Below are 110,837 nucleotides of genomic sequence, written 5' to 3'. Positions count from 1 at the left end.
TGCATGACGTAGGAGCGCTCTCTTCTCAGCTGCTCCAGTCGCTCTTTGACAACCGTCTTTTGCTGATTCTTGTCCTCCTAAAACGCAATACAAATACTGATAATAAATAAATGGGATACAACTATTCAGATTATCTCAATATACAGCATTTTACCTGTGGGAGGTCTTGTGTGAGGTGCCTTAGCCTGTCAGTGTGTTTCAAGCCAAGCAGGTCTTCCTCTGCCTTTCTGTTCTGGATGATGGACAGATGCTCCTGAACCTAAAAGACAAACTGTGTCACCTTTGTCTCACAAAACATCTGGATACTCTTTCAGTGCCCCCTTTCCCCCTCTCCGTATTGGGTAAAGTTGTGCTAAAATCCCTCCTCAGCTTTCTCTCACCCTCAGTAGTTGTCTCTCTTTATCTCTCTGCTGCCTCTGTTCCACCTTTCGTTGCATGTCCACCAGGTTGCGCATTGTCCTTTCTCTCTCCATCGCAGACACAGGCTCTCTTGCTCGCTCTCTCTCCATCAGTGTGGATTCCCTCATTGCCTCTCTTCCTGCAGGGCTACAGTCAACCTTTACAACAGGAAACAGCAGATGTAAGTCCATTATGTAAACACTGGTTTAGCAAGTCTGCCCAAAGATGAAACAGAAGACTTACTGTGACTTGTGAGTTGTATTCGTGGTCATCAACATGAGCTGGTTCAGGCCCTCTCAGGTCCCACAGCTCATTGGCACACACTTCCACCTCGAGCATTTCTCTGTCCACATCTGGGGTCTCTTTATGTCCCAGTTCAGAGCAGTAGTCACTAGCATACCGCTCAACCTCAGGAGGTTCAAAGAGCAGGGTCTCTGCTCCCAAAGCTTTTGTTTGCAGGTCACATTCAAAATCTCCTTTCTCTGGTCGATAAGTTGTTGCTCTTTCCTCGAAGGTCAACTAATGAGAATTTTAGAAGGGAATACAATCAGATGCATGTCATACAATGTTTTATGATCTGCTCTACATTTAGAGAGTACCTGTTCTACTGTGTTGCCCTGCTGGTCTGCAGACTGTGCGTGAGGATGATCTGTGGATTCAGAGTGGAGCTGAGTGGGTTTCTTCTCTTCTCTGTCACTCTCTGCAGAAGTCTCCTCACCCTGTGTGTGTTCAGCTGTGCTGCTTGTGTCACTTGACTGTACTTCCTGTCTCTGTGCTGCTCCTGCTGCCCCTTCTTCCTCATAGTCGGTCTCATCCTCTGCTGGTTGGCTCCAAGCAAAGGCGATCAGTGAGCCCTGTTTCTCAAAACTCTGGGGGCCCTTTGTTGCAGCGGCACCTTCTTCCCCCTGGGCTCGCCCGTCTGTGTTGTGAGTATTGCTTGTTGCATCTGATACACACAAGATCTCCAAGTAGGGCAGATCTTCCATGACTGCTCCACAACCTGGGGGAAAGTATCATTTTATAGTTGCAGTTTTTAGTTTTTGGTGATCTGTGCATGCCTGTGTCTGCAGTACCTGTACAGACGTCCTGTTGGTCGGTACATTCTGTGGCCTGCACCACCTGGAGGTCACTGATTGAATCCACGCTTGAGGTTTCATCTTGCCCTTTGATGCTGTTTTGAGCATTGCTGCTACTTTCTTTTGAGTTTGGATCCGTAGTGAGTATTGAGCCTGAAGTAAGAGGGGCGTCTGATATCAGTTGGAGGAGGTTGGTGTAGCGCGGTGCTTGAAGTTCAGATTTATATTCATCTCGCAGAGCTTGGACACTCTCTGCACTCTAACGGAAACACATAATTAACAGCAGTTGGTGCTTTATTTAAAGATTGTGTGATCTTTTGATTGGACGCTGTGGTGGTCTGACTCACCTCGTCCTTCAGTGCTGGCAGTAATGTGGTCGCTTGGACCTCCTGGAGCTCCATCAGATGGGTCAACAGGAGCAGGGAACACTGCTCCAGCTGGTGTTTGTACCGCACTGCTGTTTGACTGCTTATATGAGGCTGGGGCTGATGGTCTGTTTGCTTTAAGGGGGTCTGAGTGTCATTGCTTGTCTGCAGGCCGGTATAGATTTGTCTCAGCCTTTTTATACAGGCATTTCTCAAAGCAGCTTCCGGGTTACTTTCTGCAGAAGAAACAAGAAACAAAAAATGAGAGAAAGCAAGCTGACAAGCATGCAGCAGAAATAGAAGCACATATTGATTTACCCTCCTTTGAAGGCACTGGTTCTTGCAAATCCTGCATGGAGACCCTGTTTGCCAACTGGACCAGGTGCTCTCTCTCCTGATCCTGAATCAGCACCAGCAACTGTAGCACTGCCTGCTGAAACAGGGCCAATGCTTTTGTTCTGATGCTCATACAACTACTGGAGTGTTTTTCTTTCTGTCAATACTCAAGAAACATATACTCAGAAAAGAATATGACTTTAGGAGCAATGATATGACCTGATATGCTGCTTATGTCTCAGAACAAGAAATCTGACCTTACCTGCTGTGGTGACACTGAGATAAAGTCTTTCTTCTGCTCTTCCTCTTCACCGTGTAGCCATAGGGTCGCCTGTTCTGCTCTGCAGGGACTCTCTACATGTGGCCTGAGAAGATATATGTGGGACAGATAGCATACACATGAAGCTGAGTGTGCAAAGTGCATAAAGACATGAAGATAGTAGTGCATCATTTCCTCTTTCACCATGTCTCCCAGGACTGCCGAGCTGCAAGCAGAGCGCTGTAGGACATCCTTTCTCTCTGGGCTCTGAGAGTTGCTAAACTGATGAATAAACACAACAGTCTCAGGCTCTCCCTGTCCAGCCTGGAAGAGAAGAGATTAATGAATAAACTCAGTTTGGACCTGCATGTATTCAGAGCCATATAATTATAAACCTCACAAGTAATTCCTTGAATTAGTGTTAACTTGTTATACTGTAGGTACAAGATGAAAACGTCAATAATTTGAAATGATTTGATATTCTTGACCTACTCCAATGTGTGAGTACTTACCTCTGGCCCAGGACAGTTAGAGTGTCCTTTTCTTGTTGACGAAATGTGTGTAGCTCACACAGGAGCGACACGGCAGACCATGACTGTTCCCTGGACTCAGGAGGGCTTTTCAGACATGTCCTGCAGGAGAGTCATTTGTATTCTTGTGTTTATGTTTGATGCTCATTAAGGAAACCTGGAAGGAGATTTCTAAGCTTAACGTTAAGTACAATATCTTTTTTTATAAATAACTAAAGGTGCGTTCTTTTTATTGCTCCCTGAATTGTCACTTTATTACAAGAAATGTTGCTATATTGGTTTGGATGTTTGTTGACATTTTTGATACTTTGTTATTATTTTCTCTTAATTAATAACCTGTGTATTGCAGATTGAATATTATGTATGTCATAATGATTAAATGATCATTATTGTGTTTTACCTGTATATTCTGAATGCTCCTGGCAGCTCCGACAAACGAAGCATGTCTCCTGACTTCAAAGCCTCATCTGCACGATCTCCTAGCCCCTCCCTTTCCTCATGTTGTTGCCATGGCAGCAGGGTCTCCCAGATACTCAGAGCTGTGGTATCACCCAAAATAAGACGAGGCAAAAGAAAACACAGGAATGTCAAGCACCTGGAGCAGGATCCATGATAAGAGGAAGTTATACTTAGAATTGAAGAGATTGTCTGTGTTATACTGCGGCAAAGGTTCAGAGAAACGTTTCCTTACTGTAGTGCTCCTGCAGCATTTCTGTGTAAAGCAGCTGGGTCACCACATCATACTTCACTTCCACCAAGAGAAGGACGTCTGACGTGGAGACACAGCCCCAGGCCTGATGCCGTACCCCGAGGCTTCTGCCCTGCTGGGGGGGCAATACACTGTGCACACCCTCTGATGTCAATCTAAGAACACAAACACATATCATCAAAACGTATAGAAATGACGAACTTAAGTGTATAATGGCTAGCTTTTAACATGGAATGAAACTGGTAATGGTTTTTAGTGGGTAAAGGTAAAGTAAAACAGTAAAAGTGTGTGCTTTAGTAAAGATACAACTATATGGCTTTTGACAGAAAAAGAAAAGCAAAAAAAATGAATACACTAAGTATGACTATTGGATGTCAAAGACTTTAGGTGGGTTTAGTTGCATAACTTATTACTTTTTCTACTTGTGCTACTTTTTCAATATGTTATAGCATTTGACATTATTCCATATTGTCACTTTGGCCACTACTTCCAATTTCAGCAGAAGTCATATAAGAAGTAAGCTTGTTGTAAATGAAATCATATCTTACAGTATGTTTAGAAAGTATAGCATACATCTGCACGCTTTCCTGAAACCATCACATAAACATAAAGTAGGCTTCGGAACAATAGTATTTGAGTAACATTTAAAGTTATTTTGGTTTAGATGCTTACCTGGCCCAGCACTGCCTGGCTGCCTTCCTCAGCCTCTGCACACCTCTCACACTCCCATGCAGCTCTTTTTTTAAAGTATTTGGATCTGTGTTTTGGTGGAGGCATCTCTGCACACAAGGATCCATAATAACTGGTTTGTCCAACATATAGAGAGTGTTGAGATTTCCAACATTCACCAGCCGGAGGTCCCAGTAGAGCTACAGATAACAAAGTTGACACTTAGTAGAGATGACAAAATAATATCATAGTTAGTAGGACATTTAGTAAAAGTAAAACTAAATTAATGATTACCTTTTCCTTATTTTCTCTGTCCCTATCCATTTCAAGGAGAACATCCAACACATTTTCACCAACACAAGACCAACTACTATCACCTCCTGCAATCTGAAACAGACACAGGCACAGAGAGATATCCCATGATGACGAATGACATTTGATGAAACCATTTGTTGTTTAAAATAGGACTATGTTTCTACCTTCTTCTTGGCCACATGTGCTTCATCAGTGTTGGAGGAAAAATGAAACACTTTGAGGTAGAGGAGACTCACATCTTCAGAGGTAAACTCTGCTCCGACAGACATACCCAGTGATCGGTACAGACCGGCGATACAATCCTCAAGACAAATGCAACAAGGTGAGTTGTAGTTTACACACACAAAGAAAACAGATGCAGTTCTCACCCAACATCAAAACATCTTACCTGCTCCATGTTTTCACCACTGTGGACTGATAAATTATACAGGCTGTTGCTATAGATACAGTTGTCTTCTGGACAACAGCTGTCAGAGTGAGTAATATGATACATGAACATGTGACACATTACACCTGACTGAAAAGTGTCCTGTGGCATAGCACCAGTAGTGAAAGTTGTCCGATCCCAGCCTGTAAATTGTATATTATGTTGCTGCCTGAGGCATACATTAAATTGTCACAGATCCTACTGGTAAATTCATGGTAAAACTGCATTTTATGGGCCTGTCATTTCTTGCAGATTGTTTAACAATGTCTCATTAGAAATGAGAAATGTCATTAGTAAGCGACATGTCATTGGTATTGGTATTATAACAACAGGAATTACATTAGTTGATTTTATAAGCAGTTGTTCACTGAGAGGAATATAGATTAAAGAAGTGCCACATTAAATCATCCCTTATTCATTTATTATTTCAAACATTATTCTCCATATGAGTTGAACTTTGACGTCACATCTTTGCAAATTAAGCAAACCTGTTGTGCAGTCACTTAAAGCAGTTGACATTATTTCATTAGAAATGTTACAATTTAACACTTTTACCTCTTTTGTAATTGGAAAAATCACATATTTAATTCGAGGAAACCTCATAGGAAATCAGCTTAAGAAGAAATTCGTTAGCACAAATATTGTGAATTTTTTGTTTATTCGTACAAAGAAAAGTGACAAAAAGAGTACCTGAGAGTATGAGGATTACGGCATGAACAGTCAGACAACGCACCGTGCTGAAATAAACACGTACAGTAAACAACTTTTGGTAGTAAATAATACTGTTGAAATAATCGAAAGGCTTTGGACAAAATCATGTATAAAACAGAACAGATTAATATTATTAATAATGTGAAATTAAAACATAAAAACCCTTGTGTAGTATAAATATTCAGTGCTACATGTAACAAGATAACAAAGTGGATTCAAAAACACAAAAATGCAGTGGTTTACCTATTTTAAATCCACAGGTCATGGAGGTTCATCTGTTTTTCCATTTTAAAATTCAGTATACAGTAACAGAGGCTTCTGATGTCCTTTCTTTGGATTGGAGATTGTTAGAGGCGGCAGTGCATGTGTGTGTATGTGTGTCCATTTGATAGTGAGCAGTTCAAAGAATTATAGGGCTTTATCATGAATGATCTTGGGGCACTTTTCTGGCTGTATGCAGTAGTTGTTGTGTAGAACCAGACCAGCAGGACACTGGCAGCCCGGCACACAGGGCTTGAAGCAGTGGCTCTCTATCACCCCGAGAGGCACGTCAGCGTTAAAGCAGGTTACAGGACAGGGGGGTCCGCACTCGTCAAACACAAAGCCCCTCTTCACTGGACAGCCCACAGCTGTGGAAGAGAGAGACAGGGAAAAACAATGTGAGACACTGTGAAGGCTTCAAGGGTGATGTGTGCAACTGCCAGGTAGTTTTATTAGAGGCTTAATTCATGTGAAGGACTTGTTACTTGCACTGTAAATTGTGATTGAGCATTGTATAACAAGAGCAGGTGGATTTTAGAGATTATGAACAAAAGCAGAGCATTAGTCACAGTGTGTTTTGAGATTATAAAAAGAAATGATCAGTTATAATCAATAATATTTAACGGCAAGTGCCTACAGTTATAATTTGTTACATTTGCATAGTGGTTCAGTAACATTTGTACTTATCACCCTTATCGTTATTATCGTTTACACGATAAGTGTTTAAAGACCCTGCAACTTGGTTTGAAATATAATGTGTTTCATGATGACATTATTTGTTCAAAAAGTCAGGACAGAATTATCTTCCTACTTGCATAACCCTCTTTCACACATGCAATGATACAAATATGACTCATATATGAAAACTCCATTAACTGCTCACTGTCACACTAATTATTACCCACATACAGTTTCTGATTAAGAAATGGTGTCATCAGGATCTTAAGTCTTTCTTTTTCTCACCACACAGAGATGGGCCCCTCCATTGCAGGATGACTCCGGCCTCTCTGCACTGACTGGCGTAGGCCTCCAGTGTGTCACACAGACACTCCTCAGTGTTGGCCCCGCAGGCACAGAGGTCGTACACACAGGCTCCGTACCACGGCTCAGGAGGTACCACACGATGGCACGGCTTAAAGACTGCAGACTTCAGCACCTTGCAGCGAGCGTTAGCCCCCTTCTTGGCCTGGTAGCCTGCTTCTTTACAGGGGTCCACATCCTCACCGGGGCGACAGGAAGAGAGGGAGTGGCTACTATTTTTGACCTAAAAATGACAAACTGTTGTTTCAGTAGCAGATAAAAGGCTTGACAATTTATTTTTATTCCGGGTGTCTCTTTGTTTTTATTTTACCCTCCAGCTGTTGCCAAAGTCGGACTCTGATAGGCTGATTCGTCCACTAGGCATGCGGAGGTCATCCTGGTAGTAGTTGTTGAAGTTTCCACACAGGCCACACGTGTGGCCCTTATAGGATCCAGGCACACTCACTTCCAGATGTGAGCGGCCACTCCACAGAACCTAAAGGAGGACCAGCAGGCGTAACTGTGTGACAAACTTAGGAAACAAACGGTTTCCAATCATGTTATACAAAAGATGAAATAAAAATACTGTACCTTCAGGCCGATGTTAGTGTTGAGCAAGATGATGTTGCTTTGTCGTTCTACATAGATGTATGGTTCTCTAAGGAAGGGCAAAGGCACGACCTCACCATTCACCTGAAGAGTAAAAAATGGATGAGTGGATACATAACACCAGTGGTTCTCAAAGTGGGGGCATGACAGTAGGGGGCGCGAGAGACCAGGAGGAAAAATTGTTATAAAAAAAAAAAGAATTATTGATTCGAAAATAATATGATACAGGACAGTACTATTACGTCTGGGTCTCTGTGTTTCATTAAAGCTTGACTCTGTGTGTGTGTGGAACGAGCCATTTTGGGTGTGTGCGAGAGCGAGAGCGAGAGAGCGCACCGGTACCGGAGATCGTTGATGTTAGCTTCTGGTGCTAGCGAGCTACACTAACGGATATAAGGAGTCTTTTCAATAACAAAGTGGAGGAGAGTCCTCTCCAGTCAGACTGAGAGGCTCAGTGAGCTAAAGGACTCTCTCAGTTATCTCAGTGGGTCTCAAACATTTTGGTCACCATTAATGTAAACAATTATTTCCGAGGCACACGTTTATATGATCATTATAGTTATAAAAAAATAAGAGAATAAATTAAAAGCAGGTATGAAATACTATATGACAGTAAAAAATGAATAAAGTTTAAAAGGGGAGTGATTTGTAAGATATCCATAAAGAAAAAGTAAATCTGTTTACAGTTCTGTTTCATATGGGTGTTGAGAGATGTATCCATAGATCTCTTCATTTTGCTCTCAAAGTGCACTAGATTGATGCATTTAACTTTAATATTTAAAAATCTTCCCGGGGGAGCTAGCCCCCGGACCCCCCTATGTGAGGTCCACACACCACCTATAAAAATAGCACTTTACCCCTGCTTACGCCTATATGCGGCCGTGAGCTGATATCGAGCCTTCATTGTAACAGTTGCGGGTACATTGTGTGTATGCGTGGGGAATGTTGCAGTAGAAAATTCCACTGTAGCGACCGGTACATTAATGGGAAACCTAAATGTTTGAGCACCCTCTATGAAATGTCAAGCTACCGCACAGCACCCCCAAAAATAAATATCTGGCGCCGCCACTGAGCCTGACTATTTGTGTTGGGGGGGGCCCGACTTTTTTGGCCTGACAGAAAAAGTTTGAGAACCACTGCATAACACCAACATAACTGTTGTTCATTTGCAGTAACTGTACACACAAACCTTCACAACCCAGTCCTGGAGTAGCTGCACTGTGACGTCTCCGATAAACACAGTCACCTCTTTGGTCCAGGACACTCCTTTACGCCCACGATCATCGTTAGTGGCATGAATACTGATCAAACAAGAATCAGATCAAACAGATCATTTCATTAACATATTATTTTTACGGGCCGACAAATAGAGAAGTATATGGCTGAACCTGTTCACTCCCATACGGTAAATAATAACTGGTGACCCATCACCTGAAGTCTCCTCCTTCACAGTCCTGGGCCAGGATGTATGTGCAAGCTCCCTGGAAGTGCAGCATGCGGCCATCAAAGGTGCGATAATGAGGGTCTCCGAAGGCAATGCAGGTGGCAGGACGAGGAAGGCAGTGAGGACAGCACAAACCTGGAACAATGGCTGGCATCTCATCCTGAGGGCAAACACACACACACACAGACTCAGAATAGTGAGGCATTACGGCAACATTTCAGATTATGAGGAATTGTGTGTTTGTTTGTTGTACTGACTGTTGCACAGGTGAGGGGAGGGCAGCGTTCACTGTGACAGTGTACTTCTCCAGACACACACGTACAGCCGGTGCACTCATCCACCTCCCACTGTTCGCTAGCCTGATACACTGTTCCTTGGTACAAACACGACGCCCCTGAGTCTACACCACACAAACACATATATATATATACATACGTTAAACTTAACAGAACAGTACAGTTTTTTGAGTTCACTGTAATGGCTGGCTGGGATACCTTGGCATTCATAGCAGCATTTCCCAGGAATCTTCACTTTCTTCTGGTTATTCAGGCAAAATTCAGGTAAACACTCTTCAATGCTGCACTCAATATAGCCCAACTGAGGATGAAACACAGGAAGAACGGATTCGTTTTTAGAAGTACATGGTCTGAATAGATACAATACTCCTGAAGTAACTGCCATGTCATGTGACCTCCAAATCAATGCAGCATTCTTTTATAACACTAGACAAGAAGGACACACCTCTGTTTATTGGATTTTAGTTATAATTTACCAAGCTAAATATTTTGAAAGGTTTAAATGTAACAATCATTAGTGAAAACATTGCAAGTATTTCTGTGCGACTCACGGTACAGGTACATGAGACGCAGTCGTCATCACTGTCTGTCCAGCTGCTGCCGTTGGTCACGCGTCTGTTCTGACCCTCAATCACACAATCTGTATGAAACACAGGAGAAGCGTCACAATATTGAATGTTTTAATGCTAATAACAATTACATTGATTTTAAAAGGCAAGGCAAGCAGACAATAGGGAATGTAAAGATGGCAATATCTCACCTTTACACACAGGGCAGCATGAGTCCGGTGAATTAAACTGTTCATTTAAAGGGCAGGTGACGGGGGGGCAGTTTTGGTGTAAGCAGGTCCATGTCAAATCCTAAATCACAGACACGGTATCACTGCACAGAATCACATGGTATGTTGACTGTAGTTAAATAATTCCCAACAACTTAGATCTCAAGGTGCAAAGACGTCAAACTAACTTCCTATCATTTTGAAGCAAAGGAAATGACAAAAATATAAAATTGTACTTGATTTCCTACAGATGATTCTAGCTTGATAAGATATTTCCACAGCTAAATTGTAGCTGCTATACATGTTTTCATTAAAGGCAATGACAAGCTGTGTCAGTGTTATTCTCTTCATAAATCACTTTATGCATCTTATTACTGACAAACTGTATTCATAACAGCATGTTAAGTGTTTTTGCAGCAGTACCTGGCACTGGCACGTAAAACAAGGATCATCCGTCGCAGAGACCTCGTTGCCAATCAGTGCAGAAGTGCAGTTACTGAGAGGCTCTAAACAAACACACACACATGTTCAAAAGCTCAGTGATAATGCAGATTATACACAGTTAATAAAAAGGCGGTTTAGTACTGACGTGCACAGACAGGACAGCAGGAGTCTGGTCCAGAGAACAAGATGTTGCTCTTGGGACAGTCGACCAGACTGGGACACTGCTTTCGGTAACACTTCAGGTGCTGTTCTCCATCCGGCATCACCTGGGACACACACATAGGTTGGATTAAAACTACTACTAATAATTATACTACTGTCAACAACTACAACCACTATAACCTGTGGATCTCCCATAGCTATCTCTATTACTACTGCTTTTACCATTATTATCAAAAGAGCTAAAACAATTAGTTAAAAAATCAAGAATCTGAGAAAAGTTGGACACTTAATTAATCATTTAAGTCATCTATACAAATACAAAAAAGAGGAACTATTATGTGGTTTAAGTTTCAAATGTAAATATCCACAGATTTTATGATTTGTTTGAATAGAAAATCTTTGGGTTTCAAATCATTGAGGTCTGGGAACTTTTGCTGGCATTTTTTCACTATTTTCTAATGATTTATCAACATTAATAAATATAATCACTAAAAAAATTCCCAATCAGTTTCCAGTCCATCGTACCTCACATGTGCAGATCTGGCAGGGATCATCGGCTGGATGGAAACTGTCACCTGGGCCGTACACTCTGCCCTCAAATACACAGTCTATTAAATAAACCAACAATCATTTGATATCACCAAGCACCAAAACAAAATAATATTCTAATTTGAAACATGTAGCCTTTGTGCGTTAGATCTTTAGTTTTTATTACCAGCACACACAGGGCAGCACTCCCCGGGTACGCTGATGAAGTTGATGCAGGGAGAAAGACAGCGGACTTCAGAGCAGGTGGTCACCCCGTCCACACACATGCACGTCATGCAGGGAGTGGAGTCTGCAAACCAGCTGCTGCCCTCCGTATGCTCCTCTCCTCCATACATACAACCTGGAAAGAAAAATGTACTCACTTGACAGTACTATTTCTCTCTGTGATTATTATTTTAAGAAATATATTTACCTCTACAGCGAGGACAGCAGGCTCCTGGATCAGTAATCAGATGCATACAAGGCAGCTTTGGACACTCAGGAGACGCACACTTCACCTCACCTGCCTGCAGGACTCACATTGATTAGAAAATAAACATCAGGAAAGTGCAAACGGGACGAAAAAATACAGAACTGGAGGAGTCAGACCTGGCAGGAGCAGGTGGAGCAGTGGTTTGACCTCAGGGTCCATGTTTGCCCGTCAGTGAACTCCTGCCCATCAAGAATACAAACTGAGAGAGTCACGAGACAGAGACAGAGATGTAGAAAAAATGAGAAAAATATGTTGTTTAGAGAGGGATATGGTTTGTTGTCTTATGTTTTTATGTGTGCATAAGTGTGCCCGGTTGAAAAAAAGTGGGTGAATTTTGGATAAATACACATTAAGCACATCTGCACATTAAGTTAAACATATTACAGGACTTGTAGTACCTGTGCACTCAGGACAGCACTGTCCTGGCTTGGTAACCGGTCGGACGCAGGGTGTAGGCGGGCAGACCAGGGCCACACAGGTGACGGTGCCTCGGACACAAGTGCAGCGCTGGCAGGGGTTGGAGGGAGCCGTGAAGGTGTGGCTGTGAGAGTGGACCCCCCCCTCATACAGACAGGAGTCACAGACTGGGCAGCAAGTCTCTGAAGGGACCGGGTGGGAGCACCGGAGCGGACAAGGTCTCTTCTGACAGTTCACCAGCTCATTCTAATCGCAGGATGGGAAAAAGAGAAATAACAAAAAGTTGTAAAAACTGAAAAACAGGAGGGATGGAATTAATCATAGTTTAATTCCGGAAAAAAATGCATGTTAGACAGACCAGACAGGAGCATGATGAGCAGGGATCAGAGGGCGAGGTGAAAGAGGAGCCGGACTGATACTCTTTCCCCCGATGAAGACAAAGCCCTGTGCAGACAGGGCAGCACTCCCCAGACCGGGTCACTGGGTGCACACAGGAAACACTCGGACAAGACACATGTGTGCACACCACACCGCCGTTCTATACAAAGAAACACTATAAGTCATATTCCTGACGTACAACTGAAGATAAATACATGATGGAGTGGTAGCTAGGTTTATTAATACTCCATATGCAAAACACAAAAGTGCTTTCCACAGTGTCAGTGCGATGGGAATAAAGGAATACTCCACAACCAAACCACCCTGCTTGTTTGGATTATCTTATAATTGTATTTTTGTCAGGTTTTAACAATGAGAAAAGCCTACATGAAGTGAGATCATTTGTATGTTAGTAGTACCAGACAGGAGCAGAGCTGGCAGTGATCTGAAGGATGTGGGAATCTTTCTCCATTGAAACAGCCTCGACCATTAAAGTTACATCCATCACACCCTCCACATGCACAGCCATCCAGAGCTGGGTGTGAGCATGAGATGGCAGGGCATCTTTTCTGAGTACACACAACTTCACCTCTCTGTGGAAAAGAAAAGATGAGAGGTACAGCAGCTGTAATGGTGCAGCGAGTCCCCAAATTTAACGAAGCCCTTCTCCCATCTCACTGAGCATGTGCAGTCCTGGCATCCTCCCTCTCCTCCTGGAAGGATCTGCCCGTCAACATAAGTCAAACCCTGGAACTGACAACCTACACACAGAGTCAAACATTGATTATTGACTTACTCCTCATGTCACAAACTGTTATATGTTGTAAGCTGGTTACCATCACAGACAGGGCAGCCACATGGGTTAGTGACGGGGTGACGACAGGGGGCTGCTGGACACGACTTCTTCATGCATCGCACTGAACCGCTCTGTAGGAGGATAAGCATGACACATTGCCCAAAGAGATGTGTGTGTGTGTGTGTGTGCGTGTGTGTGTGTGTGTGTGTGTGTGTGTGTGTGTGTGTGTGTGTGTGTGTGTGTGTGTGTTGAAGCTACCTGGCAGGTACATTCAGAGCAGAGGTTTCCTGGGTCAGGGATTGACTGACCGGTTGCAAGGACTGCACCATTATAGGAACAGCCTATCAAACAAAGACAGGTTGAATTTGATTTATTTTGTATTACTGTTAGTGTTGATCAAAATCAAGACACTTGAGCAGTACCTGAACCACACAATTATCATTTGCATATATTTATACACCCCATGTTACTTTGAATTCTTAAATGTTGTCTATCTTGCGTGCCTCAACTGTGAACAAAGAGTCCTTACATATGGGCTGAGTTTAACAACAGCAAAGCTATATCAAAATGATTCAGTGTAATCCAAGTCCTATTTATTCTGTTGTTTTCTTACTACTTGACAAACAAATGCATTTTCGCCACTCGGCCGGACTACCACAGACAAGAAAAATGCATGATTGTTAATGCAGAAGTGTTTAAAGTAAGATTTAGCAAGAAGTGAATTAGTGAGCATACAACTGGATATTGACAGACAAGTTATTTGATAAATTGCAAACAGATGTTTTGATATAGTTTTGCTGTTAAACACTGTCCCCTCCCCGTATACTTAAATTCACCAAGACATTGCTCAATTTTGGATTCCTCATTGACTGTGGCAGCATACAAGAAAATAAAGTTGTATTTAAGGATTCAAGAAAACATTGGTGGAGTGGTTGATTTACAACATGGGAAAAGTTTTCCTTTAAACAAGGAGTTTGATGCTGACTCAACATACGTTCACATTCTCCACAGCATTGTCCGGGTGGTTTGTAAGGGTGGCTGCACTCTCCATAACAGGGGGTCTTGCTGCAGATGACGTCGCCTCCGTAACAGTAACACACACCACAGGGGTCTTTGTCATCAGCAAACTCAGTGCCATCATGGTACTCTTTTCCACGAAACATGCAGCCTGCAAGTAGAAAACTGGAGTTTAGATATCTTTGAGAAAACCATGGGAAATGTCTGCGGATGATTTTCAGTAACTGGGATATTCACTCACCCTCACAGGACATGCAGCACTGTCTCTGGACGGAGTGGTTACAGTTGGACGGGGGACATCGCTTCCTCTCACAGCGGACAGAGCCCTCACGGCAGACACATACTTTACATGGGTCTGATGCATCATCCCACGACTCCCCATTAGCTCGCTCTCGACTCTCAAATAGGCAGCCTGCAAGCAAAGTGGAACATATTGAAACATGATCAAATGATCATCAGTACAGTTTATTTTGTGACTGAACAGTTATGTCTGTTTTTTTTTGTTGCAATGGATATTGTGTTCTTGATCCAAACTTAAAAACGTTATGTTACAGTATCTTAGTATCTTGGAAGGACTTAAGCATCTGTACCTTCACAGGTCCGGCAGCACTGCTGTGTGATGGGGTGAGAACATGGAGCAAAGACGCAGGTCTTGCGCTGACAGTGAACTGCCCCATTGGTGCAGGCACATGATTGACAGCTGTCAGTCGGATGGTAGAAACGCTCAGTGTGTCTGTATGATTGTTGTTCATACAAACAGTCCAATGGAGGAGCTGAAGGAATATCAGTGGAAAGAATCAACTGTATGACTTGGCTTTACATCAGTCATGTTTATTTATGTTGTGTTCACCAAGACATAAAACCAACAGGAGACAATCTAAGAAATGTACATTTTGCAGAAGGATTTACTGGCCAATTAAATAAAGAGAAATAGAGTTTGTGTGAAAGGTCAACCTTTAAAGTCTAAATCCTTAATGGGAAATACGTTTAAAATGATGCATTAAGGATTTTTGTGATGATCTCCGTTAAGCTATTCTCTTTTTTCCAAATAAGGATCAGATGAAGCAAGCCCTTTATATAAAGAAACAAAAAATTCTGATGAATAAAATGAAGCAAAAAGGTGGATCAGACCTGTTTCCAGGACCACTTATAAAAGTGGCAAAATCAGAATCAAAAAGATAATTTGTGCTGTTGTGAAAAAACAGATCTTAGTCAAAATGCACACAGAAGAATTGGGACACTATTTCCTCCAGTGTGATCGTAGCTAAAGAAAGTACTCTTTTTGATGCAAATAGAGGCGATCGGGCACTTCTTGAACTTCCTTACCAGGACACTTGGGGCAGCAGTCTCCTGGGAGCACATTTGGGTTTGAGCACGACAGCAGAGGACACCTCTTCATCAGACACTGGACATTCCCATTCTTCAACAAACACAACACATATTAAATTAAAAAATGTTTTCAAGAAGACCATAGGAATGGTAAGTCATCATGGTTTTCTTACTATGCAGCTGCACGTCCTGCATGAGTCAGTAGGATGGGGAAACTCCTGTCCATTGGGATACTCTTTTCCAGCGTAGCTGCAGCCTAATGTAGATGAATGTAGTTTACGGTTTCATTCGTTAAATGTATTTGTATTCCTGATAGATAATTCATGTTTCCTCACCATTGCAGTTGTTCTGACAGCATGTTCCAGACAGAGGCGCGTTACAGTGAGGATGAGGGCATTGTGCCTGGTGGCAGTCAATCTGGCCGCTCGCACATTTACACTCCTCACACACACTCACAGGGTTAGGAAAAGCTTCTCCATCTACAAATATGCGGTTTTCAAAGGAGCAATCTGGGAAAGATTGAAACACATAGGCATTATATCTAGAGGACTGACGGTATAATATAATTCACACACTGTGTGCTACTTGATTCATGATATCTGTGTCTGAGTTTGAGCACCTGGACATTTAGGGCAGCACTCTCCATGTGGTGTGTATGAGTTGGAACAGTTGAGTGGGGGACAAGGTCTTCTCTCACACTCTACACTGCCATGCTGAGGAAGAGAAAAATACACTTAAGCTTTAAACTCATTAAAACATGTTGAATCTTAAGATTGGTTTGTTATTTATTCCACGTGGTAGCTGCATAAGATCTAAAAGATTGATTTCACAACTCAGTTCTTACTTTGGGAACCATACATTCTCAAAGACATGCAAATGGAGATTTGAACACATCACTGTAAACAATGACAGGTACAATAGAGGGTAACATGTGAATGGAGACTTGCTCACCTGACATGTGCAGATGTGGCAGGGGTGGTCAGGGGTGGTAAACCTCTGTCCGTTGCTATAGATACGATGATTGTAGGTACAGCTTTCACATACTGCACAGCAGGAGCCTAGGGAGATAAAAGAGACAGTGTCCCTCCCGATGTCACACGGTCACCTGCGTAAAAGCAAAGCTCAGACACACTCGCTCTTACCTGGGATCTTGCTGGGATGCAGGCACTCGGTGGAGGGGCATTGTGTGTGCGTACACCTCCTCTCTCCATTCACACAGCTGCAGCTGGAACATGGACCCTCAGGCTGCCATTTAGAGCCTTCCTCATATTCCACTCCCTCCAACACACACACTTACAGGGAGAAAAGAGAAATTGTCATGTATTATAGAGCTGCACAATTAGGCAGTTGACATAAAAACAATTGGCAACTATTTAAATGATTTTATATGTATTCATACGCATGCATTATTACCTTTGCATATTGGACAGCAGAGATGTGGGTCTATAATGGGGTTGGAGCACTGGACAGGAGGGCACTTTTCTTCTCGGCAAATGACATTCCCACCCTATAACAGAAACATAAAAACATTATGACTGCAGTATCAATTCAGTTTATATGAGCATTGAGAACCATAACATCTATCACGTTAATAATATAGAATTATATTGAGCTCCAACATCCAAATGATATTGAAAAAGACATGAAGTAGAAATATCTATTTTTGTGAATAACAATAATACACAAATTAAACTGAAACGTTTTGGACAAAAATCCTCAAGGTTTTACAACTGTCTTCCTGCACACACCACTCAGACTTGCCTTACACCTGCACTGCAGGCAGGGTCCACTTCCAGCAGGGATGAACACTTTTCCATCAGCGTACTCCCTCCTGTCATACTCACATTCTATGGAACAGTAATATTCAAATTGGAAGACAGCAGTCAATAGGCAAAACAAATTTGACAAACAAGAAGAATTTCTGACCATCACATGTGGGACAACACTCTCCTTTGTGCTTAGCTGGATGGCTGCAGTGTAGCGTGGGACATGATGGATCCATGCGCTCACAAGAGACTTCACCTGCCTAGCAGGTAAATAAGAGAAGGGATAAAATGTGTCATTCAGATAGAACATATTAACAGTCAGTGGCCTGATTACACAGCTCAATGATACATCTGCCTCATATATGAGTCCACATTAGTTAATTGCAGATATATCAGCATCTGTGTCATTTACCGGCTTAACAAAATAGCCTAATTCTCACACTTTATACCATCTGTTAAGGTTATCACATTCATTTCTGAAGGTGCAATAGGCTTTGACAGGTTGTCTTTAAACCTCTGGGTCACGAAACCTTGCAAACACATCATCAGTCCAGTCACATGAACATACATGAAATGAAAAACAAATGGAAATCTCCGACTGAACTCACAGAGCAGCGGCATTGGAGGCAGGGGTCTCTCCTGGAGGGGAACTTCTGTCCATCCACATAGACCAAGGACTCATACTCACACTGCTCACACCTACAGGTCACATACACCCAACATACATATTTAAAACCTGGGTTAATGTTTTAGCTATTTTGAAAAGAGGCAGCGAATAAGGTGGTTTGATGCAGGCTTTAAAAAGATGTTTAAAGATGTTACCGTGGGCAACAGTCTACAGAGCGTTGTATAGGGTTTCGACAAGACAAAGCAGGACAGGGACGTGGGGAACAAGCCACATTTCCTTTCTGTTGGAGAAAGGTAATATGAGGATAAACTTGATTAATCAACCAAAATATTGAAGTTAATTATGGATAATGGGATAAACGACATACCACACATGTGCACTCTTGGCAACGGTCTGCAGTAGGGATCACAGCTCCGTTAGGAAAGTCATGACTGTTCACACCGCAGCCTACAACACACACACACACACACACACACACACACACACACACACACACACACACACACACACACACACACACACACACACACACACACACACACACACACACACACACACACACACACACACACACACACACACACACACACACACACACACACACACACGCACACACACACACACACACACGCACACACACACGCACACACACACCATGTATACATCACTTTAGGGGACATTACATTGACTTACATGCATTTCCTGGAGACTTATCCTAACCTTAACCATAACCAACACATGCCTAACCCTTACCCTTACCCTAATCCTAAACCTAACCAAGTCTTCACCCTAAAATGAATGATTCCCCTCATGGGGACCTCCAATTTTTCCCCATAAGGGAGGCGAGACCCCACACGTGACTGTGTAAACAAATTTAGGTCCCCACAAGTATAGTAATGCTAGGCCACACACACGCACGGACGCCCGCGCACAAACACACAAACACACACACACACACACACACACACACACACACACACACACACACACACACACACACACACACACACACACACACACACACACACACACACACACACACACACACACACACACACACACATTGTGTCTCTGCAGTTTACTGAAGACGCACAACACTGCTAGTGAAGCGAAGGAACACACCTTGACAATCTGGACAGCAGGTATTGGGCGGGGGAGCAGCTGGGTTTTTACATGGGGTGTTACACCGCTCAGTCTCACAGCGAACGTGACCCTCCTGGTGAAAAGAGAGGACGATGTCAACACAGATGAAGATGTCAGAAAAGATGGGAGGTTACAGTCAGTCAGAATGGGACCCACCAGACAGAGGCAGACATCACAGGGATCGGCTACCGGCCTCCACTTGGCTCCATGATCATACTGGACACCAGAATGGATGCAGCCTGCAAAGGTAATAAATACAAATGTGTTTTTCTGAAAGACCAATCTTTTCGTGCATCTAAAACAAATTGCAAATAAATCTGTCAGCTTTGACAAATCGAGTAATATAACCCTCCCCCTATGGAAGCACATTTGCACCCGCTGCTGTCTGGACGAGATCTTTATTGCCACTATTAAACTGTCAACACATTGCATTATAAAAGAGGAGTCCGAGTAGTAATGGTTTTGTGTTGCAACAAATGCGAAATTAACAAAAAGTGCTGTCATAATATATGTTTTATGATCAGCCCATATCAACCTTTGTGAGACAGTTGGACAAATGTCATTTTCAAACAACCCAGTTAAGTGTTTGGAAAATTGAATTTCATGAACGAGGGCACATTTAATATTTTGTGATAGATTCCTTTTTATTTATAAACATTGTTGTGTACAGATGTTTATTATTGCTGTGTCCTTACCTCTGCAGCGCTGGCAGCAGTGTCCTGGTACCGTCTCTTTGTGTGTGCAATCCAGTGAAGGGCAGTGTTCAGGAAAGCATTCCTTAGCACCTCCCTGTTGGCAATGAGGTGACACAGAGGTGAGACAACATGATGAACAGGTGAAGAACAGAGTAGTTGTTTAGGTTCCCAACATCTGTGAAAATGGATACACTCACCTTACACGTACAAGTCTGACAGCCATCTTTACTGTAGGACACATTATGAACTGTACCATCCGGCTCACAGTCTGAAGAGGACACAGAAGTTATATAGAGTGCAACCTGATAGTTTAACAATAAAACAAGAATGTGGAATTCACAGGTGGTCCCTCTTTGTTTGTCAATGCAAATTGTCTTTGACTTTACTCTGTTCTCGGTCACTTGGAAACATCTGGCTCTGCTCTCTTTCCAGTGATGACAGTACAGCGTGGTTCTGATGTAATGTACATGTGCTTGCTCTCGCACACACTATATTTTATGGGCCGTAACTATAACCACAATTGCCTGCAGCCTTTCAGCCGTTAAAAAGACTACAACCAGCAAGTCTATTAACTCTGGAAGAGATTTACGGTCGGAGAAATGGATCATAACTTTCCCATTCTGTGGATGTTTAAGTTATTTTTATGAAAAATTAAGTTGTATACAATATAGCAAATACCAAACACTGAGGAGCAACATAGCTAATTTTCTTTCATCAAAGGCTTTTAGGGAGCTCATTAAATATTTTCACTTAGCATGGACATTTTAGAAGATAATTATTGTAATGACAACCCTCCAGAGGACAGAGACAATGTGTTTGTGTGTGAGAGAGGGCAATAATCACAGAGTTTGAGAGAGGCTTGTGAGGCTGCCTACTGTGCCAGCAGCCATCAGGCAATTCCTCTAGTGAGCCAAGCATGCATAAGATCAAAGTGTGTGTGTGTGTGTGTGTGTGTGTGTGTGTGTGTGTGTGTGTGTGTGTGTGTGTGTGTGTGTGTGTGTGTGTGTGTGTGTGTGTGTGCATGTGTGTGTGGGAGTGGGAGTCTGAAAGTGTGCATCAACTGGGTGCCATTGGAGTCTTCTGGCCTACATGCAGAAACAATTGAGGGGAAGATTAATGAGAAGGCAAAGACAGTGACAGAGAGTGTACTTGAGGAGGGTGAGAGAGGGGTCAGTGGGCTTTTTGGACACACGTGTTGTACATTGATGGTGAATATGTGCACCATAAGACAGGCGAAGAGAGACAGACCGACATTATCTAAACTCCCACATGTTATTATTACTCCATTAAAGCAGGCAGTTGCACACATTTACTTTAATAGCACCCATCAGGGAGCTGATCACACGGTATAACCATACAACAACAAGGAACTCTAAAACTACTACCTGACTCTGCAGTCTCAGCCACATTGGTTCTGGGACAGTAGCAGTGAAACCCAGTGGGGTCAGAGGTCAAGAAAAAAACAGGGGTTTTGACAGGGGTGAGACAGACAAGGTTCTGGGAGGGGGATGGCCTTCTTCAAACTAGCTAGTTTGCACCAGAGGAATGTGTGCTGGTATAAGGTTGTTGAAAGAGTATGTGTGATAGAAAGATAAACAAATTGAGCAGAAGAGAGAGATAAAGAGAACTGGAAAACGCTGAGTCATTTTTACCTTTGATGTTGGCTCGGCATGTGACCTTTCCAGATGTGCACGTACACACAGTGTTAATGTCAATCTGCCAATGCTGGTCATCATCTACCTCTCGCCCCTCCCACACACATCGCTGCCTCACACACTCACATCCCTCCAGGTACTGTACGCGTGACTGTAGGTTTGCATTCTGTAGAAAAACAAAAATACCATGTCAAGTAACTTGACATACAATACAGCTTTATTTATAAAGCACTTTAAAACCTCCAGACCAAAGTGCTGTACAGTCAAATAAATAAACAAAACATACAAAAATCACACAGCACAGCTCCCACACCATAAAACAAGTACAAGTAAAAAACAATAGACAATTTAAATGCAATAAAAGCGACAATCTAAAATATGTCAATACGCTAAGGAGATGTACATCACTTGACATTCACGTTTTATCAGGGAAAGTCTAAGTGCAATACATACTTCAGTTTTGACCATGTCGAGCATACGAGCCAGTTCCTCCATGCTTTTCTCCAGCCTCTTCAGCCTGTCATCTTTCAGTGCCTGAGAAACAGACTTCACCCCTTGAGGAGATCCCGGGGGCCCGAACACCACACCTCTCTGCAGCTGGTCACTCTGGACGTCCTGCTGATAATGGCTGGTTTGGTCTATTGGCCTGCGGCTTTTTTTAGGTTTATTGGGGGATGCGGCCTGCTGGAATATTGGACCGCTGTCGGTCGGAGAATCTGAGCTACTGGCGTCTGCGGACTGAGAGGGAGGAAGCTCATCTGGAAGGAAAAAGCATCAGTTTAGTAGGAGAATAGAATCCTGAATGAATAAAAGAACAAGTTCGGAGCCTAAAAAAACATCCTGGGAAGACGCTGTCAAGATGAGGACCCACACTGAGAAACAATAAACAAACTTTTATGGGACTATTTGCCTGAGGGCCACAATATATCATCTAATGCCTATAAAGAATGGTAGTCCCAGTAATGAGTTTTAGGTTTTGCAACATAACTTTTATCAGTTATTTATGGCAGGAGAACTCTGAAACTGACAAAATATGTAACATGTCTCCCAGTACAAGACTTCTCATAACATAATGAATTATTTGTGCCAGTAATAAAGAGAAAGAATGTAGCAATAGGAAATGAGAGAGGGATGACACTGTGGCATAAATTCTGCAGTGTCTGCTTTTCAGCACGCTGTTACTTACTAGAATATATAGATGCCCATGTACAGACAAACAGTGTGCATAAACATAAATACTTTTTAAAGAAGGAAATTAATCCAAGATCTCTAGTAAAATGTTGACAATGAAAGGGTTGTTTCCTAATATTTGACCATCCAAACAAAGAAAAGGATTTACAGTTTTGGTTGATCTTTTCTTACCTGTAACATTGTCACAGAGCCATGGTCGCCTTGGATACGATTTCATTGAAATCTCTGCCGCCTTCATATATCCCTGCATTCATAAAGAAACATAGAAATCCTCACATACTTAGAGTTCATTGAATTGAGACAGAACATATAATATTAACATGTACGTTTGCAGAATTATTGCTTACATTTTGGACATAAAGTTGCAGAGCTCAAAATACTGTAATGTTGCTGTTTCTTTCATATTTCAACCTTTTTGTGATTATGCTGACCTGCAAGTGGCTTCAAACATGTCAGTGCGTGAGTATGTACATGTTTGCAGAACTCACACTAAACTTGCTGTCTCTCTTTCCTGGTGTGCTGGCCAGAGTAACAACAACATCTTGAGGCAGTTCCAGGTTGATTCTCTCTTCACTTTTTATTGGTAGAAGCACAGCTTCTTGGCAGTCAACAAAAAATACCAGTCTATCGGTGTCCAGGCTCACAGCCAACTGCACCCACTCCTCCCTGGAGAAGGGGTTTCTCCCGGGGAACTGAACGCTGACAAGGCCCCGAGCTCCTCCTCCAGCCCGGTAGTCCAAACGTAGTGTGTGATTGAGGGTGGAGGAGATGACTTGAAAAACAGGCGAGGATCCAGAGGAGAGAGAAAGAAGAGTGGCAGTTGAGCCTGGCGCCTGATGCCCCACCAGATGCACCCCCATGCTACCCCAAAGGTTGGAGTACAACAAGTTGGAATGTTCAGCTGGAAGAGTCAGGTACGGAGCTCTGGGACGTAATTTGTAAATCACACTGCCGGGACTCTGCAGCCTGGTCACACCGCTCATGTGGTGGGACATGTTTAGGGCTGCCAGTAGGTCAATCACTAGGAAAGAGAAAACACAAACTTGTGACAAACATATACTCATATTCATCATACACATCAATGTATGCTCTGCATAATAAGGAATGTCATGGTTTTTGGGCTGTGTTGAATGGGAGTGTGTTGGAGACTAAATCAGAATGAAACCTTTCATCTGCTGGTTACACATGGCTGCCAAACTGACCTCAAACAAAACAGCAACAAACCAGCATGGTACGGTCAGTCCCATCTGTCTGCCTCTCAATTATTGCAATAGGACATCTGATACAACTCTCTAAGCTTAAACTGAGCGCTACATTTGCTTTGGTTGATATGATACATTTTGAGTACCCCAGTTGTGGGAAGAAGCTTTGTTCAGGTAAGTTACATTTGACTAATGCTGATTACTTGCATCTAAATATTACTATAGCTATAGTAATTTTGCGAATAAGGATTATGCATGCAAAAAGCTAATAGAAAACTAGGGTAAACTATACCCAAAATCACGAGTTGATGTGATCTTGGCTACAACACAACAAATAAAGTTACCAATGCTTACACATAATTTGATAGATAATTATAATAGTTCAATACCATAATATGTAATAATGTCTGCGCAATCATTGCTTACTATAAAATACTTACTTGAGAATATGTTGCTGAAAAAAACCTTCAACTTTATCTAACTCTAATTACTTTCAACAAAGTAAAATATTTCTTGTTCACATGTCTAATCTCCATCTCAAATCAAAAGTCTAGAGCAAAATACACAATATAAAACCTATACAAATGTTGACCAAACAACGAACACTGCAGTAAACTCACCATTCTCGTGTTTTGGACTGGAGTTCCCCTGCACAGACAACGCAAAGACACACAGTAAATGTATCTCCAGCAGCACGAGCCTCCTCAGTTTGCTGCTCTCCATTCTCCAGACGGAAACAATGGAAAGCCTGGTCTAAGATCCAAACAATTTATGCAAAAGGCATGGTATTCATCGTCTTTTTAACCTTATTCTGATGACATGGCTGTGCGTTTAGGATTTCCCTGTTTCCTCCGCGAGCAGATCTTTTCCAAAGAGCGCGCGGGGAAACATGAAACATCTGGATGCAGGCAGGGCGTCACTTCTCTGCACTCACATTCCCCCTGGGGCAATATCTACAGCACATTTTCACTCCATGATAACAAAGGAGAAGAGTTTGATGATTATTACTATCCTTATTATTATCCAATGTGCTTGTTATTTCCGTTGAGAGAGAAAGAGAGAGATAGAAAATATGCACGCCAGCTAAAAAGTTCAGGTGTGCAGTGCGAGTGAGGTCACTGGCTCTTCTTTGTCTTGTTTAGTTTGCAGTCCCAGATGGATAGCTGTGGGTGAAGTCTTTTCTTCCCCTGTTTTCTCTCATTTTGTCAGGCAAAGAAAAAAACATCTCTCCACCATCACTGCTTGGTGGTGTTGATTCCCAAAGACCCCGCTTCGGCAATCAGCTAAAACCTGGTCTGAGGCATGGAGAGGAGCCACAGAAGCAGCAGCCAAAACTGTGTGTGTGTGTGTGTGTGTGTGTGTGTGCGTGCGTGCATAGATAGAGAAAGAAAGAGAGAGGGCGGGGGAAACACAAGTAGTCATGTTTCACTGCTTTGGAAATGGTCCCAGTGTTAGTCCCACTGTGCCCCCCCCTCCCTTTCCCTTATGTTGTTGTCCTTCTTTTCTGCTGTGTTTATTATTTCAGGGCTTCTTTTGGACTGCACGATCAGAGGCAATATAGCTAGAATAGATGCTGCACACAAAGACAGACATGTACCTCTGTCTTGTTGTAGTATTTTAGATGTGATGATAGGACACCCAGGTGTTTCCTAATGAATGCCGCAGACTCGAGTCCCTCATCACTCCAGATTGTTTTCCATACATATTGAGATTATATCTGTTGAAGGAGATCCAGGTTTAAAGACACCCATATTTAAAAAACACAATTTTAACTAAGTTCTTCCCACCCTCTGCCAACATACCAATCCAAACCACATACGTGACTCATGCCAGTTAGACTGTAATAATCACAATTAGGAAGTTTTCCCACAGGACATGGTCTCTTTGCTTGCTTTAGTTTTCAACATAAACTCAAACCTTCTGGATGGCATTGAAGTCTGGCGGAGAGCGCTGATTGAAGACAATGATAAAGCAGGAGGAACTTGCAGCAGATTTTGGTAAAAGGATTGAATCTTTAGTGTATAATCAAGCTTCCTAAAGAAGGTACTTCAGGGTAAAATGTTTATCATTCAGTAATGACTCTAAGAAGAACTCAACAAACTAAAACAAAGTGTTACTCTCTAACCTACTTTGTAGCCAGTAAGCTTTCCACTTGTGTGGAAAAGGTAGGTTTGTGTTACATTCGGACTACAAAGGGTCAATGTGCAGGTCAGTTAAACCACTTAAAACAAGATAAAAGGTATAGTCATAGTTTTGGATTCATCCTCCTTCACTAATGTCCAAAGAGTCATTTTTAATCGATAAAGGAAAATGGTGAACTGTCTGATGGTCAAATATTGCCTATAAAGAATCATAAGTCTGAGTCTTAATTTACTGCATACTGGGCAACACTCATTGCTAATATTTATTTTATTGTAGTGTCTGAGTAGTTAATGCATTCATTTGTCCAGGACATGGTTAAACCGTACACCCCAGCAAGTGCACTCCGCTCTGCATCAGCCAAACGACTCGCTGCACCCTCGCTGCGAGGGGGACCCAAGTTCCCATCAGCAAAAACATGTGGGTTTGCTATCCTGGCTCCAAAATGGTGGAATGAGCTCCCCATTGACATCAGGACAGCAGAAAGCTTACACACCTTCCGGCGCAGACTGAAAACTCATCTCTTTCGACTCCACTTCGAGCGATAGAACTATTAACAAAGCACTTATATACTAATAAAGGACTGGCTTATCTATAGCCAGTTGAGTAGCACTTGAAATGTTTGGCTCTATGAAACCTGATGTACTTATATGATTCTGTTTTCTTCAAGGTTGTATCTTCCTGGTCGAATGTACTTATTGTAAGTCGCTTTGGATAAAAGCGTCAGCTAAATGCAATGTAATGTTATTTATATATTTGAATGGTCATGCAAACCTTGCCATAATTAAGTATTTTCATATTTATTCACATGACTACATATAATAAACACAAAATGCATGAGAAAACGGTTTGCTTCATACAATATGCATGACATGTGAGAGATATGTGTGATACAACTATTTCCAATGAAGTGTAGTGTTTGAGTTACACTTCATGTGATAGTCTCCATTCAGTAGAATTAACTATCCTCATCAAAGAATGATGCCATTTCAGATAATGCAGGTGCAAAAAGCCAACTATCATCTATCAATCATCTCCCATCACCCTTTTAATCATATCTCTGCTGACATCCAGTGGCCATGTCTAATCACAACAGCACAAATCAACAAGTCTGTTCATCTTTTTGAATCCACCCTGCTACTGTTGATCTTAATATGTGAACACTATGAAATACTACAAGCCTAAAAATATGATCTGAGAAGTGCTTATCCGCTGCACTCACTGTCAGAAACGCAGACTGCAGTGTTCAACGTTTCCCTAAGGCAAACTTTACATCTCTGCCCCCCTCCCAGTTTTGCTCTGACAATGGACACCACTTACAAGCCTGCACTAACCAAAACATTTCTGGAGCCAGACGAAAGCCATCTTTCATCGCAGCAGCCCTGAAGATATGTGCAGGCACACACAATTAAGTGTGAGTATCAGTGTGTCTCTGCCTACTCCGCATGCTTGGACATGTTGGAAAAAGGATGTGGGTTAATCTTCAGAGAGTGAACAGGCGATGTTTTATAGGTAATCCCTTGTCACTTCCCATTAGTTGGTACGTTCCGCTAATTGAACAAATCCAACAGGCGCAAGCTGTGTAGCCAAAGTACGTACACTTTAAACAAGTTCTAACCTATAACATTCACTGAGCTGTACATATCAAATTAAAGTGTGATACAAGCAACCAAGTCCTACTTTACTCAACAAAATAACATTTCCTGGTTTGCTCACAACAACTATAGCTTGACCTACAGTTCACTGGACAATAGGACTGCTTTAACATTTACATTGTACAACAAACTGCCTATGAAGGTCAAGTGTTTTTGTCCCAGACAAAGCTCTTACATTTTCTTCTGACACCGGTCTCTGACCTCACCATCAGGTTCTAGCCATCTCCTAAAATGATTGGCTCAGTCTTATTCCCTGACTAGATAAGCCCCGCCCTCAGGCTTTAGTCTCTGAGCTGACTTTGATCCAAGATAACACACCATAAGGTGCTGTTTGCTTTCTAATGTGTGTGGGGGGGATCAGTGTGTGGGGGTGGCTGGTGTTGTCTTTTGTTGAATCTGTTGTCTAGAAGCCTCAGCTTGTGTTTTTGAGTGGTTCCGTGGCTTTTCTGGGCTTTGGGAAACAGTGCTTTCATCATATGTCAGGAGGACATGGAGAATCAAAGACAAGCTGCAGAGGATTTGACAACAACAGGTCAGTCAGCAGAGGTATTCTTTGTTCATACCCTTGACAGCTGAGTTTATTTACCTCACATCTGTGTTGTTTTTTCAATAGGATGTGGCCCCAAAACCCTGGTAAGCCCCCCTCACCCACTCAACCCTATTGAAACACCTAAATACACAAACAAGCCAATGCACCCCGGGACTCACAAAAGCATGATAGACATTAATTACATGTTGAATTTGCTTGAAATTAAACTTTAGGTTGAATTCTGTGGTGAAGAAACATGGCAAGTTTTTAAACAGATATCTGTAAAAAAACCGTGTACTGCCAAGTACAATTTTTACTCATCTAATTTATTGTTAGGTCAGGAAAAACATGAAGAGAAACAGGGCTGTAAAAGTGGCCTAGCACTCTGCTAGTCGGCTTTCGTAGCCTGGGGAAAGTCACGCACGAACCCACTTTAAAGGGATTTGAGGGAATTATGGGACAAAGCGAGAGTGTGTACGCTTGTATTTGTATATTAAGTGAAAGTTTTAACCTAATTATATTCCTTAATATACAAGAGGAAACCGTGTTCTCTCTCCACTCAGAAAGAACTGGTCTCTGAGGCCTGAATCAGCCGAGTAATGGCCCTCAATGAACTGAAATGGAGTTGTGTTCAGGCCACGGCTCTAGTCCACTCACTGCTGGTCCTCCTGTGTCTGCACACAGCCACAGGTACAGCCACGTCACATTGGTTCCTGTCATAGCCAGAATGAATTGGTGTCTTACACTCTGCGTGTGTTTTCATTGGCACAGGAATGTCAGGGTGGGGTGGATGTTTGGATGGTCAAGATGTCTTCACAAAAATCCCAGAAAACAGCCATTGGGGAGATGTTGTTGCTGAGCTCATGGATGAGAGCACAGTGGAGGGGGTTCACTGGAGCCTAGAGGGAAATGATGCTGATTGGTTCTTCTTGGATGAGACAAGCATCCGGCTAAACACATCGGAAGAGAAGGTCCTTGACCGAGAGGTAACTGAGTTTGGAAATGCCCCCTTATACAATGATCTGAATTTACTTATAATAGAGAAACCATGAATAAAATGCAAACATTACAAATTGTATGTGTATAATTCTATTTGACTAAGTCAAGGTAGACTGGGGTAAGTTATATCTAAGTTTAGAGCAGACTATCATTGACCCTTACAGCCGTGTCCTTGGAAGGAACACAATCTCTCTTACCAGCACCCTCCTTAGAGCCAGTAGACTTACATCACGTCAGCTGTTAAAGGGTCAACCAGATTAGTAATCTCACTCTCTTAGAGTCTTTCAATTGATCTACTTCTGCATCCTTGTAAATACATTATTTATTCTAAAAAACATCCAGGTCAGCTCAGAGTTTCAACACTGCATCTTCATCAAGCAGACCGAACTTGGCTTTTAGTCACAAAGAGGGTCTATTTGTTTTCTTCTTCTGTATAGCCTTATAGTTCTAACACTGTATTTTTCTACATTTTCTATTAAGTTGTTCAAATTGAGGTCAAAAACAAAACAAGTAAAGACTAGGCAATCATGAGAATGGACAAAAAATAAAAAAGATGTTCTGTTTGTGTTGGAATGTTTGCTAACATATAATAAGGGTCCTTTTTGTCTCTCATCTCTCAGGCTCAGGGTCCTGTCTTAATGGCTGAGTTGTCCTGTTATGAGGACGACACACTTCAGGTACGCTTGTCCCCTTCATGTTACCCATAACTCTTCAGTGAACCAACATTCAAACCTCTAAGTTTTGTTGTTGTTGTTATAGAGTGTGTACAGGATCGTGGTGGAGATCCTCAATGAAAATGATAATACCCCTGAGTTCACAGAAGACACTATCACGTCTCTTACTATCAGTGAGGTATGGCATGTTTACAAACCCATGCATGCACACACTAAACATACTAAATGAAAGTGCTAAGATGTTTCTCTGTGTGTTTTCCAGTTGACTCCAGTGAATACTGTGGTGTTTACCATTAAGGCCTCTGATGCAGATAATGACAAGATCATTTACTCTATTGACCAGGCATCAGTGAGTTATACTCTTTTACCTTTCACACTCTAAATCACAAAGAAAAGAACCATTGTTATGTGATTTTGTGTATATATTTTGCAGCCTGATGCAGAGTACTTCAAGATTGACCTCCCCAACAGCGGAGAGGTTATTCTGTCTAAATCTCTTGACTATGAGACCAAAACCCAGCTGACTGTTACAATCCATGCCTCGGTAAGCTATCTACACTTCAGAGTAAAAGTAAAAGTATCTACAAATGGAATCTATTCCTATGCTTCTATAATCCTTCCAATGTAAGAACTGTTGACTTTTCTCAGGAAATGGATACTGCTGAGCACTTCAACACCAGCACCACATTAACCATCATCGTCCAGGATGGAGATGACCAATACCCAGAGTTCCTGCCCTGCAGGCTGCTCTTTCAGGATGAGACCAGTCACATCTGCACCAGCCCTGTGTACACAGTCAATGTCACAGAGGGGGAAGAGGTCAGTTGCTTAACCGTTCCTCAATCACACCACACACATATCACAATGTTAAACAAGATTGTGCATTTATGATGTTCATAAAATAACCACTGCCTTCATCCTGCTAAACTTAACACAGATTCTACCATTAGATATGTAGTGGCTGTGTTTTCATTAAGAATCTTCAACCAAGTATTAAGACCCATAAATGTGTGTCACGTTGCAGGACGTGGTGTTGGACTTCTCTCCTGGTCCCATTCATGCAGTGGATGGAGACAGAGGACTCAGCTCTCCACTCAGCTATGTCATTCTCTCAGGTACCACACACACACCAATGCAAGTTCATATTTAAAATCTGCGTACATGTGTATATCTGTAACTCTGGTTGTGTTCATGCTAGGAGACGATGATGGCCGTTTCCTGATGGACAGAGATACGGGGGAGGTTAAACTGATGCGGGGGGTTAAAGACAGACTCACAACTCCAGAGCTGCATCTACAGGTCATGGTAAGACTCACATACTCAGTGTTCATGGTAAGACATCCACTCTGCAATAACACTTTCTTACTCCCAGTAACAGTCTCACTGCTCTGTTTTTCTTCTGTCTCTTTGTCTTGTCCCAGGTATACCAGGACGATGACCCCAGGAAGTATTCTGTCGCTACAGCTTTGGTCCGAGTTTTGGCAGTGAACCAGTTTCATCCAGAGTTTGACATGGCTGAATATAAAGGCTTTGTAACTGCGACAAAGAGCCCTGCCTCTGTGGTCAACACCTACGGCAGCAAAGCACTGATGTTACACGTGCAAGATAAAGACTTTAACAATGTACATATTCCACTTGACTCCACACACGGGACATATGCATGCATGATGTGTTTGATTTATGATGTCACCCATCAGTTCCTTTCTCCTCACAAATTGACAGGGTTTCAATCCCAAGATCCACTTCACCATCAGTCCTACATCCAATCACACAGACATCTTCCAAATCACACACGAGGGTCTTTTGATCGCCAGGACCAATCAGCTCAAACCAAAACAGAAACAGTTTGTAAAGGTGAGCCTCAGAGACCATAACGGGGGTCTTTATATTTAGGCCTCCAACAATTTGACTTTGTTGAACTTTACATTTTGTTGGCTAACATTTCACATCCTTTGTTCCTCTAAATAGATAAGTGTTTGGATAAGCCGTCTAATGTGCATGAAAGCTTATTGAGATAGTGAGTCCATAATTAGGCTACCCACAAGCGCTGGTATGAAAATGTAACAACCCAGAAGTGATAATTCATTTTTAGCATGCATGACAACATACCTGTTAATTAGTGTGTTTTGTTTAATATAATTATTCAAATGCAATAAGAAAGCCAATTAACAAAGATTGCACTTAAATTATTTTTCACTGTTTCAGCTTAATTGGAACTGCAAGGTTGGAAATAAATTAAAAAACTGTTTTGTAAATTAATCAGCGGTAATGTAAGAAAAAGTTTTATAAATTAATTGACCAAAACATTCCAATCAACAAGCATGTCTCTAAACTTACCAAATATAAGCCTGAATTGATATTCATGAACATGCCTGGTTGCAAAAACTGAATATTACATTAGTGAAGCCTTCAGTGAAGTCAGTTCATCAAATTGCCCAACCCCTTATTTGTCATTAAAATGTAATTATAAATAAAGACATACAAAAAGATGGTGATGATGTGATAAAATTCAACATACTTTGCAGGTAGCTGCTGTAGACCAGGAGTCGGGTGACGCCACCTTTGCTACTGTAGTGGTGGAGGTGTTATCTGAGGGACAATCAAGTAAGGACACACTCTGCACACTGCCATTCAGTGCTGACTGCTGATCAGTCTGAACATCTGTCTGTCTGTACTCTGCAGTCCCTCATAGTCCACTGATGGATGACCGTGTGATCGGCTGCACCCTGGGCAAGGCGTTTTTTCTCAGCATGGTGTTCATGACTGTAATTGGAATTATAACGACACTGGGGATGTGGCAGAAGAAGAAGAAAAAGGGAATGAGGAACCCGCTGCAGAGAGGCTGCGTGGCCCAGGGAAAGCACCGCAATGTGGTGAGAACATTCAGCTATATAATCATACATACTAATTTTTGTTGATCAGTAAATGTAAGTTTCTTAAAGATTCTCTCCTGCATATTCTCCCACAGAGCTTACGGTGGTTCCAACTGGTGAGTTATTTATTGACTGTTAATGCTAATTCATCAGCGGATGGAGTTTTCTCAGTTGTCATAGAGATGATAGTTGTTTAGACGTGATCTAAGTTTGGAATACAAAATATTAACCTAATTTACAGATGAAGGCCACAAGATGTGGTCAAAAGCTTCAGGCAGAACAAAGACCTTGCTTTGAGAGTTTTCTTGCCAAACTGATGTTTTCTAAGGAATATATTTATGTCATCATCTGAGGCACCTCATAAGTCTGGAAATAAAAATACTCACATAGTCATTGATTCTCCCACTCATTAAAAGTTAGGGTGCCTGGTTGTCAGAGGGCCTGGCAGTATCTACAAATGCCCCACTAAAACCAGGATCATTCGCTCACTTACTTTCTGCATTACAAAAGTGGTTTTCATTTCCACTGTGGTTTCTTTCTAGGCAAGTCACCGTAGTGGCATGTCAAACACAGAGGAAATACCATACAACAATGACGAATACGGAACCTGCAATCCCTCCTTCAGCTTCACAGACAACCCTGGCGTCTACACCCACCAAGACCTCCCGTCTTGCCGAGGACCCGTTCCACCCAGAACGACCGCTGCACCCGACACCAGCTTCATCCCAGCTGAATCTGCGCTCAGCCCTGTGATATTCAACAATGTTTTAACACCACCCCAAAGGTCCTATAGTTTACCTACACTTCACCCGGCCTCTGAGGAGGTGAGCCCTACACATACGGCTCAAATGTCTGCTCCATCTGAAGAATACCCTGACTCACCCACTGATACATCCATTGACCTCACTGAGGATGTACCTATCATCAGTCCTAGCCCTGCAACACCTGATAGCACAGGCTCTCCACCCTTCACCTGTCCTGATTCACAAACTACAAAAACAACAACCAGCATTGACCCCACTGACTCCTTCACCAGCCAGTCTCAGTCCAGTGTGCCATTCAGTCTTACCCAAATTGCTTCAGCAGAAATAGACAAACCCTTTCGCAAGCCTCGTGTGAAGACGCCTCCATATTCACCTTTACTGTCCTCGCCACTGGCCAAGCAGATGAGGACATCCCCACCTACCCCAGAGCATGCACCTTTAAAAGCCAGGCTGGTACTTATAGATACTTCTCCCCTTGATACACCTCCAGAAACACCACAGCGACCATCTTTAACTCCAATCACAGAGGGAGACCAACCCTCCACATCACAGGACCTCACAGAGCGCTCAGGAGGGGCTGCAGGTGCCGGGACTCAATCTCAGGTCATGAGGCGCTTTACACACTTTGGGAAGAAGCAGGGCGGCAGCGGGGCGAGGGATGTGGCTGATGATGGAAATCCTGGAAATAAGGATGGAGGCAAGCACAAGAATGAGGATGATGATGATGATGATGATTTGGAGTCAGATGAAGAAGAACTGTTGAGAGTGATGGCTCGTTGTAATCCTGTTTTTATCACATTTAATACGTGATGTCACTATAATATTGTAAATTGAGAGTGAAGGGGGATACAACAGAGAATGAAGGAGGTAAGGAGAAGTAGATGACACAGGCAGCGGACGTGTCATCAGAAAAATTAAATGCACAAGTGCACACAATGTATACTGTAACAAAAACATAAGCATTCAACAACACACATTTATAACACATAATGTTGTTCCATTTAAACCACATTAGCCTAGATGACAGGAATGAGTGACTATGACTGCACAGTACAGAGTTAAATCAAATGTAACAGTATAAATTGCAAATTGAAGTATCAAGGATACAATATGAACTTTGCAAGGTTAGTACAAAAAGCCAGAAGTAATCAGTATATATATATATATATATATTTTTTTTTTCTTTTAATGTTTACAAATTATAATGATATTGTGTGTGTGTCTTTTTTATTAAAAGTAAATCTACATGAAATGAAAATGCTGCACTTCTCTCTATGGGATTAAAGTTTATTGCAGTTTCCAAGCAATTTTGACTGAGTACTACTATCTTTTCAAAACTGTCAAATAGTGAACAGCTTTCATACTTATAGGCCTAGTTTGTTATGCCTACTCTTTAAGATGCCTCCATTATTGTCTTTAAACATGAACTAAATGTGACCTGCCTACCAAAGCAGAGGAGTTAGTTTATGTACCCAACATGAACAAACCCACCCTTCCAGATAAAAACAGATGCTAAGCTCTGTGACTTGAATATGATGCTTAGGTTGGTTTTAAGAGGCAAGAAACACATTCTGGTGATCCATTTTTTGTATATTTAAGTCACGTGAAAAAAGACGTAAGGCATTTTACGCGTGTGCCTTTGGCCGAAAGAAGCTACAGTGCACTTCTACGCCTTGTTCAAAATAGGACTAAAAGCATCCATGTTCCTGGCCAAAAGAAGACAGGGCAGTAATGTATAACTAGCTAACACACAACATATGTTCCAGTGCTAAAGAATTAGAACTGAACTGGAAGGAAATAAACATATTTGTCACCTTGCACAATTCCCCCTACAAATTAAGTCATGAAAACTATTAAGATTAAGTTGAGAAAATAAATTACCATATTTTACTCTCTCTTACCTCTCAGGGCTTCCTTAGTTGCTGATAGAGAGGAATACTCTGGGGAAAGTCACAGCAAAGCGTTGGGCTAAATGTGTAAAATGCTAACATGTCACCAATGGCAATGCTAAAATGCTATGTTTGGGAGGTCTAATATCGTGTTTCCCGCATAGACCGTCATAGCTTTGAATACTAACATAGCATTTTCTAAATAGCAGTTACACATCTGAGACTGATAGGAAGTGACATTTAGCAAGTATTAAGCCATAAAACAACATTTTTAAAGTAGCTGGGATAAAATAAAGGGCAGGAAGAGGCTGCATTCATTATGCAGTAGCCTACTGTATTATCATAGGCAAGGCGTGACAGTAGAGTTGTGTTCTTATCCAATTATCGAATCCACACACATTCAATACAAACTTAAACCCTTAAACCTTTGAGGCTAAGATTCGTGATAAATAGTACAAGGGAACTGAAATAGAGATAGGAAAGCTTGTGTTAAGATTATCATTAGTTTACAAAAGCATTAAATACGTTGTGATGCTTTATGAGAGTCATCAATTAAAAGAGTTAAGACTTGATTTATTAAAAGGGAGAATAGAGGGGAAATAATTCTCTTCAAACACATGGCAAGAGGAAAAGGGTCTAAAACAACAGCTCAGAGAACAGTAGGTCAACAGCCTGAAGGAGAGCAGGAAACGGAGCATTTCCTTAAAAGGAATAAAGCTAGAAAGAACAGGGTTCCGATGCAACAGACGGTTTTCAACGTGACTATTATTGGTATGTTTTTCTTTTACCATAAAAGTGTGACTAACACCCCATCACTCGTAATAGCCAATGCCATGTTAATCACACATGACAAATCACTTCAATTCAAATGAATACAGCAGACTAAAGGCTCCGATTGTAGTTGTTTTTATTGAGACATTCTTCTCAATCACAAAAACTGGACCTGATTGTTAGAGTGCTCAGTTTGCAGACCAACAGCATATTTACAGTAAAGTCTCTAGTGAAGGGTGGCCGCTGCAGTGAGCCTGTAAAAAAAACATTGTCATATACATTATAGTATACCATACAAATTCTCAACAGTGGTTATAAATGGTGATAATACAAGCTTAACAAATACATTTAGGAGGGGGAGGTGTTTGTAGGGGGGGGGGCTTTTTTTTCATACCACTTACAAAACAGGACAGAGTTTTTTGCTTGGCACACAAAATAGTTAGTTCAGCTGAATTCAACAAAACATAAAAAAAATTGGGAAAAAGGTCAAGAATACAAGTAATATATGTACACACAGATTCACACGCACACACAAACACACGCTATTGAAGTTATGAAAAAGAAAGAAGGCAGTGTTGCGGACAAAGCATCCATCAGCCCTTAAATCATAAATTATTGATTCCTTCAACTAACACACAACGCGTCCTTTTGTAGGACACACAGCTTGTGTTAACATGGATGCTTTGGGGACCAGTATAGCAAACACAGCGTGGTCCCACTGATAATACTGTATTGCACTAGTCCAAATAGTCTTCATCGTCACTAGAATCTAATATTTACTCCTCGTTCCAAACACCCTTTACTGCGGCCTTACCACTTTATGATCAACAAAGACTAGAAAAAACAAAGTACAAGTGAATCTGCAACTACAGTATTCAGTTTGGGCCGATTGTATGATTAGACAGCAGTAGAACAAATTCTACCGTCTAGAAATATGCTCTTCATATTCCTGTGCATTGCAAGGAAGAAAAAAACGTGTGTATACTGCAAAATACAATTTGATCTATAAGGGTTTTATAAAAAAAGATGGAAATTTCATTTAATAGAGAAACCTATTGTCACCTAACACTGTTTGTCCATTGCCTGACCTAGAAACGGAAGAGTAGTGTGTGGAAGCAGAGCAAAGGCTGGCTAAATATCCCAAACCAACACAAACCTCAGCATGAGGTCACACTGTTATGTGTAGTGTAATTGTGTGTACAATGGGACACATTCAACAAATCAAATAAATTATTGTCCGTGGTTTTGGATTAGACAAGCTCATCTTGTTTGACAAACTCAAACTGCTGTAAGAGGAGTAAGATGAACACAGTCTGTGGAAGCCGAGGATTTTAGAACTCGTCGTGTCGAGTCAGAGCCTCTCCGAAGTCGGTCGCCTGGCTGCCCACAAACAGATCGTACTTATCCACGATTTCTGCTTTGGTCAGACGTCCGTCCTGAAGGAGTGAGATTTAAAAATCACGATAAGCCTTGTATTTGTGTCAGTAGTACACAAAGAATGTTCCCAATATATGGATGTTCTTATTGTCATTATTTGGTATGTTCAGCATGATCCGCACTTGCGTTACTTGATGCAGACTTATGAAAAAGACATCTTATCTCATTTTACATCACACAATAATAAGGGCTACAATACAATCCGTGGTGAGATTAAAGCTAGTATCGCTTTCATTTATCATACTTTGTAATAGCTGTAAATAGGTCATCATTATCATTTGAAATGTCTTAAAGTGACATGGTCAGTGTTGGCTGCATTACACACCCCAGACAGAAGGACAAGTGTCACTGGATGGCTTGATAATAATAATAATAATAAAATAAACAAATACAAATAATAATAATAATTTCAAACATACTTATATCAATATAAACTTGAATACTTACTGTTCTTCTTTGTTTCAATAATACTGAAATAGTCATTGCGATATCAGACAAATCTAACACACATGTTCTCAGTATTGTGTAGTCCTGCAGTACAATCATTCAAACTCATTTCGAAGTAATGTAAGGCACACCTTTACGCATTCATACTACTTTCCCTCAATATTGAGTAGAGGAAAAATGTGAGGACAATTCCTCAGTACGTACCTTGTCTGAATCCGACTCATAGACCAGATGCTTGGCCTCTGCGTCAGCATGGTCGTAGTCGCTGGGCAGGATCCAGTCTCTGGTCTCCTCCTTGTCCATCTTTCCGTCTTTGTTTTTGTCTCTGAATTCATTGAACTGTTCCCTCTCTGTCTTCACCCATTCAGGTTCTGTCGAGTCTCCCTCCTGGTTGTACATGTCCCCTACACCACAGAAAAATGGTGATGATGATGATGATGATGATACAATGCTTCTTTGGAACAAGTTCTTATAGTATTTGGTGTATACTCATTTCATAAGGGTTCCTCCGAAACTCACACTTTTTAACACTGTATTCTTTATCTGTCTAGGTTTGCCACTAACAACAACAACATGTGGTACATAGTGATGATGCTTATATGAAATTGGGCTTTACGAACTCACCTATGTACTCGTCTAAATCAATTAAACCATCTCCATTCTTGTCAATGTCTTCCATTGTTTCCTATAAGAAAAGAGGAAACCACATCGCATTGAAAGGGGTGTGAAGCATAGTTATTGACATCATTAAATCAGAGTTTAGTTTCAAGTAGGTTTCTGTAAGAGTCAAACACGATATGTAAAAGGGAATAATTACATTGTTTGAATTGCATCCACAAACCGTGCTTGTTTTTATGTGAAACAGTGCATGTATGTGGCGCAAGACTACTGTCAGAAAACATTCTCATAATAAGGTGAAATCAATCTATTTCACGCCTGTGTGTTTGTCACTTACCAACACTACAATGTCCTTCATGTGGTCGTACTCCTCGGGGTGAAGGAAGGCTGTGAACTCCTCCTTGTTTGCTTTCAGGTCATGGTCTTGGTCAGCCATTTTGAATCTCCTCTCATCGCGATCCATCATCTGCCTGTAGCTGAAGCCTTCATCGGGGTCGGGATCATCTGCAAGTCAGAGTTAACAACTTTTTATAGCATATTGAGGTGTGGCAAAGCAAATGTGTGTCTGTGTCCAAGCAGTACACGGGTCAGGGATATATCAAGTTTATATAAAGAAGATTTCCTGCAGCCGTACCAAGAATGTAGCCATATGTGGCGTTCCTGTACTCTTCCCAGGACACCATATCATCACTATTGAGGTCATGACTCTTCCACTGTCGATCCACATCATCGTAGATCCATTTCTTCTGGGCATGCTTGATCCACCTCTTCATCTCCTCAGCTGTCACATAGCCATCCTTATCCTCGTCTATACGCTCAACCAACATGCTGTTAGGAAATAAAAGAAAGAAACAATCAGCTTCCCTCATACGACATTTAGTGGTGTGTCACCTCATATGAATTTAACTGCTCCTAGAGGCCAAACTAGGTATTAACCAAAGAGTCTTCATGTATTCACACAAATTCAGAAACAGATTTGCAAGATCTTGCTGTCATGTATTCTTACCCGAGCCTCTCCTTGCTCTCCTCTGGTGTGAGCTGATCAAAGGACTTGGCCTCCTCTTGTCCCAGAAAGGCTTCATGGTCATAGTCAAAGTTTTCGTTATCATCGTGGTCTCGGTTGCTGAGGGGTTCGTCTGGGTGAACACGTTCCTTCTTCTCTGTGGGTTTGCTGGTGGCATACACCACACAGAGAGCAAAGCACATCACAAGTGGTCGCAGCTCCATCCTGTGTATGTGCAAACGTCTAGAAGAGGGGTAATACGAAAGAAAACAACCAAAAGCTATGATTACTGTGGTCAAACAGTGCATCCTGATACAAATGGTGTATTACATACAAGGAGCCCTATAATCTTGGTTTGTCATACAGTTTTTTTTTTCACTTTAGGCTCCTGAACTATGCCAGTTTAGAAGTGGATGCAAGCACATTCCTAGACTATGAGGTTAATTGCTAGGCTAATCTGTTCAAGATGATGCAATCTCTTACTTGCTCAAAGTTTGGTACTTTCGTACTTTGTGGAGGTTGATTTCAAATATATTGCATTAACACATCAGATAAACACATTACAAAAAAAAACATATACGCGTTATTTAACTGAACTTGAATTTGGAATATATAATAATGCTATAAATACAATAGGCCTGAAATAAAACATCCTATGTCCGTAAAAGTGATGCTTTTAATGTTGCGTTTAGCCTTTTTTTTTGTTGACATATACAAAAAATATTCAGAAACCTGCTAGCCAAACAAGTTGTATTAAGAGACTGCAACGTTACTGTAAATATAACAGCAGATATATTTACTGTTTGGAGGGGGGGTGTATGTTGGTCTAATTCACTAACTTAATGACCGCTAACTTGTCTGCTTTCGTGTACAGTATCTGTAGTCTCACTTTTGCACGTCCTGACACGTTACATCCTGCCATTGCCTTTATAAAACGCGTCACTAGCACAGTCTGTATATACATATCTTTATAAACAGTCTATGGTGGTCAGTCACAACAGTTTGTGACTGTTACCGTCCAACATTGAAGGTGTTTGACAAAAAATAGACTGGCTAGCCTAGCGTACCGTTAGTTTTTTTTACCTGATGACCTGCATTTCCAATCGTCCACTGAAAAAATAAACAATGAGACACTATGTACTTGTCCGTGTTGAGTGTTTCTAAACACTAGCGATAGGACAGACACATTTCAGCAACTTTTTGCATTTTAAACGAAATTCCATCAAGAGTACTCACCGGTGTCTTCAGGGAACTTCGTCGATGCAGTTTAAGACCCTCCTACCGGAAACACACCCATGCACTTCCTGTGCTAAAACACCAGCTGACCAATCAGGAGCCGAGAAGGAGAGTGCCATGTCGCTCGCTCACTGGTCGACTTCAAGGGAACACCGGTGATTGGATTGGCCGAGAACCGCCACGTCCTCAAAGTCAACAAAACTTGGTTCATTCATAAAACAAACTCACAGTGTAAGTGACAGGTATGCTCCACATCAGCAGCCCAGCTCCATAGATTGTATATAAACGAACCCTTTATATACTTCATTAACTGTTTGTTTAACCGTCACATATTTCTAAATGTTTTAAGATGTGACGGAGCAGGGTGTACTTTTATAAGAGATTAGTCTGCTGTCTGTGTTGTTTTTAGAATATGTGTCATGGTGGAACACTTGATTTTTGATCTGCATACCAAATCTACTTAAGTTACAGGTACACCTAAATTACCTGACAAACTGTTTGAACCTGGTTAAATGTAATTATTACCTCTGATTATGCATATACATTTAATATATGTTTATAGCTTTATTATATGTGATTTTTTTTCTTTACTGTGCATAGGATCATGAATTGTTGGAGAAGGCCTTAGATCCAAAAATGTAATTGCCAACGACTGCTTCTCTGAAATTGTTGTGCATAAAGACCATGAAAACTTTTCCCTCATATTATCCTATAGAAACAAAAAGGCAAACAACATTATCTGCCGTAGAAATGTAATGTAATCCAGAACAAAAACAACGCAATGAGACCCACTTAAAAAAATAAAAAGCCTTTATTTCTGCTGTCTTTAACTTCGTAAATGAAAAGTCCTAGCAGTGCTGATAAAACATAATTTATCACAAGTCAGACAATATATTCTTACTCTTCCCAGGTATTTGAATGGATACATGGCATATGTTCTACTTAAACATTGCAGCTGATGCAAGTTTATCTCCCTCTGCTGGTTAAACATTCATCATGATCAGTACAAAAAATACTCAATGATATCAGAGAAGCACAATGACAGGACTTCCTGCTGCTGAGCTCAGCTCTTGGGCGACATTTCTCTGACTGCCCTTTCCAAGACCCTTCCTATGTGGAAAGAAAGGAATGTATTCACATCCCTTAAGGTTTTATTTAGCAATATTATGTTTACCCTCATATGTTAAACTTATTTATTTTTAAATTGAGTGAAGAAAAGGTATAACATGTTTCTTGAAAAGCATTGTCAGGCAACAATTGCAGTAACACTGACACTTCACAGTATAGCCGAACTGTTTGAGTCACCTGGTTCGTCCCTCATATACTCACTAACTTTTTTAACTTGTGTAGGAAGGTCATAATACAGCAAAGAGTCCATATCTCAACCCACTGTTGAGTCTTCCAAATCTGTGTTTTCCATAATGTCTCCTGCCTTTCCATGTTTCTTGGCATGTTCTTCTTGATTTGACTGACATGATGTGTCCATATGTACACCACTATCACCACTTCCTATGGGAATAACACACAGAGACATATTCAAGTTCTTCAACAATGTTATGAATTATTTTTAAAGACGCATTCTATCGTTGTTGGATCAAGCAAATCCTGAAAACCAGCATAGTATACAAATGTGTGTAACAAAAGACACTTAATATTAACTGTATTGTAAGAAATCAATTAATCACAACAGATTTTGCACCATGGTGAGTTTAGCAGTTTGACTGACCTGTGCTGGTTTCACCCTCTTTCTTCTCAACAAGGAATATTCGTTGCATCATCAGTTTCTTGGCGGTGTGGCACATGTACTTGAGCTCTGGACAACTCTCTGCTTTTCCTTGAGACGTGTAGGCATATTGACAAAAAGGAAAATAAATAATAAGAAAAAACACCAGAAACACAACAATAGACATTGAGAATATGTTGCTTTACCTTTTGGCGGTCCCTCCTCGAACAGCACACAGGTTCCTAAAGCATCTTTGAAAAGCGAAGCATAGCAAGTAAAACATCTGTTTAACATATTTTTGGGAAAAATACATAGCACCACTATAGCTTAAAGGTCACCTATTATGCAATATCCACTTTTTCATGTCTTTTATATATAAATATGTTTCCCCTCTGCATTAAGAGATTCTGAAAGTTTCAGGAATAAAGATTCACTCTCTTTTTGTCGTGATCCATTTATATAAACCTGTCTGAAAATGAGCTGATCAGATTTTGGCCACTTTATGATGTCATAACGATTTTTTTGGCTTGTGTAACCATTAGCCAATCAGCAACCAAGGTAACACCCCCCCACCTTATCACCTGAATCTCCTCCTAGAGCAACATTGTGTTTTTTCTAACCAAATATCTCTCAGAGGGGCGTTAGGAGTGGCTCCTTATTTTTCATCTAAAGTAACAGACATAGAATCAGCACTTTTGAAACAGGGCTGAAACAGAGGGGATTATGGGAGGCTACAATGCACGATCTGTTTGGTGTTTGGAGCCAATCACTTCAGAGACATATTTTGTAGTATCTGAGACCTATAATATATTGATGAAAAACAGTATAATAGGGGACCTTTAACATTTGTATTTCCATGCCTTATATCAACAAGTAATACAAGGTTTAGCAATAACTTTGAAGAAACAGTTTGGGCCATTAGGGATGACTGAAACTACAAAACTCAATCACTAACAATCATAGCAGGTTAGAACATATTTGTGGGGAGTTGCTGTGAAAGGGACAAGTTTTAAGCTGTCTGTATATTTCTTACCTTCATATTCCCCAGCAAACACATATTGTCCAACTTGCATCATGGGCTTGTCACTGTCAATATCCTGGGACACATGGACAAAACGTATTGAATGACTGCTGCAGTGACAGTGAGAGACATACTGATATTGATTTCATGAATGGTGGCCAGGCTTCTTGTCTTTCTTTATAACAAAGCAATCACATCCGATACACTAACCAGTATCTTGCATGTTCCCCGACACTTGGACAGGAAGTCATTGTTGATGATACCAGAGAGCTCCACCACAACGATCTGCTCCTATATGATAAGACAAATGATAATATGGAAATAAACACAGCGATAGCACTGTCTGCAAATAAAGAGGCTTTGGGTTTTTAAACATCCAAAAGAGTATAGAAGAAAAACATAGTTAACATTGCCACGAGCCTTGTCTGAAAATGAATGAATTATTTCAGAGTCCCATTGTTATTAGGCTACACGCTAAAAGCCAAACCAATATTGGGAAGTGTTTCCCTAAAACTCCCACTTTTAATGTACACGTTAACCCAATAACTATGGGTGAAATACTATCATGACTACCAATTTAACATTCAAGCAACATGCTTTATATTTACAGTATATAGCCACATGCAGCTAATGTTTATCACTAGCTGTAAACGCTAGGTTCGTTACTCCAGGGGTATTTTTCTTACCTCCTCTTCCCATTCATCTTCCATGTCGAAAGTCCTGAAACCTACGGGAAGGACAGCAATGAATGTAAATAAGTAATTTTGTGTATTTCTATGTAAAGAAGTCTTCCATGCTTATTTAAACATTGAATATTGACTCGACAACTTCCGCGTTTGTACGGTGGCCGGGAAGCTCCCTGCGTCGTCTTCTTCAGACTCTGCTTCGCATGTTTTCAGTTACGGACAGCGAACAATGAGGGGCGCTGTTGTTCAGTTTTTGTGGCATGTTTTGTTGCAAATCCATTTATTGTGAACTGGAGAAATGGAAATAGAATGAATAACAATTCAATCTCCACCCCTCCCTGCCTACAACCTACCAATCTACCTGATAGGATTTACACTCAATGTAAATAACATCCTACTTTTACATTTGGTTAGATGTAATTGGCCCTTCATAGTGTATATTTGACAGTCTTCTTTCTTTCACTTTCAATATGTATATATATATGTATATTTTTTTTGTTCTGTTCTGTTTGTTCTGTTATTTTTTGAGATGTTTATATTTGATGTTTGTTCGGTTTATTTGTTACGCTTTCATTTTTACATTATGTTAAATGCCTTGTTTACATGCTGCTTTGACGGCAAATGTTCCAGAATTGGGATCAATAAAGTACGTAGTATGTTATCTTTCTCTTACTTACCTACCTACCTACCTACCTACCTACCTATCTACCTACCTACCTACCTATTCATTTTACTCATGGTTTAGTATGACTGGATCTAAATATTGGCTACTTGTAGACACACCCATCTACATCTACATCTAACATTAATATTACTAATGTTCTCCTGCAGGAGGCCATAGCGGAGGTGATGAGATGAGATGAAACGGGACGATGCTCTTTATGATCCCAAAGGAGAAATGTATCTGTCAAAGGAAGATGCTACAAAACAATAAAACAAGCACACACATCAAACATCTCCAAAATAAAACAAGAAACAGGAGGCCAGATGAGAAACATGAGTGAATCATACCCACAATAATCAAAACAAAAATTAAGGAAATATTTTAACTTGTGGGGGCATGAGATTTCTTATGCCAGAAATGTATTTATTGTACACAAGCGAATTTTGATTTCTTTGTTACATGGTATGTATCCAGTGCTTGAGCAAATATATTCCTGATCAATAAACATTAAAGACAAACACCTCCAAGTCTGTAACTACACATGCATTTATATAATTATATTAGCAAGACAAATGTAAAAAAATAAAACCTGAATTTAATGGGCATATAAAAGAAATTCACGTGCTTAAAAGGTTTTGTGATTCATCAACATTGTCTTATCAGATTTTCAAACATGAGGGGTGGGAATTGTACAGTATTTGATTTGTTAACAGCATTACATTTTGACAAACAACATCATTTTGAATGTTACAATTAAATAAAATGTGATATTGCAGTTTCTGATTAACATGGTTGGAAGGGAGAAAATGGCTGACCAATAGAATAATGAAGCCGATGGGTGGTGCCATGTTCAACTCATTTATCATTTAGTTGTCTTTATTTGTTTTTTACATTTTTGTTTCAAAATGTTTGTCTGGTATAATGGTATATTATTCGGTTCAGGTATTATACTCTGTAGATTTTCAATATAACACTTTCGATATATTTAAAACATAATACGCATTTAATAGTCCTGATTAATTATGGTACATATTGATCCTGAAACAATATATCTCTTTTAGTTTGCTATCATCTACAAAGGGGTCAGAGATCAGGGTCAGCTGAGGGGCAACACCCGTGGTGCTGGTTGGGATTCATTACCTCGCTCAGGACCCCTGAAGTGGGGACAGTTTTTCTCACCGAGCGCTTCACTTGAAAGACCATACTGAGCAAAAATGAAAAACAGACCAGTTTTGATTAACTGAAAACATAAAACATTTGAAAAAATGTTTAAGACCAACTATCAACTATACTAGTGGCTTTACATTGTGTCTGAAAGGCAGTCAATCCTTTTTCACGTAACAGGCCGAAGGAGAGAATTACACTAAACCTGTTTAACTCATGGCACTGGGAGTAGTGGCCTCAGATTTAGGAAATTGAGTCTTGGGAGGATGAGGGGTTCAATACATAAATATTTGTATGCTCCTGGTTTTCTGATATTTGCATTTCCTCCTTATGAATTTGGTGGTTACTGCAAAAACATCCTCTTGGTTGAATGCAAAAAAGTGTTAGTGGAATACATGGTTCCTGCACCACCATTTATATGCATCAAAAATACTACTAGCACAGTCGTAACTACAAAACACCACAATATTTATTTCCATTGATATTTTTGGCCATTACAATTTTTTGCAACGTCCATCCAGGTGCCGTAGAGCAAGGCCGTTAACAATCGTGGAGTTGCTCGGAGGCCGGCCGTATTTGTAAGTACCTGTATAAATGTAAAGCAGGTTGATGCTGAGTGAACCTCACCCTCAGAGGGAGAAAAATATATTTTGAATCAGGCAAACCAAATTAAAGGGGGTGCAAACCCCCCATCTGCCGTCTCCCTCCCCATTTCTGGCCTATCATTTATCTCTGGACCATGGTGGGGTTGTCATGTCGACCAGTCCACAAGTTACTATGACAACGGCTCAAGGGGAAGCACTTGCTGGGGAGGTTATTGCCTCCTTGGGGATGTAAGAAGAACAGGGGGAATGTGAGCAGAGACAAAGATAGGGGGAATTATAGACACCAAAAAGGATAAATGAAGGAGGAGGTCAAGTTGGAGTGTGTTAGCTGGGAGTGTGTTTGTGTGTATGGCCTACGATAAAGGTCAGTTTGTATTAAGAATCACACAGGATGGGACCAAGTACATCAGAGTTCCCCATTGAAGCTTTGGAGTAGAAAGTTTTCTCCCTGCTGGACGAGGTCGCTCCTGTACATGATGTATCACGCTGCCTGCTCAGTGCCATACCCTGGGGCAGAAAGGGGCGGGGGCACGGGAGGGAGTGACATTAAGGACCCTCCAAGGTGTCAGATGGGTCCCCAGCTTCCCCCACATTTTGTCAAATAAATGTCATAAAGACAAGTTTGGAGTTGGGGAGCTTTTGGCTCTCCCTCTGCCTGGGGGGTATTATGGTGGTTAATTGCCCCATTAGCACTGACAGGGTAAATTGGTGGAAGGGCTAACTATATATTACAGTGAAAACAACAACCCCTGGCATACACCTGAGGGCATGGTGTGTCTTACAGTACGGCCTGTGCAATTTTGAGTGTGCAAAGACGTGTGTTTGTGCATGTGTGTGTGTGTGTGTGTGTGTGTGTGTGTGTGTGTGTGTGTGTGTGTGTGTGTGTGTGTGTGTGTGTGTGTGTGTGTGTGTGTGTGTGTGTAACTTGTTAACGTACACTCACATAAGAGGTTTCATATCAGTAAAATATTAGAACTCTATTTTTATCACAACGGAAATGAATTCGCAGAGCCAGTCAGGGGAGCGTCTCCTTTAATATCTGTGCTGGACCTTCTCGAGGCGTATAACCGGGGAGAATGATTCTTTTGTGTAAAAATGTGAATTTATGTGATGACTGCCTCAGAGAGTACTGTGTTTTCCATGTATATGAATGATAAACTGTACCATGTGAAGGTAGAATTGAAATCAAATGTGTGATTGGTATTTAAGGGGCCAAAAATGATTAAGCAAAAACAAATGGAAATGTTCAACAAAACTAAGTGATGCAAATGAAAAATGGATGATTTGAATACTTGAATTGGCTCCATAGCCTTTTAGTGTAAATGTGTTGATGATGAAGAGGAAATTGCAGTTTTCCTTTTACGTAAGGGAAGTACACTACATATGTAATTATAGTATTTAAATGTAACCACATGATCCCCATTTTGCTTTAGGTTAAATTATCTTTTTCTTTATATCCTAAACCATAAAAGCACACCTAGCACACACACACCTAGCACACCCACACCCACACACACACCCACACACACACACACACACACACACACACACACACACACACACACACACACACACACACACACACACACACACACACACACACACACACACACACACACACACACACACACACACACACACACACACACACACACACACACACACACACACACACACACACACACACACACACACACACACACACACACACACACACATTATATATTGACTAACGTTAAAATGATATCACCATTCACTGTCATTGTCTGCTGCCCATAAAGACATATAACTGTCCCTGTTCTAACTGCAGCCATAAGAACAACTGAACAAATATATGTAGGCGTAAACATACAAAAGAGTCCCTGATTTATGTAAAACCTGCAATCTTCACTTGGTGGCATGAGCCGGACAGACAATCGCTATACACGTTTTCAAATCGTAAAATAATTATTGAATATTCTACAAACGTAGTCCAAATCATTTGGCACTACACTAATGGGCCAATGAATTGATTCTTTACATTTTGAAACGTGCACAAATGCAAGAAATAAAATCAGACGAACATGAACAACCAAATTCAAAATGTCAGTGCTCTCAAAACCAACACTACGAAATATCATTAATATTCATGTACTATTCCGATATGGCCTTGTAATGCGGTTGTTTCACGCGCCACAGTGAGCTGATAGTAGCCTTTTTGTATCTTATGTCAAAAGACAAAAATATTCCTATTGTATTCCATATAGACTTTCACTTTAACATTTTAACCTTCACACCTTTATAACATTATATTTACACAATTCCTAAATAAGGACAATGTGAGATTGAACAATCAAGACCAAATAAAGTAAAATGATACTATTTGATCTTACAAATAAATGCAGTATTCACCTTTTAAAATATGGATGATCGACAGATTGCACATCCAGCGTGAAATTCACAATAGTATTATCATGACAATAGACCCGAGTGGCGAGGATGGGACGGCCGGAGCAGGAAAAAAACCCAAAGGTCTTCCGTGCTGACGAGCACACCAGTGGACACATCAATTTAGACTTAAATATTTTATTTATTTTTCCAAAGTGAGAACATTAAAACAGCAGACAGCGCCCGAAACCCAGATCTGTAGCCTCAGTTAAAAAAAACATCAACGGTGCAATGTCTCATTTCATAACAGGCGAGCATTGTTATACTCATTATTTTTTAAATCTCTTTGTAAGATGTGAATATGTGTCTGCCATAAACCTTGCAATTGAAGGAAAGAAACTTTTTTAAAGCAAGAGTGCTATCACACATAAATGTGTATTTTTCATTAATATAATGTGATAGGTCTGGAACATTAAACTACAATTTGAGCGTATTTTGTCTTTTTATCAGAACAAAATGTCAATATAATACTTAAATAATAAAACAATCCTCCGGGGCCTTGTAATGTGCTCGATAGTGAATCACCGTGAATGTGTCGCATTTTGTTGCAGATTTTCTGGCATCATAATATTCTTCTTAAAGCCCATTGTCTTTTTTTGTCTTAGTTGACTTTTTAACATTATTGTACTTCCTCGTATTTAATCGTGTATTTTGGTGCATCTAGAGATTTTTTTTTTTGCGATATTGTTTTATCTTTGATTTTTTATACCAACTGAGAATTGTCTTAACATCCATCTTAAATGTACCGTATACCTGCAATTTTACAGCGACAATATTATATTTGTAATAACAAAATAATCGTTCTAGTTGTAAATTCTCGTACTTTTAAAATATTTTTCACTCCTCCTTGTCCTCTTTATGCGTCCTCTGTAGCCTCTCCCCCTTCCTCCTCTCTCTCTCCCTCTCTCTCTCTCTCTCTCTCTCTCTCTCTCTCTCTCTTCTCTCCTCGTCTCTCTCTCATCTCTCTCTCCTCTCTCTCTCCTCTCTCTCTCTCTCTCTCTCTCCTCTCTCTCTCTCTCTCTCTCTCTCTCGTCTCTCTCTCTCTCTCTCGGAATCCTATTGATCCAAACGGGCTAATTAGCGGTGTCTGCGCAATTACGCACATGCGCACTGGGCGTAATCTCAGCCATTTTTTGAAGGAAACTAATTAGCAGGAATAAAGAGCCAAGTGTTTTTCCCCCCACAGTGATCAGAACTCATTCTACCTCTGGAGCTCGCACAAACCCCTCCGTCCCCCATCTTCTGTTTACTACAGCCTATATGTAGCTTTAATTACACTGTTGTTTGGTAACAACTTGGACCCCGCTGCTCTCTCTCCCTCTCCCCATTTTTCCTCCTGGCTCCGTACAAACGCAGAGGATCATTCATAAGGAATGAGTGGGCTCTCTATACGATTGTTTTCTGGACTACTACACACTGAGCGTACGGAGCTTTGTACCAGAGCCGCTGAAGAAATGTAAGTCTGCCATTTGTTTACGATATTATAAAGGGACGGGAGGAAGCAACCCGGCGGTGGGGAGGAAGGGGTGTTTGCTTATAGCAGCCTGTACATCGCACAAATATAGCTTTTGTTGATCTGCTAGTGCATTGAGTCACCTGTTACTGGGTACCGAACGCGATCACTCTTGGTTTCGCTGAATCGGAGTGTGGTACGGTGCGGTCCACTGTAAACAAAGGCTCAAGTAGTCTGCAGGCTGAGTGTTGGTCAGTGACTTGACAACACAGACAACACATGTCCGGTATTCTCTATTTGCATGGTACCCAACATAATGAAAATGTACCTTTAGACTTGAGCATGGCTGTGTTCGGGGTCCTCACGCAGAACAGTTGCATTCAAAACAGCATTTGTCCATGTCCACCTATATTTGTCCAGGTCCTTTAAAGACAAACTAAATGCATTTTCTTAAAGTATAGCCACACAACTCTTCTCTTGGTGTCTTTCTATCTCACCTTCACACCCCTTTCTCTCTATGCTTGTTTCACACACACACACACACACACACACACACACACACACACACACACACACACACACACACACACACACACACACACACACACACACACCCACACACACACACACACACACACACACACACACACACACACACACACACACACACACACACACACACACACACACACACACACACACACACACACACACACACACACAGCTGTTTGATCAAAATGTTATGTTGCAGAATTGCTTCTATTCAGCCCCAACAACAAATATTTATTGTTTATTAATATTTTCATTATTTAATCTAATTTCAGGTGTTTTGTGTGTACATGCATACTGTAATTTACATTACACAAATCAGTTTGCAGTGCACAACAGGATTTACCTACATTATCACACAGAGATGTACACACACACACATTGTTAAATGATGGTTTCCCGCACTTGGGATCAATAGAGAGCCAGGAATGTTTGTATAAATAGTTACATTGCCGATAGACCCAGGTTATTGATTGCAGTGTAAATGAAAATCTTTATCAGATTAGAGGCTGTTCTCAGCTGCTGGCAGTCAGGCTCAGCCCCTCAGCACTATCCGGCGGGACAGTGGACAGCTGCAGTGGGCAAGGGTCTGTGGCCTGTGACATAAACACAGTACATTAAAGCACTATCAGAGTGCCGATATGGCCATATATCTTTAAGGTGCAGAGAGGGGAGAGGAGGTGGCTACAGGAGAGACGGAGAGAGGGTGTTTAAGCAGGGGAGGAGGGGGTGGTTGGTAGAAGGAGAAGGTGAAAGGGTACATTAAGGTCTCTTCTTGATTAAAAAAAGGTCAGTAATGAGATTGTGGGACACACAGAGTGAGAGATGTATCTGTCTCATCTGGCATCCATTTGTCAGCGACAAACAGACAAGGAGAGGCCCGATTTATTAATTTTAGGGAAGACTCCAGTGATGCATGATTGTGTTTATGATTACAATTCTTTGTCAAACCTCATTGATTAATTTCTTTAATTTTAAATGGATAACATGAATGTTTATGGTCATCTGTGTATGATAAAAACATCATTGCCCTTTGTCAGTTTTATTAAAACCAGACTACTTCAAAAGCAAGGAAGAAATGCATTCTTAAAATAGAGAATGATTCAACATTGCTATTCATTTTTTAAACACACAATCCTTAACTATAAATGCACGATACATAGAATATTAGTCAATTACAAATCACTGTGTAGGATTGTATAGGACATGGGATTTACAGGAGGTGTAACAATGTTAAACACACATGAGAGGAGAAATATAAACAATGCACTGCAACACCATTAAACATTACCTCATAAATTACCACAGATTTTAATCAACATTGTCAACAAAAAAGAACATAAACTCATCCAATTATTTATTGTATTTGGAAACAAATGAGATTATCCAGGTGTTTATTGAATTGTGACCACCCCCTGTGTTTTCACTGCGTGTTAGAAAATGGATTCTACTAAACAGAGATGCCTTTCCTCTCATAATATTTCCGTACCAATGCAAAGCAAATTATGCAGAGACTGATACACTGGCTTTAATAACTGTTCTTGTATCTGCTTTTATCTAAGTGTGGCAATTTAGTAGAAGCCCTTTAGCTCAGAAGCATTCGGTTCTTTATTTAATCCTATCCCCTGAGAAATATCATAGACCGCCTGCGTAGCCCTTACCCGCATTCCTCTACCTAGTTTAGCGCTCAGGCTATTGATTTTCCCATTAAGGGCTAATGCTAACCCCTGAGTAACCAGCCTCTGTATTGCGCACTGTGAAGGCAGTATTGAACAGATGTTATCCAGGGACTGTGATCAATGGCCTCAACTGTTATGCAATATTATTTACATGACTCATGTATTTAATTTTCTCCTCTTTTTTCCCCTTCACTTTTTTCTGTCTCTGTCTATCCTGCTCTCTCTTTCTCTGTATCTGAAACACAGGTGGGGTAGTAATGCCTGGCATCTGTAGCCTCTGGTATGGACAGCGGTGAGGGAGGGGATGGAGGGGGAGGAGAGGAGAGAGATGCTGACCTCAGTCCCCAGGCTTTATCTCTTCCTCTCCTGACCCAAGCGGTCAGTCCAGAGCAGGGGTCATCTTCTCATACCTCAGCCATGGCCCCTGCCAAAGAGCCCCTGACCCTGCCTCAGCAGGAGGAGGAGGGCGCAGAGGGGTCCCAGGCTAGAGAAGAGACCCAGGGAGGAGAGCAGAAAGAAGGAGGCCGACTTTCACAGCAGAATGAAGCGTGTCAAAAGCAGGGGATGGAGGAAGATTCCGGGGAGGGAAATTTGTCAGGGCAAAGAAAGGAAGAAGGGGAGGTGCGTGTAGGTGTAGAAGAGGCGTCAGTTACAGGGGGCCTCCCAGCAGTCCTTAGCAGCAGAGGGGAAGAGGAGGAGGAAGAGGAGGAAGAGGAGGAAGAGGAGGAGGAAGAGGAGGAAGAGGAGGAAGAGGAGGAAGAGGAGGAGGCCATCTCAAACCAAAGCCAAACCAAATCCAAATGTTCTTTATTACCTCAACAGAGCCAGCACAGCTCTTCTTCCAGCACGGCAAAGGCCAGTGGCAACCACGACAGCAAAATAGCCGCTTCTCCAAAGCCCTCCCCCACTCCTTCCACCTCTCCAGAGCCCTCCCCTTTTCTTTCCACCTCTCCAAAGCACTTCACTTCTCCGTCCTCCTCTTCTGCCCTGCTGAGCGAGACAGAGGTAAAAGACATTAAGGGAGATCAGGGCTGGATTTCTGGGTTTCCTCAGAGCTTTAATTCCCAGCAGTCTACTATGGCTTTCCCACTGGCATGCACAGAGCCTGCCAGTCCACCTGCTGAGGATGAGGATGGGTCAGCAGGGGTCCCTCACTCTTCCATTTCCGATAGAGATGGTGCCAAAGCTCCAGAACCAAATGACAGCCAGCTAGACACAGACGTGGATGAAGAGAGAGACAAAGACGAAGAACAGAAAGAAGCTGTCCTTAAAAACCTCAACCAAGACCTCTCTCCTAATTCACTGACCAGTCACATGACCATAATGCACTCGCGTAACTCCTGCAAGACGCTGAAATGCCCCAAGTGTAACTGGCACTATAAGTCTCAGCACACACTGCAAGTCCACATGAAAGAGAAACATCCAGAGACGGGAGGCCAGTGTGTGTGTGGCGCCTCCGGGGGAAAGTGTGTGTGTGGCGGTGCAACACGAGGTGTGTGTGGATATTGCACTTCCGGGAAACCCCATCCTCGCTTGGCCCGTGGCGAAACCTACGCCTGTGGCTACAAGCCCTACCGCTGTGAGGTGTGTGACTATGCTACTTCATCGAAAGGCAACCTCAGCATACACATGCAGTCGGATAAACACCTTAATAACGTCCAAAGCGGTGGACTCTCCAACGGTCGCATGCAAACTCCTCTCATTACCAACAACAGCAGCTCCTCCTCCGACAGTCACACAGTGGATGAGCCAGCATACAAACCCCCACTCTCTACCCCCACACCTACTCCCCAGCCCACTAAGCTCACACCACCTGCACACACTCACTCTCACGGTAAGCGATGGCGGTGTGATGTGTGCGACTATGAGACCAGCATTGCCCGCAACCTGCGCATACACACCACCAGCGAGAAACACACACATAATATGCTACGGCTCCAGAGAGGTTACTATCTGTCTCACTGCAGGAGTCTAGCCCCGCAGCTGAAACACCTACAAAACCCAGGTGAGTAATGCATTGCCTGCTGTTATCCAATTAAAACATATGAAATAAATGAAAATTCTCACAGAAGATCTCTCTGTTTCCTAGGTGCCGAGCTCTCCTTAAACATGCGACTGACCAGTCAACAAGTCGCAGATCAGCCAGTCGCCCTCGGGTCTACACTGACCCCTTCTCCCTCCCCCTCCCCCTCTCCCCCTCCAGTCTCATCTATGTCCCCCACTGAACCCCTCTCCCAGGGTGTGTTTCAATGCCTTGTCTGCTCCTGCTTTTCGTCCGACAGCTTAGAGTCTGTGGAGCAGCACCTGAACGCCCCTCGCTCCCTGCCCCAGTCTGAGTGGTGCTCCCTCGTTGCTGGAGGCTGCCACTGCAGGCTGTGCGGCTACACCACCCCGCTGAGGGCTAACTTCTCCTTGCACTGTCAGACTGACAGACACCGCACCCGGTACCAGCTGGCTGCTCACCTACAGGAGGGAGGGGACAGGGGTCAGGAGGGGGCTGCCCTTATTGCTAAGGGCAACCCAGTCCAGCTGAGGTGCAACCTGTGTGACTACGTGACCAGCAGTTTTGACAAGCTACGAGGACATTCCCTCAATTCACACCATGAGGCCAGTGTCCGGGTTTACCGAGTCAGTAGACGCTCATTAAAACTCTAGCATTTGAAACAAACTCCATTAATTTATAAAATGTTCAATAATAATCTTTTTTTCTCCCGTCTACTTCATTACGTTTAGTTTCTGATGCAGTATGATGGAGAGGTTGATGGAGGTTCGTGGCTGTTCCATTGTCTTTTATGCAACCACTCCTCCTCTTCTAAACTCCAAGTACTGAAACACAGTCAAACCCCAATCCATCAGCAGAGGGAAGGGCTACTACAGCTGCAGCCATTAGGCGGGGAGGAGCTGGCAGCCATTTTTACCATCAGGAAAAGACCTGATGGTGTCACAGGTGAGAATATGAAACGTTTGGCTGTATTAGATTTCATGTTGCATGTGATGTTGCTGACATCAGTGAGCAGACAGGGGATTAAGATGAAAAGAGGGAGAACATGTAATGGTTGTTGCTGAGATATTGATCAAGTAAATTGATTTGTCGATACACATCCTTGTTATATCCCCAATAACCCCTGACAACAGCTAACTAGCACCTCCTAATCAATGGACCAATACAAATCCCCTGGATAAGAATGGGGGAGGTGGGGGCTGGTCACCAGTCTGTGGTCTGTTAAAGAGACACTGAATTTACATTGTCTGGAGCAACTGGCACAAACTCTAAAATTAGTAGTTCAACACTTAAGCTTTTAATTAAATATATTCTGTGATTTGTCTATGTGCAAATTAAGACTTATCGAGGTGAACTGATGTGTTGTAAGTCCATATTACCTCTACTCCACCTCAGAGGAGAATCTAATGGAGAATCAATACTTGATCAATAGCGTATGGAGGAAAGTAAGACGGATGAAGTGTGGTCCAAACACTTCAGCCTTTTTGAAGGATTCTATCTAAAGGATAATACAAACAATGGGCACGATAATTTGTGAATATATTGTTTGAGGCACAATGTTTTTGTAGCATAATTATTTGTCATTTACCCTCCCAGGAGAGCTCAGTGACGATTTGGACATTTCCGGTGAGATCACCACTGGTCCTTTGGACACAACCAAAGACAGTTATACCTTGGAGGCGAAGCAGATTTCTGAGGAGACAGGTGAGGCCGCGTTATACATGTATTACAATTCATTACAATTCATCACAACATACAACATATCAAATGATAGCATGATTTCAAATGATAGCATGATGCTTGTATGTTACATACATTGTAAATATCAATCTGTTAACGTGGTCATGTTACATTTGAATTGAAGTAGAAACCAGGGAGGAGGAAAGAGAGAAGCGGGAGTCACTGCTCTCAGTCAAGCGTCCAGCCTCTGGATGCGAGGAAATGGAAAACTCAATATTAGCCAAACGCCCAAGAATACACCAGCAAAATCCGAACCAGCAGGTGAGCAGCTGACACACATTTTAATAATGTAAGCATGTCTACGTGTCCACAAATGTAACAACCAAAAAAAACATGCTGTTTTTGTGTAATTCCAAGAACCCATGCACTCTTTCAGTTGTCCAGTTCAACGATGTTTAAACAATTTTTCTCACTTCTCTTTCTTCTCTTTCTTCCCGTCTCTCAACTCTTTTAGACTGTCCAGTGCCCTTTGTGCCAGGTGAAAATCCCCCACACTCACATCCGACAGCATCTCTCACATGTGCACAGTGTGGCGCAGGACTGTGTAGACAAGCTCATCAGCGCAGTAAGTGTATGCAAGTGTGTATTTGTTGTATTTGCGTTAGTCAGGAAGCAAAAGAAAACGAGAAGGCAAAGTGTTGGGGGATGGGGGAGAGTGAAATGTAGGGAGACAATTCCATTAAGAAGGCACCAGAGAGCAAGGCAGCGCTTTTTTAATGCATGTTTAAGTAGCTCCCCGCTATCATCTTTGATGCAGCCGTGCATTTTGTGTGTATGTGTATGTGCGACTTTTAAAGTGGAAGAGAGAGGGTCTGACTGAGTGAGTGAGGGGAAAGCCAGTCTTTCTATAATGCATGTTTAAGTAGCCCTCTATTACCAGAAGTGCAGTCAAGCTAAAAAGGGGCCCCCATGCTTTTTACTGTGTCTCTCCAACTAACAAAGACTGGTCATCTATCCACATCACCATCCTCCATCTCCCTGGCCCGTATGCTAAGTGGCCTTTGTCTCTTGTGCTCTTCGCCTCCACTTGACTGACTGCTTTTCACCCTTTCTCCCCTTTGCTGTCCCTCCCTCCCCCCTCCAGCTACTCCTATCATTCCTATTCAGCAATCTCTGTCCCTGCCCCTCCCTTTCTGTCTCTCCCAAGCTCTCTCTCAATTTCTTATGCGTTACCCCTCCCTTGCTCACTCTCTCTCTGAAGCAGTTTTTTTTGTTCATTGCCCCATACTTTCTCCCTCCCCTCTCCGTGCTCTCTCTCTTTTTCATATTCTAACCCCCCCCCCCACCATCGTCCTCCCTCCTTCCCCTCCCTCACTCTCTCTGATAGTAATTGAGGTTCATTAATTCAGACTGAGGTGATGATGGCCATTATGTACCTTGCTTTCCAATTACGCTCTCTAGATTAAGCCTGACCTTCAGTTCTCTCTGCAGTGTGTGTGTGTGTGTGTGTGTGTGTGTGTGTGTGTGTGTGTGTGTGGTTGTTCTTCTCTTTCTATCATATGAAGCTGTTAAGCAGAGAAAACTCTTGTCATGTAAATCTCATCTTTTGCTGTCCATCCTTTCCTAAGGGTAGCTAGCTGTTCGCATAGATATAGTATTTTTCTCTCAGTGCTCGAAGCTGTGGAGATGGAGGTTTTCTATATGAAGAATGATTTTTAATAAATTCATTATTCAGCTCAGTAAAGTTTTATTAAACCCTTGGGGCATGTTGGAGGGTTTCATAGGAGTTGAAGGGCAGACCCACATATCTCAGCCATATACACTTATTACCAAATTGATGGGCCTTTCTGTCTCTACTGCTGTGCAGGCAGGTGCAAGATGTAACAATACACTTACAGATTCACACTTTAATGTTTTATGATATTAGGACAGGGTGTGGAGGCACTCATGTTTATACATCTTGATATTTGCTTGCTATTATGCTCTACAATTAAATGTTTTATTCATAATGTTGGATTAAGAAAATATGCTAATACCCAATTTTTCTTTCAGTCTGAAAGTTAAAATAACACTTAGTGTTACTAGAAATACCCCCCCCCCCCCTCCCAAAAAAAAGATAAAATCAAGATTGACAGGCTTTTTTTCCCTTGCAGGTCACAAAGTCTACAGAACAACCACAGGCTCAGGTGCAGATGGAACCAGAGAAAGATGATAGTCAGAAAATTAAAAACACCAAGAATAACAATGCAAATTGTTCCCAAACGGCTGATTCCTTTATCTCAGATGATTTACAGAAAAACAAAGGTTGGTATAAATTGCATTATAAATCTGACCATAAGTTAGATATTACTTAAGGAGTCGTGAATTCCAAATTATTTCATGTTAATTTGTGGAAAACATGTTTTCTTGGCATTTTTAAAAATTGTATTTGTACTATTACCATTTACCATTTTATATGCATTTTTCAGGCATTTCAGTGGAAAACACTGAGGGAGATGTAGCCGCACCCAAAGATGTCACAGCTCTACTCACCCCACCCTTAGAAGATAACACCACTCACCCTTCCAATAGCAGACTGGCTTCTCAGTCCCCAACTCAGACCCCCCCCTCCTCCCCGCCCATGTCCCCGCCTGGTGACACCCCTCCTCTTTCTGATCGCCATGGTTACCGGTTCCGTTGCAGCAGGTGCAGCCTGGCGTTCCCCACTCAGGAGAAGCTCCAGCTGCACTGGCAGTACCATGCCATGAGGGCGGCGACAGAGTGCCCCCTCTGTTCTAGACAATGCCGAAGTCAGGAGGCCCTGCAGAGACACATGCAGAACACACACTCACAGCTTGGGTCACAAGGGCCGAATACACTCTTACCAACTCACACTGCTCAATACATGGAGCACAATAAGAGTTCAGTCCTACAACATTTAAGTTTATCCCCTCAAGTGGGCGAAGAAGCAGGAGAGGCTGAGGATGAAGAGATAGAGGAAGAGGCACTAGGCATGGAAGTAAAGGAGGAACAAAAAGAAGAAGTACAATTGAAAGTGAAGGCAATAATTGGTGAAGTTGATGGAGATGAGGAGGATATAACTGAGCCAGAGAAAGGGCCACATGAGGAGATCCTTTCAGAACCTAATTCCAGCTCTCTTTTCAAAAGGAGCTCTAACCCCACAATGGACCGCTATCTGGATCCAACCAGACCCTATAAATGCACAATATGCTCTGAATCTTTTACCCAGAAAACCATTCTTTTGGTCCACTATAACTCTGTGTCCCATCTCCACCGAGCCAGACGAGCCCTGCAGGACTCTGGCACAGGTGTTGCTGCCCCTGAGGCGCCCCGTGGCCCAGATCCTAGGCCCTACCGCTGCAGACTGTGTGGAGTTGGCTATAGCCAGAGCTCGACACTGGACATACATCTTCGCTCTGTCCTTCATCAAACTAGGGCTCGTGCTGCCAAGAACTCAGCTCCACAGACTCCAGCATCTACTGTAGCTTCTTCAGTGTCAGTGTCTACTACTGTAACCCAAGCTGCTACCACCAGAGAAGAAACATCCAAGCCTTTTACCAAACGGGCAGACGTTGTGGGCTCTTCAACCTCCTTACTATTAGGCCCTGGCTTTGCAGCCGATGCCAATCAAACCCGTTCAAAAACACCTGACAGCCGGCAGGCTAAAAAGAGAGTGGCTGAACTTATAGCATCAAGAAACCAGCTAATGCTAATACAACAGCAACAGTTAGCCCAGGCTCAGGCACAGGCTCAAGTTCAGTTACAACAACACACAGCTCTGCTCCAGTCTCAACTGATGCAGCAACTTCCATTTGGGACAGAGAATCTTCTTAAACAACACTTTTCTCTGGCACCAGACAGCTTGCTCTCTCTGCAGCAGCAACTTCTTTTGCCCTTTTACTTATCTGGAGACATGCATCTTAATGCAGAGTTAAATGCTAAAAGCCTAGAACTTAGTCAGCTAGTATGTGCCAACTCCATCCCAAAAGAACAGATAAAGGCAGAAATAAAAAGGGAGTTCCAACATCAAATAGAAGAGAAACCAACCCAGACACAAAGTTCAAACTCAGTTGTAAGCCAACTTATGGATCATGTGCAGTGTGAAGCCAACAACCATTCAGGAAGAGAACAGAGCAATTTTAGTTTTGAGGGAGAAAAAGAAGAAAGGCCTGGTCCTACTGTCAAAAATGAAAGTCAGAAGGATGAAACAGATTCTTCTGCGTTTAATGATCATGGATTGCAGTGTCCTCCTCCCAGAGTCCCCTACGCTGCTGTGAATGGGGAGCCTCTTCGAGCCCTGCTGCAGAGTTATGGACATGAGTTGGCCCTGCAATATATACAAAGCAGACACAGACACCAGCCGCAGATATCAACTCATGTGATCCCAGAACAGGACTGCTTTGATATCAACAAGATGGAGGCATATTCAGAAGAACAAAGAGTTAAGTTATGTGGACTACAGAATGAAAAGATTGAAAGCTCTAACAAGAGTTACAAAGAAGCAGAGGGCAATAAAGAGACAGAAAGTTTGCCACAAGAGAAAAAGGTGAAATATGAAGAAGCCCCCAAAAAAGAGAAAGCCTGTTGTGGAAAAGGGGAAAAGTGTACAGACTGTGGCAAGTTTTTTTCAGATGCCTTGATTTTAAAAAGCCACAGGGAGTACATTCATAGGATGCTGATTCCAACACCTGCACTGGAGAGGTTTTCTAGAGAATACAGGCTGCAGTATGACCAGATGTACCCTCTTACACAGCCTACATTTGGGGAGAATTCAACTAATTTAGCTGCAGACACAGTAACATCCTCAGAACCAGAACCAGATCCCGCAGCAGAACCAGTTATGCCTCGAGTTAAAAGCATGTCACCCTCCCCTGTACCTTCATTTTCAGATCCCATAACCAAAACATGTCCTCAAGCTACAGACCTAACACCTAAAGGCCCAACACCTTCCCCTCCTCTATTTCCTTCTCAACCTCAACAATTTCCAAAACAAGATGCATCCATAACATCTGCGACAGCTACTTCTGAAACCACATCCACAGCAAATGCAATGCCTCTTACCTTACCTACAATGCAAATGCTTCCTCTTTCCTTGCCTCAGCTTCCAATGCTTTCCCTACCCCACATTCCTTTCCCCATGGATCTCCTGCCTTCAGTTATGATGCAGTCTGCAGGTTTCCAGTCCCAGCAGTGGTTAGACTCAAGTGTGAACCCTGAGTTTGCGAAGCTCTTCCAATCTCAGCTCAACCAAGCACTGCTAGGGCAGCAGCAACAGCTCAGCCCTTCTTTGCAAGGTCAGCTAACACAATTCAACTCTGCACTGCTGGGTCAACCATCTCAACCAAGCCCCCTCCAAACAGGACAGCAACCCCAAGTCAGCCCATCAACACTCGAACAACAGGGTAAGCGAACACGAACCCGTATCTCTGAGGATCAACTGATTGTTCTGAGGAAACACTTTGATATTAACACCCTCCCTAGTGATGAAGAGATCAACAAAATGTCTGCTCTGTCAGGATTGGCGAATAAAGTCATAAAACATTGGTTTCGTAACACCTTATTTAAAGAGCGCCAGCGAGACAAGGATTCCCCGTACAATTTTAACAACCCACCAACCACAGCACTGGAGGAGACGAGAGAGGTAGCACAAGACAAGGCTCTGTCACTTTCCCCATGTTCACTGTCCCCAGCCCTTCCAACCAATACCTCCCAAGAGCCCCAGACAACAGACCAAGAGAGAGTAGAGTTTCATAGGGACCGACGCTCTTCAAGAACCCGCTTTACGGAGCAACAGCTGGAGACCCTGCAGGGGGTGTTTGAGGCAACCCCCTACCCCAGAGAGGAAGAATATGACAGGTTATCTACTTTGTTGTCCCTCCCTAACAGAATCATTGTTGTATGGTTCCAAAATGCAAGGCAGAGAGCCCGCAAACATCAAGACAGGGGGACAGAAGATCGTTTAGAGGGGAACAACCAGCTTGACAACCTTCACAGACAGAGAAATGGTAGCTCCAAGAATGATGATGATGAAAACAGCTGTGAAGGACAAAGTGAATCTCACAATGACAATTCCATGGATCTGACCTATGAGTATTATACCAACCCTGACTCACCTGCCCTTGATTCATCCTCTCACTGCACAGAAAGTGACAATTTAACAGCCAAAGGTGAACCAATGCCTGTTAATAGGAAACAAGAAGATAAAACAATATATTTCCAGGCTAGCAAGAGCTCACCTCTTTTGCAAACTCAAAATGGAATTTCAGATGCAGACATCCAACGTCAAGAAACGGTCCAAATGATGAAAATAGGGTCTTCTCCACAACCTGAGCTCAAACTGCAACCAGCAACTATTTCAGAAGCCCCCCAGCCTTGCTCTTCCTCCTCTTCACAAACAATGGTTTCCTCCATTGAATCCACAGCTCGTTCCAGCCAGATGCAGACACACAGCCCTTCTTCTGATCAAGCTGTTGAAAAGCCAGCTGATACACCACCTAGTTTTCCTGCTTCTCCAGAATCTGAAGAAGCCTCCTCTGCTCCATCCACTGAAACTCAGATAAACAACCAGATCCAACCACAACCCCAGGCTCAGTTCCAGTGCAGCCTCTGCCCAGTGACCTTGCCCTCCATCCAACTTTGGCAGGAGCATCAGACCAGGCACCTCCTGGCAGCTCAGTCCCAGGTCCAATTTCTCCACTCTGGATTTTCAGAACGAACCATGCCTTACATGATGCTACACCCTAACTCTACCCTGATGGCCAGCCAAATGCTTTCTGGTGCTATGTCCCAGATGCATCCTAATCCCACACATCCCATGATTTCCCACCTAAACAGCTTACAAATTCAAAACACACTCTCTGATCACTCCAGTAACCCCCTGACCAGCCTTTCTCAGAGTTCCCTGTCACCCATGAAACAAAGTTCAAAGCTTTTGTCAGAGACTAGTTTTGAAAGCCAAAGGAGTAGTAGAGAGATTGAGGAGGATCACCGAAGGGATAAGCGCCAGAGGACCACCATCACCCCTGAACAGCTTGAAGTGTTGTATCAGCGCTACAGCATGGACTCAAACCCAACAAGAGGAGTCCTGGAAGGCATTGCACGAGAAGTAGGCCTTGCAAGACGTGTGGTTCAGGTATTTTATGGATTTTCTTTTTGTTTAAACATGTGCACATTTGTATTAGGGAAATGCAAGGCATAAACAATTACTTAAAGGTGGGGTGTGTCATTTATTTCAGAAACACTTTTTGTTATATTCCATGGAATGCTCTTAACATCCCGATAGCAATGAATATATTAAATGCTTTGACAATAAATACATAACATTTTTTAATCTGTGGAAGCCGTAGCGCTGTAAAAAGCACGACCAATCATTTTAGCCGGCCCGGCTAAAGTAACTGGATGGCCTACCTGCCTGTCAGCCTTCCATCTGTGCACAAACTTATCTCGTGCCCTCATTGGTCGTGTGCACGTTCGTGTGTGTTGGAGGAGGGGCTCTGTAAGGAAGTGGCAGATTTTTTCCGGTTGTTTATTTTCAAATTCTAGCGATCTCGAGCTGGTTTCTCCATTCTTACCTACCCCACCTTTAATGTTTTAGTCTACATTGAATTTTAAAACATGCTTAACTCTTCTTTACAGGTGTGGTTTCAGAATACACGAGCCAGGGAAAGAAAAGGACAGTTCCGATCAATGGGGCCAGGATCCAGCTTCAGCTTGGGCTTGAACCACCTGCGCTGTCCATTCTGCAGGGCTCTGTTCAAGGTAAAGAGTGCTCTGGATGCCCATATGAGGTCACGCCACTGGGCCGAGGCTGAAAGAGCCGGATACAACTTATCAATGAGCAATGGATCCAATGGGCAGACTGGGATGGCCTTGTCATCTATCATGGATAGACCAGGTCCATCTATTAGGTCCAACCTCATCCCAAACCAGGGATATGGCATCATGAACAAAGAGTTGTCTATGAAGCTTCCGATGACTTCTTTGTCTTCAACCACCGATCTGAACAACCCTGAGGAGGATGATGAATATGAAGAAGACGACGATGAGTACCCATGTGATGAAGGTTCCAGTACGGCTGATCAAGGGTCTCCTAGTCCGGAGGGATCTGGGGGTCCCAGCTCAGATTGGGGTGAAATGCAAAGTCTGCAACAGCACCAACACCAGCAGCAGCGACAGAGGACACAGATGAGCCACTTCCAAGTACTCCAGCTCCGAGACTTCTATAGGAGCCACCGAACCCCCAACCGACATGAGTGTGAAAGACTGGGCCAGGAGTTGGGACTGCCTCACAGAGTGGTGCAGGTAAATGATTCAAATAATTATTAATGATAAAATGTAGTTTGATAACAATTAATTTAATGGGAAATAGCTAATTTATTTATACATATCTTTTCTGCAGGTGTGGTTCCAGAACGCGAGAGCTAAGGAGAAAAGGGCCAGAAGTCTGAGCTCTGACTCTGCAGAGAGGGAGCAGGCCGAGCTGTCCGCAGGCGTGGGGGAGAGAGACAGAGCTTAGAGAGGCTGACTACGGCCCCTTTGCTTCGATCTACTACATCCTCCTCAAAACCCCTTCTGCAAGTCAACCTCTAAACATACCCTGTCCACGTTGCTGCCAAACCTGTATCCTAAACACCCCAAAGATGCCGAGCCACAGTGGCCCAAAGAGAAACTCTCAACTGAAAGCAGGAGAGAGCCCAAACCAAGTCTTCTGTACCACAGCTTTCCCCTTTTCATATTGTTCCTAAACTCTTTCCTGGTCTGTCCTTTCTTGTTGAAAAGAACTCCTCTCCCTATTCCGTCAAACACCTTACTACAACCAAACAACCACCTTGATAAAAACCAACCAGATGCCACAGAGGCCAAAGAGCATTCTCCAAGTATGTGACCTCACTGCCCAGCTAGACCTGCAGTCTACCTCTCAGTCTGCATGACAGACTCACAGTGGGCCCTCCACCAGACAGTGCTAGATGACTAGCTGTGTAGCATGTAGTGCCAGTCTGTAAGAGGCTGGATAAGAAATTGTCAAAGAGATTTTAGTGTAAATAGAGCGCTCCAAAAGATAAACTTGAAGGTAAACAAAGCAGTTAACAGTGGAAGATGATGAAGATGATAAAAAAAAAACAACGGGAAAATATCCTTGAAGTAGACGGAGGTATTCGCAAAGAGCTTTTGTAAAGACTGACTCAGATTCCAAAGCTCGTAACCAAAATTTTACATGTCTGTGGATTTAGTTTCAACACGTTTGTTTTCAATAGCAAACTGCAGAGCTGACGTCTGTATGGTGAATGGGTGAGATCTCCAGCTGGCAAAAGTGAGCCGATAACCAATAGACTGATACGGTGCCAAAATGCAGCTTCACCCACCACAAGCCAATGATAAGTCTTCTGTTGTACATGTATACCTTGTATGTTCCTTTAGTGGATAACAGCCCAAATAGCACAGAACTTAAAGGCCAGTTTGTCCTGAACGGGGCAAACTATTTTTTATAGCACTCAACCATTATACTGTATATGAAAACTTTAACCAAACTCAAATTTACATTGTGTGTGTTTAGTAATAGTTTCTTAATATAAATCTTATTGATTGAGATAAACTGTCTTGCATCGATATAATAGTGTCATGATTATGAAAAGATTATGACAGCTTTGATATGTTCAGGCAAGGTGACTTACTGCCTTTCCGTCCTATTTGAATATACCAATGGCTGACCAATGTTATGTGATTAATGTAAAGCTTTCTATGCTCAGGTCAACAGCTCAACATGGTTCTCCTTCAACTATGATCTTAATACTGTACTTTTCTGTTTTTGAAACAGGAAAGGCATGGTTTAACCTTGGACTAAGTATTAAAAAAATATCTACAAAACATCTGTATTTCAAAGATCTGAGCTTTTCACCTCTGAGTAATAGATTGTTACAAAAACCTTATTGAAACTAAAGTGTTTAATGGTGTGAGGGGTAAATGTACAGTATTTAGCTTTTGTATGGTTGACTCAAGACTTCATTGGATGATTGAGACATAGCTCCCCTTTCCACTTACAGATAGGGAGCTAATGCGCAAAGCTGAGAAAACTTTGGATGTTATTGATGTTATTTTTGTACACTTAATTTATTTTCCCTCTTTCTCCCTACCTACTTTCCTATTTTGCTCTCTACCTTTATTCCTGTGTTCATTTGCAACCAGTCCTTATTCTAACTGTAATAATGATAATATAACAATAATAGCTAAACAATAATTAATGCTTTAAGACAAAAATCCAAAGACGTGATAATACTTTAACCATATGACCTACAAAAATAAGCGCTACTGTTTACTTGACGATGTATTGCTGTTTTTAAAGATGGAAGGAGTCCCTATATCTAAGCTACTGTTTTCTGCCTCTCATAAGCACACTGGAGACTGTAACCAAAACCCCAAACTAGAGCCATGGCAGTCTGTAATATAGCAGTTAAAGAGTTTGACTTCTCTTGAGAAATGTTGCAGTTTATTTTTCTTTCTTTTTTTAACATAGTGTTGAACTTCAGCCCTTAAGGATGTCCAGTTTGCTGCTAATGTACTGTAGTTTCTAATGATACTGTAGAAAGATGCATGCTCTGATCGCTTTACCACTAGGCTTTAATGACTACAAACTGTAATGATACCTGTGATGCTGTTGATAAACTGCTCCTCTGTTATTCTGTTTTAAAACAAAGAGATATGTGGGGCTCAATTCCATCAGGTTTGTGTTTTCAGTATCATATTAATTACTCCTACTCAAAGGATAAAAATGGCTTTCCTAATACCAGAAATATTTTTTCAAGCTTCCAGTTTTAAAGAAACCTGCTTAGGGCATTAGCTTCTCAATACTTATGGAGATACTGTAAGCTATTTGAAGGAGTTCAGCCCCAGACCTTCCACTGGTAAGGTGTCAGTCTTTCTGTGTTGTAATGTCTCTAGTCCATTTGTCCAGCTAAAACAGCTTTGCTGAACTTAGACTGACATCACAGCCAACTTTCCAAAGGATGTACACTTACTAACTCTGTCATGTTTTGTTCTTAAACTAACCAATGTTTACGACAATACCAATGAGCTTTCTTCTGTACAGAAATGTGCATTCCAAATACCACAAAGGCAGTTTTTTGTATACTGATTATTTCAATTTAATTTCTGTTGTATTCTCTTGATCTTAGTGACTGTAAGATGTACATATTGGGGTCCTCTATGGTGAAGGGACTCTGTTAACCTTACTGTAGGTAAAACTATTCTTTTCATTTTTTTTCTGGATATGTTGTTGCCATAGTGATGACCAAAAAGATACCTGTGATGTGCACCTGTCCTTATGTCCTGCTCCGGTGGTTTAGTGTGTCTCTATACTCTCCTTTCTCAAGTTCTCCCCTACTGGTGTGTGTTTCTCTTCCTTTCCCTTCCCATACTCCACTGAGCTAAATAAAGTCTGCTTTGGTGCATGCTCTTGTCTCATCCCTGTGTTTTAACCGAGAGAAGCCATTTTGTGAACGTTGTGGTATGCAAGGAAGTTATAAGTGTATCGTACTCCAGGTTGTATATTCCACGTCGGTGTGTCTGGCTGGAAGGCTTTTGATGTGCAAACCGTGTGTGTGTATAACACAGCAGTGTGTGGAAGGCGTTTGGTGAATGGAGCCATGACCTCTGGGGTCACTTCATTAATTACATCTGTGACATTCAGCCAGATGAGTTTCCTTTGTGACTAAATGATATGATGAATATTAACGACCTCAGATGAATTACACTGCTGCTTCTGCGGCTGATGATAATGTGTTTTACGACTCGAGGAGAGAGGGGAGTAAAATAGCACACTACAGCACATTTAGGACAAGCAGATTTTCACATGTAACATTCCAGAGAGCACAAGGTAGAGTAGTAGAGCAGGTTTTATTATTTGCTTATTTTTGGATAAAACTTTCCAGTGGTTGATGTGACAGCTTGCCAGAGAGAAAACCCAAAATCAAGAATGGGTTTTTAATTCTCAGAGTCTGGAAACAAACAAACAAACTGGTATCTGGTCCTTTCCTCTACCCTCTAGCAGCAAACTGTTCATTTAACCATTACACATGGATGCGACAGAGAAAACAAATCTGTGAAACGGTTCTGAATGTGGTTTCAGGGACCAGACAAACGGATACATAGGTAGAACAATAGCAAAGTAAACACAGAAGAGGGCTTTAGATAGCTTCGTAGCTGATGATAGCCATCTTAGAAAGTCACCCTGATAAAGTGATCCCCCACCATTTCTCCTTCTCCCTGTCCTCCCCCTCTTAATCAAATGAGTACTGTGCAGCTGGTGGGGTTGCGGCAAAAAGGGGTACGAGTGTGTGTGCAGAGGAGGTGGAAGGGGGGGGCTTTGAGGGATGGCGTGAAATTATTGCCTGCTGGTGTATATGTGTCGCTGGGGGTAGAAGGGCAGAGTAGGGGATTGGGCTGGGGTTGGGGGGGTGTAATGTCATTGCCTGCTGGTGTATCTGTAGTGGGGGCTCATTTAGATTTAGATTGGTTATGTGAGGAGAGAGCTGAAAGGCCGGCTCATGTTTATGCATGAATCCCAAAGCATGCTGCTGTGGTGGAGCCACGAGTTAAAGAGACAGAGCTGAAATACATATTCGCACATTTAGATACAGCTCTGCTTCTTTGGATAAGGCTTCAGTCGAAGGTGACGCTGTGCTATCTGATGCATTTCCATCAGTGTGTGTGTCAGCCTGTTTGTGACATTGTGTATATGCAGACAGATTACATCAATGTCCAAATGAATATTATGCTGCCTCTTTAATCTAAACAAAATGAGATCTAATTTTTGTTTTAAAATGCGAACCACCCACAGCAATCCACTGACCGACTGCTTCCTGAAGATTGCTTTGGTATCTTCTCCAGCTGATGCAGAGCTATACTCAGTCAGTACATGGGTGCTTCCCACATTACACTCACTCACACACCAAAAGTAATCAGTAAATGTCTTTGAAGTAGAGTTTGTTCAGCACTTCATCAGGTATAAAGTGGTTTTTATTTGGAAATGTGGTCCCTATCCATCTTTTAAATGACTTTTTAATGGTCGTCACACCGTCCTAATCAATCATGTGGCAGAGCTGGCCTGCAAGTGCAAATACTCTCTATTTATTATTCCTCCATTCTTCTACCAAAAACTGACAATCTGTGCCTTCTTCGTACTGTAAATGAGCATACATTTGAATGAAATACTCTTTCTGATTTTCTGGAAACATTAGAAATACATCCTATTCTGATCTGAGCCATGCGTAATCTGTCTTTATATTATATCCACACTCTCTAGACCGCTGCAGAAAGGTTTGATAGTAGAGCTCTATACAAAATACTGCTGTTTATTGTCATTCTTTGGCGTCTCTCCATTCAAGCCCACACTTTTTTGGGGACCCCACACCATCCCCCATCCTAACTGGCACCCCCCGTCGGCCCCCCTTTAGTACTTTACATCTATAATGAGATACAAATACGCATCAGCAGGACAGTGTCTACGCCACGCGTCACTGTGTGAATATTACTCACACTTATTAGCTGGATTATGTTAATCTTTACACTCTCTGCTCACAGACAACAGACTCCCCATGATATGGGGGTGGTCACGGCAGTAAGCGTGTGCTGTCGCGTGTGTTTGTGTGTGTAAGTGTGTATGGCTGTATGTGTGTGTTGGAGTGATTGCCATGTTGTCAAACTGATCTGCATGTGAAAGGGCGGTCTAATTACATCACTTATGCAAATGAGAAATGCACATATGCACGCACCTACATACACACCACTGACAGCTTACTACTGAGGTCAAAAAGACAGTGTGAGCTATCCTCTTATTGACTAACACAAGGTGGCATCACCACCTGTCAGAGAGACATGTCTTGACATAATACAGATAAGTCACAATGGATGTTTTGATACACTCCTTCAGATAAATTAGTGTAAAGAAGTGGATGGGTCAAGCTCACAGTAAACTAAAGCACTTAAACTGTTATTGGAAAAATCTCCAACCACATATCCACTGATTAGTCTTCTTTTAGACTGAAACATTGATAGTATCCCCGTTGGAATGATTGATTGAGTCCGACACATTTTAATTACGCCCAAATTAAATGAATCGGCTGGCGGACTATAAAACATTGCCGTTTAATAACGAGCCTCTCCATTTGCCTTTTTTCTAGCTTCATCCAATCCCATTTTGGCTGCCTGCACCAAATAACCTCTCTCCATTTAATGATATGCAAATGAATTTTCATGAACCCCATGATCCCATGCGATGATTAAACTGAGATGACATTAGCTGCCATGCTGCTGCCACTGTCAGTGTTTCTGTCTGCCTCTTTTCTCTCTTCCTATCTCTACCATCTTTCTTCGTATCCACGACAACGGCCAACTGGCAATATTAGGGGTTCATTGTCACTATTCCCTTATGAATTTGCTCTGTGAGAGATGACATTCTGCGGATCCAGTGTTATTTCAGAAAAGTTTGTCCAATGGCAACAGAGATGGAGCATCAGAGCGGGATGTTGGTTCTCACAACGGTTTGGTAGTGGTTAACCAAAGACAAACATGTTACAACAATATACAATTATTGTAATGCAGCCACATCATATAATCGATTTGGTAACCTTCCACATCTCTTCGTTTTCCAATTCCAGTGCTCCCCTCCCACCGTTCCATTTCAGTCTGGATCCAGCTCCACCTCTGCTGTCGTTTATTGTACTCCATTTGCATAATGAAGCCAAGGCTTAATTAAGATCCCACTGGAGTCTGGAGCCAAGGATGAAGGAAAGAAGGACGAGGAGGAGGAGGAGGAGGAGGAGGGGAGGGGGGATCCGGCGTTCCTTAGCTTATCCGCACGTGTCCAAATAGGAGGCACAATTTAAGGGGGGAGCAAAGCGTTGACGAGCGATTAAATCGCTAATCATGATCGGCTGTTAGAATTAGTGTGTGGCTGTTAATTAGCTGCAGATGAGATGCCCAGACAGTTGCCCGCCCCTGACGACTGCAGCACCCTCCCTGACTGGCAATAGAGAAACACAGCTTGACACCCTGGAGATGATGCCAACACATCCCTCCCTTTAACACACACAGCAAACTGAGGGGATATCCCTTTAAGAGTGTCCCAGGTGTGCATGTGCAGGAAAGAGCCTCTTCATCATCCTTGTCCACCCACTCCCACTGTTCTTCGTTAAGCACAAAATTCCATTTTTTTCATCTTCTGTATCCTTATTAGCCAATTATTCCTCTTCTTTCACAAACTCGTCCTCTTCGTAATGGAATGGTACAATCCCTTGTAGTTTTCTGTAATGGGCAGCCGCTTCCTTCCGGTGCTGTAGTTGGCACTGAGCAGGGTTGGCATCGAGGAAATGTTATTTCGCCCTTTACTCCCATACCATTAGTTGCATGTGGCTCTGGTTCAGACATTCTGCAACTATTTTGGGTCCGCATTTACTTTGCTTTCTAACGGCTTCTGGTGGCACCGGGAATGCCTCCCTTTTTGCGTTTGGCATGGTGCCATCCCTGTTTCTGGTATTTCCCTTGGGCGATCCCATCGCCAAAACATTTAAGGCAACCGAAATATTATGCTCACCGTATGGAGGTTTGTCTTTGCAAATGTGTGTTACGTTGGCTTGGCATTGTGCCATCTTTCTCCCGGTGCCCTTGCCGCTCCTGAAAAGATGCCATCACAGAATCGCTGGCAACCGTTGCCTGGGCACTTCTTCTTGGCTTTGTCCAAGCAAACAAGCGGCGATTAGCAGCAAATCCTGAGGTGAGTCCCCTTGTCTTTGACTAAGACTGTTCTTCACCGAAAGCTTTGATCGTTTTGGATATGCCATGACTGAAGGTTGGCATGGTGCCCGCTGGCTGGCATGGTGTCCGCTGGCTGGCATGGTGCCCGCTGGCTGGCACGCTTTCGCTGGCCCGCTTTCGCTGGCATTGAGAGAAAGAAACGATGATAAATTAACGGAATTCCGGATCTTTCGCCGCCAATCTTTTCATTTGATAATCGGTCATCACTGAGGATCACCTTACTGTTTTGTAGTATCATCCACTTCGCCATTTAACATCCTTCTTTGCTTCCCGTCATCCATTTCCATCTTAGTCATCCTGTGTCTGCTGGCATCTTGCTCACTTCTATGCTCTGCTGTAATCTCAGAATTTCTAAATCTGCATTTCTTCGCCCGCTCTGCCGTTCGTTTCGCCCAGTTGTGCCCGTGCCAAGGTGGCACCATGGAAGCAGTATGGAGGTCTGTTCCTGTTCCTCTTCCTCTTCCATTCTTATTCTCCTCGCCCCTTCGCCCGTGCCCATGCCCGCCCCGCTCAAGTCCTGACTGGATGGCACTGTGCCAACCTGCCACCGCCATCGCTCTCATTTGTAGCTCATCCCTCCGTTGCCCTTCCCCCTGACTCTATATTTCCATCCCTCTCTCCTTCCCTCATTTCATTCATCCACTTATTGAATCATTTACCCTCTGTGTGTATGAAATACTGCATTTGTATGTTTACACAACATTAGCCGATTAACACAACTTTTCATTTCTTAATGCGTGCAGAATATTGGCGGTCTTTGTGGTCATTTGGGAGACTTTTTTGGCACCTGAAGGAATGCTCTGAGTGACTGCAATGTAGATAATGCAGTTACTTATTCCACCGAGACACGAGGAGGAAAAGGAAGAGAGCCCTGAGTTTGGATAAAGCTTGTGTTGTTTTAATTAACTTTACCAACCCCCAACATGTGTGCTTCTTTAACATCTCTTGTGCAGGTTTTTGTTTTAGCACACACACTATACAAACAGACATACGACTTATCCGATTATCACTAAAATCAATTGTGTACAATTGACCTTCCCCACTATTTCTAAGATGACCCTTACTCCCTTGTTTTCTTCTTCTCCTTTTTTAAATCTCTTGTGTCAAACAAAAGCTGCCAGTGGTGGTGGAGCTATTAAGCAAATACTCTCATTAGAACACAAAACATCATTAATATGTAAATGATGTGTGTAATTTATGCATGGTCTGACAGACTTGTTCTCTTTTCAGTTCTCCATTGTATTCACTCTATTTATATCCCCTTTACTTAAAACTTCACACTCTTACGCCAATGTTCCTCTTTTCTTAGACCACATACTGTGAATGAATCCGTGGGGGATGTCTTGAGGTCTTTCCTATTGTCTCTTTTTTTGTACACATTTCTCGCTGCCTTTAACCATAGTTTATAGTTTCTAATAGCATCTCTGAGTCTCTGTTTTCCCTGCTTGCCTCTCTCTGCTCACAGCCTGTCCTCTCCTAAAACAAACCCCGCAGTGACGCATTAAACCAACAACTGAGTGTTTGAACAAGGTCTTTCTTCCAGGAATATGAATACTGAATAATCTATCCACTAAATAACATCCACACTGCACTGTGTCGTATTCTGTGTTTTCTCTTTGTCTGTCCCTGAATGTGTGGTCCAAACCGTGTGGTAAATTGAAGAATGTCCTGATAGACGGTGAGTAGCCTTGCTCCTTTCTGGGATAAACACCTATAATACGCTGGCTCCCTTGGCAATCACCATAGCAACAAACCATGGTACCCACGTGAGTTGCATAATAAGATGTTCTCCAAGACCACAGACCATAAAGCGGCGACAAACTAGACACCTGCAGTAATGGATGTGAATCAGAAAACAACAGTTCAAATGTAAAATGTCACCTCCGACTCATTCCAGACCAATCCTTTCTATTTATCAATAGGCTCACATCACACACCACAGAGCCTTAGATGCTCATGCACCTTCTCTCTGTCTCTCCAGACCTTAACAGGTGCTGATGAGCCACAGTCAATGATTGTAATGAGCTATCGATCACCGTGGGAAAACCAAGGGACAGAGAGGGTGAGGGAGGTAGGGGGAACCAGAGGACACACACACACAGACAGAAGGAGGTGGACTGCCAGAAAAGAAAAAAACTTCAAATGAGCTAAATGGAGACAAGCTACCCAAGACTGGGTATCAATACTTGCTTTAATCAAGTCCTTATCTCCTATTGTTCTGCTTAAAATAGAATATATGGGGAAGGGCTGTCTGCCAGCGCAGGTTGAAGGGAGATTTTGAACCCAGAGTAGCTTCTGGACGGGCTGATCTGCTCAGGATGACCATGCAGACACGTTTGTCGTGACCGGGTCCAGATGCCCGGGAATGGCACTGGCGCAGTATCTCTATTTTCTTCTTTTTGTGCTGTGTGCATGGAGTGGAGGCAGACAGCTTTAGGGAAGGGGGAGGTGCGTTGTGTGTGTTGGCTGGCGTTTCAGATAATGAAATGCAGCAGGGAACAAAGAGCTGGGGGCCCCTATTCTCTGTGCTGCAGCTTCATTTTCAGTCCCGTTAGTCTATGATTCTTCCATACCCTCTTTCTTGTGTACGTGTATGCGTGTGTGTGTTTATGTTTGTATGAGCAGTTTGTTGTGTACACCCGTGTCCCCTCCTCCTCCTGTTAGTATTCTGCATGGCAGATCCCCCTAATGTAATAACTGTGTCTGCATGTCTAATTTACAGCAGGAGAGAGTAAATAGCCTGTGGTTAATTACAGTACGTGTGTGTGTGTGTGTGTGCGCGCGTGTGTGTCTACATACGCGTGGGTGTGTCAGAATGATTTATGAGTTGCAAATAGCTACACCAGTGGCCCGTTTCTCCTCACTTAGTTTTTAATCTGTCTTTCCATTAATTTTCCTGGAGACGTTATTATGGTTTTATAACGGTGTGCACGAGGATACATATGTGAGTGCACGTATTTGTTAATGAGACAAAGGTGTGGACATTTTGTGAGGATATAGGCTACTTGGGCACCTGAGCTGTACTTTGCTTTTCCCTCCTTAGAGAACTCCATTTGCCTTCCTTCCTTTCCCTCCTTTTTTCGGTTGCTTCATTCACTCTCTTCATTGAGAGCCACAATGAACACAGATCTTTATTGACAGTACACGGTAGAACATGGAAACAGCAGGTCAATCCGTTTAGCCCAAGGGCCGATACACCAATTCACCAATTTGTCAGTGTTAGTTTGAGAGAGAAAAGCAGCTAATCTCTCCTCTCTGCTCTCTATTGATCACACACTTAGACTCCACTTCTCTGTCTAAACACTATTGATTCTCTCTCTCTCTCAATCTCTCTTTCTTTCTCTCTTTCTGTCTTGCTCTCGCCACATACCACAGCTCTCAACACATCTTCACTTCATACACTCACTTCTGCTTGGACAGAAGTTGAATATTTGAGACTGTATTTCCTAAAGCCCCGATTCACATTTGTAATGAATTCTTGAGAACATTTTAGCATGAACAAAACAAGACTAAATCAATTCAGTAATAGTGTAATAGAGCTTATCAACTATACAAATCATTTAAGAGTTTATTCCACAACTGTCACATATTGTTCCCTGCTGTGTTCACTCAAAAGCGTATGCATAGTCTCATTAAAAAAATCAATTACGTAGCAACCCCTACACAGCTTCAACACAGACAATGATTACAAATTCACTGCTGGGTACACTGTCTCCCGGCTTTGTTTTTCAGCCTGACATCACAGGGTGCACTTGAAAAGGACCATATTCCTGTCAAGATGAAGGCTACGCAAAAATTATAGAAAGATGATCTTAAGGGAGATGGCACCCCTACATCAATCCAAATTGAACCAAAGATCACTACTTGATTGGTTTCAGTGTGTGTGGGGCCTTGTCACGTTTTAGTTGAGACGTAACATTTGGAAAATGAATGATTACACTGTTGATGACAAGATGAAACACAGAGAGACAGACCTACGACACAAAAACAGGCGTTCTTCTTGCATCTATCATATCCTTCTGCCATAATATCTAATAAACGAAATTTAAACAGGGAATCCCAACTGTTACTCAGATGCTTTGAAAAACAGCCATTGGTTTCCCTATCTTCCCCACAATAGCGTGTATGTATTAGACTTATACCCCCTCTACTGGTGATATATACACATTACAAATGTTAACATTTGCAGGTTACAAAACATAAACACATGGATTGTGTAACTTAAAATCAGCTGTTTGATAACCGGCACTTGGTCGTATGGTGAGGGCGTGGAGCGCATCATGTGCTGAATGTTTAATGTATAGTTATTAACAATCAGTCACCTTTTAGTTTGAGATGGCTCCTTCAGCGGCTGCTAGTGAAGACAGGAAAGGCTTGGTGAGGAGGATGTTAATAGACGTTCTGATGGGTCGAGAAGATCCAGAGGGGTTCTTTGCGATGTGTGTGTCCGCTCTAGGGCCCCAGGAGACCCGCTCGCAGTTCCTGGCCCTCATCCAGCCCCTGTCCACGGCCAACAGCTCCCTGCACTCCGGCCTCACCTCCATCTACGAGCAATATTTCTCCAAGGTTAGTGGGTAAAGTTATTTATTTAATACAAATAGCATTTTATGTTGTTGCACTTTTAAATACCTGCGTTACAAAGTTGTTAAAAGTTGCTTACAATGTAGGCTACAGTTTTTAAAAGAGAAGAAACAACAAGAATGCATTTAATGAAAAACTACAACATTCAAGTCACCCAACTAGCCAAACTTGTAAGAAAAGTTGTCATGGCTAACGTGTTAGAAAACAATTAGCCATGATACTTGTTAGTGTTAGTCCCCGAAATTGACATTAGCACTAATATAGCAACATGGACCCATATAAGTGGCACTTTCATTTACATGTATTCACTTTTTGATCTAACTGCTCCCGAGATAAATGCCTGACTCTTGGCTTTCCAAATAAACTGATGTCTTCTCCCCTCACTTCCTTTCTGCAACTTATTTTCCCCTGCATGCTCTTATTAGCATGTCAGGTGAGGCTAACTTGTGTTAGCTCCTGTACTGGGAGCATAGTGTTTTGGCTTTCTTGGACCAAATACCACATGCGATGAGTTAAAAATGAATATGTAAGTCCAATAAATAAATGTGCCCAAGATAATTTAGCCACATATCACCTGAAGGCCCAGTGCAACTTCCTCTTCTCATAGTGTATTCAAAATAAATAGTAAATACATTTAATAACCATATGTTATTTATTAGCAATACAATCAGTTTAAATACAAATGGCACGGTGCTTTTAAATGTGGAACATAGCCAATAGGGGTGTCAGAGAGATGTCCGTAATTCAAATGTTAAAGGTCCCATGTCATGCTTTTCCGGTTATTGCCCGTCCCCTTGTGTGTTATGAAGCTTTTTATGCCTGTAAACAGTGTGCAGAGTCAAAACCCTCAAAGTACACCCTGTAGCGAGTAAACTCTAACACAGAAAATACCTCCCCAAAACGCCTCGTTGGAGATTTCTCAGTTTCCATTGTTTACTTCCTGCCCCGTGTAACGTGGCTGCACCGTGCTACGTCACTTCTTCTGCTGATTGGTCCAAATTGACCAATCCTCACACACTCAGTGCTGCAGGCAGCTCAGCTGATTTCTCCTCCCTGCTGCAGGCTGATAACAGACCGTTGGGATCGCGGCAAAATTCTCTCAGCAGACCCATTCTCACATCGTTTATCAACCTTTTTCTTACTAAATATCAAGCCACACTTATTGTTTTTACTTCGGCTGTGACTTTGTGTGTGCTCAGGGTGAGTTTGGCTGTGTATCGCTAAACAAGGAAACAACACCTCCACGGAGCTTAGCGCGATTCACAACGTGAAACAATCGGACGTTGTGAATCGCGCTGAGCTCCGTGGAGGTGTGATTTTCTTGTTTAGCGAACAATAAGTGTGGCTTGATATTGAGTAAGAAAAAGGTTGATAAACGCTGTGAGAATGGGTCTGCAGAGAGAATTTCGCCGCGATCCCAACTGTTATCAGCCTGCAGCAGGGAGGAGAAATCAGCTGAGCTGCCTGCATAGAGTGTGTGTGTGTGAGGAAGTCCTTGGATTGGTCAATCGGAGCACACTGGGCTCACAGGGAGGGGGGGGAAGAGCTGCAACGAGCCGTTTAGTGGAGAGAGTGAATACACGTAGTTTACAGAGATGCTGTATGCCAGGCCTATTCAAATGGCGGCCCGCGGGCCAGATGCGGCCCAGAACCAACTCCCGAGTCGCCCAGCCTCCCGTGGCCAAATTCCTACACTAGTACAGACCATGAACGCAACACTCCGCGTTGCTTAGAAACCACCAAACCACAACGCAGCACGTTTTTGGAAAGTGCATCTAGTGGTGCTAGTAACGGTGGTCCTATGATAGCAACTCTAAAACATGTCTCTCTCAACTCTGAAGTGTAAACAAAGACAAAACGGTCATTGATCTTGTGGAGCAGATGTGCGAGTCATTGCCCAAGTCAAGCTGGAACTTTTCGCGACCGACTTACGGGTCGGATAGTGCATTTTCCGACGCTCCGCAAACACATCACATCCCCAGCACAAATCACGGATGTGATGACAGATTTCATTGCGAGGTTGAAAGAGAACTTTGCCGGTCGATTGGATGGACTTGCTCTGCCCATAGAGGTGATGGGCTTTGCCAGAGACCCCCTCACTGTTGCAATAGAGGGGGGCGTATCCACCAGAGCAAAGGAAGTGGTCCCCTCCATCGACGAGGAGAAATTTACACTGAAACGTATTGACATGCATTCATCCGTAACCATGGCACAAGTCAAGAGCAGCGCACTAGCGGGCCAGCGAAGTTTTGGAGTGATGTCAAAAAACAGCAGTTCCCTAAAGTTCAGAAAGTAGCGATCTGTGTGCTCAGTATGTTTGGATCAAGATACAAATGTGAGTCAAGCTTTTCACACATGAACTCAATCAAAAGTAGCACTCGCTGCTCCCTGACTGACAGCACTCTTCACCAATGTCGGATTGCATTGGCATCCTATGAGCCAAAGATCACTGCTCTTGTTCAAAACTAAAAATGTCACTTCTCCCATTGAGAAAGTCAGCGATGACAAATCACACATGAGGTGATAGTAAGCAGCTAGTTTACTATAGTAGACGTGTAGTGTAGTGTAGTATTCATTCATGTTAGTTACCCTTATCCCTTGTTTTGGGTTTGTGCACTGAAGGGTTTGACAGTTATTTTTGTATTTAAATGCACTTTGTAATGTGTCTGGGTCAAATGTGACCAACACGTATGATTTTTTGTTAATACTTGAAAAGTGAAAAAATAGTATTGCTACAGTACTACCTCTTCGTGTTACATTGGAGCTCTTTAACGGTTTGCTAATGCACTTTTTGATGTGCATGTGTCATATGTATCCAATTTTATTTTGTATGTATGAAGACATTTATTAAGACTGCTATTATTGTATTCAGTTAAATGCACGTTGTGATGTGCCTGGTTCAATAAAATAACCTGAATATTTGACTTCTAAAGCGAACAAATGTAATGCTTCAACTGTGCACTTTTTGTTTTGTATGCACTTTGAGAATCCTCAGATTCTGTTAAATTAATGCTAATTTGTTGTGTTTTTATGCACTTTTTGACGTGCCTTTGTTAGATGAACAATGAATACAAATGGCATGTTTTTCATCGCAGTAATATGTGTTGGTTTACAATGTGTCATTACCCGCTTTTTACAGGCCGCTGAATGTCTGGCCCAGCTGAATTTTGTAGTTATAAAATCTGGCCCAACTGAATGTGTAATTGAATAGCCCTGCTGTATGCCAAACAATGTGAGTTTGGAAAATTGCACAGTATAAATCTATTCTAGTAGACCTCAACAATGGAATTATGATCAGTGGAAATGGCCATGACATGTGACCTTTAAGACATCACCTGCATTTGTCGCACACATAAGTTAATACATGTAAAAGAACATATACCTGAATAGGTTTGTAGAAACTTTTTTGGATAGTTTCTGTAAAAATCCTACCCTGGTGGTTGATCTTATAAGGTACAGTACAAACATCTGACAGTTTAAACTGCAACAATTTGCTTTCTTGCTATTGTTATGCCTGTTACAAACACACATAGGCTATTGCCGGAGATAGGGTCGTTACTAAAAAAAAGTAATATATTACATTACTTCGTTACTCTCTACATAAAGTAACTCGTTACTTTACTCGCCCCTCCCTGCAGGCAGATCACGCAGACTGCTAAAGTTTCAAATGTTCTCTTTAGTTCAGTTTCCATTGTCGCATAAGACTGATCCAGATAGCTCCTGAATGTTTTCCTATCTGACCATGGCTGTCCTCTGTCTCCTGCCATCTGTATATTTTGCGCAGTCTATCTCTGCTCACGCTGTTGCGTCGGCGTGATCTCCTGCGTGTTGGCCATAGAACGTACAAACTGCGTATGCGTGAGTGTCAATAACTCTCCTTACCAGCAGGCGGCGGTAGTGTGTATTCGTCATTCAAAACAGGCAACAACCGGAAAACAGAGAAGAAGAACAGACTACGTGATATAAACAAACAACAAATAGCTGTGCGTTAGCTTCACCTTAACATGTGTACTTTGCAGGTGTTTGTTGAGGCTTGATTATGACTGATTTTTACTAAGTAACGAAGTAACGCGTGTCGGGGCAATGTTAGTAACTGTAGTGTGATTACTGAATTATAAAAGTAGTGCGTTACACTACTCCGTTACCGACAAAAGTAATATTATTACAGTAACACGTTACACCCAACTCTGGCTATTGCAAATATTGTATTTGCATGTTTTCATCTCTACCCCAATGACGATGAGCAGCTGTTTTAACAGTAGGCCTACTAACATTTTATTTTCCTATTTGAATTGGAGACTGAAGATGATGAACTGCAACTCGCATTGGCTCTCTCTCTACTGGAAGTGAAAAATGACCAGCTGTCAACCCCCAGCCAAGACTCCCCACTTCAGCCACCTAGAGACAGACCAAATCAGAGAAGCCCTGCTCAAAAGTCAACAGTATCTCAGCCTCAGGGAAACAGCAACACCAAGCCAGCAGATGGAGTTGGTAGGAGAGAACACACCATCACAACACAAACTGAAGCCAGGGTCAAGGCGAGCCCATTACAGACATTCAGAGAAACTGAGCTTCAGAAAAACAATGTTGACAAATATAAAATGGGGACACCGGGGACAAGTCTGGCTGGGTGTGTCTCCAGTCCGTCCGGCTTGCTTTTAAAGCAAAACACGATTGAAAAAGATAACCAAATGAGGAACGAGGGAGATTTTAATCAACCAGAGACACCAAAACACTCTAAGAACAGCCGGCAGAGGCGTAAAGGCGCTGGCCAGAAGGTTGTAGGTTTGCCCTGTTCTCCATCAGCACAACCACCCGTTCTGCTGTGGTTCAGGAGGGACTTGCGACTTGGGGACAATCCTGCTCTCATCGGCTCTCTGGAGGTTGGTTCACCCGTCATCCCTGTCTTCATCTGGAGCCCTGAAGAGGAGGAGGGACCTGGGATAACAGTGGCTATGGGGGGAGCCTGTAAGTTAACAGAGGAAATAATAATAATGGTCAATCGTTGTCTCATATTGATTTTTTTCATTGAGTTTCATGTCTCCAGATGGTTGTCCTCTTACAAATGTTCTTTTTAACAGGTACATACTGGCTTCATCAAGCTTTGTCTTGTTTCTCTTCATCTCTGGAGCGCATTGGCAGCCATCTTGTCTTTCTTAAGGCAAATGGATCATCTCTGTGTACCCTTAAGGAGCTAGTAAGAGAGACGGGAGCTAGAACGGTCTTGGCTAACGCCCTCTATGAGCCCTGGCTGAAGGAAAGGGATGATGATGTAGAGTCAGCCCTTCAGAAAGATGGTGTTGAATGCAAGATGTACCACTCATACTGTCTCAGAGACCCCTACTCTGTCAGCACTGAGGGTGTGGGACTCAGAGGTAAGTTGCAACAAGTTTAATTTGGTGAACAGAACTTCAATTATTTGTGGTAAATATCTGCTTTAAATCTGATAGCAATACAAGTTAATTGGTAAGTTTATTCAATTGTGAACTGTGTTATCTTCTCTGGATTTAGGAATAGGTTCAGTGTCTCACTTCATGAACTGCTGTAGACAGAACCCAGGGTCTGCATTAGGGGCCCCTCTGGACCCTCCTGTATCTCTACCCACACCCGCGTATTGGCCTCAGGGTGTCTCTTTGGACGTGCTAGGCCTGGGTCGTATGCCCCGCAGGAAGGATGGCACAATGGTCAGTAACCACAGCAGAGCAGCGCTGTAAAGCAGAGTTATAATCCAAAACACAGTCAAGATTAGATCATGAAATCATTAACTTATCCGTATTTATATTTTGGCATTCAGATTGACTGGGCAGCTAACATCCGCAAATCCTGGGATTTCAGCGAGGGTGGAGCATGTGCCCGGCTAGAAGCCTTTCTGAATGATGGTGAGACATATTGCATGCACATTGTAAACAGTGATGCACAATATGGATTATTTTGGAGAAAAGTTGTGAATTGTCTCATTGATGTAACAGTATCTTATGATTCCTCCATGTTTCCTAGGTGTGTATAGATATGAAAAAGAGTCAGGCAGGGCAGATGCCCCAAATACCAGCTGTCTGTCTCCCTACCTTCACTTCGGTCAGTTAAGCCCTCGCTGGCTGTTATGGGATGCCAAAGGGGCGCGCTGTCGACCCCCGAAGTTCCAACGCAAATTGGCCTGGAGAGATTTGGCTTACTGGCAGCTGACATTGTTTCCTGATCTCCCCTGGGAATCCCTCAGACCTCCATACAAGGTATATGATTAGCTTAAAACACCCATATTAAAATGTAGTGTAAGTAATACTCATAAAAGCAAAAATAAATGTAAAGTTGAACAACTCAAAGCCTAAAGGACACCGCTAAGAACTATGTTTATTACAAAGCAATATTCGTATTTGCAGGCTCTGCGGTGGAGCAGTGATAGAGACCACCTGAAGGCCTGGCAGCGGGGGCGGACAGGCTACCCTCTGGTGGACGCAGCCATGAGGCAGCTGTGGCTGACAGGTTGGATGAATAACTACATGAGACATGTGGTGGCGTCTTTTCTAATAGCATATCTCTATCTCCCATGGCAAGAAGGCTATCGTTGGTTCCAGGTGAGACATAATAATAATACATTTTATTTATATAGCGATTTTCACAACTCAAAGACGCTTTACAGTATGAGGGAGAGTAGACAGGCAAACAAGTAAATATAGTAAAATAAACAAAAAAAGGCAGTCAAGAGGAAGTTGATTGAGAGGGGGGGGGGCTTATTGGTAGACAGAGTTGAAAAGATGTGTTTTGAGGGGGGACTGAAAGACTGAGGGACTCAGAGTCACGAAGATCTTGGGGGAGGGAATTCCAGACTAGGAGCTGCCACTGAGAAGGCTCTGTCCCCAAAGCTGCAGAGTGTGGATGTGGGAATGGATAGGAGTCCGGCTGCGGTGGATCTGAGGGACCGTGGGGGTTGATAAGGAGTGAGAAGGTTTGTGAGATAAGGGGGGGGGGGGGCAGATGGTGGAGTGCTTTGTAGTTGAGGACCAGAATTTTGTAGTTGATGCAATGGGAGACAGGAAGCCAGTGGAGGTCTTTGAGGACTGGGGTGACGTGATGCCATGATTTGGTATGCGTAAGGAGACGTGCAGCTGCATTTTGAACCCGTTGGAGTCTGTTGAGGGATGTAGTGCTGATGCCGTAAAGAAGTGAGTTGCAGTAGTCAAGGCGGGAGGAAATGAAGGCATGGATTAGTCGTTTGGCTGCGGGCGGGTGAGAGAGGGTAGGATTTTTGCAATATTGCGGAGGTGGGGAAGAGGTTGACTGTTTGGCGGATGTGAGGTTCGAGGGAGAGGTCAAAGATTACGCCAAGGTTGCGTGCCATCGATGGTGAGTGTTATGTTAGTGACCTTGCTGAGGGTGGATTTGGAGCCGATTAGGAGTTCTGTTTTGTTGCTGTTCAGTTTGAGGAGGTTATGTTGCATCCAAGTTTTAATAGCTGTCAGACAGGAATCGATGTGGGTAAGGGGTGGGTTATGGAGGGATTTGGTGCTGAGGTAGATCTGAGTCCATGCATACACACAGGCACACAAAGCTCTCACATAGATGTCATAGCAGCAACACACAGAATAATAAGCACTCCTTACCAACCTCATCTGTTTAGGACACCCTGGTGGATGCAGATGTTGCCATAGATGCTATGATGTGGCAGAATGGAGGCATGTGTGGTCTGGATCACTGGAACTTTGTCATGCACCCTGTCGATGCAGCCATGACCTGCGACCCCTATGGCAGCTATGTTCGAAAATGGTGTTCAGAACTTGCCGAGCTACCTGATGAGCTTGTTCATAAACCTTGGAAATGTCCTGCACCCATGCTACGACGTGCTGGTGAGAATGTTATTATGATCATTAAAAATTAGGTTATTTTGTATGGAACATGCTACCTTAAGTTTTTAGTCCCACACCTTAACATACAAATATCCTCTCCTTGCTACCATCACTGCCTAGGTCTGGTCTTTGGCCAAACGTATCCTGAGCGAATAGTTACAGATCTGGAGGAGCGGAGGAGTCGTTCGCTGCAAGATGTGGCTCTGGTGCGGAAAGAGTTTGGACAATATGTGGACAAGCGCTCAGGCTGCGACTTGGTGCCTCTGCCCCAACGCCTGGTCTCTGAGGCTCTGGGCTTGTCACACAGGGATGACGGCGTGGTGACAGAGGGACAGCAGTTCCTGTTTCCCGTTATCACCCGCATGGAATTCAAACACCAGCTGGAAGATCCAGACGCAGATGCCGTCTCGAATCCCTACAATGCTGTTCTGAAAGGATACGTGAGCCGCAAGAGGGATGAGACCATCGCCTTCCTCAATGAGAGAGACTTTACTGCCAGTGTGATGTACGAGGGAGTTCAGAGAAAGGAGAGGCTGGAGAGCGACTACCGTAGAATTGAGGGACTTCCTGGGCTTCCTGCGCCTCGAGGCAGGGCCAGACGAACTCCAACAGCCAAGGACCGGTTTTCTGTAGTACCTGGTGGAGCAGTCTCGTCACTCAGGTGACCCCAAGATCGAAAGTTCACAGCTTTAAGTGACCAGTAACTAGCTGTTAAATGCAAAAGTATCAAATTCTACAGAGCAATATTTTTTAAGTGCAAACAAATGTGTAAAGAACAATGAACATGCATTGTCCTTTTCACTAGAAAAGTTGCAATGTTTGCAAAGAGCTCATTCGAACATTTTGTTAAGAATAAGTAGAATATGAGGTATTGGCCAAAGGAATGACACCAGTCTAAGTGAAACACATGGATCTGGGTCCACCAATACAATGCTTCTTCCTTTCTTAGAGTTTATGTCCTTATTTTTGAACACACAAATATGAATTCTGTTACACATGCATTGCATAGATTCAGTTGTTTGTCGGGAAACAAAGGTATACTGTTTCTCAGCAGTTAAAGATTTTTTTTAAAGAGGCCTTATTTTACAGTGTTTACAAACTGTGTGTGTACATTACAGGTTGACTGAAATAGTTCAGGAGATATGTAAATGAGTACATATGCAAATAGATTTTGTATTATGTGACACTGACATACTATAACACATTAGTGGACATTTTTTTAAAACTCTAAACTTTTTTCGGAAATAAAAAAACGACAGAAAACAATGTCTAAGGAAATGTTTATTTTCTAATTTACAGTCCCATGTCTACAGTATAACTGTCACACATGCGGTGTAGACCAACATTATTATTATTAATACCATAAAGACCAAAGTGCGTTTTTTAAGTCTTACACAGTCCTACGACAAATCAGCTTTGCTTTGACTGCAAGTGTTTAATTGACTGAGTCTCAGTCTCTTCTGTTTGGGGATTTGAGGCTGCAGCAACTCAACACTGTATGTATATTCAGTCCAGACTGACCGGTCCCCTAAAGTCAGTCTTTAACAGTAGATAAATGATTCCTAATGTTCACAGCTCTACAACACTGGCAGGTCAGATATGTGGAGCTCTGGAGCTCCACTGGTGGATGCTAAGCATGTAGCTGACATGGGCACATCTTGTAGATCTCCCTGCCAGTGGTGTTTAAAAAGGAGAGGAAGCGTAGCATTTTTAAGAAGGTGTTGGGTTAGTCCTCAATGGAACGGATGTATCTGTCATAGGCTGCTTCATCCATTAGAGCATTCAGCTCTGCAGGGTTGCCAATGGTCATCTTCATCAGCCAGCCTGTATTGAATCGTTGACAATCAGATTAAGCCATGAGTTAAGGACAACGTCAGTGTTTCATCATTCTTAAGTCTGCTTAGCACAAGAAACATTTTTGACAACACTGCCACTGTTTCCCAGAGCACTCTTTTTCAAAGGGGCTATTGGCTAATTTTGTTCATTACAGAATGAAAATGCACTTGATAGTACTTTGTGGTTGCTTGAGCAAACCATCACAGTGGTTGTGTTTGCCTTTTGAAGCTACATGATCAATGCACAGTAGAGCAGCAATGAGTGAACTTAACAACTCTGCAGTGCATTGTCATGCAGTGATTATGTTATTCTGACAACAAAAAGTAGACCATGGTTAGTGTGATGGATCACAATCATACATGTCTATGTGTAGTCTCGTTGTATAGTTGTAAATGAAAGGAAACATATTTGCTGTTTAGGAGTTAAGGCTAAAAGGAATTAATGTAAAACACTGGAATGGCATGGAAAATGCTAAACACTAATTCAAAGTATTTTCAACATAGAGAGCTACATAGGCAACATCATTGGTATGGATCAGGTGTGTTTGTCTTTAACACTTTTCAAAGACAGTTCTGCCACTGGGAGAACAAACGTTTTTGATTGGCATTTATGATACAAAATATGCTATATAAGGTATATGTTTTACAATTGAAAGATCCTGAAGTCAATTTCTTCTATATTATGTTGCATTACTGCCACCTACTGTCCAAATAAAATAATGAAGCTAGTCAGCAGTAAATCTCAAAGCCAATTACTGTGAATTATTATGGATGGTAACTGTAAACAAATTACTTTCTTGATGTTTGACAAACTCCCCAGTACATTGACTTTAGACAAGTTTGTGTTGCAAGAGGGTAGGCCTAGACCAGTGTTTCTCAAACTTTTTCATACCAAGGACCACTTAACCAATACAAAAAACACTCGCGGACCACCTAACTCCACAAATATCCAAAATCACATCGTTATTCTAAAACATATTACAAATCACCTGAAAATGGTACAAACAAGTGGCAACATGTGTGATGAAGGTGTTGCGCTGGGCTATATCATGCAATCGAAAGTGAAACTTGGAGATATTCCCTCGAGAGTGCGGAAAACCTAAATTCATTTATTTATTTCAAATGTTAAATGTTACTAATATACTCACGGACCACTAGGGGGCGCTCACGGACCACACTTTGAGAAGCACTGGCCTAGACAATGACTGGTGTCAGTGTTCAACCTGTACATACAATCTTAGGCCCTGTCCACACGGAAACGAAACAGGTGTTATCCGCTATAGTTATTTATCGTATGGACGGTTCGTCCACACAAGGCCGTAACGGAACCGCGGAAACGGAGCCCTCAAACAATAATGCTTCCCAAAGTGGGAAGGTTTGTTAACGTAACGCTTGCGGCACCGTGTGTACGCCCTAAACCAGGGGTGGGGAACCTCCGGCCCCCGAGCCGTATACGGCCCGCGAGACCATTTGGTACGTCCCTCGAGGTAATTTATAAACACACGCAAAAAAGAAAAAAATGAAAGAAATGTAGACCGCAAAAAAAAATAAACAAGCGAGTGCCTGTTTTCTAACATGTCATCACGTGGTATATGTCTCGTCTGACAGGGCTGTAACTCCGGCACTTCAGAAATGGCAGTACCCATAAGGAGCCTTACACATGCCGCAGTTTCTGCGTGGCAGTATCTTAGTTGAAAGCCCAGTGGCGATCTGTTCATCTGTCATACTGATCATACAGTAAATAACTTTGTTGTTATTAGCATCTGGTTAGCTAGCTATGCTAACGAATATAAGAAGCTTTTTCTACAATCAGTGAGGTAAAGGCACATCTTTATATGATCATTATAGTTATCAAAAAATAAGAGAATAAAGTAAACAGGTATAAAATACTATATGACAGTACAAACAAAAGTTGTTATTAATAAACAAGAATACAGTTTGAAAGGGGAGTGATTTGTAAAATATCCATAAAGAATAATAAAATGTGTTTACAGTTCTGTTTCATATGGGTGTTGAGAGCTGTATCCATAGATCTCCTAATGTTGCACCAGATTGATGCTTTTAACTTCAACATTTAAAGCATGCCCCCGGACCCCCCTAGAGGAGGTTAGGTCCCCCCCACACTTAAATCATGTCCACATGGATAGGAAACTAAATACATTTGCACACATCTTGTGTCCATATCTTTCTGTTGTGGTGGTCATGCCACACCATGCACGCGCAAGCATATGCGAGTCATGGCAAGATATCTGGATTAAGGGGTTGCTTTTTCTTTGCACAGCATGAAAAAAAAGGCGAAATGAATGGGCTGTGATTTTAGTATTTTTAAGCAGAGGTCAATCATTTGTACGGCCCTCGGAGGATGTTGAAAACATTTAAATGGCCCTTGAGAGGAAAAAGGTTCCCCACCCCTGCCCTAAAGGATCGCATCTCCCCATCTCTCCTGCTCACCCAGCGTCATTGTTGATGCGTTTCGCCAACAACGGCGGATCACAGGGTTGCGTTCGTGCAACGACTCTACTGACCATGATACAGATGGTAGTGCAACATTTACAGCTCCTCTACCACAACGATCAGCAACAAGTGGACATGAACTACATGAACTACATGTTGCAAAATCCACCGCGGAGAATAACCAGAAGGGCAACCAGGCAACCATGCTCGGGGGTCTTCTTCGCTGCTTTTGGTGTATTTTGTGGCGGAAGTACAGTACTTCCGCCACTTACAGGCCCGGCATATGTACTACAGCGTCTCCAGCGGGTCGAGCGGTCTCGTGTGGACGGACACGTTTCTTGTGCCGATTCCGTGTGGACGGAAGACTTTTTTTTATATCGACCTCGGTTCGTTTTTGTCTCCGTGTGGCTGGGGCCTTAGACTCTTCATAGTCAAATATCACCTGTATAAGCTCTAACACTAGCTTAAAGTATGCTGCTTTCAACTTCAAATGCCCTCTTTAAATAACAGGACTACACATTTTTCTGAGTGACTCACCATCTGTGTAGCAGGATTTGTTGACCAGACCTGGGTTGTCTGCCAGGAGAGTATTGACCTCTACAACTTCTCCAGTCAGGGGGGAGTAAAGCTCACTGGCAGCCTTCACACTTTCCAGAGCCCCAAACTCATCTGTGGCAGATTTACATCAAAGTAAGTTAATTTCACAATCGCAACCTCACAGAAGGTTCAGCCAAATATTGCTTAGTTATGGTGAACTTAATTCAGGTAGGTTTTTTTTGTGTGGCATGACAACAATTAATATGTTTATCCAAACACAAGTGCTACAAGTTTAAATCGTTTACAACCACATTTTTTGTTTAATTATTGGTGGAAAGTAGAAAAGAAATTGCTCATTATCAACACAACAATATGATACTTTTGCTTTATGATATATGCAGGCTTTGTAAGGTTTTAAAAACTTTAAAAAATCTCAACTAAACACAAAATAAATTCATAATTTATCGCCGTGTGGGCCGCCGTTCATAATGGCAGCCCACTGCTTCTAACACTAGGATGGGTCAAATGCAGAGAAACTATTTTGTTACATAGTACCTGTAATGTACCTATGTAATGACAATAAAAGTGCAAAAAAAATAAAACGTAACACACAATACTAGTAATCTAAAAAAATCTCAAATCCTTAAACTGACATCTTAGCATTAACAACTATTGAGCAGAAAGTTATTTTATTTTCACCACCAAGTGATTAGATATATTGTATTTTAGGAATTGTTAAGTGTCCTTGGGTGTAATGAAAGGCGCCTCGAAATAAAATGTATTCATATTATTATTAAAAAGGTAAGTGTGAGATAAAATGCATGAGATTAGGGTTGCTGATTTTTCGTTATCAATACATCTGGTGAATTCGTTTTCAAATCTGATAAACTAATCGTGTAGTCAGTGTATGACTTTTCCAAAAACGGAAAGTGATTTTAGCCTGAGCTGCCCTGAACTCCATACCTTGCTGAGCCAGCTGTGTCCCCACCTCTGGCAGTCCACAGTAAACTACATCCCCCAGAGCCTCCTGCAAGTGGCAGAGAGCAAGGTCAAACGATGTTGCAAAAAAAAAAATGGTGAACTTGTGCATGCACTAATGTCTGTGTGACCAGGGAACTTACTTGCGCAAACTTGCTGATACCGACAGTCCCATTCCCGTCGTCTTCTACCCGGATCCATTCGTGCTTGTCTGTGAATTTAAGATCTGCAAAAAAACACAACTTCAGAACACAAACAGCACCCTGGTAGAACACTTTGGAGTATTTTGTAGTTTATGTAGTTAGTAGTTGTTAAGTTTGACAACAATAAAAACAACAGAGGCAAACAGCAGTGTCGTGTCCTCTTATATAGCTAATGTTACCCTCTAGCTACCGAAAATGTTAGCTAAATGTGCTACAATAAAAGACGTGCAAAAGGCAATACCTGCTGTTACTCGACTAGAAGTGGTTATGGTTCTTCCAAAGTAAGGTGTAGATGCCAGCCGCAACGGTGAAAGTGTTACCGAGCGGTTGAGTAATGGCAAAACTGTGAAAAAGTTGGAAGACAGGGAACGGAGTAGCCCACAGGCGGCCATGTTTGTCGCTTACTGATGAGCAGCATGGGTTGAATTATTCTTCGTGGATTTTAGCGGCATCAGTATCCACTGCCCTCCACTGGGGTTAAAGGCAGCTGGCGTCCAGTTATGCACGGCTGTCCTCTGGTGGAGATCCTTTTCTTTGCAGTCTTAAAAATACCTCTTTAGGGAGCTGACCAACATTACATTTCATTTTCATTTAATTCTGCCTCGTCCACTACTGCAAGTATTTACCTGTGTGCATGCTGTTCAGATTACTGTGTCCTATTTTATTTCCATGATGAAATGATTGTTTTTACTCTAATCCTGCCTCTTTTTTGAAAACTGAAAACCAACAGGCCTACACTTTTTTTCTCTCACCTTTCAACTTAATTAACTAAAAATACAAATAATGATCTTTTTTAATCCAATTGAAAAAAAAACATGTATTTTAGTTGAGATTAGTAAATGATTTATAACTCCTTTTGAGTTGATTATTTTCTACCTGGATAGTATTTTCTTAAGATTGGATAGTATATTAATTACCGGGACATAATTCACATGCTACCCAATTGACATCTAAAACCTTACCAGCTGCAACATTAACACAATGCTATATATCAATACATCATCCAGCAATTTCATATTTATAATGTTATTTTAAAATCCTTGATTTACTACAATCATTTAAAGAAAGGAACTCCTTATCTAATAAATATATTTCTTGACCCCTCTCATCAGCTTTGCCAGCATTGTCACACTACTTTGCCCGTCTATTTAACCTTACCCTGTTTCTGTTCCAAGTACATTTCAGAATAATAAGTTTAGCTCATGTTATTTACGGTCGTACTGCTTCTCTGTGTTTAAAGATCACTTTCAATTAAAAAAAAAAAAATCACAATCCACAGACTTCATCGGCACACAAAATAAAGAAAATAAGTGGAACGTGTTAAAATTATGTTTATTAAAAAGAGAATTCTGGAGAACACAGGGTTATGTCATTATAAATCTGATTCTTCCCATTAGAATAATAGCTATCATCTCTTCGAGACCCACACACCAGAATTGTAGACCCATGATATCATTGTGTGAAATATTTAAATAACCACTACGTATGCCATTTAGGGCATTGTAATTAAACAGCCACTTTTATTCAGATTCACTGATTTAAATTATCTTTACAAATCTATGGCTCAATTGTTATGGACAAAATACTGCAGTGATAAAGTTCCAAAACACTTATCAGAGATGTTTCAGGAGCCGAGTAGATGTCCTACATATCAATTAAATATTTTGTGGCATGGTCTAGATGTGTACACTTCATTTGTTCATAAAAGCACACAAAGACTGATCGGACAGGAAGCTAAAGGCTCATTCATATTGACCACCCTAACAAAAACTTAAATTATTTATTAAGTAACACTTTTTTCATACAAAACAACAGAGTATATAAAGAAAAGGTCACTCATGCCTGGGAGTTCTACTATTGCATTAGCTGAGGAAATGGCATGTTTGGAATTGAAAAATAATAAAAATAAAAGCAAACATGATGAGCGTTTCTCACAACTGTGCACTCCCTTTGTCCCGTTCTGGCTTCATAAACTATGCTGTTAAACAAACTAAAAATACAGAACAACTACACAAAGTGTCCACCCCTATACCTGGGCTAAAAGCTACAAACATAAATAAGAAAAGCACAAATGTTTGGCTTTTACATTACACAGCTTCAAGAGTCCATCCAGTGTCCACTTTTCCTTATTTGATTCTGAAGGTGAGAACAAAAAAAACAACAACATTGATAACAATAAAGAGATCAACAGCTTTCTGTGGAGTAAGGAGTGAAAACAGAGGGGATGAAAACTCCTGTGTGTATGTGTGTGTGTTTGGTTGTTTTCTCCATCAGAGCTCATTGGAAGACCTTGCTGAAAGGCGTTTTACATGTAACATGTCTGTGTAAGGTCCCTCCTGCAGGGGGTGCTGTGTACTGACGGATGGGTGCGAGGAGCAGAGGTGAGTACTGGCGGTCCATGGCAGGCAGGCAGGCAGAGGGGGGTCTTTAGTCAGTAAAGTCTCTCTCCTCACTGCAGGAAGGATCTGCTAGGTGGGGTAAGCCAGGAAGTTCATCTCGGACCATGGCCAGGTCATCAGCGTGCACCTGGACCACACTCTCTCTTTTTTGTACACACACTCTCCTGACGTTTCCGTGCCCACAAACACGCGCACAATCAGCCAGACCCAGACACCCTTGCTGGTTTTTAGGTGGTCCGTTCCTCCCCGTCGCTCTCCTGCTTGGTCCTGCGCAGGTTGCTCTTCATCTTCACAAACTCCGGGGTGTTCTCCTGTTCATCCTCATTTTTCTGTTGCTCCAGCTCCAGCTGCAAGAACAAAGACATTCTGATTAAACTAATTATAGACGTTATAATCTGTTAATAGCAATATTTATACATAAATGCATCTTCTCTTGTGATTAGATACGGTAAGTATCTTCATCCATGTAAATGCTAAATGTTTATGTTTTGATTATTCACCTGCTCTAGTTTCTGTTGTCTTTTCATGAGCTCTATCTCCAGGTCGCTCCTCTTCTTGTGGGCTTCCTGCTCCTCTTTCTGAGCCTTGAGAACTTGTTCCCTCTTTCTCTTCTCCAGAACTTTCTGGAGCTCAGGTTTGTTTTGAGCAGCCAGACCCCTGTACAGAATCAGAGAGACAGGATGTTACTAAGGCAAAGCTTTATGATGTCACTACACAGCCCCACTCAGAGGGAGATTAGCATTCACATCCAAGCGTAACAGATGATGTCCGTGACCTCATCCTAATTTGACGTGCAGATCTGAATGAGATTTTCTGTATTAATCATGTCATTCGTGTTTCAGGAAGTTTTGATTTGGAGCCCAATCACAGATTGTTCCATATTTACCAGTCTATGTAGGTGGTGGTGGCCAACATTGCAACTGACTTTTGAAAAGACTGTTTAAACATTAACCGTTGCTCCTTTTCTTCTCTTCCAAACATAAAAAAACATGTCTTTCTATCTCAAATATTCCTCACAAGGTAGCGGTCTTTGGGTGATACATAACTGTGATTACAATCTTACACAGCTGCATGGGTTTGTGCAGCAACACTGAACAATTGGCCTTCTTGTAAAGTCTGAGCGTGACTTGCAAAAAAGAGAAAAATGTCAAATGTTATGCAACATAAACTCCTCCAAATGACCAGAGAGAAGAGGGGGTCTTAAGACCGAGGGAACAGAGATGCGTTGGAGTAAGCTATAAGGCAGAAGCCAAACAGGAACAAAAATGCAGTAAAAGGACAGAGGCTATACATTTTTCAAAAATATATTATCCATGCCCTTGATTCAGGTGTTCATTTAATTTAAAAAACATTATTCAGATGACTTTCCTCTCCTCATAATATTTCCTTTAGCGATGAAAGCCTGACTCTGCACAGGCTGCCTCTGTTGTTGAAAGAAAACAGTGTGCGTAGCTGACTGCTGCTCAGCAACAACAATGTCTTAATTAAATGTTTTATTAAATCCTGAAGGTTGCATAACCGAGCCCCCGGTGTTCCGAGTGGGAGTTCATTTACAAGAGGGCCCTAGTTAAATGCCCTGCTTTTCCTGACGGTGAGGGTCTCGTGACGGCACTTAACGGGCGGAATCAGAGCAGAGGGTCAAAGACAAGGTCAGGTCGGGCTGTTTGCAAACACCACGCACAGGAAGGGAGGAGGGTCAAGGTCACTGAAAGCAATAAGACGGGCTGTAAAGATGCTCACTCCACTCTCCTTTTTATGTTGGCATCATTTACATCATAACTAACCCCCACATCCATGACCCCCTTCATGGAGCAAGCTGCGAAGAATGTATGTTCTAAATCCTACGCATCCATTACCTTCATCTGCTCCAATGAGTCACCAGTTTGGGTGGATGAAGTTCTGAAACTCTCCTGTTTATATATACGATTGTGTGTAGGAAGAGTTTCCACAGCTAGGTAGCAAAGGCAGAGAAAGGCTCTCAGCTGGAGACTGCTTTGCAATCTTCATTACATAACGTATTTTCCTCTGTTCATGCAGCCAATCCATCCATCCATGCATCCACCCACCCCACCCTCAGCACTCTCGCCAGTGTGACTAATCCACTCCGCAGGCAAGCTTTCTCTACTTCCAGTACACGACTGAGAGCCCCGTCAAAACAAGCATATCCCCCCAAAAGCCCCATAGATTTATCTCACTCTGGGACACTCTCCGTCTAGACCAATAGAAACAACATCCAGCAGCCTCTTTCTAATATTATTTTATTACATTCCTTGCATGGCCCTTCTTAATCCTTCCCACCCTGCCCGTTTTCCATCATTAATTAAGGCCCTGCCTCCATCATTACAAAAGCACCTCACTATTTGATCTGTTGAGGACTGAGCATCGCTCATGTGATGTAACAGCTGTCAACAGCATGTGTGTTTACATAGCTATTTATAGCTCAGGCACAAGGCTGCCGCCACTGTGTGGTGAGAGAAAATGCAAACATGTAGTGTCAAAAGGGTGAGCTCAGGCCGCAGTATCTCACACACACACACACACACACACACACACACACACACACACACACACACACACAACCTGTGTTGTATGATCCGGAATCTGCAGCTAGACCACATTTATCCCGTGCAGTACACCTGTGACCTTTGCATAACCTGTTTTTGATACACTAATGCACTTGGGGTTATATATAATAGCTCGCTATGAAAGTTTGATATCCTGTGCTTTACATTATACTGCTGCTGGAGGTTGGGCCAATGAAGTCAACTACAGTGACACACTGCAGACGCATCAATACAGTCTGCATGGATACTATCAGACCAATTACAAGAAAGTAGCATGCTAACTGTTTTAACTCCTCCATCAGTAAATTAGCCCAGATCTGGACTGTGTTATATTTGTTCTATGACACACACACACACACACACACACACACACACACACACACACACACACACACACACACACACACACACACACACACACACACACACACACACACACACACACACACACACACACACACACACACACACACACACACACACACACACACACACACACACACACACACACACACACACACACACACACACACACACACACACACACACACACACACACACACACACACAGCATTGTTGGAGGAGCCTGTGACCTACGTTTTTCATTGCCATATCAACACTGTAGCTACTGTGCGCATGACAATACAGCCTTGAATCTTGTTTTGGTTCCACAGTTTAACCTACTTTGGATGGTAAGCAAATGTCTTGTTGCCAAAAATAAACAAGGAAATGATGATGATCTGGAAGGTGCTGGACATAAACACAGTTTTACAATCCAATAAATGAATAAACCATTATCTCCATTCATAGGCATGAAAATAAAATGAAACTGATTTGTTGATGTGCGATAAAACATGATAACATGTTGGGTTGCTGAATGTAAAGTAAGAGTAACCTGGGGATGACCACATCAAATAAAGAAGAAACCAAGGGAGAGAGTGTGTCTTTCGGACCTCTTCTGGTTCATGAGCAGCTCTCGGTGCAGGTCCTGGTGGTTACGAGAGTTCTTCACCGGGTTGATCAGCTTCTTGGGTTTGATGAGCTCATCACAGTCTCCCTCCAGGTAGTCGGGCTCTGCCATGACACTCCTCCCCGGGGACAGCGATAAACCAGGGTCACACGGATCTGAAGGGACAGAAACAATTCATAAAGACTTTCATTTAACCACTAACATTTTGGGATGTAACAATGCAGCGAAAACCGAAATCTTCAAAGCATTTTTGTTTCTAAAAAAGGGATCTATTTTTTCTCCTTTCAAACAGTGATGTGAGCATCTGCCTGATCCTCTGGCATGAGCTCAGAAATTGATGTCGTTTCTCGAGTGATAAAAAAGGATTCAAAGCTGGAATTACATAATTGTTCACTGAGGGAAGAGGAACATTGTATCCCCCTGGCAGAAGCCATACACAATATAATGAAGAACGTAATCACAAAAGTACAGTCAATATCGTTCAGGCACATTGTTATGTAAGTATTGCAGGGGTTGCTGTTAGTAAATAAAAGGATCAATAATAACAATACAATAACATGACCTCAAAAATCGAAGTGATTGAAATAGTATGTTAAAAAAAGTAAAACTATTTAGTATTTGATCAGATATTGCGTACACAGTATTTCTTTAAGTTATAGAATGTAAATCAACTCGTATGTGGATATCTATAATTGATCTAGTATGTCATAATCCACCTGATTTTGACAAAAGCCATAATAATGTAATTCACATACAACAACAGGAATAGCAGTTATGGCCGCTTAATGCCACCGCTTCCCCCAGGCTTCACTTAGAATAATAAATCATCAGGGTATTTTAAATGAACACACCTCCAAATAAAAGTTTGGATCTACCAACTGATTTAAGAACAAAATACTGAACTAAAACAATGTTTAAAAACATAGTTAAGCAGCTAAAACAGCGTAGCACTTTTATCTAAAAAGGCATGGAATTCATTCCTGGCTGGACTCACCCTGCAAAAAGACGGAATATCTGAACATGGTCGTCATCCCTGCTATTATGGTCAGCGCAGTATTTTCCAGAAGAAGCTAATAGGACTCTCTGTCCTGTTGTGTTGCAGAGCCTCACTCAGCAGAGATGCTTCCTCCTGCCGCTGTCTGTTACTGAGCTGGTTGGAGTTCCAAGTATGTTTTATAGCTGCGCTCAAACGGTCTCCCCCCCCCACCACCCACACATACGTACACCTCTAAGCCGATAACATATTATAATATCATTTTCTATTAATGTATTTCACTGATATAATGAATATGCTCACTTTTGACTATCCTACTCCTTTATAGGAACGTGTTGGGAAAAGAACGAGCCCAGATTAGATAATGAAGTCACATGCATTTCTTTTCCCACAGTCTGAGCAATGACTCAGATTTATAAACATCGTGTTCTCAAGTGCCTGTGAGCGAGTCTCTCCTATCAGACACTGAAAACATGGAGTGATGTTTTGGAACATGAGCGGGCCAATCACATTCATCGGGGGTACCAAAGATGCATTTTCCTGCACGTGCTGGACACAAAGGTGGGGGAGTGTGTCCTCAGAATCAAAACAAACGCAGAGGATTGCTGTAATGGTTTGAAGATACCACTAGAGGCCGATATTCATGCTTCCAGAGACAAAACCAGTTACATAACAAAGGAGCCAAGACAAACATGGTCTGTGGAACAAAGAAGGTGACATACCACATAACAAACATGCTTGGTGGATGTAGTGGAATATGTTGACAAAAGAAAATACTACTACAGTAGTAGTGATGGGTAATCCCTTCTTATTTGAGGTGAGTGACCTATTAGACATTCTGTTTACTAACTCTGATGTGGCCCGAACTATCCAAAGATAAACATCAATATCGTGAATTCATCCCCTTAACGAGTCAAGTTTGGAAATGAAAATAATTCACAAATCTGTTTATAAAAAATAAAGGTTTACCAGCTAAGTTAACAAGTCCATCTTCATGCAGTATCACTGTCGGTAATGTTGTTAAATGCCATACCAGGTGCATGTCGTGATACAGCAGGAGCATGGCGACAGTGTTTCAGCGTGTGCGATGGCAGAGGTGGGCAGGACATGTCTGTAATCACGGGCTGCGTGTGAGCATCCACGTGCTGTGTACATCAAAGGCGGTTTGTGTTAATGCCGCTGGTAGGGGGTCGAGGAACTTACAGACTGGCAGTGTTGTCAAAGCGTCCGTTAGCTTAACACATCTGCTCCTACTTCCTCTGTGCCCCAGGGAGAGGGGAAGTGACATAGGGAGTTCAAAAGGAACCTGCAACCTCAAATTGGAGCCCTGTAGCCCCTTAAACTCGGCTTTATCACTGCTAGTTCTGCATGTTGTAATCAATGTCCCTTCCCGTTTCCCTAATAGCGTATGTTGCTTATCCATCCGCTTTGGGACACAACGAGAGCCACTTCAACACATAGAGGGAATTGCACTTTTTGATAACTGCTAGTACATACAAATGTATACTACAACCGTCCAAACATGCCAGTGTGTGGCTTATAGTACACAGATTTAAGGACAACCCTTTCTGCTGTTCCAGGAATCCCATTACAACGGTTTGTTTATTGGTTTTGGAAAAACAGCACTACAGCCCAGACAACAGGCAGACACACACGGAGACAAGCCTTTACAGGAGACCTGAATCCAGATATCTAAGGGAAACTGCGCAGCATCCAGAGGATTCAAAACGTACAAGCTCCAAGGCTCAAATGAGAGGAAAGTGGTAAAAACAATGGAAACAAAAGGAGAAAAAAGTGGGTCAGAGGAGAGTCTAGGATAGTAGGAGAGAGAGTTGAAGGCAGCTCTCCTCTGCTTACTTCCCTCTTGGCCAGTCATCCTCATGACATGTGTGTGACTGTAGTCTCATGCACTGTGAAATGTGCACGAGATATCCAATCAATCATAAAAGAAAATACCAATACAGTTGAATGTAGAGGCTGGAAGTATGCACATATTTTGAATAAAATATCACTCGTACTCACACACAGGCCTTTGCTTCTGTATAAAAGTATATTTTGCAGTTTCTTTTTTGAGATTTAAAAAAAAGGTCATTGGATGAAAGTGTTTGATCGACATGTGTGCAGTAGTGGCAGTGTCTGGAAGTGTAACTCACAGTGGCAGCAGGTTGCATTAGAGCTGATAGCCGTGTGCTAAGTGATTGAGTGATTATACGACACCACAAAGACGTGCATTCATAATACGGACTCATTTCTCAATTTCCCCCTCAACTGTCATCTTCTCCAAGTCGCCATGGAGACCTGCCATCACTCTGACTGCATTTAGTGACACAGCATTCAGGGACAGGAAGGAGCTGCTGACACTTGAAGCTTTGCTCCAGCCAACAGAGACTTTCATCAACAGACACACACCCATTAAATAGCTCTTATACTGTAGCTGCTATAATACATGTTATTTAATAACATGATTAAAATGATCATGTGAAATGTGAAAGGTGTATCACCGAATTCTGCAGTTTACCTAAGCTCGATTGAGCTTTTTAGCGTCTTTCAGCTCACGGTTTCTGTTTTCCAGCGCACAACATTAGTGATTAAGTTCCTCTCGGCGTCATCATATCGGTGTTCAGGGAAAGCTCTGATAAACCCTTGTTATGTTACGCTCAGGACAGACACGACAAGCCTCGGAACATAGAGGAGCACTGTTAAAGAGCCGGATATCGATGCACGAAAAGCATTCTCCCTCTTCTTACCCAGAGCACAGAAACACTAATGATGGGGGATCGGGTTGGAGAACCTAAATTGGCCATTACAAGCACTTTTGTCTTTTCCCTGCTAGGAAACAGACATACACTAATACAGTGAAAAGGAGAAAGGACCACATCACAACAGTGGATTGTTCCTGACATGGGAAGAACAGAGAGGTTGATACCCATATGTTGGGAATCAGTGCCTCGATGGGCAGACAGGTTTAACAACTGAATAACACCATGGTGTATCTGTCATTATTCAGCAGTGGCCTTCCTCCTGCTGCAGCCTCCAAGGCGAGGAGAGCAGCTGGTGTCCTGCTTCTCCATCTGACCCCCTTGTCCTCCTGCAGGATGCATCGGAGCTCTGCACAGAGTGGGGCTGGGCCGTTAGCCCTCATTGGCTGAGACCACATGGCTGACCACACCCACTCCACCAGGAGCAGCCAGGATTTGTTTTCCACAGTATCCTGCGCTAAGGGGTCTGGCTTATGAAAAAGGATTGATCAGCATTTCAACAACTGCTTTTATATAAGCTGATCATTGACACCAACGTAAAAAAGTGACTTGACGTGGTTCATATTGGCCGACAGGAAGCTTAAAGATGAATTACAAGGAAATTAATACTAATCTAGGCTCACCCACAATTTTGGCCTTTAAATTAAGTGCATTTCTTGAGAGCTGACACCCCAAAAGGTATACTGCTTATATTCCAATCACAGATGCATACATAATAAAAAACAAAACAAGATCTGCTGGCTTTGATCCAGACTCAGTATAAATTAATGAAGTACTGAAGACAAATAGTCCATTTATTTTGGATATAGCATCAGCTCTCTTGTTCTTTCTCCCCCTCTTGTCCCACATAGCTTTTCTTGTTCACTCTCTGTATCTTTTTGGCCAGATCCTGTCTACTCCACTCACAGATGGGAGGTCCTCCCCTCAGGGGAAATTGCGTCATCAATACCCCTAAAGCAACCCCCACACCCTGTTCCTTCCACACACACACACACACACACACACACACACACACACACACACACACACACACACACACACACACACACACACACACACACACACACACACACACACACACACACACACACACACACACACACACACACACACACACACACACACACACACACACACACACACACACACACACACACACACACACACACACACACACACACACACACACACACACACACACACACACACACACACACACACACACACACACACACACACACACACACACACACACACACTTTCCCCCCCCCCCCTCACAGTGTGTTGCAAGCCGGACGGATCTGAGTGTGGGTCTCTGAGTCTTTCTGTTAATGAAGCGGCCATTCAGCCATAAATAGGAGAGGCCCTAATTAAAACACACAAATAGATGGTCTTTTAACTGACAGCTGTAGGGGGGTGGGGGAGGAAAGGCAGGGGGGGTGAGAGAGAAAGTGACAGAGAAAGTGAAGGAGAAGCAGAGAGTTGGGGGGCCTAGTAGTGACGATGAGCTCACTTCCCGGACAGGCCCCTTGAACGTGGCCATTTACAAGCCTCCCAGTGACGGCACATAAATCACGGATGGCAGCCCCGTGAGCGCAGTGACGTACATGTGCACGTACTTCCAGAGCACACAAACAATAGAAACATACACTTTTCTTCATTTCTGTCACAACTATAAATAAAAACAACCCACATCATTTGTGATCAGTCTATTGTAGCAGGTGTACGCAACTATTCACAGTTCCCGGGACAACTGACCGGCCAGTGCATGCAAAAGAGAGAAGGAACCAATCATTGAAACAAAACAGGAACACCACAAACCAGCCAGGAGCTCGAACAGGTTCTGGTCTGCGCAAACATAAAAAGAACCGTCCAAGTGCAAAGTTCAACTCTTGATATTCGGTCAATAGTGCGAGCAAATTCCTCAAAATCACAGTAGCTTCAAGCCGACAGACGATGACAGGTTATGCAGCAAATGGAGATGTAGTGTGATCTTAATTCGAGTATTAGACTACTTCTAACATTCACAGCTTTGGGCAAATCATGAGGGATTGGAGGGAGAACTGTAGGGGACATAGTTCTTGGGAGTTGTTTTGTTTTGTATTTCCTGCCTTGGAGTGGGGGGGGGGGGGGGGGGGGGGGAGGCACTGCAGCAGAGGAGAAGAGGAGCTATAGGGAACTCTGGGGCCTCATCATGTACTGACCTCCAGAAGCAAACGCCCCAATCCCACACTATCATGATGCCACTAGGGAGACGTAGGGGTATGGGAATTTACAATCAGGGTTTTAGGGTTCATAAAACCCAGATGCACATCCATTCAGACACGCCGACAGTGACAGGATAATATAACACACAGCGCATCATGAGAGGGAGGAGTGAGAGCATTAGCTACACAGTGCTGTATGTTTCAAACGCTGATGTCATGAAGGGAGTACTAGGCCGCTGTACCGTCGTGATGAAAAGTTAATACCCAAACTTATCACCAAGCCGAGCAGCCAGGAGTAATATTTACACACACACACATTTCAGATACTGCGTCTCTCTCCTTACTTTTCCTCTCTCTAGCTAACTAATGTTTACTGTAAAAGACGTTTTGGTATTCACTTGCAGTAAAATTAGACCTTGACGGATAAACACCTGACAACAATATCAAATTATATTACAGATAGATTTGTGTTGGCGCTATTATAGACTCAATATTTTAAGTTACGGAAATTCTTTTTGAAAATGATGTTGCCAGGTTATATTCTTCTCTAAGAACAAATGGAAAGAAGCCTTCTCATAGATATTTACTGACAGTTAATATGTTGTTATTTATTTGCTTGAGCTGTATTTTCTCATGATGTTAAGGCGGTGCAATGGAGGTTTGAATCCTTTATTTGGCGAAGGTCTTTGTTGAACACCTGACATTATCCTTTTTGGATAATAGGCTGAAATAGAGGAACTTCTCCAACTCTACTTCTCATGTTCTGCACTAGTAAGTTCTCCTGTTCATTTGTTTGACTTTTGATCAGAATCACCGTGTTGTTGTTGAAATACTTCTCTCTTGTGGCTTCAAATATGTGTGTGTTCCTCTTTGTGTGTTGCATCAGCGGGACAACCACCACGGTTTTATTTGGTCTTGTCTGCTTCTGATGCGAGTTTGCCTCTTTCCATATATTTTAACAGTTGATTGAATACGAGCAAGTATCCAGATCTATACCCCGAAATGTTTTTGGATGAAGAGTACCTGACATGTGTTCTAATGTTAATGTTACTCAGATAAGTCCGAACGGACCGTGCCAATCTGTGTTCCTCTCGTTTGAAATTAAAACATGCCTGTGTTGACAGTTAGTGTTTTGCATAAATGAAGTTATTTCATGAAGAGGCTCATACACCGTCCTGTGGCCACACGTTGAGCCCCGGGCTGAGGCAGATTACAGGATGAATGGGTAGGATTGAAAAGGCACAGACACCACTTTCAGTCACGCTGTGGGAATGTGATGAAGCTGCAAAGTGATTATTGCTTTGGACACAACAGCACAGGGGCACACACAGACCTGTACGCATACACTGACAGCAACATTTGGACATGTGCACTTTCTTTAAAAGGTTCAAATCAAAGCCTTTTACAACCACCAGATTCTGAACACATGTCCTGCAGAACTGCTTAGGGGGTACAGTTCTGGATCACACCTGTCAGTCACACACAAAAGGCTGGTCTATACTCTCACACAGCTGACACCAACACAAGGTCCTGTATGTATATGTATAGGCTTGATAAAAACAGGTGGACAGAAACAGATGCACTTTTGCTACATAGACGACGCATCCTTATAAGATAAGAACATATATCATGTGACTCCTAATCGCTGAGTACATGTGCCCTTGTACTGTACATTCCTCACACACATGATCAACCCATTTAAATGTAGTTCCAATATCCATCTCTTTAGTGGTGTAAAGGCTATAGTTAAGAAGCCACCGCCGGTTGGTCCGGCTCAGCAGTGTGAAGTGCCGTTCAGTCATAAAGGAGGAGTCTTTGTTATGGCTCTGCTGTCTGTTCCACTTCCAGATTCAAAGCTTTGTGCTTTACTGCTGCTTTCCCTCATGGAGCAGAGTCACGCCCCTCCTCCCGTCTACTGGCTGGCTAGGGGGCATACCGGGGAGGATTGGGGAGCTTCTCCTTTGTTTACATGCTAGTAGAGAAAACCCCAATAACAACTGTTACCTTGGGCAACCAGACAATCTACAGTTATCCAGACAGACAGGCACATGGGCGTGTGAGCTGATCGTGCACGCACACACACGTTTAATGAGGGAACCAGGTGTCCAAAAGCAGGCTTTGTTCTCTCTGACCCTGTGCTTTAATGGCTCAGAATATATGTACATGCATATTTGTAGTTGGGATAGTAGGCAATCATGTGGTTTCATTGTCTCCTGCAACTTTCCAAAGCTGTATATACATTGTAGAAGTCATGTTGGCTTCAGGCTGGAACAGAAAGAAGTAGCTCCGTTCTCTTCTGGGCGCATGTTCCCGTTTGCTTTAAGACAGGATCATATATCTTGATACCAACTTACAAAGAGCTTGATTCAATTCATGCTGCTGCTCAGACTCCCAATGTCTCTATACTTCAACCTAACAAGCTGAGAGGAGAAGGCATTTAGAGTCTGTGTGCGTGTGTTTGTGCTATCCATTCAACAAGACTACGCAAAGTGCTCAGCACAGTAATGGTGCTTTATTGTGATTGAAGCTCCCGCATAACAGCAAGGAAATCAATGGGATTCTTTGAGGAGATGATTCTCAGAAGGTGTGTCTTTAGTCTTTGGTATATCTTATCTCGAAACCAGTTCAATCAATCAAGTCCCGTGCCTGCTCAAATTAAAGTCAAGCCAGTGCATGTCGTGCATGAATTTGATTTGAACTGACACCTGAACACACGCTCTATCAGGTCATTCAATACCCAAATCGTGACATCATAATGTAAAACCATGGCAACAAAACCGCAGCACAGAGTAAACAGATATTGGGTCCTGATATTATTGCTTCACTTGGGTTCTCATTACATCAGAATATGTCATACTGCCTGCGATAGCAAGGTGTATGGTGTCTTTTAAAAACTTACAAAACACCGCTGTTCACAACAGTTCTTGAAAACAGTTAAACAAAAAGCAGAGATTTCAATGAATTCACTTGATAATGTTTATTATTAAATGCCCCCCAAAAGGCCATTCTCGTATAGGGCTGACTAAAATGTGTTAATAGCATCAAGTATGAATTTGTCCAAAGCCATAGTAAACATCAAATGCACTTTCAGGTCTTCAGGGTTTCCACTCAGGAAATGTTTAGTCAGAGGCTAACCACAGATATGACATGTTGAGCAGAGGTGATTGGTGCCACCGAGACTCTACACATGTTGTTTTGTACACAGTTAAGTGAGTAGATGACAGACTTAAGAAACACTGAAGTATAAGACACTTGCTATGTGAAATAGCAACACTCAAGGTTTAATATTTTAGTTAAAAAAACGATGATGTTAGTAACGGTAACAATACCAAATGTTTATTGTATATTTTTTCCGTTATTGTTTCTATTGCGATGAAGGCTAAGCCTTTATTTATTTGTATTTCCTCTATAACTTGAAACTTTTCTATTCATTTTGCATTCAAGTTTCTTGAAATAAGAAAATATTTACATTCAAGTATACAATTTACTTTATCAATTTACTTTATAAAAATAGGCGTTTACCATGTCATTATTTAAAGATATGTTGTTATATTATTGACTTGCCGAGATCATGCTGTATGATGGAATATATGATATCATTGATCGAGATATGACCTATTTTTACAAGATCTTATTTAGGTAACTTTTTAGATTGTTCACAGCTTTCATTTGTAAAAATCCTGGCTCGACTTGTATCGCTGTCTTGACAGCACTGAGCACTACTGTATAAGTTAGGTCATAATGAAGATATTTAAACAAGTGCAAATTCCCAATGAATACACACATTGAAATGTGTCTTTGTGGAGCTACCGGATTAAACAACAGACAGAGCGAGCTATGGAGTCGCTAGGCGCTGCTCAACAGTATTGTTTTGGCATTAGTGTCAAAACAAGTATTATTACCCAGATGGATTTGTAAAATAAAAAAATAAAACGTTAGCTGTACATTTTTTAAATCATGGAAAATGGAACAAAACACAGCACAGAGAATCCCTGGAACTGGACAGAGTAGAGACGTGTTTGTTCAAACCATGAGGACTCCACTTTTAGTACAGAGACCCTCTGAAACCTTACTCTATGTTTACATGGCTCATTACAGGGGAACGGACTTAAAACATTTGCTACGGGGCAGTCTTTCACCACTAGTGAGCAACATGTCTAACAGAGCATGATCATGAAACACAGACACACAGTCTTATGCAGTGTGGACCTAGAGGATCAGTGTGTTTCGCTGAGGAAGGAAGATTGCGTGCCCACAGACAGACCAGCAGTACTGTGCGAGATAATACTGTCAACACACATGTGGTTACAAGTTATCCCTCCTGGACACACACACACACACACCCTTTCCTGACCCAAATACCTTGCTTTTCTTGAGGTCAGGTTGAGTCCTCGACATGGACTCAGATTCTATAATGATACATCCGAGAAAGGAACCAGAACCACTAATGGACACGTGCTATTATAGAATGGAAACATAGACATTTCATTCATATGTTTAAATTCCTTTGAGTATAATAATGGAGGAGTGAGCATTCAAGTTGTAACACCCACCGCACACACACAATGACAGCATCAGCCTTCACGGGAAACAGAAAGAAGACAGCAAGAGGCAATAGAATGAGAGAAACAGGAGAGAGAAGAGGAAAGGAGGGGGTTCAAAGATCAGGAAACAGATGTAAATCGTTTAGCAATCTTGCCTCTAAATGACTAACACATGTGCAAGCAACTTTCCCCTCCCTGCACATACACACCCACACTCTTGAAAGTTCTGCACCTAGAGAGCATGGCATACTCAATCGTGCCATCTACTTGTGTCACTTCTCCTCTCACTGGCACACACCTGAAGAGAGTTAAACTGCTTCACATCGAAGAGTTGCTCAGACATATTTGCCAGGCTGCTATTCTGCGTCCACCCAGCAAACACACTCTGGCTCGAATTGGACTCAGCCCTGTTTGTTTAACATATTGTAAAAGTTTGACAGCAACTCTAAAGCTTTTAAACAAACTATAAAGGCACTCAAAAATAAAAGGACATAAGCTTGAGACATGCCACATCTAAAAAAAGTACCCATTCAAACACCACCTATTCACATGACAGTTGGTCTATGACTGCTGACAGCACAGGCCAGTGTGTCAGCTCTGAAGCCATGTGCTTTAAACAGAAGGCAGCAGTCATTGCTGTGCTATTACACACACTCTTACTCACACTCTTACTCACACAGGATGAAATCATATACAGGTCATCCATATATATAGACGATCTCTTGTGATGCTAGTCGTTTGTTTCACAAGTGAGCTTATTTTCAAGAGCACATTAGTATCTATAGACTATTGTGACAATTAAGAGCAAAAAAACAAAGCAAGTCTTGTGTTGTTCACATTGTAAAACCCTCTGAGGCATTCATGTGATTGTATGGTATATAAACAATCTTGCCATGGCTTTAACCAAGAGTAATGCTATATTTTAGAACAACCGTGTACAGATATTGTACTGCTAAGTCACATAACATCTCATTTGAACAACTAAGACACACCAGAAATAATGAACAGTGATTGTTTTTCTTCAACTATTCTTCCCTCAAAAGTACAAAGTATCAAAGTGCCATTAATAGTGTCAATGTGCGGCTCCAAAGTAAACGTAGTATGGTCTGTACATGCTGTCCAACAACCCCAACGTGTTTGTTCCTCACTGTCCCGTTGCTACATCCATGCGCCGCAACAAAAGAAGACAATGAAACAAGAGTTTGCATTTTGCAATCTCATTCCCTCTCTCGTCGGTACTTTCTGTTTTTCGTTACTTTCCAGTTTTTTTAAACCCTAAACCTGCAGCTTCTGCCGAGTAGAGCAGACAGACCAGTTCAAACGTGCTGCTTTTGTTAGTGCGCTCGTGAAACAACCTTAAAAAAAACAGACACACGAGCTCCAGACACACACGTACACACCTACCTCAAAGTCGACCCCGACGCGACTTCTCCAACTCGAGTTGTTTAATATTTAAAGATGACAAAGTGGTCCAGGCCGCATCAGTGCGTCTCCGGGACACTCCTAAAGCTCGAGGTGTGTCCGCGAGACTCTGCTTTTGTAAACTGCTCAGTAGCTGTAGCACACACACACACACATTCACTCAGGCAGGAGGACCCATAGAAAATGTAAATTTAAGCTGGGTGGGAGGGATGGAGTGACGTCAGGCAAGGGCTCCTCCTCCTCTGTCTTCATTTGAAGTGGATAAGGGGGACTCCTCGCGCGCAGGGCGGGGCTTTGATAGAGGGGCTCGCGCACCCTCAAACACGCGCACACCACTGAACTATTTTGTCCCAGGGATCCATTCAGTTAGAGTTAAAAACCTGTCATTAGCCATTTTCTTTCGGTGAAGACACTTTTATTTCTTCTGTATTAATCTAAATACACCAGTTGGCCAATTGCATTTTTAATAGTAAATGTAAAATAGCCTAAATTATGAAAATTATGAAGATAATAAACCACAAGCCATCGGTCTAACAATAAAATTGACGATTATATTAAGTGTCATATTTTTTCGACTATAAATTGAACCTTTATGAAGGGTAATCATGCTTTCCAATATGTGAAATAGTGCAGATGTATAGTGCACTATTTTATGCACATTTCTTTGGAATTCAGCCTTGCACTGTTGGTAAATGTTTTATCTCCACTAGTCAAGTGTGAAGTATGAAGCAGGCCCGTATGAAGTGAATTCTTCACAACAGATCAGTCTGCTGTCTGTTATTTTCACAGACTGAGTATCTCTAGCATTCTTTGTGATGAAGAGTAATCTGCTTACCGATGAAGGGTTAGGGGATCTGCTTATCCACCACCCTTCTGTTAAGTTGGCTCACTGAAACCCCTAGTTTCACGGTGTCATTTACAATGCCCTGCTTATTCTAGGGGCCCTACATCCTTTGCGATAATAATCTCATTGGGTTCAATCTCTGTTGTATAAAGATCTAAGTTTCTGTACAGTTACAAGTGCAGGCTGACTAGAAATGAGAAAAAGAAAAGAAAAAGATCCAAGGGTTGGGTTTGAAATCCAAACATGTGGGAGGTGGGGGCGTCAGAGAAGTATAACATTCCTAAGGAACTTCTCATAACTTAAGAGAGGGGTGACTGAGAGTGTTGAGCTGAACAATAGGATGAGTCATAAGAGGGTCGCCTGTGACAGAGAGGACACTCCCTCCTGAGACCACAACACTCACAGCTCCCGCCATGCAGGAAACAGATGTGTATGCAGTTTATGAGTCAGTGTGTGTAGGATAGTAAAAGCTGAGAAACCCAAAGTCAGAGCAATAACTATCATCATGTTGTAGTTCAATATTTTTTAACTAGGCCTATACTTGTGCTTTCTTGCCGAGCGATGAGATCATTTGATTTCAAAACTTTCTCATCAAACACCTGGCAATTCATTGTGTAGTACTTAACTATTCTTTAAACTTAAACATTTACCTTAAAATAATACTTCACTTACAAAATGATCATTTAAATACCAATAAGTCAACCACCTTTAATGTGTGTAGACAACCCTTTTGTTAAATTGAAGAAAGTTGGAGCTGTGTTTACTTTAACAATATGTCAAAACATCTGTTTATAAATGTTACTTGCACAAGTAGGGCACCGGCACAAAAGTTAGTCTGTTTCATGCACGAGTGGCCGAGGTTTATGTCGCCTAAGTGAAGTAACCCCTCCAGTGATCAGTGTTGGTGGTTTCCGTTGACGCTCACTGTCTTACTATAAAACACATCAGATGTGAAGAGATAAAGCAGGACAGTTCCGTTGCTGAGACACGCTTTTGAAAACCCCTATTCACTGCACGAAAAAAAGAAAAAGTCTGATAAGACACTTGTATTTTGTCCGTTGTATTCAAAATATATTTGCAAGTATACTTTAAGGGGCCATATTTACATATGGTTTTCTTTTTGACACTGACCAAAACGTTGTGATTTGTTTAAGATTTTGTAT

General features: G+C 42.2%; 8 protein-coding genes and 1 long non-coding RNA gene across 13 annotated transcripts; 3 read left to right on the top strand and 6 right to left on the bottom strand.

The window, feature by feature from the left end:
• Positions 1–5,724: 5,724 nt before the first annotated feature.
• Positions 5,725–25,336, bottom strand: kcp (kielin cysteine rich BMP regulator). The gene is made up of 46 exons (XM_034084306.1): positions 24,669–25,336; positions 23,335–23,867; positions 23,018–23,090; positions 22,109–22,413; positions 21,653–21,821; positions 20,198–20,268; positions 20,001–20,094; positions 19,462–19,544; positions 19,285–19,378; positions 18,530–18,609; positions 18,357–18,442; positions 18,143–18,233; positions 17,695–17,794; positions 17,530–17,615; positions 17,182–17,275; positions 16,911–17,060; positions 16,720–16,826; positions 16,388–16,481; positions 16,104–16,277; positions 15,942–16,024; positions 15,766–15,859; positions 15,030–15,212; positions 14,681–14,851; positions 14,417–14,590; positions 13,681–13,763; positions 13,463–13,553; positions 13,305–13,387; positions 13,046–13,219; positions 12,607–12,786; positions 12,230–12,494; positions 11,948–12,030; positions 11,772–11,865; positions 11,526–11,699; positions 11,336–11,418; positions 10,794–10,914; positions 10,628–10,710; positions 10,187–10,286; positions 9,978–10,066; positions 9,625–9,727; positions 9,388–9,530; positions 9,118–9,290; positions 8,876–8,987; positions 7,669–7,770; positions 7,409–7,573; positions 7,021–7,321; positions 5,725–6,425 (listed from the first exon to the last, which is right to left on the bottom strand). The coding sequence occupies exons 1-46, from the start codon at positions 24,769–24,771 to the stop codon at positions 6,205–6,207; spliced, it is 6,315 nt and encodes a 2,104-aa protein (XP_033940197.1). The 5' UTR covers positions 24,772–25,336; the 3' UTR covers positions 5,725–6,204.
• Positions 25,337–28,970: 3,634 nt separating this feature from the next.
• On the top strand, positions 28,971–34,491 carry LOC117448479 (cadherin-related family member 5). The gene is made up of 15 exons (XM_034085794.1): positions 28,971–29,061; positions 29,143–29,357; positions 29,991–30,047; positions 30,130–30,222; positions 30,307–30,393; positions 30,478–30,588; positions 30,693–30,863; positions 31,069–31,159; positions 31,243–31,349; positions 31,466–31,666; positions 31,767–31,898; positions 32,570–32,648; positions 32,727–32,917; positions 33,013–33,033; positions 33,460–34,491. The coding sequence occupies exons 1-15, from the start codon at positions 28,971–28,973 to the stop codon at positions 34,489–34,491; spliced, it is 2,679 nt and encodes an 892-aa protein (XP_033941685.1).
• A 1,969-nt stretch (positions 34,492–36,460) lies between these two features.
• On the bottom strand, positions 36,461–41,170 carry calub (calumenin b). 2 transcript variants are annotated; one of them, XM_034085266.1, is made up of 7 exons: positions 41,083–41,170; positions 39,850–40,089; positions 39,478–39,671; positions 39,181–39,347; positions 38,850–38,910; positions 38,430–38,629; positions 36,461–37,777 (listed from the first exon to the last, which is right to left on the bottom strand). In XM_034085266.1, the coding sequence occupies exons 2-7, from the start codon at positions 40,068–40,070 to the stop codon at positions 37,673–37,675; spliced, it is 948 nt and encodes a 315-aa protein (XP_033941157.1). In that variant the 5' UTR covers positions 40,071–40,089; positions 41,083–41,170; the 3' UTR covers positions 36,461–37,672. The 2 variants fall into 2 exon arrangements, with proteins under 2 accessions (XP_033941157.1, XP_033941156.1); XM_034085265.2 differs by lacking the exon at positions 41,083–41,170 and adding an exon at positions 40,930–41,072.
• Positions 41,171–41,874: 704 nt separating this feature from the next.
• On the bottom strand, positions 41,875–44,685 carry gtf3c6 (general transcription factor IIIC, polypeptide 6, alpha). Its single transcript, XM_034085268.2, has 6 exons — positions 44,513–44,685; positions 44,037–44,117; positions 43,839–43,902; positions 43,012–43,056; positions 42,809–42,916; positions 41,875–42,591 (listed from the first exon to the last, which is right to left on the bottom strand). The coding sequence occupies exons 1-6, from the start codon at positions 44,534–44,536 to the stop codon at positions 42,464–42,466; spliced, it is 450 nt and encodes a 149-aa protein (XP_033941159.1). The 5' UTR covers positions 44,537–44,685; the 3' UTR covers positions 41,875–42,463.
• A 5,884-nt stretch (positions 44,686–50,569) lies between these two features.
• Positions 50,570–68,180, top strand: LOC117448673 (zinc finger homeobox protein 3-like). Of its 2 annotated transcripts, XM_034086019.1 has the most exons (11): positions 50,570–50,828; positions 53,300–55,058; positions 55,143–55,681; positions 55,787–56,000; positions 56,652–56,759; positions 56,920–57,056; positions 57,250–57,360; positions 58,889–59,039; positions 59,204–63,867; positions 64,371–65,036; positions 65,134–68,180. In XM_034086019.1, the coding sequence occupies exons 2-11, from the start codon at positions 53,336–53,338 to the stop codon at positions 65,248–65,250; spliced, it is 8,430 nt and encodes a 2,809-aa protein (XP_033941910.1). In that variant the 5' UTR covers positions 50,570–50,828; positions 53,300–53,335; the 3' UTR covers positions 65,251–68,180. The 2 variants fall into 2 exon arrangements, with proteins under 2 accessions (XP_033941910.1, XP_033941911.1); XM_034086020.1 differs by lacking the exon at positions 50,570–50,828 and having other exon boundaries at positions 52,531–55,058.
• Positions 68,181–68,605: 425 nt separating this feature from the next.
• Positions 68,606–73,076, bottom strand: LOC117448676 (uncharacterized). Its single transcript, XR_004552362.2, has 2 exons — positions 72,765–73,076; positions 68,606–72,662 (listed from the first exon to the last, which is right to left on the bottom strand). It is a non-coding gene; the product is annotated as an uncharacterized lncRNA (long non-coding RNA).
• Positions 73,077–76,441: 3,365 nt separating this feature from the next.
• Positions 76,442–86,151, top strand: LOC117448674 (deoxyribodipyrimidine photo-lyase). Its single transcript, XM_034086021.1, has 9 exons — positions 76,442–77,108; positions 81,422–82,091; positions 82,205–82,498; positions 82,635–82,807; positions 82,918–83,002; positions 83,121–83,353; positions 83,501–83,695; positions 84,739–84,964; positions 85,085–86,151. Exons 1-9 carry the CDS (start codon positions 76,878–76,880, stop codon positions 85,627–85,629), a joined length of 2,652 nt encoding a protein of 883 aa, XP_033941912.1. The 5' UTR covers positions 76,442–76,877; the 3' UTR covers positions 85,630–86,151.
• Positions 86,152–86,232: 81 nt separating this feature from the next.
• Positions 86,233–91,405, bottom strand: LOC117448675 (glycine cleavage system H protein, mitochondrial-like). The gene is made up of 5 exons (XM_034086023.2): positions 91,213–91,405; positions 90,912–90,994; positions 90,754–90,817; positions 89,791–89,922; positions 86,233–86,788 (listed from the first exon to the last, which is right to left on the bottom strand). Exons 1-5 carry the CDS (start codon positions 91,361–91,363, stop codon positions 86,691–86,693), a joined length of 528 nt encoding a protein of 175 aa, XP_033941914.1. The 5' UTR covers positions 91,364–91,405; the 3' UTR covers positions 86,233–86,690.
• Positions 91,406–92,284: 879 nt separating this feature from the next.
• Positions 92,285–108,995, bottom strand: fam107b (family with sequence similarity 107 member B). Of its 3 annotated transcripts, none has more exons than XM_034085320.2 (4): positions 108,809–108,995; positions 96,888–97,059; positions 93,871–94,027; positions 92,285–93,717 (listed from the first exon to the last, which is right to left on the bottom strand). In XM_034085320.2, exons 2-4 carry the CDS (start codon positions 97,013–97,015, stop codon positions 93,598–93,600), a joined length of 405 nt encoding a protein of 134 aa, XP_033941211.1. In that variant the 5' UTR covers positions 97,016–97,059; positions 108,809–108,995; the 3' UTR covers positions 92,285–93,597. The 3 variants fall into 3 exon arrangements, with proteins under 3 accessions (XP_033941211.1, XP_033941210.1, XP_033941209.1); XM_034085319.1 differs by having other exon boundaries at positions 108,813–108,995; XM_034085318.1 differs by lacking the exon at positions 108,809–108,995 and adding an exon at positions 97,899–98,084.
• Between the last annotated feature and the right edge of the window lie 1,842 nt (positions 108,996–110,837).

This window comes from Pseudochaenichthys georgianus, chromosome 6 (assembly GCF_902827115.2).
Source record: "Pseudochaenichthys georgianus chromosome 6, fPseGeo1.2, whole genome shotgun sequence".
NCBI lineage: Eukaryota > Metazoa > Chordata > Actinopteri > Perciformes > Channichthyidae > Pseudochaenichthys > Pseudochaenichthys georgianus.
Note: the sequence above shows the minus strand (reverse complement) of the source record. Positions and strands in the feature narration are given on the sequence as shown.

What these genes read in the sequence shown, in the direction of transcription:
- kcp (XM_034084306.1), bottom strand. Translation starts at nt 24,771, where the DNA reads ATGGAGAGCAGCAAACTGAGGAGGCTCGTGCTGCTGGAGATACATTTA. An exon ending in GTTTTACGTGCCAGTGCCAG is followed by an intron (nt 10,287 to 10,627) that starts GTACTGCTGCAA and finishes TCTGTGATTTAG; the next exon opens with GATTTGACATGGACCTGCTT. An exon ending in CTCCCCTCACCTGTGCAACA is followed by an intron (nt 9,291 to 9,387) that starts GTCAGTACAACA and finishes GTTTGCCCTCAG; the next exon opens with GATGAGATGCCAGCCATTGT.
- LOC117448479 (XM_034085794.1), top strand. Translation starts at nt 28,971, where the DNA reads ATGGCCCTCAATGAACTGAAATGGAGTTGTGTTCAGGCCACGGCTCTA. An exon ending in CGTCTCTTACTATCAGTGAG is followed by an intron (nt 30,223 to 30,306) that starts GTATGGCATGTT and finishes TGTGTTTTCCAG; the next exon opens with TTGACTCCAGTGAATACTGT. An exon ending in GCTTACGGTGGTTCCAACTG is followed by an intron (nt 33,034 to 33,459) that starts GTGAGTTATTTA and finishes GTTTCTTTCTAG; the next exon opens with GCAAGTCACCGTAGTGGCAT.
- calub (XM_034085265.2), bottom strand. An exon ending in CACATATGGCTACATTCTTG is followed by an intron (nt 39,348 to 39,477) that starts GTACGGCTGCAG and finishes TCTGACTTGCAG; the next exon opens with ATGATCCCGACCCCGATGAA. An exon ending in TGATTTAGACGAGTACATAG is followed by an intron (nt 38,630 to 38,849) that starts GTGAGTTCGTAA and finishes TCTGTGGTGTAG; the next exon opens with GGGACATGTACAACCAGGAG.
- gtf3c6 (XM_034085268.2), bottom strand. Translation starts at nt 44,536, where the DNA reads ATGGAAGATGAATGGGAAGAGGAG. An exon ending in AAGATGAATGGGAAGAGGAG is followed by an intron (nt 44,118 to 44,512) that starts GTAAGAAAAATA and finishes CTTATCATATAG; the next exon opens with GAGCAGATCGTTGTGGTGGA. An exon ending in CGAGGAGGGACCGCCAAAAG is followed by an intron (nt 42,917 to 43,011) that starts GTAAAGCAACAT and finishes ACACGTCTCAAG; the next exon opens with GAAAAGCAGAGAGTTGTCCA.
- LOC117448673 (XM_034086019.1), top strand. Translation starts at nt 53,336, where the DNA reads ATGGACAGCGGTGAGGGAGGGGATGGAGGGGGAGGAGAGGAGAGAGAT. An exon ending in TAGACAAGCTCATCAGCGCA is followed by an intron (nt 57,361 to 58,888) that starts GTAAGTGTATGC and finishes TTTCCCTTGCAG; the next exon opens with GTCACAAAGTCTACAGAACA. An exon ending in TGCCTCACAGAGTGGTGCAG is followed by an intron (nt 65,037 to 65,133) that starts GTAAATGATTCA and finishes TCTTTTCTGCAG; the next exon opens with GTGTGGTTCCAGAACGCGAG.
- LOC117448674 (XM_034086021.1), top strand. Translation starts at nt 76,878, where the DNA reads ATGGCTCCTTCAGCGGCTGCTAGTGAAGACAGGAAAGGCTTGGTGAGG. An exon ending in ACGAGCAATATTTCTCCAAG is followed by an intron (nt 77,109 to 81,421) that starts GTTAGTGGGTAA and finishes TTTGAATTGGAG; the next exon opens with ACTGAAGATGATGAACTGCA. An exon ending in CCCTCAGACCTCCATACAAG is followed by an intron (nt 83,354 to 83,500) that starts GTATATGATTAG and finishes TCGTATTTGCAG; the next exon opens with GCTCTGCGGTGGAGCAGTGA.
- LOC117448675 (XM_034086023.2), bottom strand. Translation starts at nt 91,363, where the DNA reads ATGGCCGCCTGTGGGCTACTCCGTTCCCTGTCTTCCAACTTTTTCACA. An exon ending in GTATCAGCAAGTTTGCGCAA is followed by an intron (nt 90,818 to 90,911) that starts GTAAGTTCCCTG and finishes TGCCACTTGCAG; the next exon opens with GAGGCTCTGGGGGATGTAGT. An exon ending in GACACAGCTGGCTCAGCAAG is followed by an intron (nt 89,923 to 90,753) that starts GTATGGAGTTCA and finishes AATCTGCCACAG; the next exon opens with ATGAGTTTGGGGCTCTGGAA.
- fam107b (XM_034085318.1), bottom strand. Translation starts at nt 97,935, where the DNA reads ATGACGACCATGTTCAGATATTCCGTCTTTTTGCAGG. An exon ending in CTGCTCATGAACCAGAAGAG is followed by an intron (nt 94,028 to 96,887) that starts GTCCGAAAGACA and finishes GATTCTGTACAG; the next exon opens with GGGTCTGGCTGCTCAAAACA. An exon ending in GACAACAGAAACTAGAGCAG is followed by an intron (nt 93,718 to 93,870) that starts GTGAATAATCAA and finishes TTGTTCTTGCAG; the next exon opens with CTGGAGCTGGAGCAACAGAA.